The sequence below is a fragment of the Dipodomys merriami genome, unplaced genomic scaffold, assembly GCF_024711535.1.
Source record: "Dipodomys merriami isolate MVZ:Mamm:240054 unplaced genomic scaffold, mDipMer1.0.p SCAF_15, whole genome shotgun sequence".
Taxonomy (NCBI): domain Eukaryota; kingdom Metazoa; phylum Chordata; class Mammalia; order Rodentia; family Heteromyidae; genus Dipodomys; species Dipodomys merriami.
This window is the reverse complement of record NW_027202826.1, coordinates 32,206,918-32,351,096: the sequence shown is the minus strand read 5'-3', so window position 1 is coordinate 32,351,096 and position 144,179 is coordinate 32,206,918. Positions and strand designations below refer to the sequence as shown.

The 144,179-nt window shown below is 40.8% G+C and overlaps 1 protein-coding gene across 1 annotated transcript; it reads left to right on the top strand.

The window, feature by feature from the left end:
- Window positions 1-50,745: 50,745 nt before the first annotated feature.
- On the top strand, window positions 50,746-137,137 carry Tnip3 (TNFAIP3 interacting protein 3). Its single transcript, XM_070021989.1, has 15 exons — window positions 50,746-50,770; window positions 50,889-50,971; window positions 71,330-71,418; window positions 92,651-92,759; window positions 100,636-100,713; window positions 102,562-102,642; window positions 105,700-105,765; window positions 107,071-107,214; window positions 109,594-109,719; window positions 114,242-114,361; window positions 118,868-118,993; window positions 123,004-123,054; window positions 124,307-124,399; window positions 127,546-127,605; window positions 134,836-137,137. The coding sequence occupies exons 1-15, from the start codon at window positions 50,746-50,748 to the stop codon at window positions 134,878-134,880; spliced, it is 1,296 nt and encodes a 431-aa protein (XP_069878090.1). The 3' UTR covers window positions 134,881-137,137.
- Window positions 137,138-144,179: the final 7,042 nt, after the last annotated feature.

Sequence of the window (144,179 nt, the reverse complement as noted above, 5' to 3'; positions counted from 1 at the left end):
AGGGACTGAAAAGATGAAGCCATTTGAGACACAATGTGCTGATATATCGGATATTTATGCTACAACCCAGGAACTACACTCCAACATATTTTCCCAACAGTCTTAAAAGCATATTCATACAATCTGGTTGCTGGTATCTCAAGCCTGCAATCCTAGCTACACCTGGGGCTGAGAGCTGAGAATCAAAGTTCAAAGCCAGATCAGGCAGACAAATCTGTGATGCTTATATCCAAATAATCAGGAGAAAACTATAAGTGGAGGTATGGCTCAAGTAGCAGAGTGCCAGCTTTGAGAGGAAAAGCCTAGTGAGAACATGAGTTCTTGAGTTCTAGTCCACCACATGCACACACACACACACACACACACACACACTGACATTACACTGCCTCAATCTAACATAGCTCCAAGTCTGTGCTGTGCTAGGGTCTTGGGAGTCTTTTACAGGCAAGTAAGAGTTCCTTCTGCACCCGGAAAACAGCAGTGATAAGGCAAAGTAATGACCAAAAGGAGAATGAATCACAGCACTTTGTTCCCACTCATTCCGTTGTCTTAACCCAGGTCACATCTACTTGACTTCTTTCCTGGTATCATCTACAAAGGCATGAGCCCATCTAGGTGGTCACAGGAGATCACATGGGCCCATTCTATTCATGACATTATATGACTTAAATCTGATAAGCCAAACAAAAACAAGGTCAAGGGTTTGTTTTGTTGTTTGTTTGGTTTTTGCTTTGGTGGGGTGCATGAACACTGGAGAGGGAGACATAATAAAGACCAGAGTTAACAAAGTTTTAAAGGATGTCTCATTCGTGGAGTTGTTGTTTATTTTTTGTTTACTGGTGTTTGTTTTTGTGTTGGTCCTGGGGCTTAAGCTCAGGGCCTGGGCACTGTCCCTGAGCCTTTTTGCTTACGACTAGCACCTAGCACTCTACCACGTGAGTGAGCCCAGCTCCACTTCCAGCTTTTTTTTTTTTTAATTTTTGGTAGTTAATTGGAGTTAAGAGTCTTATGATTTTCCTGCCTGGGCTGGCTTTGAATTGTGATCCTCAGATCTCAGCCTCCTGAATAGCTGGGATTACAGGCATATGTCACCAGTGCCAGGCTTCACTGGTGAAGTTATTAAGGAGTCATACAACTAACAACAACAACAACAAAAACAATGCTTAGGTTGGGGAGACATTTTATTTTGCTCTAGGAAATTATGCTTTGACTCATATTTGTGTGTGTATGTATGTGTGTGTGTGTGTGTGTGTGTGTGTGTGTGTGAATTTGAGCTCAGAGCAGCTGCCAGGTACTTGAGAGGTAGGTGCTCTACCACCTTAGCCATGTGCCCAACCCCTTTCACATTAGTTATTTTCAGGTGGGGTCTTAAACTTTTGCCTCAGATCACGATGTGTCAGCATATCAGCTTAGTAGTTAGGATGAAGTCTCACTAACTTTTGACTTAGGCTGGGCTTGAACCATGACCTGTTTGATCTCTACCACCCCAGTAGCTGGAATTATAGGGATGCGCTACCACACTCAACAGAATGCTTTTATTTGTGAAATGGTAGGCTATAGGACCTATTGGTATTCCAGAATGAATTAAGGCTCCATAGCAAGTCTGTACTGTGGTTTAGCAGCACTGCCATTTAGGCCATATGACCTTGAAGATCCAATGGTTTAGGTTACAGTGTATGAGAAAGCCCAGCACTTGAATCACATGACCCATAAAATCATGTCATCCTCACAGCATGCATGTTTTCTCTCCCGTGTGAAGTTAGATCTAAATTATAAACATATATAAAAACACAGGGACATATGCATACATACACAAATGTAATGTCTAATGTGTGGTGTATGCAGGGGAGTTTTGTAATGGAGTAACTGCTTTGAAAAACTACCTCATAATTTGACAAAATGAATACCAGGATGCTGAAATATGTTTTGATGGGGTGGAAAAGAGGTCAGGGGAGTGGGGGGAGGCAGGAAAGTGGAGAGAGGGAAGGTATTCAATGTACAGATGTGAAAATGGAGGCAGATAACTAAGCGGTGACATTGATGAACATGCACTAGACTCGTAAGGTTGAATTGAAACTTCTTTGTGCAACTATTTAAAGACAATTTTTAAAAACCCAAGCCAAGCACTGTGGCTCAAGGGGTAGAGTGCTAGTGTTGGGCACAAAGAGGCTCACGATAGTGCCCAGGCCCTGAGTTCAAGCCCCAGGACTGGAACAAAACCCCCCCCCCAAAAAAAAAAAACCCAAGCCAAGAAGAAATAACAGCTAATAAATAGAGTCGAAACAATAACAGGAAAACAATAATTTATAGACACTAATTCTTATGAGATTCACTAATAGACAATAAAAACACTGGGCAGGAAATTATTGGGGAAGGAAATATTCACACTGTTTCTAAATATCAGCTCATAATCTTATAATGAGTAAAATAGCTTACTCATTATAAAGAAATGAAAAGAAACCCACCTATTTTTATAATGGAATTACCTAATGGTCATGAAAACATTTCCTCAGCAATAATGGATATCATTTTTTTAAATTGTATTTTATTTTATTTGGGAACATACTGTAAAGAGGGGCTACAATTACATGGGCAGGATAATGCATACTTTTCTTACCAAGCATTGCAGCCTCCTCCTTTGTTTACCCTTCACTTCCCTTCCCCGCCTCCCCCCTCCCCCCACCCAATTTTACCCCCCTCCCCCCACCCAATTATACCCCCCTCCCCCCCCACACCGATATTGTAAAGCTGGTTTTGACATGACATTTTGTACTTCTCATTGTTGCAACAGGTCCACCTGAATCCTTAAACGACTTGTTTGTCCCCATCTCCTCCACATGTTATACTGACATCAAATATAGTGAAAGCGGGGGTTACACTGTGGGGGAGGGACATACAAAGCAACAAAGAAATAATCTTGTAAATGCGTTAGAAACACATGCATGAAAGAAACGAAAACATTAAAATACATATTTAAGGGTTCATTTTCCTAACATCACATTATCTGACCTTTTCCGCTTGACTCATACCTATACTAGATATTGCAAATAAGGGAAACCATGGGACCTATGCTTCTTTGGGCCTGGCTTACTTCACTTAATATAATTTTTTCCAAACCTTTAATGGATATCATTTTTGTGGTACTAGAACTAGACCAAAAGCCTTACATATGCTTGGCAAGTATATACATATGTATGTATACATGTACATGCATATACACACATATATAAAACAAACTTTATATATATATGCATATATGAAAAGTTGATTATATATACATATAAGACATATATGTATGCATGCCTGTATGTATACATAAAGTATGTATACATATGTAATAGAGTTGGTTTTATATATACAAATCAGACAGGCTCAATATTATATGTACATATAAATAAATACACACACACACATATATACATATATATGTATGCACACACACAGAAACCAGAAAAGCTCCACATTTAAATCTACTTTAGGTGACTCCAGAAAAAAAATCAGACTTTTTTTCCCCTTTATTTTGTTTTTATTCTAGCATGTTTGCTTAATTTGCAGCAAGCAGAAAATAAGCTGGGCCTTGTTTTTCATCAAAACATTGATGTCTTAAATGCACAATATTTGTCACAAAGAACATATAAAAACCTTTTTAGAAGCTTCTATAAGAGAGAAAATAAGAAGTTTAACCCCACAACTTTCCTCTTTGCTAGAACTGCAAACTACTGCCACTGTTTTAAATAGCCTTTTTTGTTGTTATATCCAGGAAAAATATAAAAAAGATGATATAGATGATCGCATAGCAGAACATGATCATTAACTACAAACAGTAAAGAAATGGCATCTGGTGAGATGTCTTCCAAACCAGTTACTGTGAGCTGGTCCTTGGCCATAACTGGCATTGTTCATTTTCTTTTGAGTGTGTGTGCGTGTGTATGTGCATGTGTGTGTTGTGTGTGTGTGTGTGTTTTCTAGGGCTGAAACTCAAGGCCTGGGCACTGTCCCTGAGCTCTTCAGCTCAAGACTAGAGCTCTACCACTTGAGCCACAGCACCACTTCCAGTTAACTGGAGCTAAGGGTCTCATGGACTTTCCTGCCAGGGCTGGCTTTGAATGGCCATCCTCCCGAGTGGCTGGGATTACAGGTGTGAGCCACACACGCATGTCTGGCTGGCACTTCTCATCTGACTCTCAGTGCTTTTCCTTGGCTTTCTCAGCACAGAGTCCGTCCTTTGTCAGAGGCCTCTCACAAAGCGTGTGCTAACGTGCAGTCCCAGGCCCTCATCTCCCTTGTGCTGGCTTCGGAGGAAGGGTCTGGCTTGCCGGGTCAGCAAGACCTCAGCTCTCATCTTCCCTTCCCACACAATCCCTTCCATTCCCACAGCACACAGGAGGAGCTAAAGTGAAGCCAACAAAAGGCTTATAGTCAGCGAAAAGCAGGCTAAGGAGCCATTGTGAGGGGACAGTCCTGGACAAGTGGGCCCTGCGCTGCTGGGGGCCAGCCCTACCATGGCACCTGCTTGACCAGAGATAGCTTCATTTCCTGTACAATCTGGAAGGCAAAAAACAAGAAACTACAACCACAGTTGCTGGATTTACAACCATGTACAGGTTTTATTTTAAAAAAATCACAATTCATGTGCTCCCTGGTAGTTATTGTTCATTTCAAATTTATTGTCTTTGTACTGTCTTTTTCCAATTTTTTTTGGGGGGGAGGGGAGTGTGCTTACAGTGGGATTTGAACTCAGGGCCTCATGGTTTTTGCACTCAAAAGCGGGCCTTCTACCACCCAAGCCACACTTCCACTTCTGGATTTTGGGGTGGTTAATTTAAAATAAGTCTCATGGACTTTCCTGCCCACGCTGACTTTGAACCTGCAACCTCAGATCTCAGCTACTTGAGTAGTTAGTATTACAGGCGTGAACCCTGGGTGCCTGATTCACTTCCACATTTTTTTTCTGGGTAATATCGTGAGTTTATTGGGTACTATGTCTTCCCACATTGAGTGTGCTCATGCAGTCTGGGGTTTATAAGGCCAGAGTCTCTGGTAACTCACAGATGCGAGAACATTCTAGCCCTAGGTTCTAACATAGTCTGAGTCTAACGGGCATCAACAATGATTCCTGAAGCTCCCTTGTAAATTTGTTCATTCCTATGATATTGTATCATAAACTGCTCCTGTTGTCAAGATTTAAATCTAAGAATCATTTCCACAGTTTTAAAATAAACTTTTGAAGGTAAAAATTTGGAACTACCTTTTACATGTAAAAGGATGTTATTCGTTTACTAGAGGCATCTATAAAATAGACTTTAAAGTGTGATGCTTGGGGGCGGGGAGTTATTCCTCCCTCCCCCTCCAGCAGGTGTCTTTTCAGCATCATTCAGTAGGTGGAGCCATTGCTGCACCATGGTGGGTCAGTGACACTTAAATGGCCTTCAAGGGTGCACCATCTGTGCACCATAAAAGCCTAGGATTAAACTCATGACCAGGTCAGAACTAAATATTTGTAAGGCTTGTCTGTGGTTAGTGTCAGCAAATTGGCTCCAGTGTCTGCAAAGTAAGGGTTAAAATACTCCAGGAGGTCACCATCCACCAGTGGATTTGGCCCCAGGACCGAAGGTATAATGAATGCTTTACAAGTTTAGTGGGAACTTCTTCTCCACAGCCAAGTTCATGGTCATTCTCACCAGGGAGGGTCAGCACGCATGGCTTCTGATAGGATTCCACTGTGGACAAGGAGTAGAAGACCAGTCAGTGAGAAACTGTTTCTCATTTTTATACAAATTCATGATTTTTCTTCCTCTTGCCCAGATTCTTTTCTTACTGTAGTAACATCACACCGATTGTGCCTTTTTCTGTGTGGTTTTTTTTTTTTTTTGGTGGAATAGATCATTTCTTTAAACCTTATTTTTAAAAATATACTTAAAATTCTTATTACAAAGGAGTTATAGTTACATAAGTCAGGTAATGAATAACTTTCTAAACCTTGGAAGGAAAAGTAGAAGGTGTGAATTATAGGCCAAATAAAGACAAATTATGATGCTCATTAACTCAGAAAACCACATTGGTTACTGATAGTTCCTTGCTTTTTATTTTTTTAATGGTGTTATCCTACAGTTTCTATTCTTAGTGATTAAAAAAATCACAAAGAAGATGGAAGATAGTTTATAACACATTGGAAATGTCAAAATTTTGAAATAAAATTGTTATTTTGGTTTTATTAATTTCGTTTTGGTGCCAATGCTGTGGCTTGAAATTTGGACTTTGCACTCTCAGCTTTTTTTTTTTTTCTCAAGGCTGACACTCTACACTTGAGCCACAGCTCTACTTCCTGATTGTTTGTTGGTTAGTTGGAGATAAGTGTCTCACGGATTTTCCTTCCCTGGACTAGCTCTGGAAGGTGATCTTTAGTTCTCAGCCTCCTGAGTAGCTAGGATTACAGGTGTGAGCCTGGCTTACTTGAATGCTTTTAATGTATACAAGCATATATATATATATATATATGTATATATACACATATATATACATATATATATACAATATATATACTATATATATATATATTTGTGTGTGTGTGTATGTAATGTATATAAGTATCAGTAAGATCTCATATCCCATACAATTTGGGAGTAGAACAGCAGCTCCACTGGCTGGGATAATGAAGGATGAGGAGGGAGAGATTAATATATTCTGGTGTGCTTTTGCAAAATAATATCAATATAGAAAACAATAGTGTACTGATTCTTTCAAAAATCTAGAAGACAGGATTTTCCCACATTTTCATTCTAAAGAAATGATAAATATTTGAGGAAATGTATTTGTGTATCCCAATTTAAATATTACATGTATAAATGTTCATGTGTACTGAAACATCTTTTTTGTTTTTTTTGTCATGGAGCTTGAACTCTGGGCCTGGGTGCTGTCCTCAGCACTTCAGCTCAAAGCTAGTGCTTTACCCCTTGATCCACAGTACCACTTTCAGTTTTCTAGTGGTTTATTGGAAATAGGAGTCTCACAGACTTTCCTGCCCAGGCTGGCTTTGAATTTTCTGTTTTTTTTTTAAATTGTTGTTGCCACTTAACAAAGTAGTTTATGAATATATCTTGATCAGTGTATCAGTTAAAAATAAATTCAAGCTGGGTACCTGTGGCTCACACCTGTAATCCCACCTACTAAGGAGGCTGAGATTTGAGGATCATAGTTCAAAGCTGCCTAGGTAGGAAAGTCTACAAGACTCTTAGCTCTAATTAACCAGCAAAAAACCAGAAGTGGCTCAAGTGGTAGCATGCCAGCCTTGGACAAAAGAAGCTTAGGGACAATGCCCAGGCCCTGAGATCAAGCCTCAGGACTGGCACAAAAATAAAAGAAAATAAATTTGAATAGCTATGGAATTATATGAGGATTGTTTTAAAATAGGTGAGCAAAATGTTTAAAATATTTAGGGCAATCTTAAAAAATATACAAATGATTTCTTCAAGTAACGCACATTTAAATCTCTTGTTTATCCCTGCTAAAACTAATTTTTCCCAACTATAACTCATTCATAATTATATTCAAATCTAATTTTATGCTTGACTGTCTTTTATTGATGATATTGCATTCCCCTAGGTCTATTTCTTTCAGTTCTGTATCTTCTTGAAATTCTTCAGCAAATTTGCTGAAACTAGATGAAAAGATCCACAAATAGCCTTATGACAGACTTCTGCTCAACAGAAAAGACCCCATCACAACTCAGTGGGCCAATTCTCCTTGGAAAAGTCTATAGTCTTTTTAGCACTCATTTGGCTGTGTAGTTTGACAACAGCAACAACTCGTTTTTCTATTCAAGGACAGCTGTGGTAGGCAGAGGTCTTTTGTCTTTGTGTGCTGAAAGCTAAAATAACCTGGAAGATGAACTTTCCTACAAAGATAATGAAGCAGTTTAGTATGAGGCAAATTGGACAGTTTGTGTTCCTGCATGCAATGTAACTCTCCCCAAGGCCTTGCTCAGTTTTAGAAGGCTGGATTGTAGAGAAAGGATAAGAAAACTTACTTGAGAGATCTGGGAGAGACATCCCATCCTTGCCTTTACAAAGTTATGAATGGATGAAAGGGTGGAGTTAGGATGAGAAGGGGAGAGAAGTATTTCAGATATAGTCAACATTTCTTTACTGCCTTCAAGTAGAAACTGGACTCTGGAGACTCATGCTGTCATCCTAGCTACTCAGATGGGTGGCATCTGAGGATCTCAGTTCAAAGGCAGCCAGGGCAGGATATTCCATGAGACTCTTATTTCCAATAAACTACTCAGAGGTGCTGTGGCTCAAGTGATAGAGCCCTACCTTGAGCAAAAAGTACCCAAGCCCTGAGTTCAAGCCCTAGGACTGGCAAAAAGAAAAAGAAAGAAAGATTATTTACTGTCTCAAGTTCTTTTTTTTAAATCTTAACAATTGAATAGCTTAGGTCTATTTCTTCTATACTTACTTGTTGAGCAGATATGGTAAAGAAACTGAATGTACTGTTGGTAGTAATCATTTTCTGTACTAGCCTTTTCTTTATGAGCTCTGGTCTTGCTTTCTGTTGAGTGTAATTCCTGGTACTGCCAACAGTGGACCTAAACAAACTTCAAGTGATTCATGACTGTGGGAGAATCTAATGGATGCCAATGTATAAATTTAATGGACTCAGAGATAACAGAATTCTAAATTGTGTCATAACAGTATATAGAGAGAAAGGAAATCAAAGATTGTTATTTTCTACAATGTGTTCAATTAACATGAAAAAAATCTCTTCAAAGTCCTAGTTAAGAGTTCAGATGATCCAAGCTTGAAGTTAAAAGTCATCATTAAGAATTATTTTTTTATTCACTTGAGATATCTACTTTATTTTCTATAATCAAATATCTTTCATTCTTGGATTTCATTTCATTGATTAATTTTTTTCTGTAAAATATTTTGGATCAAGGGGCTGGGAAGGTGGCTCAGTGGTAGAGCGCTTGCCTTGCATGCATGAGGCCCTGGGTTCGATTCCTCAGCACCACATAAGCAAAAATTAAAAAGCCAGAAGTGGTGCTGTGGCTCAAGTGGTAGAGTGCTAGTCTTGAGCTGAAGAGCTAAGGGACAGCGCCCAGGCCCAGAGTTCAGGCCCCATGACTGGACCCCCCCCAAAAATATTTTGGATCAAATTATCTTATAAGTTACCACAGAACATTGCAAAATGCAACCACAGCTACAATGGATTCTACCATACCTTAACACTGTCTGGTTTATGATAGTTTAGCTTACAACAAATGACCCATCCTGTCTTTTCCCATGATTTAATTCCTATATAAGCTATAAACTTTTTTTTTTTTGTCGGTCATGGGGCTTGAACTCTGGGCCTGAACGTTGTCCCTCAGCTCTTCAGCTCAAGGCTAGTGCTCTACCACTTGAGTCACTGTGCCACTTTTGGTTTTCTGAGTGATTTATTGGAGATAAGAGTCTCATGATCTTTCCTGCCCCAGCTGGCTTTGAACCACAATCCTCAGATCTCAGCCTCCTGAGTAGCTAGGATTACAGGTGTAAGCCACCCGCACCTGGCTTGCTATAAACTCTTTATAAACTCCTATTCTTACACCTGGGGCCAAGTGGTTTGATATTCAGAACACAAACATCCTGTAGAGTTTCTCATATTGTAGATCTATCAGCCACAGCTGTCTCGCTCTAGCTATCTGAAAATGTCTTTGATTCTTCCTTCCCTTCCCTTCCCTTCCCTTCCCTTCCCCTCCCTCCTTCCCTTCCCTTCCCTTCCTTTCCCTTCCCTTCCCTTCCTCTCCCCTCCCTTCCCTTCCCTTCCCTCTCCCCTCCCTCCCTCCCTCCCTCCCTCCCTCCCTCCCTCCCTCCCTCCCTCCTTCCTTCCTTCCTTCCTTCCTTCCTTCCTTCCTTCCTTCCTTCCTTCTTTCCTTCCTTCCTTTTCTCCCTCTCATTCTGTCTTTATCTTTCTTCCTTGTTATGTGCTGCTCCTTAGACTTGAATTCAGGGCCTGGACCCTGTCCCTGAGCTTTTTGCTCAGGGATAGCACTCTACCACTTGAGCTATAGCTCCACTTTGGCTTTTTTGCTGGTTAATTGAAGATAAGACTCTCACAGACTTTCCTGCCTGAGCTGGCTTGGAACCATGATCTTCAGATCTCAGCCTCCTGAGTAGCTAGGATTACAGGCTTGAGCCATTGTCACCTTCATTTGTTTTGTTTTGTTTTGTTTTTAAGTACATTTTCACTCCATATGGAACAATTTGTTGGGAAGTTTATTTTCGTTTTCCATTTTAGTTCTTTAATGATGTAGCATATCTTTAATCTTGAAGCACATAGATTTGGTCAGTACATTTCTCATTGTTTTCTCTTCTGGACGTTCTTATTTTTTCCGTCTGAAAGTTTTATTATTATTATTAACTTTTAGGATAATAACAGCTGGAGGTATTTTACTGTTCAACTTGCTTGGGTTCACTGAATTTTTGGTTGGTGAGATTCATCTCCAATAAGCCACCAAAAAATCAGAAATGGAGCAATAGAGATGTGGCTCAAGTGATAAAGGGCTCAAGTGATAGAAGCTGACAGACAGTGCCCAGGCCCTGAGTTCAGCACCCAGGACTCACACACACACTCACAAAGTTCTTAGTTAAAATAGCTCAACCTTGTATAAAAAAGTCAGTTATATAGTCTTTATTTTTTATTGACTTAGGCTACCTAATTCTTTTTCTTTTGACCTTGTAAAATATTTATTTTATATCTTGCAACTGTAAATTTTATGAAATATTTTCATTATTATATTTCTACATGTGGATATAATATATGTTGATCATCCAACCTATTCATACTTTTAATGTCTTTTCTCTTCCTTCTACTTTGTGTGTGTGTGTGTGTGTGTGTGTGTGTGTGTGTGTGTAAGAGAGAGAGAGAGAGAGAGAGAGAGAGACATCAGGGTGGCTTTTGCTAAGTGGAGAGGGAGAGAGATAATTGTGACTCACATGATTATAGATAATGAGAAGTTTCATGATCTGCCATCCCTGGCTTGTGACCCAGATGAACCACTGATATATTCTGCCTAAGTTTAAAGGCCTGAAATGTAAGGATGCTGATCAGCTCCCCCCAGGCTAAGTCCCAGAGATTATGAGATGTGATTTTCTATTTCAGCAGACAGGCAGGAAGCTAGAGGGACCTGCCTTCTTTCTCTGCCTTTCTCCATTAATGCCTTCAACATAGTGCATGATGCCAGTCAAGCCTGGGAAGAGCAAAGGACTTGGCTAACTCACCCATTTAAATGCCAGTCTCACCAGGAATGCCCCCAGAGACACACTCAGAAATAATGCTTTGACTCAGTGTGCCCTTGATAGTTCATATATAAAATTAAACTTGGCAAAAGCTGTTTGCTTGATCTATTTTTTTCTCAAAGGATGACTAAAAACATAGCAAGTTTTTTCTCTTTTAAAAAATTAATTGTAACTCTATTATAACTATCTTTTCTCCAATTTTGTTCACATTTCCTTCTTCTTCCTTCAACTTATTAATCCTGTTTATTGTAAGGTCTTATCTTGTCTGTCTCCTTGAGTTTCTTGGTCAAAACTAAATCTATTTTTGTCTGTTACTTTCTTTCATGTTCCCTAAAAGGAGACACCATTTTATTTTGTTTTTAAATCATATTTCTCCATCTTTCTGTTTCCCAGACCATGTATTTCTTCTCAGAATTTGTGTTGGAAGACTAACTTTTTTTGTGGTGTGATTTTTAAAAATATGCTTTGCAGAGAACCTGAAGTTCTCTGTAAACACTGTTGAAGATTCACACTTTAAAAATAATATTCTGAGAAGCTGAATGGTTGTGCTTTGGTTTTTCATGAAGGCATGAGACACTGGAATGAAGGGTCGACCCTGTTGAGTGTGATCTGCAGATAGGTAACTGTGGCTTGTGACTCAGCAGTGTCATTTTTCTGGGCTGCCACTTCTCTGTGGGCCACTATTATTGCTAGTGACAGGAACAGTATTTTTGTCACTGTGTGGTTTCAAAATAGGAAAGGAAAAAATACCCTTTTAAGTTTCTATGCTCCTATAAGATACCCAGAATATGCATTTTGGATAGTTTAATAGTGAAGAGTTCTTATAGGTTTCATTACTGGTTTTTTTTCTGTTTTCTTCTCTGATTAGGTAATTACATATTACCTGTTTTCAAGCTCATCAATTCATTGATTCTTCTTCTTGAGTCTGATTTTCCTTTTTTTTTTTTTTTTTTTTTTTACCCTACGTCTAGTTATTTTGTTTTTCTCTATACTCAGTGGTACTGGAGACGGAATGCTGGGCTTCACACTTATTAGACAAGTACTTAAGCTTCAGCCTTGTTTGCTTTTAGTTTGTTTTTCAGATATAGCCTCATATTTTTTTCCCCCTGAGCCATGTTCTCTGCCTTACCTTGGCCTCTCAAGTAGCTGGGATTATAGAAGTCACCACTATGCCTGGCATTTACTTTTTACCGTTAACTCTGTAATTATTTTAATGAAATAAAAAAATAAAATCTCTTTGTTGAGCTTCTACTTTTGTTCTCCTGATGTTTTAAAATGTTTTCACCCCATGTTCTCATATCTTATCTTTAAGATTTACTTTGACTTAAGATTTATTTTAAATTCCTTCTCAATTAGCAGACCTTTATTTCTTTATTTACTGCTATTATTATTTTGGGAGAAACGGAGAGGGCAGTGTGTAGGACTGAACCCAGGACCCTGCACAGGCTAGGCAAGAGTTTTACTACTACGCTGCATGGGTGGGAAAAGCCCTTCACCAGCCGTCTTACATAGACTCTGAGTGGGCTGGGGGTGGGTTACTGCTGTGTCCTGGGGTTGGCAGACGGGCGGGCCTGCAGGCTATCTGCGGGACAGCACTGGGTAGCACTTTGTTGGGAAGGGCCTGGAGAGACGCCTGAAGCATGAATCCTGAGATGCCAGTTTGCCGCTGGAGCCCATCTTGATCTTGATTTTGGGGAATTCACCTAGTGCTGGGATGGGCCTGGCATTTGGTTCCATGTTGATCAGTGGCTGGTTGGAGGCTGAGTTGGAAAGGGCCTTCCAGTCGTACAGCATGGACCTGTGGGGCTCCAAGTGGGGTTCAGAGTCCTCTGGAGCGGGCCTGGATCCTAAGTCTCCTGGAAGCCATTTGGCAGCTCCACAGGGGACTCCTGGAGCCTGTGTCTTTGGGGCCTTCTCTGTGAGTCTAGCTTGAAGCCTTCCAGGATCTAAACCTCCACCTGCTGTAGCACGAGGCGTTAGTAACTGGCCTCAGTGGGCGCAGGACTGGCATGGCGCCACGTCTGTGGGTGCTGATTACTTGGCACTGGAGTGGATGCAGCCTGGTTCTGTGGGGGCTGGCGTGGCGTGTGGCCAGGTTTCAAACCTGAAACGAGCTTAAAACCCGAGTCCTCATGGGTCAGCCTTGATCCTGTGTGGGGCCTTCGCCACCTGTGTGGTTTGGGGGTGAGTCTGGAGAATGGGGTCTCAGTTATTGGCCTGGGGCTTGGAGGTGGAGGGGAGACCGAGCCCAGGTTGTAGGGGGCTGGCCTGGGGCTGAGGAGAATTACAGGCCCCTCAGAGAATCTGGGCTGTGTGATCAGACTGGCCGCAGATGTCAGAGGTGAGCAGAGGGCTTTGGTCTGTGGAAAAGTCGGTGTTCATTCTAGTTTCCTTCGCATAGAGGGCATCTCTCTCCATGCCACACCACATGGGCTTCGGGCGAGGGGGACCTGCGTGGTGTGACAATGTCCTTCCTGCCTTCTCCAGTGCTTCAGACCTATGCCCAGTGCTCTCATCTCTTACTCAGATCTCTGTTCTTTGATGGCATTTTTTTTTTTGGTCTGTCTTGGGGCTTGAACTCAGAGCCTGGGAGCTGTCCCTGAACTCAATTTGCTCAAGGCTAGCACTCTACCACTTGAGCCACAGCACCACTTCTGCCCTTTTCTGTGTATGTGGCACTGAGGAATCGAACCCAGGGCTTCATACATGCTAGGCATGTCATGGCATTTTTGTGCAGGGAGCAAATTTTTGTTCTTTGTTTCTGTCTTGGGGCTTGCATTCAGGACTTGGATGCCATCCCCGAATTTTTTATTTTATTTTTTTTGCTCAAGGCTAGCGCTCTACTAGTTGAGCCACTTTTTAGCTTAGTGATGGTTAATTGGAGATAACAGGCTCACAGACTTTCCTGCCTGGACTGGCTTTGAACCATGATCCTCAAATCTCAGCCTCCTGAGTAGCTAGGATTTCAGACATGAGCCACCATTGCAAGGCTAAAATTTAAAATTTTTGACACATAATAAATTCTGATAAAGTATGAGCACTAGAAAATTCATGGGGTATCATTTCCTCTTCCCAATAATTGTCTAAATAGGTGAGCCTTTGTCTTTTATGACTCAAGTCTCTATACTTTTTTTTAATAACCAAATACAAAAGTGAAAAAAATAGGTTCTATTGTAAACTATTGCCTTGACCTTATTTTACTCCTCCACCAAAACTGCCTGCAGGAACTGAGTGTTAATAAAATAAAACCCAAAGTCTCCAAACAAAGCCCAGCCCAACAATGTAATTAAGTGAAACAAAATTTTGTTTTCATCCAGCAGAGGTTAAAAGTTGTGCTGTTGGGAACAAGTCACTAGGTAGAAATTGAATCCCACCCAGCCTTTGAGTTCCATCACTCAACCGGTATACCTTGCCAGGTCCTGAGTGAGCGCCTCACCTCACCAAGCATCCCCCCTCCCCAAACAACCAACCCCCCAAAGTGCCTTTATCACTTCCCACCAGAAAAGAGGCCAAGCAGAGTTTTGCACAAGTGGCTCAGACCTGTAATCTGAACTATGCAGGAGGCTGAGATCTGAGGATCATGGTTCAAAGCCAGCCTGGGGCAGGAAGGTCTGTAAGGCCCTTATTTCCACTAACCTATCAAAAATGCCAGGAGTAGAGCTGTGGTTCAAGTGGTAGAGCACTAGCCCTGAGCAAAAGAAACTCAGGGACAGACCCTGAGTTCAAGCCCCAAGATTGGCAGATATATGGATAAACACAAAGTCTTTTGCTTTTTTGTTTGTTTTGGGGGCCTGACATAACAATACCAGATGAGTGGGGATTCTTTCCGCTCTAGTACAGCCTGGTCCTATGCAAGTAGAAAGATGTGGGGGTGACTGGGTGGGGACAGGGGTCTCAGAGCAGCTGGAACAGAAAAGCCAAAACAAACATTAAAGGATTTTCCTCCACCCCACAGACCAGAGGTAGACTCAGTGCCCTGGAAGAGAAAAATCTCTACTACAGAGCAAAAATCTGCTTCTAGGTGTTCTCAAGAAGACATATGGATGAACTCCAATATTAAAAAAAAATAATTATTCTTTCCTTTTCATAACTCACTGATTCTTCCTCAAGAGCTTCTATACCTCAGAGCTGGTGAGACTATAACTTAAGCCAGTTTGGAAAGCCAAGTTCCATCTAAATTCTGGCTTAAGCTGGTGGCTCACACCTGTAATCCTAGCTACTCAGGAGGCTGAGATCTGAGGATCGCAGTTCAAAGCCAACTCCAGCAGACAAGTCTGTGAGATTCTTATCTCAAATGAAGCATCAAGATGCTAGAAAGTGGAGGTATGGCTTAAGCATTGAGCAAAAAAGCCAAGTCAGAGCTGAAAGCCCTGAATTCAAGTCCAAGTACTGGCACCATAAAAAGTAGCAATCTTGCCACAATCTTGCCTTGAATGATTCTCCTTCAGATAGTCTTGTCCCCCGAGGAGTAAGACTTTTACAGATACACAAATGAATTTCTTGTCTTGATTTTGGTCTGTTGTGGGGCTTGAAATCTGGGTATGGGCACTGTCCCTCAGCTCTTCAGCTCAAGGATAGCTTTCTACCACTTGAGCCACACACGACTTCTGATTTTCTAGTGGTTTATTGGAGATAAGAGTCTCATGGACTTTCCTTCCCAGGCTTGCTTTGAACCTTGATCCTCAGATCTCAGCCTCCTGAGTAGCTAAGATTACAGGCTTGAGCCACCAGTGCCTGGCTACAGATGGATTTCTTAATAGCCAAGCACATACTGCACCTTATGGTACAACCAAAGGCTTTAGCTATTTCTGCCCAGATTGCTTCAGGAGCCCTGGCTGTCTGGGTTTCCTGTCATCAAGGTTATTGTGAAATTATTTATTGTTCCTGGAAAGGTTATTGTGAATCTTATTGACATGTAAACTAAATTTTTTTTGTGCTGGTCCTGGGGTTTGAACTCAGGGCCTGGGTGCTACCTCTATGCTTTTATCCTCAAGGCTAGTTCTCTATTACTTGAACCATAGCTCTACTTGTGGCTTTTTTTTTCTTTTAGTACTTTATTGGAGATAAGAGTCCCACAGACTTTCTTGCCTAGGCTGACTTCAAACCTCGATCCTCAGATCTCAGCCTTCTCAGTAGATAGGATTACAAGTTCCTTTTGCATTTTCATGGAGACTTGTCTTGTAAGGCTTGGAGAGACTGACCTTGAAGATGTGTGGCAGGAGGAAAATTCTAGCTTTGGAGGAGACTTGCCCTCATTTTCCACAAGAGACCAAAGAACTTAGATGCGGAGGTAACAGGGTTCACAGAAGGAAATAAAGTGCATCCATCTGTTTTTCCAATAATGCTTTCCCCAGTCTAGGAGTGGGGCAGTGGCTGTTGGCATCTCTCCTGTTCTTTCCCTCCATAGCCAGGCATCACTGTACCATCCAGTAGCCCATAAACTTCCTCCTCCCTTCCTAGTCTTTCTCAGGGGTCCTGATTTCCCCTTATAAAACTTGATTTCAAACCAGGCTCACACCTGTTATCCTAGCTATTCAGGAGGCTGAGATCTGAGAATTAGTGTTCAAATCCAGCCTGGGCAGGAAAGTCCTTGAAATTCTTTATCTGTACTACACTACTCCCCCACTCCCTTCACCTTGGAAAAGCTGGAAGTGAGCTGTGGCTCAAGTGGTAGAACACCAGCTTTGACAGAAAGGCACAGGGATAGCGCCCAGGCCCTAAGTTCAAGCCCTAGAACCGACACACAATCAAACAAGTTTGATTGCAGCACTAACATGATAGGCTAGAAGGACAGCATGTGAATGGAAGAGTAAGCAACAATGAGAGAAACAGAGACGAACAGGCTCAGAGCATTTCTGCCGGTGATTCATGAAGATAGGGAGCTATACACACAGCCCTGTCTTATCTTTTCTGCAGGAAGACCCATACATTCCTGTTTTTCCTTTCGTACAATTGAAAATAAGGCTGTTTTCGTACATACCTAATACATCAAATTGGGAATATGATAAACTCATTTCTCACCTATGCTCAGAATGCCAACCTATATTATTATATTTATTTTGTTAATACTAGTCTTTAGACTCAGAAACTCATACTAGCTGGGCAAGCACTCATCCCCTTGAATTACATCTCTAGTCCTCTCATTTCTTCAGTGTAGATTGAGAGAAGTGAGAAGTCTAAGTAATTTTTTTTTTGGTGCTGGTTCTGGGACTTGAACTCAGTACATGGGTGCTGTCACTGAGCTTTTCCTTTATTAGCTCAAGACTAGAGCTCTACCATTTGAGCCACAGTTCTACTTCCAGTGTTTCTTTTTTGGTGGTTAATTAGAGATAAGAGTCTCACAGACTTTCCCTGACCTGGCTTGTTTTGATCCCCAGATCTCAGCCTCCTGAGTAGCTAGGATTACAGGTGTGAGCTACTGGCACCTGGCTATGATAATTGTTTTTACAATCTTACATGAATGGACTAACTATGGCTCAGGGTCTGATCTTGGCAAGGAACCACACTAACTCTCCCGGATGAAGGTTGGGTCAGGGGAGAAACCTCACTTTGCATATTTTTCTCCACAACAGTCATTTGTGTATAAGGTGACTAATTTAACACCCAGAATGGAGACAGAAATTCGAACTGGGGCAGTCCCTTCCACATCTTCCTTGTTCTAGTAGGATTTTATTCATGGCTGTTAAACATCTTCTAAACCTTTGATTCTTCTGGTTTTGTGACACATTAAAGATTAAATGAAGAAAAAAGGAGTATAGAAAACATTGGCACCAACTCAGCCTTGAAAGAATTGTTAAAAGTAATCATTTGACAGCTGGGTACTGGTGGCCCACCCCTGTAATCCTAGCTTCTCAGGAGGCTGAGATCTGAGGATTGGGGTTCAAAGCCAAGCCAAGGCAGAAAAGTACACGAGATTCTTAACTCTGATAAACAAGCAAAAAAGCTGGAAGTGGAGCTATGGCTCAAGTGATAGAGCACTAGTCTAGAGCAAAAGAGCTCAGGAATAGCAGTCAGGCTCTAAGTTCAAGCCCCAGAACTGGCATCAAAAATAAACCAAAAGCAAAACAAAACAACAAATTAGAGGAGATTTAGCAGCTGGCTACAGTCTCTTTTCTTTTCTCATTGTCTCTGTCTGTCTGTCTGTCTCTTCTCTCTCTCTCGCAACAATATTGTGGTTTGAATTCACAGCCTTGTGCTTCTAGACAGGTTCTCTTCCTGAGCGACATTCTAAGCCTTACCAAGCTGTTTTGACTGCCAGTTCTCTGCTGGAGAGCTGCAGAAGAGTTTAGAATATTTTGATTGGCAAAGAGATGCATCTTGCCTTTGGCAGCTATGATTACAAATCTTTTCACTTCTAAGTTTTCTTCTTTTTTTTTTTTTTTTTTATTTGAAGTACACCCCTCTGCTTCAGTATGCAGAGCTCAACTGCTCAGTGGACAGTCACATAAGAAACAGAAAAACTTTTTTTTGAAGGTGAGGACAACCTAACCTAACTTCCAAACTCTGCCCCTGGGAATTTGAAGGTAGGAAATTATGGAATGACCAGGGGAGAGTATCTTAGAATCCTTAAGGGGATAGTGTGGACCTTAAGCTGATGGTGAAAGGTTCATGGTTGACAAACAATGCCCTTTGGTTTACTCAAGGAAAAGTGTTTGAGGAAAAAAAATGGCTGAGCACACAGGAATGATTTTGGACCCCCACCTGGGGCCTATCACAGCTTCACAGGGATGTAGGCCAGCAAACTGGGCACTGGTGGCTCACACCTCTCATCCTAGCTACTCAGGAGGCTGAGATCTGAGGATTGCAGTTTGAAGCCAGGCCAGTCAGGAAAGTCCATGAGACTTCTCCAATGAACCTCCAAAGACCTTGAAGTGGTTGGTGATATGGTTCAAGTGGTAGAGTGCTAGCATTGAGCAAAAGAGCTCAGGGACAGCACCTAGGCCCTGAGTTCAAGTCCAAAGACAACTCTCTCTCTCTCTTTCTCTCTCTCTCTCTCACACACACATACATACATACAAACACAGAATTTCAATAGTCCTATTCCCTCCATCTCATAAATGAGGATATTGAGCCCCGAGGCTCTTGGTGGTTTGATGAAGGCCATGCACCACACATGGAGGAAGCAAGATGAACCTGCAGACCACTTCCTCTGCTCTGCGCTGCACCCTGGCCACACTCCACGTGAGTACGGGGACTGTGGAAACTCACAACAGACAGCAGCCAAACCTGGATGCTACAGAGAAGTGCACAGGACATATGTCACTAAGATCGCAGGTGAATGGGAGAGCAGGTTCAGTGCTGGACCAAAGAGGACCTGAGGCATCTGCCTTGAAGACGGCAGAATTAGTGGAGTGAAGGCTGTGGGCTAAGAGAAGGAAGCAAAAATGCTACAAGCAGATAACTCTTCTAGGAAAGTGGATGGAGGGGTAGGGAAGAGTGGTGAGGATGGCATCTAGGTTTGTGTGTGTGTGTGTGTGTGTGTGTGTGTGTGTAAAAGTTGAAAATTGTGAAGCTTTTGGAACTCTTATTTTGAAGTCTTCCTTGGTTGGTGAGGCCCAGCTCTGGAGAGCATGTGGGCTCTTGAAAGGATTGAGTGGGAGGGACTGAAACTCTGATGCAGTGAATTATGTGCATTCATTCTTTTTTGTTTGTTTGCATGTTGTTTTTGTGCCAGTCCTGGGGTTTGAACTCTGGGCCTGGGTACTGTCCCTGGGCTTTTGTGCTCAAGATTAGCACTCTACTACTTAAGCCACAGCTCCATTTCTGGCTCTTTGGTGGTTAATTGGAGATGAAGCTTATGGATTTTCCTGCTCCAGGCTGGCTTTCAACTGCAATCCTCAGATCTCAGCCTCTTGAGTAGCTAGGATTACAGGTGTGAGACACTGGAACCTGCCTGGTGCATTTATTTGTATTCCTTTTTGAGAGACCTAAAAAGCACATATTGAGAAATAATCTTGTGAAGAACAAAGGAATTTAGAGGAAGCTGGCATTTTAATCTTTTATTCATGATCGATTAAAATCTACCATCCAGCATACAGTACCCTTTAGCTTAATGAAACATAATATATCTGTATTGGGTTAAAGATAACAAACAGAAACCATCAAAAATCACAAAGAAAATGTGAGTATACATTATTAATTACATTTATGTACAGAAATACTATAGCCAGATTGAGAACAAAATAGTTTTAATTGTCATGAACTGTCACAAGTTTTCTCAATCCGCTTGTATAGTCATCAACACAGATTTCTAAAAATTTGGTGTTTAGAAATATTTTTAGAAGTCAGGTCTTTGTTTAACGACTAGTTACTTCCTGTAAGCATTATGCCCACCTGTGGTCCTCAGCTCCACCCAGACCGGAGCTCCTCCCAGCCCTGGAGTTCCCTCCAGACAGCCGGGCCCTCCCTCTCTCCACCCAGACCCTCCTGAGCTCCCATCTACCTCACTTCCTACCCCAGACCCTGCTGCTACCTAGATAGTGGAGGCTGCATGTGCTCTCTCTCTGGGGGAAATCTGGCTCCTCTAATAAACCTTGTAATAATCTTTCTCCTGTTCCTGCCTGCCTCCCCATGGTCGCCTGGGATGGATGTGACGGATCCTTTCATTTCCCAATTGAAAGGGTCACAAAATGTCACAAATGAAGTCTATGTACTATTTATTCACCTGAGGTTTGCTCTGTGTTACGAGCTTCATTTCTTCTTCTTTTCCTGTTTATGCCAATCCTGGGGTTTGAACTCAGGGCGAGGGTACTGTCCCTGAGCTTTTTAGCTCAAGGCTAGTGGTCTACCACTTGAACCACAGCTCTGCTTCTGGTTTTTGGGTGGCTAATTGGAGACAAGAATCTCATGGGCTTTCCTGTTCAGGTTGGCTTCCAACAGGGATTCTCAGACCACAGCTTCCTGAATTACAGGCTTGCAGGATTACTGAATGACAGGAAGCCAGGATTATAGGTGAGAGCCACCGGTGCCAGACACCTCCACCCCTCTTTTACACCTGCCCTACCACAGTGAGCCCCACTCACCTCCAGATCCACACTGTACCAGTCTTGAGCATGTTTTCCCCACACATTCACAAGAAATCAAGCATGCTCTCCCAAGTCTTCATCTTATTTTAGGCTTTCAAAGACAGATGAGCAGTAGAAGATCCTCTTCTAATTTTTTAAAAAACTTTTTTGGTGGTACTGGCATTTGAACTCAGGACTTCACACTTGTTAGACTTGCTTGCTCTACTGGTGCCAGTTGGGCCATGCCTTTAGCTTTGCTTTTCACCAGTTATTTTTAGGAATGGTATCTTGAGGACTTTTATTTTGGGGGAGACCTGGGCTGGCTTCTGAGCAGAATTCTTCAGATCTCAACCTCCTGAGTAGCTAGAATTACTGCTATGAGGCATTGGTTCTCTCTCTCTCTCTCTCTCTCTCTCTCTCTCTCTCTCTCTCTCTCTCTCTCTCTCTCTCTCTCTCTCTCTTCTCTCTCTCTCTCTCAGTTGATTGTGATAATTTACAACTTGATTTTTCCATTTGTTGTTGAGGATTTACATGATCTATTTAGACTCTTTATACTCATCTAGGCTTCTGTAAGTGCTGACCCAGAAAACCACTCGGACATACATTCACATAGAAGAAAGAAGTGTTTAATGCCAGCTAGAGTTGACAGGGTATCTCTCATGGGATAGAGAGTAGCAAACTGCCCTCAGAGCTGTAGAGTTAGATACAGCATCAGGAGTCTGAAGGCAGAAGAAGGGGCTGGGGCAGGAAATCTTCATAGTCACAGCTGGACACTGGAGATATTAGACAGCCAGGGCAGGACATTCTATAGCTGGTTTGCATCCAGGGAAAGCATCCTATCACAGAGACAATACATTCTTTATCTGGCACGTGGCAAAGTCAATATATTTTACAGTTGTCATGTAGCCGGGGAAAACGTTCTAGAGCAGAGACAATACATTCTATAGCTGGCATCTTATGACTATACACTAGAACCAGCCTGTGACTGGGACAAGGCATCCAGACCCTGTTGCTGATGCAGCTGGGACTGGTGGGAATAGATGACTGTGGCTGGGCCTGGCTTGTGGATGAGTCAGGGTGAAGGCTGTCAACCCAAAATAGGAGTGAGGAAGCTTCCTTTGCCGAATATACTTAGTGAGAACATGAAATAATCCATCAAATATTTACCAATGTGTATCAAGGTCTGTATAACCCTTAAAACTCCAAAGACACGTAAAACTAGGGCTTACCATCTAATGGAAGAAGATGGTCTCTGAGGGAAGACGGTTGCTGAAGACAAAAATTATGTGTATATATTATATAATATTGCAAAAGAAGAACAACTTTTTTTTTTTTGCTGGTACTGGATTGAACTCAGAGCCTGCGCACTGTCTCTGAGCATCTTTTTACACAAGGCTAGTGTTCTACTATTTGAGCTATAGCACCACTTCTGGATTTTTGGTAGTTTGGAGGACATAAGAGTCTCATAGACTTTATTACCCAGGCTGGCTTTGAACTGTGATCTTCAGATCTCAGCCTCCTGAGTAGCTGGGATTATAGGCATGAGCCACTGTACCTGGTGAGCAACATTTTTACAAAGGGGTTAAGATGATAAGAAAAGCTCGGTAAACAATTGAATGAGAATTTCCAGGCTCCTGTACTCTCTGTAACAGAGCACGTGCCTCAGTTTCCCTGGTATTACTGTTATTCTGACTGTTGAACAGACAATGTGAACTCCCCATCCACCTGACCTGGAGCTTAGCTTCATCATTGCTGTTGAGTGGCTCGTGGTCTCAGGGCTTGCCAGAAAAGCAGGCCTGGAAATGTGCTTGTGGAACTTCCTGGTTCTCTCTAGTTTCTGTTTATTAGGAGAAGATTCAGCCCTCAGGTAACTATGGATCCCACAACAGGACATGAACAGCGTGGCTCTTAGGAACCCATAGGTTTGTGGCCTGAAGTGGTTATGGCTATGATTCCTCCATGTTCCAATTGTGTATGGCAACTGAAACATCATGATAGTGGTCCTTGATCAAAGTGAGCGAGCTGTGTGCCCAGGCGGGAGGACATGGAATAAACATTATTCTAAGCAGGCAGAGAAGCAATGAAGCCAGCCTGGACAGGAAAGTCTGAGATACTCTTCTCTCCAATTAATCACCAAAAAGCCAGAAAGGAGCTGTGACTCAAGTGGTAGAGCACTAGCCTTGAGATTTAAAAAAATAAAAAAAAGTTCAGGGACACACACAAGCCCTGAGTGTTAGGTTTTAAAAAAAGAGGTAGGCGAATAAGAACAGCACCACGCACGTGGTATTCAGGTAAGGGGTAGGTTTATTCAGTAGACCTGCTGGAACCAGGCAAGGTTGGCACTCCACGTGGCTGGCAAAGATCTGGGAAAGAGAGCTGGGAAAGAGCTGCGAAAAGGAGAGAAAAGAGCTAGAAAAGAAAAGGCGTCTGGGCCTGGGCTAGGCCTTATCTAGGCGGAGAAAGGTGCGGCCACATCAAATTCAAATGTGACCTCCGAAGATGCAGATGTGACCTCTTCCAGATGTGCCAGTTGCTTAGGTAACGCAGGTACTGGGGAGACTTTGCTGCGAGGAGTCTTCTCGCAATCCAGGTGTGGATCTTACACTGAGTTCAAGCTCCAGGACCAGCTCTTTCTCTCTCTCTATATATATCCCCCCCTCTCTCTCACACACATACACACCACACACACACTAACAGTTGAAAGTCATATATTGTAATAGCCAAATGAGGACAATAGATAATGGAGTTCAGAAAGAAAGATGGAATAAAACTGGGGACATTTATTCTCTCTAGTTAATCATTTGGACTTTGTGAATCATGCAATTGAAAATTTCCTATTTCGTATCTCAGAGCAAAATACGTTCTCCATCCTTAGGCGGTCTGTTGAACTTTATGGCACTTTATGAGTGTAGACTTTATTCTTGGATCCAAGTCATGCTGTGGCTGCTGTTTATCTTTGCCGAGATTTCTAAATGCAATTTAACTTTAATGTCTTGGAGTGAGACATAAGTGATTCAGATTTTGATGTTGCCTGTTGTCAGCTAAAATGACTTCCAATAAAATACTAACTTCTCTGAGTTTTCTTATTTGCACAAGTTTCACCTAACATATTTTTGTGAGGATTTATCTTCTTAGTACATAATAAATATAGTTCGGTTTTTTGTTTTTACTTTAATTTTGAGTGTGTGTGTGTGTGTGTGTGTGTGTGTGTGTGTGTGTGTGTGTGTGTGTGTGTGTGTGTGTGTGTGCTGGTCCTGGGTATTGAACTCAGGGCCTGGGCACTGTCCCTGAACCTTATTTTCCTCTACCACTTGAGCCATAGCTCTGCTTCTGGCTTTTTTGGTGGGTAATGGGAAATAAGAGTCTCATGGACTTTCCTGCCTGGGCTGGCTTCAAATCACCATTCTCAGACTTCAGTCTACTGAGTAGCTAGGATTATAGGTGGTGCCTGGACAGTAAGTATAGTAGTTTAACCTGAAACTCCTAGTAGTGATTTTTCTCAGGCTGCTTCATGGAAAGCTTAGGATTGAGGGCAAAAGTCCATAAGTCCCTCATGTTCAAGAAGCAGTTACTTTGCACAAAGGCCTCAGAGTAGGCAGCCTCAGCCTCCCGAAGAGCTTCTGGAAATGCAATGGGGGTAATGGTGGTTGTCCCAACCATGAGAAGGTGAGGTGACATTTAATGGGAGAGGTGAGAATGTCTGATGTCCTGCAGTGCACAGGATATCACACACAATGCACAGCTGACGTAACTACACCTGTTTCTCTTATATTCTCAAATCCCTGATTAGTTTAAAAAAGTTTGTCTCTGAATCCAGAGCATAATATATACACACATATAATATATATACACATGTGTTGACACACATATACATATATACGCAGATAATATATACACACATATAATATGTACACACATATACACAGATAATATATACCCAAATACACATATATAGAATATAATACATATATCTTACACAGTCATATATATATATATATGTACACATATATATGTACACACATAATATGTACACATATAATATGTACACACATATACACAGATAATATATACCCAAATACACATATATAGAATATAATACATATATCTTACACAGTCAGGGCCTTAAGCATGCTGGGCAAGTGCTTTACCACCTGCACCATGTCCCTTTCCTCCATCCATTTTTTTCTTTACTTTTCAGATAGACTTTCTTGACTTTTGCCTAGGGGAAGACATAGGACTTTAGTCCTATTGTCAAATTCCTTGAGGCCAGGATGACAGGAGTGAAGTATGGCTCCCATCTCAAATACAAAACATTTTGGACAGTTTTAACATCCTCTGACTTTCCAGGGATCCGATTGCTAAGTCAAAGGACAATAGGTTGCACTTGACCTTGTTTGGAAATTAACCAAGAGTCATTTGACATTCCCACAGGAGGCTCTATGAAACTCACAAATGTGCTACAAAAGAACCTCTGGGCTCTGCCTACCTCACAGAGTCCAATGTCAGACCCAGCCAGCGCCAAGCCAAGGGGCCTGGAGACCCTTGACTTTCTCTACCCCCAGTCAGACATAGAAGTAGCAAATGGGATAGGAAGAAGGAAAAGATATACTGCTTTTTCCTCTCCACTGGAACTCCTGAGCACTCCTTGGAAGGTTAAGAAGTCTCCCATTGGGCAGGAGTAGATAGCTTTTTATCCTTTTTAATGCCAGTACTGGGGCTTGAACTCAAGTCCTGTGTGCTGTCCCTGAGCTTTTGTGCTCAAGGCTAGCACTCTACCACTGGAGCCAGAGCTCCACTCTGGGATTTTTGGTGATTAATTAGAGATAAGAGTCTTATGGACTTTCCTGCCCACACTAGCTTTGAGCCTCATACTTCAGCCTCCTGAGTAGCTGCAATTATAGGTGTGAGCTACAGGTACCTGGCTGGGTTAGAAACTTTTAAAGCCTGAAAAATAGATGCTTTATAGGGCAGAAGCATAACTGAAAAGCTCAGCTGTCATCTAAGATGATGGCAAGATGAAAGGGAGATGGCTCAGGGTCATGATGAGATGATATAGAATAGATTTGGGATGATTCTCTCCCTGGGGAAACATTCATTCAGTGAGCCAGGTATATGAGGTGTCCAAAATTATATCAGCCAGACTGCTCTGGCTTTCAATTGGTTGTACAGTATATTTCCTTCCAGCCTCTCTTCTACACTGTGCCTGGGGAAACTCTCTGAAGCCAAGTTAATGAAAAAGTAGAATTTCAAGGAGAATCTCAATTTGATAAACCCATAAGGAGATAAAACTTGGAAAGGGATTGAATAAAACTAGACTACAGGAAGGACCATTCCTGTAGAAATCATTTTGATCCCAGGGTGCTGTCCCTGAGTTTCTTTTGCCCAAGGCTAGCGTTCTTCCACTTAAGCCACAGTTCCACATCCAGCTTTTTGGTGGTTAATTGGACAGAAAAGTCTCATGGCCTTTCTTGCCTAGGCTGGCTTTGAACTGCAACCCTCAGACCTCAATCTCCTGAGTTGCTAGGATTATAGGCATAAGCCACTGGCATGCTGTGAGATTCTGCTTTTTAAATGAAGATGCCATAGTTCAACCCTTGGAAGACCAAGAAAAGACAGAAATGTGATCAAGGATATCAGTATTTGATAGCCAGGTGTTATCTGTACACTCTGACCCTGTGGAAGCCACATCTCTAGGGATAATTTGAACACATTGATTTGCCTGCTAGTAAAGCAAAGAAGGGTTATGTATTTAGTGTCTGTTCTAGCCACAAACTTCTCAGGAAGTTGGTTAATTTGTAGGATATAGGATGAAAATGAGAAAGTTTAAGATCTGAGAAAATGGCCGGGTGCTGTTGGCTCACGCCTGTAATCCTAGCTATTCAGGAGGCTGAGATCTGAGGATCATCATTTAAAACCAGCTTGGGCAGGAAAATCTATGAGACTCTTATCTCGAATAAACTACCAGAAAACCAGAAGTGGCCTTGTGGATCAAGTGGTAGAGTGCTAGCTTTGAGCTGAAAAGCTGAGGGACAGCGCCCCATGAGTAACAACAACAACAAAAAAAGTCTGAGTAAATTATTCCTATAGACCCTAACAGCCATGCTCCATTCTGTGTTCCTATAATCATTTCAAATTCTTTCTCCCCTAGAGAAATCAGTCTGGCATTATTTTGTTCTGGTTGTTGATAATGTAGACAAGTCATTAAATACTTCTAACTCACTTGATAAAACACACACACCAAGAGATGAAAGCTTCTTTAATATAAGCTAATGAAAAAAAATAACTTATTTTCTGTAGTTGAAAGAGTCCAACATTTTTTGCATCCTTATTAAGTAGCAAGTTTTGTTCTACGCAACTTACAATGAATCTGGTTTTAGGGAATTTCATTTTGCTAAATTTTGGAATTGGATTAGATTTATGTAGGATAAGGGTCCTTACCCAACGAATTAATTTCTGAGAAAATTCACTTAGACTTGACAATTGCCAAGGGTAGGGTCTATTAGGATTTTAACATGTGTCCAAAGGGGTCTCTCTTTCTGTTTTTTTTTAAACTATTTAATTCTTGTTTTTATCTTTTTTGCCAGTCCTGTGGCTTGAACCCCCGATCTGTGTGCTGTTCCTGAGCTTTTTTGCTAGTGCTCTACCACTTGAGCCATAGCTCCATTTCTAGTTTCTGGGTAGTTGCTCAGAATTTAGATACTCACAAACTTTGCTGCCCAGGCTCGCTTTAACCATGATTCTCAGATCTCAGCAGCCCTGTGGGAACTGGTTAGGGGCTGTCCAGCAGGGCTGAGGCAGATGGCTGTATCTATATGCTGTAGATCTCTAGTTGCCTCCACCACGCTCCATCATGATGATTGTGGGCTAACCAGTGTAGCTGTGGGAGCTCCGGGTCTGGAGTTTATGGGACCTTGTCTCCAGTCTCAGTCTACACTATCCAGGTCCAGTGCTGTGGGAGTTTTCTGTGCTGGGTTTCTAAGGTCCACTTGTGGCTCTGTGATCCCAAGAAGCCTAGGGCTGGGCTGCTTTCCAGGCTTAGCAGCATGGATCTGGTCAGGCAGGAGAGAGGGGGTCTTCGTGTTTTCCCACCCTCATGAACGTTTTGAGGGTTTTTTTTCCTTTTCTTTTTGTGGTTCCTGTAGTTCTCTGGTTGTTCACCTTTTTGCTTTTGTCTATCTCTTGGGGGGGGGTGACTGTGTGTTGGAACCTGAATTATCTATTTAGATGGAGAGAGCTGTGGTGTTTCCTTACTGGTTCATCGCCATGTTGGATCCTCCAGTAACATAATTCGAAACAGTTAATACGAGGGTTTATAGCACAATGTTTTTAATTTTTTTTTTATCACAATGCCAAATGTGTGGGGTTAGTATTATCCCCAACTATGGTCCTCAGCTCCACCAAGACCTGAGCTCCTCCCTACCCTAGAATTCCGGCCATACATCTGGCTCCGCCCTCTCTCCACCCAGACCCACCTGTGCAGCCACCTACCTTCCACTTGCCCCCAGATCGACCTACCACTGGGATAGGGATAAACTACACGTGCTCCCTCTCCTGGGAAATATGGCCCCGCTAATAAACCTCATAATAATCTTTCTCCTGTGCCTTCTTGCCTCCCAGTGGTTCCCTGGGATGGTCGTGAAGGATTACATATGGCATAGGTTCCCCTGTGGATCTCTCCGCCCCCTCTTCCATCAGACAGGAGTCCAGCTGTCCCAGGACCTAGCCCAGAGTCCTACATTGCTGTGACCAGAAGACCACCAAGGTAAATTTCTCCTGACCCAGCACTCTACCTCCTGCCCATCCACAGTGGCTAATTCATTCCTTCTCCCCTGTAAGTGACCAGTTAGGCCAGAGACCGAGATTCCTGATTTCTGTATAGGCTACCGAGCCTTTGTGGGGACTACAGAGCCCTCAGAGCAAAATACTTGGAGCCAAGTGTCTGGATCTCACTTCAAGGGCTTCCTGTGGCCAAGGGACCCAGTGGTGGAGGTAATGACTTCAGCCGTTGTTGAACTCACCTTTTAAGGAACCAGACTGCACTGCTGAGGACGCTCTCAGCAAGCTCTGGTTCCAAAGGTCACTTATCATCGGAAGGACACATCTAAAATTCTTTGCAATCAAATTTGGCCCCAAGTTTGAAACTCCACTTCTGTGAGCAGTTAGACAAATAAAACTTTCTCTCCCTCTCCCTCTCCCTCTCCCTTCCCCCCCTCTTTCTCTCTCTGTCTCTGTCTCCCCCCTCCCCCCACCAAACTTTGCCAGCTGGTCCTCCAGCTCATAAAACTACTATTCAAAAGATCAATTGGTATGTAAAATGCTCTGGTCAGAACTGGGCCAAAGACTAGAGTCAAGCACTGGGTGGGTGGGATGAGTTTAACTCTGGCATTCTTCAACAAAAGGTATTTGATATGTAAATATACCTGCTAGCAAGCAAGCCCTGGAAAATGTGGAAAAAGCTAAAGTAATTTGTTTAAAATTTGTCTTAAATCTTAGTCATCCACAATAGTAAGATTGGAAAAATTATCTCTTACCACTTAAAAATTCAGGAAAATGTAGGCTGGCATTCATTTTGCACATTTTAAGATCTTTGTGCACAAGAATATATATATATATATATATATATATGTATATATTATACTTCTTAAGACAAAATATATGATATATTTATAATACGTTATATAGATATTTCTTAGACAAATACTGTCATCATGATGTAAAAAAATTTGAGGTTTGTGCATTACAAAAGGTCTCAAAGAATTACTGTGTATTGTTTTAAAGAGGAACTTTACCTAAAAGATTTTCTGTTCTTGTTAAGCATGGAGATTCTGTTAAATTCTCTAAATCTTGGCTTCTCTCTAGTATTGACCATGTGGTAGATAACGGAGAAATTTAACAGGAGCCATATTGGCATCACGGTAGCTCAGCTGCTGTTTTGTGCCAACTCAATTTTGCACCAGCTTGACTTGATTCTCTGACCCATCCTAACCTGACCAGTCTAGGTACCATTATTGCATGTTACAGGTCTCTGTGTTCCTATCCTCTCTCCTGTCTACTGAAAAGTTTTTTGTTGTTGGCAAAGTTTTTTTTTTTAACTGACCACGTGGTTGCATCATAATTAGGCAAAATAATACCCCTAAAATTAAAAAAAAACCTTAAACAGCTGATACTAAAATGTAAGTACTCCCTATGATTTGTGCACAAACATGTCTATTTGTTTATATGTAAAATATGTAAAATGGTCATAGTTTCAAAGTTACCAAGTATTCTCTTGCTAAAAGATCTTTGTCAAAGGAAGCTGTGACAATCTGAGCTGCTTTGGAAATATGGACCTAACTAGAGCCAAAGTGGGGAGGGGGGAACAGGCAGCTTTAGAAGGCCTTGGGAAAGGAGTTTAAAAAAAAAGTAAGGTTCCTTTGGAAAGTGAACGAAGTTGGCAATTAAGTTGGCTGTGACTTATGTCATTCATTATGTCCATCTATGCTAAGAGTTAAATGTTGTACATTTGATCATGGCTGGTAAACTAAGGCTAAGGTTTTGTTTCTCTGTTTTCTCTCCTGTGTGTAGATCAACTCCTTTAAGATCAAGGGACCAGAGTGACTCAGGATGCAATTTACTCCCATGCAAGGGAAAATGCCCAGGAAGCAAAACAAAGTTGTCACAGCTGTCTAAATCAGTGGTACCAGCCTGCAAAAGCCAGTGTAAACCAGATCTTTAATCAGTATGTATAGAGATTTTGCAGGAAAACAGCAGAAGGTACAACAATCCATACATGCTGGGCCTAGCCCAGGCCCTGGCCTTGCTCCATCACACATGATCAAAGCCTGATGATTCAGGGTGAAAAGCACAAGCCACTTCAGATCCACTGAAGCTCAGACCTTTACATCATCCTGATTTGTTTGTGTTCCCTTCAACCTGTCAGTAATGTTAATCCCCACAAGTAAAGGGTGTGTACAAGCAAAGAATGTGATTTAATTTCTGTGCTATTTTGCAATTAGATGTATCTCTAAAAGGAAAAAAAAAAAGATGCTAAGTCTAGATTCTTGGTACAGTGTTGGTGCTTGTAATTGCATTAAGGTAAAAGACTGCTATTTGAGTTCAAAATTTCCTAAAGGTAACTTAGACTACAGAAAAAAAGCATGGCCATTTTAAACAAAGGGGCATTTAAATATAAATAAAAGTGACTTTGGGAAAAGGGATTAAAAATGGCATCCTCTTTGTAAAATTTTAGAAGAACAGTGGCTGGCTTCCTGGACAAAAAAGTTTTTAAAGTAAATGTCTGTTTCAAAGTGGAAAAAGATAAATTAGGATTACCAAAATAATTGTTTAATTGTTATTTTAGTTTGCCTTTATAGGTTTTTGGGTAAGAGTTTCCAGCATGCCCACAGAAAAGCACAAAGGAATCTTACAAGTTTGTCAGATATAACCTTGGTCCTTAAGAAGTTCCAGGTAAGACCATGCTTATGAAACTACTTCCAATGACCATCTTTGTTGCTTGTAATTGGAGTAAAGATTCGTTGATCTGAGAACTGCAGTTCAAAGCCAGCCTGGGCAGAAAAGGTCCCTGTAAGACTGTCAGCTCTAATCCGCTGGCAGAGTGCTGAAAAGCAGAGTTGCTTTTATGGCTCAAAGTGGCAGAATACTAGCCTTGAGTTGGAGAGCTGAAAGACAGTGCACAGGCCCTGAGTAAAAGTCCAGTGACCAACCAAGGAAAAGGCAAAAGATGCATTTATCCCAGCATGGAGAAAGACACTTGGGGCACCCCAGCAATGATGAAGCATCCAGAGGCAGTTACAAGCTACTGCTTGGATGGCAAAAATGGTGTCAGATCCTGGAGTCACTTGTGCTTGGCCCTTCCAAAACTCATCAGAGCTGAGAGGTCATGGGAAGGTAGTTTGTAAGTATGCTTTTCTAATGCCCATGTATGTCTACTTCATAACTGGGTAGGAACTTGCCAGTCATCTGTGATAGTGGGTAGTAAAAAGCTAAGATTGTAAAATGTGGGGGATAGTTTAAATCCCAACCCCCCTGTATCTGATCAAAGTCCTAATTGGCAGTGACATTTAGGCTGGCATCAGTCACATAAATTCATCTGTTAAGGAAAGAAAGTTTGTGGACCTGAGATTATGTACCTATTGTGATCTGTCAAAAGACCTACACAGGTAGGCATCTTTAGGGTTACTAGAGATCAGCTTTCCTCATCCAGCCAGAAAATTGCTTTTGCAAACCAGAGTGCTAAACAGGCTAAACACTGCTGTAGCCCAAGAAAAGGTCTGTGCATTTGTTACAGGGTAAATATTGTATATAAGCCATTTTAAACAGGCTGTCCAGAGGCAATGGGCAGTACCTAGAGTGCCAATCAGCTATAGTTTGAAAACATCTACTGAATTTTGTTATTATGAAATTCTGGCAAGTAATTGTTCATCAGTTTTAACAGGTTATAGGTAAATTCTATCTCCATTGATCTCCTTGTTGCAGAAATAAGAAGGGCTTTTGTGACAAAGACTCCTTTCACTCAGTTCAAAGCCATCCTTGGCACAATGAATCATTCTAAAGCTCCATCTTCTGACTAACCAGCAAAGAGCCAGGCTGGAGGCATGGCTCAAGAGACTCTCCCCTCTAAGTAATCAACTGAAGGCTGAAAGTGGCATTGTAGTAGAGCACTAGCCTTGAGCAGAAGTGCTCAGGGACAGTGCCCAAGCCTTGAGTTCCTACCCTGTGAATGCCAACTAGGACAAGCTATCCCAGCAACAAACACTGAGACCCCCAGGACAAGGTCAATCCTAACAATGGAAAACCATGGAGAGGAGTAAGAGGAAATAACATTCTAAATGGAGTCATTCTTCATTCAACCTTTCAAAATTAATCAGAGCCAGGAGATCAAGAGAGATGGTTGCTTGCCCACCTAATGTCCATACCTGTCTACCTTCTAACTAGACAGAAAGTTACAGTCTTGCCTTTGTTACCTGCTATTTGTATTTATAGTAGCCTCTGACTGGTTACTTCCAACCAGTCCATTATGCTCTCCCCTACCCAGTGGCCCCAAACCCTAGACACTTCCTTTCTGCCTCCTGTCCAGTTATTCCCTCTAATGGACCACAACTGGGCTTATGATCCAAATGGAACTTTTCTGGCCCATGGCCAGTGTGTTTTTTTCCTATGTCATTCATGTTAACTGACCTTGTGAACTTATCAGCTTTTTGTCTGACCTGTTCAAAAGTTTCTTTTAACAGGGTAACAGCCTCTCACCCAGGACACTACCTGGGAAAAAGTCAAGGCCATCCTGTTACTACAGGCAACTAGAGACTTCACTTACACTGCCCTGCCTTTCCCAGTGCAGACCCAGACCCTAAAGACCTTAGCTCCAGTAACTCCTCAATGCCCCCAGGATAGCAGGTAGTAGCCAAAAGAACCCATGACGCCCATTTGCTCAGGTACCTTTAAATATCTCTGCTACCTCCTCCTCAGGTTACTGTGACCCTAAAGCTGGAAAAGTCTTACTCCCTTCTCCATGATGCAGGGAGTAAGGTACCGTGCTATACCTCCAATCCAAGACAGAAAAGGCAATCTGAGGTCTTTGATAGCCCCTTCTGGAAATCAATCCCTCCCTGGCTTATTCCTCTCTTGGGCTGCTAACCTCAACTTTTGCCTTTTACTAACTGTGCCTTGCATTTTAGATAACTATTGTCATGGAAAAGATGAGGACCTTTACCAACCAAACTGTCAAGCAAATGTTTCTGGGACAGTACCCAGACAAACAACAAATCAGGGACCCCTGAAGTAGCTCCAGAAGTAATGATTTCCACCCATACCCACAGCCTAGTACCCCTAGGTTTTTTTAAATTAAATTAGTATTATCCCCACCTTTGGTCCTCAGCTCCACCCAGACCCGAGCTCCTCCCTGACCTAGAGTTTCTGCCATACAGCTGGCCATTCCCTCTCTCCACTCAGACCCACCTATGTACCTCACTACCTGCCCCCAGAACTACCTGACATAGGGATGGTCACAATGTGCCCCCTCTCCTGGGAAATATGGCCCTCTAATAAACCTTATAATAATCTTTCTCCTGTGCTTGCTTGCCTCCGCATGATCCCCTGGGATGGTTGTGAAGGTATGGGGTACTTGGAAATCGTAGCTGTATCTGAGTTATCAGAGTAGGTTTGGCATCAAGCAGCTTTGATTTTTTTTTCTATGTATCAGGAGGGCCTCAAATCTGATAGCAAAAAAGTAGATTGAAGCTGGGCGCTGGTGGCTCACGCCTGTAATCCTAGCTACTCAGGAGGCTGAGATCTGAGGATCTCGGTTCAAAGCCAGCCCGGGCAGGAGAGACCGTGAGACTCCTATCTCCAATAAACCACCAGAAAACTGGAAGTGGCGCTGTGGCTCAAGTGGTAGAGCACTCGCCTTGAGCTGAAGAGCTGAGGGACAGCGCCCAGAGTTCAAGCCCCACGACCGACAAAAAAAAAAAAAAAAAGTAGATTGAGAGATCTTTAAAGCATAAGAGAGTGGCAAGAGAATTCCCTCTCTAAATGAAAAAACAAAAAACAAACAAACCAAAAATCACATCCACATATATTAAATGCATGAAAAGCCACCTATAGGAAGTGGAGATGTGGCTCCAGTAGTAAGTAGAGAGCCAACCTTGAGAAAAACACGAAGTGAGAGATTCAGGCCCTGAATTCTCAGGGCCTGAATTCAAGCACCAGCACCATGCACACATGCACGTACACACATCGATGCATGTTATTTACATGTATCAAAACATCCCAGTAAAATGCATTAATTTGTGCAGCTGGCATGCATTAACAATTATAATTTTTTCAAAGTCTGTATACAAAAAGTATAAACATTGCTAGTGTTTTTAATACTAAAACAAACAATATAATTTCAATCAGAAACAAGGCTAAAGCTCCATGTTGGTAATCTATAACTAATTTATATCAAGGAAACTTCCAACAGGAGAATGAACACAAGACATGAAATTAAAAATTCACTGGAATGTTGGTCTCAGTGCATTGCACAGGGATTTCTAGAGGCCTGAGCTTTCCTGTGGTTGACACTAAACAAAAGCAGTGCGAGGGGAAGCTGCTGATACCTTAGCCAAAATCAAGACAGTGGCACTAAACATGCCATTGATTTTTCCACTGCTATGCACTTGAAAGCAAAATAAAGGAAAACAAAAGACATTTTTATTTTTGGCAGAAGATTGTCTTTTACGAACAGTAAGAATTATGTTATGAATGTTACTGGCTTGGAACTTGACAACTTAATGTCAGTATTCTGTGTGAAGAAGTATACCTGATGCACATTTGCTGTGCACCAAGGTATAAAAATGTCTTAAGACGTGTGCAGTGACCCATTTGCCAGCCATTTTCTCCTGGAATATTTTCCCTTGAAAGTTATTCAGACTTGGGTATTAATCATATATTTATTTGAAACCAAAGGAAGTGAGCTTATCCCATCTCAGAGTGATAAAAATCTGACTTAAGTGAAAACAACATAAAGATATTGGTAAATATATAATTAACATCATGAGTTTGTCAGCTTTCTAGTTTTTCAAGAGCTTTCTTCTTAGTGATAGTGGTATTAACCAAGTAGAGGTTTTAACACTGTGTAATAATCTTTCATAACATTTAGAAGATTGCTATAACATCACAACCAAAAATATTGTGCATGATTCAAAAAATTCATTTAAAGTATTTTGAATCTCCACTGGATTGTAATGAAGAGGACACTAACATTGCATTGATAGGGCTTCAGAACCAAAATAATCTCTAAGAAACTGCAATTTTCTAGGTGTCAGTGGCTCATGCCTGTAATCCTAGCTACTCAGGAGGCTGTGATGTGAGGGTCACAGTTCAAAGCCAGCCCAGGCAGAAAAGTCCCTGTGAGACTCATATCTCTAATTAACCACTCAAAAATCAGACGGGGAGCTGTGGAGCAGAAGCGCTCATGGCCAGAACCCAGTCCCTGAATTCAAGCCCCATTACCAACAACAATAACAAAGAAGGAGGAAGAGGAAGAGAAGGAGCAGAAGGAGGAGAAGGAAGGAGGAGGATCAGGAAGAAGAAAAAAAGGAAGAAGAAGGAAGAAGGATGGAGGAAGAAGAAGGAAGAAGGAAGGAAGAAGAAGGAAGGAAGGAGGAAGAAGAAGGAAGAAGGAAGAGGGAAGAAGGGGGGAAGAAGATGGAAGAAGGAAGATGATGAAGGAGAAAGAAAGAAAGAAAAAAGAAAGAAAGAAAGAAAGAGAGAGAGAGAGAGAGAGAGAGAGAGAGAGAGAGAGAGAGAAAGAAACTGTAATTAGTCTGAGATCAGAGTTCATGCTTGTAACCCTAAGTATTCAGGAGGGAGATCTGAAGATCATGGTTCAAAGTCAGTCAGGACAGAAAAGACTGAGAGATTCTTATCTCCAATTATGTGGTACAGCACCCACTGTAATCAAATAGGCTGAGGCAGAGGGAGAGGCTCTGAGTTCTAGTCCCAATATCCTTTACCCTCAAAAAAGAAAAAATGCTTGTGCTATAATTTTGTCAAGTCAACTTGAATAGGCTAGGACTAGAAATATACGTACAATAGTGAGTTTACAAAAGTGCAAATGGATACATGTTCTGATTTTACTAAGGTTTCCTTTCTGTTTTCCACCTGTTCATATTAGGTATGTCTTTTGTTCAGAAGTGGTTTTAAAAACAACTACTCTTTCCAAGTATAGAGTTCTTCCCTCTGGTTGCCTGTGTTACCCCTGCTCTCCTTTATCCCTTGCTCAATGCCTTAGCATTTGTTATTTGTGGAGAGCTCTAGGTAGGCCAAGTACACCCATGTCCTTTGCCATGCATGCAGGATCTGTGCATCAGGTCTGCTTCAAACAGTCCCTTTTATGTGTGTGTTCCCCAGCAGAGTGATGATAAGTATCTGCTTTCACTCTTGGAAGTTTCCTGGTTCTGATGATCCATTGAGGTCTTCTGTTGAACAGGCTTCACTTTTAAGTGATCCAAACCTTGCAGTCTCTAATTATTCTCTCCTCCCAGACCATCTGACACATCTATTCTGCTCATTTTCATAGTTCTATTTTTACAGATACATATTACATATTATGATTGCATTCTCCCACTCTTCCTTTCTTCATTTGTTTGCCTGCCTCCCCTTGATCTCCCCCCACCCATACTGCTTCTTTATCCTTTAGAGAGATTTAATGACATGATGTGATTTGTTTCAAGCTATAGAATGAGTAAGAACTGCTTCTCAAAGCTAAAGGGTCTAAATTCAGGGATCAGATATCAAAATCGCCTTTCCAACAGAAAAAGGTCAACCGTGGCCCAAACCTACAGCAATGGTAGTGAGGCAGAAGGAGATGGTGACTAGAGGCAAGCAGGCTCTTGCTGATTTGATGAGTGGTGAAGAGGACTTGGGTATCCACTGTGGACCCTCTGTTTCCAGGCGTTTCAAGCTCTAGCTCTGGGAAGAAGAGTGACAGAAGGCTGGAAAGCCACTGTGAGGTGTGTGTGTGTGGGGGGGGGGTTACTTGTGAAGTGTTTGAAAAGGAAAATCCTGATCTGAAGGAAATAATGGATGAAAGCTGGTTGACTGGATAAAAGAGATTGTAGATTTAGTGATTAAAAGTGGCATTTACAAGGTCCTAAACAGATTACAGTGATAGATTAAATCTATAGTAAGCTAGAAATGAGTCATTATGGTTAAGAAGGAACTTGATTTTAAGTTATAATGAGTAGATAATTGAGGAAAAGGATTAAAAGAAAAAAATTCAAAAAAAGTAATTCAGTGTTGGAAGGAATAACATTGCTCATAATGCTGTGTTGAAGGGCAACTCCTTTGTACAAATAATTAAAGATAACAACAACAACAACAAACCCCATTCCAAAATCACAAAGAATAAACCAAAAAGAAATAATAAAGTAATTCAGGGACTGGGAAGGTGGATCAGTGGTAGAGTGCTTGCCTTGCATGTATTTACAGAGAGGCCCAAAACTTCCAATACAGTTACGTTCCATTAAATTCAATACATGTGAGTAAAATGTACTTCATATTCTAATCTAGCACACACCGTAACTTAAGCCTAACCTATCTGAAATGTTCTCAGAGCATTCACATTAGCCTAAAATTAAACAAAATTATCTTACACAAACCTATTGTATAATATAGTCTTAAATGTCTCATATAATTTATTGAAAAGATCAAAATTCAAAGTACAAGTCTACTAACTGTGTATAAAACAAGATAAAATAAGAAATCTCCAGCAGAGTTGGCATGCATATTTTTATGTATTTATTTTTATATATTTTAGTACTTACATTAGAAGTCATGAGATTTTTTATGTAGCATTATGTATTCTATATGTATATATTTTATTATATATATATATATTTGGGGGAAGTTCTGGACCTGGAAATATGGGCCTGGGTGCTGTCCCTATGCTTCTATGCTCAAAGTTAGTGCTCTACCACTTGATCCACAAACCTACTTCCTGTCTTTTGCTGGTTAATTAGAAATTAAGAGTCTCATGGCCTTTCCTGCCTGGTCTAGGTTTGAACCATGATTCTCAGATCTTAGCTTCCTGATTTGCTAGGTGTGAGCCACTGATGCTTGACTTGCATGCATTTTTATATGTAGGTGTTTTTTTTTTCAGGCAGAAAAGAGTTTATTGGGGGGAGAGAAAAATGCTGGTCAGCACAAGATGGAGACATGCAGAGAGAGAGAAGAGAAGAGAAAAAGAGGGAGAGGAAGAGAGGAAGAGAAGAAAAGGAGGAGAGGGGAGTGAAGAAGAAGTGAAGTGAGGTCCATAAGCATAGAGAAGAGATGACAAAAAGAGGTAGTATTTTATTTTTTATATGTATATACTTTCACATGTATTTTTGTATGTATTAAATTTTTGTATATTTTTATATATTTTATTACTTATGACCATTTGTAGTAGTTTTTGCTTTCTGAATACATTTTAGATGGTTTCATTTTCATTTACAGAATCTTCAAATCAGCCTGATATTTAACCTTTTAAAAGTGATCTGGATAACATCAGAAATGGAGAGAGAACTTTTTCTATAATTATAATATTGTGGGATTTTTTTAAGTCTACAATATAGGAATAGCATAGATACTTATATCAAATGGAGATTTCCTAGCATGAAAAAAGACACAGGATGAGCTAGTGAAAGTCTCCACTGTTGACACTCTCCATATCCATTTGTGATGGTGGACATGAAGTCCAATACACATTTTCTCTGCAGACAGGAGCCAAGGTGCTGATCATAGACTTTGTTCTTTCCAGATACTGAGGAGGAAGAGCCTCACTATAGAGTGACATCGATAGATAGAGAGACATTCATTTTCTCTTGGCCAAACAATGAATACAATTCCAACATTTCATCTGTTGACTTTCTATTTATTACTGCATTTTATTTTTTTCCTGGGTGAAAAAGACCCCAGGTGAAAAGGAAATAGCACATGGGTGCAATGTAAGAGATCTCCTGCACTCCTCAGTCCATTTACTGTTTCTAATGGGTTCCATCTTGTAAAACCAGCAGAGAACAGAGATCCCATTTCTGAAATGTCAAAGCAATCCATTAAACACAGGACATCGATGACATGGAAGGAAACTCATGATGTTCTTGGTGGCCCAAAGAGAATTTCAGATTCCATTAAAGCTTTTAGCTATGTTGTCCAAAATGAGACTGTTGGTGATTCAGGAAGCCCAAATCAAATACCCTTGGTGAGACAGGTAGTTGCTGGTACTCTGAGTGCATCGGGCTGTTTTCATTACATAAACAGGCCTGCATAGTACTGCTTTGAACTGCTGAATGGAGCAGGTGACCCTGTGAGGCTGTTTTCACCGTCTGATAAGAATCAACTGAACTAAATGTAATTAAACAAATGCTTTTGGGGGGGGATTCCCTTTCATATTTTATTTATTTATTTATTTATTTATTTATTTTATTCCAGTCATGGAACTTGAACTCAGGGCCTACGTGCCCCCCCCCCTCTTTTTGTCCATTGTGGGGCTTGAACTCTGAACCTGAGTGCTGTTCCTCAGCTCTTCAGCTCAAGGCTAGTACTTTACCACTTGAGCCACAGGCACTTCCGGTTTTGTAAATAGTTTATTGGAGATAAGAGTCTCACAGACTTTCCTGCCTGGGCTGGCTTTGAACCGTAATCTTCAGATCTTAGCCTCCTGAGTAGCTAGGATTGCAGGCCTGAGCTACCAGCACCTGGCTTTTTTTTTTTTTTTGTCAAGGCTAGCACTCTACCATTTGAGTCGCACTTCCATTTCTGTTTTTTTCCTAGTCAATTGGATAAAAGCCTCATGGATTTTTTCCTGTGCAGGCTGGCTTTGCATCATGATCTTCAGTTTTCAACTTTCTGAGTAGATATGATTACAGGTCTATGCTACTCGTACATGGAGAAACATTATATTTTGAGATTCTATCAAAAAATCACTCCCATTCAGAATAACTTATCTCGAAACTGCCAGAAGTTTCTCTCCCTTCTGCGTGGAGAAGTAGTTATTTTCACTTAAACTGCAACACTCATAAACACCATGGGTCTGAATTGGTGTTGGGAAGGGATCCTGCTCCTTCTCGCTGTTCTGCATCCCTTCATTCTCCAAGGATGGAAACAGGGGTCCAGGGATCCCATGTGTTTCTTGGTTCTCACTGGTGGACTAGGATTATACATCAGCATTTCCTAAAAATTTCCCCAAATATTTTAGTGTGACCATACAAAGGAAGGCCCACAGTCAAATAAGAAGATTACATGCACCCCCACCCGCAGGCAGATTATCTGAGCCCCACTACTTGTGGAAGATACTCTAAGCATTCGAGTAAATAGATACATGCCTGAAACGGGGACAATCATCCGTGTCTGAAAAGGGGTAGTCCTAACTGTCTGAAACATGACTTTGGTATATTTTATTAGCATATTTGGGGGGGCTGGTACTAGGGCTTTAAATTAGGGCCTTATGCTCTTTTCTTAGGTTTTCACTCAAGGCTGTCATTCTACCATTTGAGTCATACTTCTACTTTCAGGTTTTGGCTGGTTAATTTGTGATAAGAGTTGCACAGACTTTTCTTCCCCCGGCTGGCTTCAAACCATGATTCTCAGATCTCAGCCTCCTGAGTAGCTAGGATTACAGGCATGAACCACCACACCAGGATAGTATTTTTATTTTCAGTGGCTTATACTTGAAATCTAGCACAAAAACAAATGCAAAGCAAAATGAAATAAAGTGACCGGTGCACCTTGTTAGTTCTTAAAAGACGTTTAGATTGTTGAAACTAAACTAACTTTCAGAGTTCTTTTTAAGGCACAGTGTTATTTTTCAGATGAGAAAACATGGCACAGACAGCTAATACCAAGGCCAATGCCACAGCACTTGACCTTGGCTGTGGCAAGTGTTGGAGGGATTGAGAGGAAGTACAGAGTTGCAGAGGTTATGTGAAAAAGGTAAATTTGGCTCCAACACCCATGCTGTCATTTTCAAGTTTATATTGAGAGAGTCTCAACAAAACTATTTTTTCATTTTTCAGTAAGCATATTCCCTCTCTACAGATTAAATAAAACGGGTATTAAAATATCTAACACATAGCAGGTGTTTTTTTTGAGCATAGATTTTTTTTTTGTAACCAATCAAACATTTTCTGAATTTCATACTTATTTAGAGACTGCCATTAAGGCACTGAAAAAATAATAATGTATAGTAATAATGAAGAGAACACTTCTCTGACCGAGAAAGTCCTTACTTTCAAAGCATTGGGTGGGAGACAGTGACTCATTACCATCGGACCCAAAAGGCAGAGATAGAATAGGGGAGGGTTTCCTATCAGAACAAGGCATAGAACGTAGATAAATAAAAGACCACATTTATATGTGTCTCATGTACTTGAGTATCTGCTAGATAAGAGAGTTCAATTGTAACTTGTTCTGCTCTCCTTTAAGTCATCAGTGGCATTAAACAACTTCCTGTCCTCTGCCCTCTGCCCACCCTCAGCAGCCTGCAGCCTGGGAACCAACAAGCTTCTACTTGAGAAGTTGAGTCACTGCCTTCATTTTCAAGATCATTTCTGCCAACAAATTTCCTTGTTCAATTTCAGAAAAGCAAGATTCACGTCGGGGTGTTCCATTTGAGTACTCTTAATTTGCTACCACACAGTTAAGGACCACATCAAAGAAATAGAAAGGTAATTTTGAAAAGTCATAGAATCAAAGAGAATTATTGTAAAATTCAAACAAAAGACCCACATATGAATAGCCCTCATAACTGAGTTCAGCTACAGTTTCTAATTTTCACAAAGAAGTTGTGATCCATCTGAATTCACAATGGCCCCAGAGTTCTAAATGCTTCTTGTTTCACTTACTTGTGTGCATGTGCTGGTACTGAAGTTCAAGGTAAGGCCCTCTCACTTGACTTTATCACTTAATGCTCTGCCACCTCCACTTTCTTTCCTTTTTTCCTTTCATGCATTTTTAAATTGTTATTATAAAGTTGATGTACAGAGGAGGTTACAGTTACATGTCAGATAAAGAGAACACTTCTTTTGAACAATGTCACCTCTTCCCTGTTCCTCCTTTTCCCCTCCTGTCCCCACACCAAGTTGTACAGTTCATTTCTGCACAGTGTACTACTGCTGCATTTGTTCACCCTTTGTTCCCATTTCTTTGCACCTTCTCCTTCTCAAAGACAGATATCCAAACAAGACAAAAGGAAAAGAAAACAAAAACAGCAACAAATAAAAAAACCTCTTGTTTCCATTTCCTGGATTTCATTTTGATAAATATTATTTTGTATGATCAGATACACATACGTGTTGTGCCTTTGTGATCCTCTCCTAGTGTCCTCCTTTGGTCTCACTCTATGTGAATGCCTAGAGACCTGTACAATTTATCATGTCTCTGTATTTTTTTAAACCATCCAGTGTGTTTACCTGCAGATTTATAGGCACATTCTAGTTACCACAAATGAATGAAACCATGCAACCTTTGTTTCTTTGGGTCTGGCTTACTTCACTTCATATAATTTTTTTTTCTGTTTTTCCATTTCCTTACAAATGGTACAATATCATTCTTTCTGATGGATTCGTAGAACATCATTGTGTATTTATACCACATTTTTAAAAATTCATTTGTCCACTGAGGGACATCTGGGTTGAGTCATATCTTGGCTGTGGTTAAACAATACTGCAGGGAACATGGATGTGCTGGTAGCTTTAGTGTGGCCTTGTTTGTGGTCTATTGGCTAAATGCCCAGGAGTGGAATTGCTGGGTCATAGGGAAGCTCTATATTTAGTTTTTTTGGTTTTTTTTTTTTTTGTTGTTGTTGTTGTTGTTTTTTTGCAGTCATGGGGCTTGAACTCTAGGCCTGGGCGCTGTCTCTCAGCTCTTCAGCTCAAGACAAGTGCTCTACCACAGTGCCACTCCTAGTTTTCTGGTGATTTATTGGAGATAAGTGTCTCACAGACTTTCCTTCCTTGGGTTGGTTTTGAACTGTGATCCTCAGATCTCAGCCTCCTGAGTAGCTAGGATTACAGTCGTGAGCCACCAGTGTTTAGTATTTTGAGGAATCTCCGTACTGCTTTCCAGAGTGACTGAACAAGTTTACATTCCAGCCAACAGAGTTCCCCTTTGGCCACATTCCCACAAACATTTGTTATTGTTAGTTTTCTTGATAACTGCCTTTCTAACTGGAGTGAAGTGCAATCTCAGGGTTGCATTTCCTTTATCCATTTCTACTTTCAAACTTTTGCTTGTTTTTTGGGGATAAGAATTTCTCAGATTGTCTGCTTGGGCTGGCTTTGAACCTCAATCCTTATATCTCGGCCTCCTGAGTAGCTAGGATTACAGGCATGCGCCACCAGTGCCCAGCCAAATTTTTATTCTTATAGCTGCTATGGTCAATGACTCGGAAGTAGCTCAGCTGGATCATTCTGGCTAAGGGTTTCTCGTAAGGATACAATCAAAATGTCAGCCATGCCATGACCCCTTCATCAGAAGAAGGGGTGGAGCTGGAGGATGCATTTCTAAGCTTACATATGTATTTGTGAATGGAAGCACTTAAAGTTTCCCAACGCATGTTCTATCTGGCTTTTTACACAGAATCCAAGAAAGAGGTCAGGGAGACCATGAATGAGAAGCCATAAATATCTTTTATTATCTTGTTTCTGGATGACTGTAGCATTACCATTCCTGTATGCTCTTGATGACATAGTCCAAACCAGATACAAAGTAGATGAAAGGGTACTCCGGAACAGTAGGAATGCTAGGAGAGAGAATATTGGACCATCTTAGAGGCTGGCCCTCACACACTCTCACCTACTCATTGATAAGCCCTGAGGTAACTTCCCCCAAGAAACTGCTTTGTTGTGGCTTGAATTCTCCTTCTTCCCTCTTTCAAATTCCTTAGCTGAAACTACACCATTCCTATGTTGATTATATTTGGAGGTAGAGTCTTTCAGAAACTATTCAATATGAGGATGGAATCTTCACAATAGGATTAGTGTCATTAGGAGGACAGATAAGAGGGAGTTTGCTTTCCCTCCCTTTCTTCCCACCATGTTGGTCCAGAAGCATCTGTCTATAAACCAGAAAAAGATTGCTCCCCAGGAGCTCAGCCTCGCCTTCATCTTGCACATCCAAGTCTTCAGAACTATTGAAAATAAACTTGTTATTTAAGCCACCTAATCTGTTATTTTTGCTATAGCAACCCAGGCTGACTCAAGTATTTTTATGTCAAAGTATTTTATAGCAGGCTCTGCTCTTGGGTGAAAACAGTGACTGATTCCCTTTATAAGTCTTTTAATGAGATACATGTGTATGTGCCGATATGGAAAGATTACCAGCATCTATTGTTAAGTACAAAAAGCAAGATGTGGAACTACCCTAAATATGCTGAAAGCTAAAAGATTAAGAAGACAAAGTGAATGATAGTTAACAGTGATGATGGGTGATGCAGAGGGAGATAAGGAAAGACTTGCATCTTTTATTTTCTTTCTCAGCATGACTTGGATTTGAACCATATATGAATCTTCTTTTAAAAGTAACTTGTGCCTGGTTCTGGTGACTCACACCTGTGATCCTAGTGAAATAAGGAGACTGGGTCTAAGTGAGTCACCTTGTTCTCACAGCCATCCTAGCACCTAGCTAGGTGATGGGGGCTTTCTGCCCAGCTTCAAAGGCCTAGACAAGCCATCCCTTGAATTTCAGATGCTTAGCTCCCGGAGAGCTAGGAGAACTCTGCTTCAGAGAACGTGCAGATGCATCATGTTGTATAGCCCCAGGAAAGCCCTGTTCCTCCAGCTGTGTTTATGTATAACACTTTTGTTCAGGTTTAGTCTTCATCTCAGGCGTGTGGTTTTTGCCTTTAAAAGCTTGGTTCTGGCTCTATTCTGTGCTGCAGGTCTTTGAGACAGGAGTTCACCTGCAGACTCCTGCTTTCCAATAAAGACTCCCAATTTGACCTCTCAAAATGTGGCTTCTTGGCTCTCTCATAATGAAATTTCTTTCTTTTTTGGGGGGGGCGGGGTCCGGTCGTGGGGCCTGAACTCTGGGCCTTGGCTCTGTCCCTCAGCTCTTCAGCTCAAGGCTAGCGCTCTACCACTTGAGCCATAGCGCCACTTCTGGCTTTTTTTCTTTTTGCTTATGTGGTGCTGAGGAATCAAACCCAGGGCCTCATGCATGCAAGGCAAGCACTCTACCACTGAGCCACCTTCCCAGCCCCTCATAATGAAATTTCTATACAACACTAGCTACTCAGGAGGCTGAGATCTGAGGATCACAGTTGGAAGCCAACTTGGGCAGGAAAGTCTGAGATTCTTATCTCCACTAAAACTATCACCCCATCCCAAGCTGGAAGTAGAGCTGTGGCTCAAGTGGTAGTGCTAACCTTGAGCAAAAGAGGCTCAGGAATAGTACCCAGGCCCTGAGTTCAAGCCTAAGGACCAGTACCAAAAACAAAACAAAAACAAATGTAACTTGCACTGAACAACTAATGAATAGTTTAACAAAAGAGCAGAAAGCTGAAACATGTTTTGTTAGGGAGAGAAGATCAAAGAGAAAAAGGGACAGATGAATGGAGAGAGTCAGGGTGGGTGAATGTGGTCATTACATTCAATGTACATATGTGAAAATGGAACTGTGTATTTGAGGTTGTGTGGTGGGGTTGAGAGAGATGGGGAGAAGGTTGGAAGGGGTGACATTAATTAAGATGCACTGGCTAGTCGAATGGTAATTCTTTTGTACAACCTCTTAAAGATAAGGAAAAAAGTCACTTGATTTTGGGGCTGGTGAGAGTATGAATAATTTTTTATTTCTTTATAATATTCTGCATGAAACATTTCATGGTGATTATTATTATTATTATTATTATTATTATTATTATTATTATTATTATTATTATTATTATTATACTACTTTAACAGCCAAAGAAACTCTCTAGGCTCACCTTTGGTCCTCAGCTCCACCCAGACCTGGGCCCCTCCCATTCCTTGAGTTCCCTCCATTCAGCTGGCCCCTCCCTCTCTCGGCCCAGACCCACCTGAACTCCATCTACCTCACTTCCTTTCCCTCAGACCCTCCTGCTAACTGGATGGGGACAGGTTCCATGTGCTCCCTCTTGGGGGAAATATGGCTTCTCTAATACACCTTGTAATAATCTTTCTCCTGTGCCTGCCTGCCTCTGCGTGGCCCCCTGGGATGGATGTGTGGGCTCTTCCTTCACAGTGTCCATAACTTTGCAGATATTCATAACAAGACCTAATCAACACAATACAGGGAAGTCCTGGTGTTCAGTCTCTCCAGGTGGTGAGCTGTGGTGTTAATCCAATTATTTCCCACCAAAGGAGAAGTGGAGAGGAATACTGACTCCAGGTATTATTAATACCGAGGACACAGTGTTGGCAGGGAGTATACTCTCTACTCTCTTAATGATATATTAAAAATGGGACTATAGGGAAGAATCACCTGGAAACATGCCCTAGCATATTACTCTGTCCTGTGTAACTTTTTGTATTTTAAACTTGCGTCAAATTCCTCAACTATACGCCAAGATGCACAGAATGCTGATATAAAGCAATTAACCATTGTTGGTTCCTATTGTTTTCTTGAAGGAGAAAAGGTGAAGAAATTTTGTCTTGGAAATGACAGGTGACAAGTTACAGAGCCAGTGACAATGTGGTATGGCAACCCACACCCTCAGAATCTTTTATCTCCTCAAGTTGGAGTGAGAGAAATTATTTGGAGTCACAGAAATCTTTGTAACTCCTTGGGCTTCTGGAATTCCTCCTGTTACAGGCAGTTAAGCAATCCTGGAAGGGACCACCAGGTGGCGACAATCCTCAGTTGGTATCAAGATGGATTTGGTGGTGTCAGATCTGACACTCTGTAGCAAAGATCACAGATGCATTATGACCATGCTTGGTTTATGGGTTGAGCTGGAGTTTCATTAAATTTTTGTGCTGTTTCAAACCATGAGAGTCCCAATTTCCAAAAAACATATTTTTTCAGGAGGAAAAAGTGGAACTGTAGAAAAGAAACCTTGGTGTGCCAGTCAACTTCCTACAATTTATTCCACACATCCAAGTGTCCTTACCAAGTTTCTCAAATTGTCAGTTGTAAGGATCAACTTGTGTCTGAGTCCTTTGTGTCCTTTCAAGAAGCTGGGATGTTACATGGTGATATCCATTCTGATACCCAGGGCCACCAACAAGGCTTGTGGTCCCAGTCAGCACTGGTGTCTGAGGAAATATGGGTTGTTAATATCACCCAGGAAGCTGGCCTGCACTTTCTACAAAGTAACACAAGTTAGAATCTCCTCTCTGTTCTCAGCTTAACAGAGACACAAACATAAAGTTAGATCCAAATCTTATTCATATGAGAAAAATTCAAAGTACAATGGAAGAACAGAAGAAAGACATTTGTTTTTCTTTCATAAATCACCTCACTGACTCTACAAATTTTTATCCTTTTGAAAGGCTATGGCTGGGGACTCTGATCTTTAGGAGCTCTCTCTATGGTGAGTCTATTTCACTGTTTTCCTTTGGCTTTTAAATCAACTTTGCCCCATCTACTTTTAAAGAAGCCACTCGTCTATAAATGACCTACTGAGAAGAGCCATGTCTGTCAAGTTGGTGTGTATTATCATTGTCATCTTCTTAAGGTGAATATCTGTTGTGTGAATCTAAAAACATTCAATGCAGTGGATAGAGCAAAAGAGAAGCTACATGTGCTAAATGTATCTGTGCTAGCAACACAAAGATCAGTGCCCATAAATGTAAATTCTGTACAAACCCACTTCCTTCTGTTCTTTTCCTTTCAACTTCTTTTTTTTCCCTTTCAAATCGGACCAAGAGGTGAAATATTAACAAAATTTTCAAAATCAAATACGTTTCTCAGTTTTGTCTTCAGTATAGGAAAAGTTTTGGCCCTTAGAGCAGTGAGTTCTTCCTCTTTTTGTTTGGAGTCTCCAGGGATGTGGGTTGGCTGGTATCTGAGACAGACTGGAGGAGAGGAAGTACTGTTGTCTGTTCACAAGGGGAAAGTTTGAGAGTTCACCACAGAGTGATAACTAGAAAGAGATCCAAAAGACTGGTAATGGAGGTGAGAGACTGAAAGAACAATGCATTGGGATTTTTTAATGTGAAACACCTACAAAATCCATCTCCTACAAAATTGTTAGTAAATTTGCATTGCTCACATGTACTTTGTATGTGTGCATATATGCTGAGCCTGGGGCTTGAACTCAGAGCCTGAGCATTGTCCCTGAGCTTCTTGTGCTCAAGGCTAGTACTCTACCATTTGAGCCACAGCTCCATTTCTAGCTTTTGTGTGTGTGTGGGGGGGTGTAGTTTATTGGAGATAAGAGTATTATGAACTTTCTTGCCCAGGCTGGCTTCAAACAAAGATCTTCAGATCTCAGCCTTCTGAGTAGCTAGGATTACAGGCATGAGACACAGGCACCCAACATGCTTACTAATACTCTAGAAGAAAGAACTCTAAATGAGAAAAAACTGAAGTCCTGCCAAAATAAACTTTAAAACTAGTTTAAGTTAAAAGCAGTCGCTACAAAAGAAGATATTTCAGATGAGATGAGAAAGAAATTCAGTGATGAAACTTTCCACAGGAAGAATCAATCATCTCTTTATTTGAGAGCCCAAAAGTCTTGTGATTTTGGTAAGAATTCTACCTCCAGAAATACTAGAGGGGAAAATGAAATACTTTTTTGAGCAGGACAATATCACATATGATGGTCTTTTCAACGAATCTCTCTAGCCAGGTGCTGGTGGCTCACATCTGAAATCCTAGCTACTCAGGAGGCTGAGAGCTAAGGATTCTGGTTCAAAACCAGTCTGGGCAGGAAAGTCTGTGACACTCTTACCTCCAATTAACCACCTAAAAACTGGAAATGGAGCTGTGGCTCAAAGTGGTAGAGTGCTAGCCTTGTGTAAAAAAGCTCAGGGAAAGCACCCAGGCCCTGGGTTGAAACCTCATGATCAACAAAAACCAACCAACCAACAAGAATCTCTGTACATGCTTTGTTGAAAAGTGACCATAAGGGATCCAGGGGGCTGATCAGGAGACCATCTCAGGCTCTGGATTCTGCTAACCAGGGTAGCATGAGGGTAGCGTGCAGTAAGGTCAGCAGGAGTCACCGATGGTGTCCTTAAGAGTTATCAGAAAAAGAAGATTCAAAGATGCCCTTGAATTGTTTGGTGTGAGTACTGGGTAGATTGATTAGGCTATCATTCTCTGAGATCAGGAAGCCCACGTAATGAGGAGGTTGGGGTCAAGCTGTGATGTGTTAGAGTGCAGATGTGTTGTTGACATCTGCATAGAGCCATTAAGTAGTATAGAGAAGTCCAGATGGGATATTAGTTGAGATAGATGCTGTGCAGATGGTTGAAAGCACCGAAAGCACAGAGATGAGACAAGCCATCACTAATGCAGCAAGAAAAGAAGAGCTCCTCAGGCTGGGCTGGGGGTACCATGAAGTCACAGGAATAGGAAAGAGGAGAGATCACAATGATTACACATACACACAGACACACACACACACACACACACACACACACACACACACATTCCCATTAATCTTTTTTTTTTTTTTTTATGTGTATGCCGGTCCTGGGGCTTGAACTCAGGGCCTGGGCACTGTCTCTGAACATCTTTTGCTCAAGGCTAGTGCCCTACGACTTGAGTTACAGTTTCACTTCTGTTTTTCTTGTAGTTTATCAGAGATAAGAGTCTCACAGACCTTCCTGCCTGGGATAGCTTCAAACCAAGGTCCTCAGCTCTCAGCCTCCTAAGTAGCTAGGATTACTGGCATGAGCCACTGGTGCCTGGCTCCCATTAATCTTAATAAGCCACTGGGCAGAGGGAGGAGCTGAGATACAGAAAAGGCTTTCTTCAATGTTCCCCATACCATCATGAGCATCAAAGCCGTCTCCACATTCTAGGGCTTTCCTCGGCACATGGGCTTGTTGATGGGTAGCAGGGGTGAGTCGTGTGTATATTTCTGTAATCTAAAGGTTCCTCTGTTCTTTGTATTCTTTCTCGGTGCCTTCGAGTGTTTTGCACACGGTCACTCCTAGTTGAGTTTCCTTTTTCATTAAAGGAATTCATTTTCAGAGGAAACACAATGGCACAGTCATTAACATCTCTCTGCGTCCTTGCAAAGAGTTGAAGGCCAAGGATGAGGTGAGGCGCCTGCCAGGACGGGGCTCCTGCTATGTCCACCAAGCAGAACGAAAGCCACTTTCATGCAATAAGAAAACGGAGCCCCCCCCAAACCTCTTATAAATGCTTACTAGTTAAGTCTTTACACTATGACTCATGACCCAGGATTAGTGAAGTGTTCCTCCTTAGCTTTCAGTAACCATGAAAGTAGTTTTGATACAAGTAATTTTTACTCTATTTAGAATGATAGCTAGAGAAGATAAACTCCTACACGGGTGGTGGGAGGGGTGGAGGCCCAGGTTACCATCTGTGTGGGAAGCTGTAGGTTGTTGGGGAGACTTTGTAGTTCACCATTGGGTTCCTTCTCAACCAGCCTGGGCCTTACCCAAACTAGGTTTTCATTGCTTCCCTGCTCTGTAGTTTCAAAAGTCAGCTTTTGTCCTGTCAGCACAAGGAATAAATTCTGATGAGCCATTCACTCTCATTCGATTATCCTTGTGTATAAATATTTCACTGAAATATTAAAAGGTTGGCGCTTGTGGCTCACTCCTGTAATCCTAGCAACTCAGGAGGCTGAGATCTGAGGATCACATTTTAAGGCCAAGCTATTAAAAGGTTGGCGCTTGTGGCTCACTCCTGTAATCCTAGCAACTCAGGAGGCTGAGATCTGAGGATCACATTTTAAGGCCAAGCTGGGCAGGAAAGTCTATGAGACTCTTATTTCCAATTAACTACCAAAAAGTAAGGTTATGGAGCAGTGGCTCAAGTGGTAGAGGGCTAACATTGAGCAAAAGTAAAAAACCTCAAGGCCACCACCCGGGCCCTGAGTTCAAGCCCCAAGACTGGAACAACAAAAGAAGAAGGAGGAGGAGGAAGAAGAGGAGGAGGAGAAGAAGAAGAAGAAATGAGATCAGACAATGTTTTTCAGATTTTATGTTCACTAATGATATTTACTCTTTTGCCTACTGATTATGATTCAGGAAGTCTGTCAGGGGGCCTGGGCCTGTATTTCTAAGCCATAGTGTTGGTTCAATGATCTTCAATGCAACAGTGATCACTTTTGTAAAACAACTGGGACATAAAAGATCATCAAAAAATTGCTAATCATTATTTTCAATGATAACTATTGCTCTCAAACTCATTTTTAAGTAGCTCCCATTTATAGTTCATTATTATACAGCACAATAATAATGTTAAATTGTGTGGGTAATCCCATTTTCTACTTAGTTCAGCAATTGGATATTCATATTACATCTTTCTATATTTGCAATTTTAACCACTAGAGAGAAGTTTTTTACAATCTTGAATTTATGGCACTTTAAAAATTCTATCTCTCTATAATAAAGGAGAAACTATACCCTGTTGGACTGTGTGATGTGTTCTTAGTCATTCAGTGAAATGAACTATTACTTGTTGATTTCACTGAAGAGCAAAATATTATGCTTAGTCTGATAGCAATTGTTATGTCTCTGGAGAAGGAATTTTTGAAAATTTCTAGAAGATGATTGTCATGTTTGCAAATGAAGAAGTTGTTTCTCCATTTTTCTTTCCTTATAATATAGTTTTGTACTACTTAAATGTTGCTAATTTCTATTTGGGATACTTATAATTTATACATTGAAGGAAGTTACTGGACATTGATAGCTCATCTCTGTAATCCTGCCTACTCCGGAGACTAAGATCTGAGAGGATTGAAGCTCAAAGCAAACCACAGGCAGAAAATCCGTGAGACTCTTATCTCCAATTAACCACCCAAAAAAGACAGAAGTGGAGCTTTGGCTCAAGTGGTAGAGCACCAGCCTTGAGCACAAAAGCTCAGGGATAGCACTCAGGCCCAGAGTTTAATCAGGACTGGTAAAAGAAAAAAAATTGAAGGAAATCAAGTTCTATTAGTTCAAGCAGATCCTAGCTACTGAGTAAGCTGAGATCAGAGAATCACAGTTTAAAGACAGGCAAATCATCTCCAAGTAACAAAAAGCTGGAAGTGGTAGAAAAAACACAAGGCTAGCATTCAAACCCCAGTAACACACACACACACACACACACACACACACACACACACACACACACACACACACACACACACACACATCATACACACACACACACACACACACACACAGAGTATTTTAGATTTTTTTTGGATATCATTGACCCTTGACTTTTCTGGAATCTAAGCATCTCTGCAAAATAAATTTTCCTTAGAATACAGTTATTTTTCTTAATGCTGATTATTTCTATATTATATTGGAATACTCAGTGATAGTTTTTCCTAATTCCTCATTAGTAGTAAATTAAATATTTAGGCATATCATTTTTAAAAATTGTGTTCAAAGTCTAACTTTTGTAGGCCTTTGATACTTACTAGCTAAAAAAAGTTAATGTAATTCTACAAATAGATTTGACTCAGAGTTGTCAGTCAGATTAGGGATTTTGTTTTCTCTAGTTACACCAGAACCTTAAAAGGGTTGATTTTATGCCATACAAACCAACAAAATGAGTGGGGTACCACAGGCTCATGCCTGTTATTCTAGCTACTTAGGATTTGAAGCCAGCCTGGGCAGGAAAGCCTCTAAGACTCGTATCTCCAATTAAGCAAAAGAGCCAGAAGCAGGGCTGTGACTCAAGTAGTAGAGTACTAGCCTTGGTTACAAAAGCTCAAGGATATGCCTAAGCCCTGAGTTCAAGCCACAGGACCAGCACCCATACCCCATGCATGCACACATCAATATGATAATAAATTCCAGACTCATTAACTTGGACATGTAGGGATGGTCTATGCCAATCTCATTTTTAGATAAAGGAACTGAGACATCCAGGGACAAAGTGTATTGAAGAGATGATGAGACTGTTAAGAGAAATACCACTGGAGAATAATGCGCTAATTTAAATTAATCTTCTATAAGTAGATTTATCTCCTTGGTGTCTAAAATTACTTCTAATATAAGCTTTCAATTTATTTTGTGAGTTTCAGCATGTTGGAGGTAAAATGTTACATTGGTTATATAATCTTCCAAGTCCTTTGGGACAAAATTTGAATATCTGCCTCAAACTTCAGCCTGGTAAATGGTTCACCTTTAAAATATCCATAAACAGAATCACTTTCCTAACCATTTTTTTACAGTTCTAAAGTTTCTGTCTATTCCCAATGCATGAACCCACACCACTATAGATTTAAAGTTAAGATCTGAAGATTGGGTTGAGTATAAATGGGGGTGACAGAAGGAGGCTGGGAATCAGAACTTAACATCCAAACTTGATTTTCCCTTTGAATTAATTGAAAATCCAAAACTGCTATTAGAAAAACAAGCCTATCAAAGGAGAATATGCAATACTTCAAATACCCAATCTCTGTTTCCGCATAATAGAGAATCATAACTATTTAATGTGGATCTAGGCAGATTTGGTCCATAATGCCTCATTTCTAAATGAGTGCTCTCTGGGTGGCAATCCTTTTAAGCAGGATGAGAGGCGAATGAATGTAATGTTGAAAACAGGTTTAGTTCCTGAGGTGGTAGGAAAGTATTTCCATGGGTATTGAAAACAGGAAAGGATGCAGTTCCTGTAAGAGTGAAAGACAGAGGGGTGAGTTCCAAAGATGTGGGAATTCTCCAGTCAACACCTGGCTCTGCCTTCTGCTGTCAGCCCAGTGCTTTGGACTTGGATTGTAGTGGTGATAGCAGACTTTGGTCCCAAACAGCTGTGTTTGTCATTTAGTTACATCCGTGGTTGATTTCCCTCCTTTCATCCTTTCTAGAAAGGAAACTTCTGCCCATCTCCTGTCCCAATGGCTCACCTGTTATGGCCTTTTTTGGGGACAGATTTTTTTTTCATGAGCAAACTGGTTAGAGAAGGCAGAAGAATGCTATTTTAATGGTTAAGTCATAAGCTCATTCGCTCTGCTATCTACCCTGATTTCTTTTAAAAGCACAAACAATTGTGATAATGGGCCAGAACCTGGCAATGATTTATTGAAACCTTCATGTTCTTTAAAAATACAAAGCATCAAGTACTGGAATCAACTAGATATACTTTGCCTAACACCCGTGGCTCACTCCTATAAGGAGGCTGAAATCTGAGGATGGCAGTTCGAACCCAGCCCAGACAGGAAAAGTTGGTGATATTCTTATCTCCAATTAACCACAAAAAGCTGGAAATGGATTTGTGGCTTAAGTGGTAGAACACTAGAAGAGTAAAAGAAGCTCAGGGACAGCGTCCAGGACCTGAATTCAAGCCCCAGTGCAGTACTGGCTCTGAAGGAAAAGAATAAAAAAGAAAAAAAGAAAAAAAACCCACTAATTATATTCGTGGTTATGGGAGCCTGAATCTGACAGGAACAAAAAAAAGTGCCATTCCTGCTATATGAAGCAGAAAGTTCCATATTAACACTAAGGATTGTTCCTAAGAAACTAGGCTAAGAGACAGTAGAGTGCCAACCCATAATATTACCTTTCTATTTGATATCCAACCCACAATATTACTTTCTCTTTGATACCCAACTAATAATATTACCTTTATATTTGATTCCATCCCATATTATTACCTTTGTATTTTGATACCCAGCTCATTGCCTTCCTGTATGATACCAAGTCCCTCCAAGACTCCTGTTGCCTCTGTCCTTTGACTAGTTACTGGTAATATCCAGAATTTCCAGTGGGAATACACCCTCTGGTTTGAATCTCTCATGGAAAACCATCAAAAACCAAAGTTTGTCAAGACCATGGCCTTCCTCACCTAAGATGTCCAATGGCCTAATCTCCAGAAAGATCTCATCCAACAGACCAATTCTAGCTTGACCAACTGAGTCAGCTGCACTTCTGTTAGACAAGCACTGCCAGACCTGCTTCTCCACCTTCTCTAGAGAAACCTTAGGGTAGTGAAGCCTTGGAAAGTGCTTTATTTTTTAATGCCAGTCCTGGAGCTTAAATTCAGGGCCTGAGCACTGTCTCTGAGTATATTTTTACTCAAAGCTAGTGCTCTATCTCTTGAACCACAGCTCCATTTCTGGCTTTTTGGTGAATAATTGGAGATAAAAATCTCATAGATTTCCTGCCCAGCCTAACTTTGAACCATGATCCCCAGATCTTAGCCTCCTGAGGAGCAAGGATTACAGGCGTGAGCCACCAGTGCCCAGCCTGAAAGTCAATTTCTCAACTTACATTCCCTATCCAGGCAGTGCCCAGCCTGAAAGTCAATTTCTCAACTTACATTCCCTATCCAGGATTTGAAATCATGAGAGAAGCTCTTCACCTGCATTTCCCTCTCATCAGTGGACAGCCTGGATGCTGGATGCTGGGGGTGGGGCTTCATTGTTGAGTGACACAGTCAGCTTATCTGCATTAGGTTCACTCTTTCCCAAGCCTATATTGTGGAAACATTCATGCCTCAGTCTTTGTAGTCTTCCTGAGAATAAAAGAAGAAACAAGGAACATCACTGCTTTCTTTTAAAATGACCTATATTCCCCCACTTGTCTCCTTTTTTCTCACTTTCTTGCTGACATGTTGGCCTTTCTGACATATGAATTGAATTTTGGCTCAGTCATGTTTGGTCCAAGTCTTCAAGTTTTATTACACACTTTTCATTCATTTCCTTGTGTTCCCCTGAAGACAAACCACTAAATGAAATGCTCTTCTGTGAACCGAACAGATCTGGAGCTTGCAGTTGGAAGATGGCCAGCTTCTACTGCAGTCGGTGTTCTGTGGTTAGATGTGTAGCCGTGACACAGTGCTTCATGGACCGTGGGCCCATCCTTTGGGAGATCTGGTTCCATTTCCAGTTGGAACTGGTGGGCAGTGGGCATGATGAGGTCTGTCCTTCTATTGTACATACACTCTTCTCAAAGAGTGTTTCCATGAGACACCATGTTTCATGGTTCCCTAGCTCCACCCTCCCTACGATCCATCCCATGGTGTTTTAAATAAAAATAGTCTTCTTGCTTGGATTGACAGATTTCAATAGTTTCTCCACACTTTAATTTATGTGATCATCCAGGAAAGAGACACATGGCTTGAGACAAAATGGCCCTTTCTGATTTTTTTTGGTAGCTCTTCAAGATTTGTGTGTATTCTGGTCTCAGGGTCTGGGTGCTGTCCCTGTGGCTTTTGGCTCGAGGTTAATGCTCTACTGTTTGAACCACAGCTCTACTTTGGGCTTTTTGCTAGTTAGTTGGAAATAAGAGTCTCATGGACTTTTCTGCCTGGTCTGGCTTTGAACCATGATCCTCAGATCTCAACCTCCTGAGTAGCTAATACTATGGTGAGAGCCACTGTTCCTTGGCATCTTCATGATTTCTTTTTTTAACCATGCAACAAGTCTTTCATTAGGCATAGGATTTTAAATGTCTCCATAGTTTCATATGTAGGAAAAAATACCTGCCATCTAACTTGCAAGCTTCATCTCTGCCTAGAGAAGGAAAATTATCCTGGAGCATGCTTAACCAGGAGGTCAGTGCATCTGGACGACCTCCAAGAACATGGAAATGAACATGGTTGACAGACTGCCTGGCTTCTACACCTTCAGTCACCATCATGCGATAGCCCTTCGTTAGGCCCAGCGCAGCAGCCCATTTCTTGCCAACAATCATCAAATGTCCAAAAAGACTTTCATCATAATCTTCAGCTACGGAAATCTGGGATATATGCATATATATCACCAGAAAATGGGTTGGTGCTTGAGTGGAAATATCATGGAAAGCAAGATACCAGTCATCCTTGAAAATGATTTTGGTGGGGATTTCCTTGGCATTTTCATCAAATGTGTTTCATAACTTGAGATGAAGGTAGATAACTGATTTTTCTGTGTTCTGCTTTGCTTTTTTGTAGTATGTATAGAGGGTATGTCATATTCTGGACAATTTTTTAATGTAATTAACTATTAATTTGCTTATTTTGTGCTAGCCTTAGGGCTTGAACTCAAAGCCTAGGCACTGTTCCTGAGCTTTTGTGCTCAAGCCTAGTGTTCTACCACTTGAGCCATAGCTCCAGCTTTTTGCTTGTTAATTGGAGCTAAGAGGCTCACAGAGTTTCTTGCCTATGGTATCTCTGAACTGTGATCTTTAAATCTCAGCCTCCCAAGTAGCTAGAATTACAGTTGTAAGCCACCAGTGCAGGCCCCAGACTTTTTCTAAGCACAACAAGAAAAAAAAAGTAATTTCCCATCTTATAACGCTAGTAAAGAAACATGGAGGCTATCAAAACAATCTCTCCTCCAAGTGAAAAACAAAAACAAACACTCAATGAATTCCTTTGTCATTTTTTAAAAAGAAAAATGTAAAGGGAACAATGAGTCTATTTCTCAATTACTTTAAAGGGTAACTGTTTAAATGTTAACCTAGGTGCTAGCTCTTTCAGGAAAGACATAGGAGGAAGAAACAGAAGAACATTCCTAGAAATGAGTGTGTGACCTGTGGTCCTTACAGTAAATCATACTTATTCTATGCTGATGTTTATGTGTTAGCTCTGTTCACCTGATAGAACTTTTCCATTCAGTGGGCAGGAGGGTTTCCTGTAGTACCCCAGATTGCCTGAAGAGGGATGTTATTCTCTCTATTCCATTACAACACAGAGATTCAGAGGGAATCCTCTGTGGTCTCACAAAGATCACGAATCTTTGATCTGTGGGTTGTATTTGTATGGAAGAGGTGAATATTAATAGCCTTTTGGCACTATGGTGACTTTCGTTAAAAAGGGATTTCCCTGTGTATGGGCTGTGTTAACCTTTCAGAATATATCTTTCTACTTAAACCACCACGCAGTTACTGTTTGATTCAAAGAGTCATAAGAATCTCTGTATTTGAGCCTGAAGCATGGTTAGCTAGCTCTGAGAGGGACTTCCAGCCCCAGAGCATGGTGAGTAGCAGGCTGCTTCTGCCTTTGCTTTCATTTTGCTTACTTTACCAGAGTTCGGAGGTAACTCCAGTAATCTCTATAAATGCCAAAGATTTTCCTTTTAGAAAGACAATGATGGATGAGAGTTAAGATTATTAACAATTAAGATAGGGTCTTAACGTGTTCCAGGTAGGAAATGGAAGGGAACTTCTTGCAAATGCAATGATCAGATGTTTTCTTTCAAAGTTTTTATTTTAGAGCATTTACCAGTTAGGCTCTTTGTTCTGTCTTATGTAAGACAAACTATGGAAATCAGCACTTTACTATTGGAATGTTATCCAAGGTTGCTTTATTATTTATCTAAGTTTTGTAAATAGTTACTAAATTTAAATACTCAGATTAGTAACTGTGTGCATATGTGCTGGTCCAGGAGCTTGAACTCAGGACCTGGGGACTGTCTCTACGCTTATTTTGCTCAAGGTTAGCACTCTACTACTTGAGACACAGCTCTACTTCTGGCCTTTTTAGTAGTTTATTGGAAATAAGAGTCTCACAGATTTTCCTTACCTGGTCTGGCTTCAAACCATAATCCTCAGATATCAGCCTCCTGAGAAGCTAGGATTACAGGAGTGAGCAACCAGCACCCAGTTTAGTTAAGTGTACTATGCTTCTGGTTAGGATATTTCAGAATCTTGAGTAGGCTATAATAAGCACAAAACATCAATGTACTACTAAATCTCAAAACAATGTATTTCTAAATATTAGTTTAAACTGTTACTTAGCTGATTATTTTTTCAAAGGAAAATAGAAAATAAATTTCCCTAGGAGTAATTTATGTGTAGACCTTTCAAATCACCTTCTAAGAACAGTTATTTGAATATGCTAGACATCTAGACATCTACCCACGGTCAGGTTGCAATGCTCCATCAATCCAGCAACATTATTAAGCTTCTGGCATAATCATAAAATTTTGTGTTGTAAAATGTTACTCAGGAGGCTGAGATCTGAGGATCATGATTTGAGGCCAGGCCAGGCAGCAAAGTCCTTAAGACTATGATCTCCAATTAATCAACAAAACCCAGAAGGCCAGGAGTAGAGTTGGGGCTCAAGTGGTAGAGTGCTAGCTTTGAGCAAAAACATTCAGGGGTAGTGCCCAGGCCCAGAATTCAGGCACTTGGATTGGTACACACATACAAAAAAAATTATTCAGGGGACTTTGTGTTTCCTAGGAATCTCAGGCAATATCCTGGTGCAGAAGGTTGTTTTAAGTAGCATAGCCTTCCCAATCCCATCCCCTCAGCCAAAGGCCTCCATGGGCCCTGATTATATAGGACAAGAAACAACTATTGCTGAACGCATCAGTGGGAACAGGCTGCTTGCTGATACAGTGTTCCCAATGTTTAAGAATTCTTTTTTGGAAAAATTTCAATTGTAATATATTTTAAAGTAACAAAATCAATCTTCTCATTTCCTCTTCTTCTGTCTTTGGTGGTGGTGGTAGTAGTGTGTGTGTGTGTGTGTGTGTGTGTGTGTGTGTGTGTGTGTGTCTGTTGTCTGTCTGTCTGTCTGTCTCCACCTCAGCTTGTTCCTGCTCTGTCTGTGAAATGCACATTTAATTACTATACCATTGGCTTCCAGGACAAGTTTTCATTGAAATCTGTGGACACAATACAATTTTCCAATTTTAATAACATTACAGAGACATCAGTGAGGAATAAGTGTGTGTGTGTGTGTGTGTGTGTGTGTGTGTGTGTGCTGTTTTGGTCCTGGGGCTTGAGCTCAGGGCCTGGGTACTGCCCCTAGCTCCTTTTGCTCAAGGCTAGCGCTCTACTACTTGTATAGCTCCATTTCTGGATTTTTTTTTAAAATTAGTAATGGTTAATTGGAGATAAGAGTCTCATGGACTTCCTTCCTGAGTTGGCTTTGACCCATGATCCTTAGATCTCAGCCTCTTAATAGCTAGACTTATAGACCTGAGCCACTGATGTCCAGCTAGAAATCATTTCTACATATGAGAAATTGAGTGTTGAACTCAATTGCTCCTGTAAGGAACTCAAATCACAGCTGTCAATGAGCGATGTGGACAGGAGGAAGCAGAGGAGAGCCCTTCCACTGAGTTAAAGCTCCTGATAGCTGGAAAAGGTGCCAGTCTCTTTTTCCTGAGAGATGGAGGAAGAGAAGACTGACATGCTAAGTCTTGTGTCAGAGGAATCCACACTATTGAGGAGAAAATCTTGGGACTCATTTCAACTGCCAACTTTTAAAAATTGTTCTTCAGTGCTTTAGTATTTAGCTATTAATTTCTGAACATTTTTTTCATTAAGATTAGATAATAACTTCTCAGAAGAAAGCCTATTAGTCACAATTATTCTCCTGTCTGTTTGGAATTGTGACAGTTTGGATCTTTCCCATTTTTGTTTCATGAAGGATGCAGTTCTTAGAATAAAAGAAATGTTTTACACACACACACACACACACACACACACACACACACACACACACACACACACACACACACACACACACATACTCAGGCCTTAGAAACAGAAGCAAGAATTTTTTTAAAAAAAAGTCTTATTACTGAAATTGTTTGTTTTGCAGGCCGTGGGGTTTGAACTCAGAACTGGGCACTGTCCCTGTGCTTTTTTGCTCAAGGCTAGCACTCTATCACTTGGGCCACAGCTCCAAGTAAGCAACAAAAAATTGTTGCTTAATTGAAGATCAGAATCTAATAGACTGTCTCATCTAGGCTGGCTTCATACTTCGATCCTCAGGTCTTAGCCTCCGACATGAACCACCTATGCTCAGGGGAAGAGGGCAGATATTTGAAAGTGGTCAAAATTAAATATCCTCATGGTTTTGAAATTAGAATACCATATGGAGGAGAATTATGTCCATAGTTGTCATGCTTAGCTCAGATTCCTTCTTTGTCCTAAGAGCGTGAAAAATCTTAGACAACAAAGCCACCACAGTGCAGTTAGCCCAGTGTTAACCAATTATTGTAGCAAGTAATCGAGATTAACCCTTCTCTGCTAATCCAACAAGTATAAATTCTACAAGAAGAAAAAACTATGGGACTGGTGACTCCGGCCTGTTAATCCTTGCTACTCAGAAGGCTGAGATCTGAGGGTTGAAGTTCAAAGCCAATCCAAGGCAGGAAAGTCCACGAGACTCTTATTTTCAATTAAGTACCTAGAAACCAGAAGTGGAGCTGTGGCTCAAGTGGTAGAGCACTGGCCCTGAGCAAGCACTGAGGCCCTGAGTTCAAGCACAAAAAAATAAAGTAAACCAAAAATTAAGCTATTAATACCCCCCAAAAAACAATTATATAAGCAAATTGGCTCAGACTGGCCTTTATGTCAGTGGGACTCCATGTGGAAGAACTGTACTATTAGCTTGAGGAAGGGAATGGGGTTGAGACTTGCTCACCTGTAATAGATAGGTAAGCAGTCCCACTGCTGGTTTCACTGAAAGCTAGCTACATAAATCAGACATTTTTGCTCTCATGTTTCATGATTTTGAGAAGAATAACCAACATTGGAAAAGAATTCTGCTTTCTCTTCTAATGCTCATGCCTGTAATCCTTACTACTCAGGAGGCTGAGATCTGCAGACTACAGTTCAAAGCCAGCTCCATCAGGAAAGTCTGTGAAACCCTTGTTTCCAATTAGCCATCCCCAAAAGCCAGAAATGGAGCTATGGGCCAAGTTATCGAATGCTAGCCTTGAGCGAGAAAGCTCAGGGACAGCACCCAGGCCCTGAGTTCATGACCCATTACCAGCATTTCAAAAACAAATCTGAATTTATGATTTGGGGGATTTCCAGGAAACTCTGAGGAAAAATCCGTAATATGAGAATATGTCCCAGAATAAAGTTGTGTAAAGACCCACAATAAAGGTCTGCTTATCTGTTCGTGGCTGTCATTTCACTGACATGAAGACCTTCATAGGGTAGATATTGGTCATTGGCCATAACTCACTAAACTCTAGGACACATGACTGTACAGCAATAGTGCAGTGATGTTGAGATGATCAATCTTTGAAGCATCCAGGTGCTGTTGGAGAGGTTCTTAACCAGTCCAAGGTGTGGTTTCTTTGTAGTTCAGCGATGATGATAAACCCCTTACCCAGAGATGAGTAAATTTGGTATAGCCCTGGTGATGGAATCTGGATGTCTTGATTCCCAGTTAAAGAACATTTGGAATTTTAATCCACAGATGTCAAGGTATTTTGTGGTGGCTGCTATTTTGCTTTTGTGTGTGTGTGTGTGTGTGTGTGTGTGTGTGTGTGTGTGTGTGTGTGTGTGTGTGTGTGTGTGTGTGCTGGTCCTAGGGCTTGAACTCAGGGCCTTGTGCTCAAGGTTACCATTCTATTACTTGAGCCACAGTGCCATTTCTGGATTTTGTTTTGTAGTAGATTGAAGATAGGATTCTCCCAGACTTTCCTGCCTAGGTTGGCTTTGAATTGCAATTCTCAGATCTCAGCCTCCTGAGGAGCTAGGATTATAGGCATGAGCCACCATCACCAGCCAGATGTGAGAATTATACAGGGGCCCTGATGGGATTTGAGCAAGTCTGTAGTGATAAAAAGCCTTGTTACTATAAAAGACTTCTTAAAAGGAAATAGGTGATGAAAGTTCCCTGATTAGACACCTTTCTCAGAAATATAAATGGAAAAAAACACTAAAAATTATGTCTTTTGATTTAGCCAAACAATGGGTAACCAACGCTCTCTTTGTCTTAATTTCCCTGAGCCATGTACTGTAAATGAGAATGGTATGTCATTTTCCTCTCTTCCAATTTTCCCCCATTGCAGTCCATTTCAGTATCAATTAGCTTAATTGCTAAAACAATAAATGACTGAACATATAAAAGAATATGTGTGGGCTAGGAAGGTGGCTCAGTGGTAGAGTGCCTACCTTGCATGCATGAGGCCCTGGGTTTGATTCCTCAGCACCACATAAGCAGAAAAAGCCAGAAGTAGCGCTGTGGTTCAAGTGGTAGAGGGCTAGCCTTGAGCTGAAGAGCTGAGGGACAGCACCCAGGCCCAGAGTTCAGGCCTCAAGACTGACAAAAGAAAGAAAGAAAGAAAAAAAGAATATGTGCTATACTTCTGCTTTTGACTGGCATTAGAACTCTTTTAAAAAATCCTCATTAGGTATGATAGCACACACCTGTAATCCCAGCAACCAGGAAACAGAGGCAGAAAATAGAGGGACAACTACATAGTGAGCTCTGTCTCAAGAAAGAAAAGGAAAAGACAAAAAGAATAGAAAATAAGAAAAGGTAAAAAGAGGGAGAAATAAAGAAAAATGCTATGCACTTACCTACTTTGCCCAGACATTATCTGAAATATTTGTATACAATCTTAGCTCTGGACACATATATTTAAGTTTGTTTTATAATCACATGATAATTGTTTCTCTTTCGGAGTGGGTTCCTTTTTACTTTTCTGCTTTTCTTTTCCTTTTTCTTTGTCTGTCCTGGGGCTTGAACGCAGGACCTATGGGCTGTCTCTGAGCTTCTTTTGCTCAAGGCTAGCAATCTACTCCTTGAGCCACAGCACCACGTCTGACTTTTTCTGTGTCTTTGGTACTGAGGAATGGAACTCAGGGCTTGACATGTGCTAGGCAAGCACTCTACCATTAAGCCACATTCCCAGCCCTCTATTTTTCTTTTGATACAACAGTAGCTCTAGGAATGAAGCTTCTTGAATATATCAAGTGGTGGTTTTCATAGAGTGATAACAGTATTATTGATAGTAAATATTGAAAGGATTATTAGGAAAACATATTCAAGATTTTGCACTGAAATGTCACCATTCCGTGCCCAGTTTGTCTTCTGCCATAACCATCTGCCTTCATTTATTCCATCTTTTGGAGGCACAGTATGGTATTCTAGGGATTTGGTTATGAACAAACTATGCCCAATCACAGAGCACAGCCTCATGGAAAGTGGAACCAAGACAAATCAACACATACCATAAAAGAGAAATGCTGTGATAATAACACTAGCAGAGAGAATGAAAATCATCTTCTAGAAATCATGAAAACATGAGAATAAGGATGAGTCTAATTTTGGGGTATAGACTTTGGTGAGACCAGCCATGGGACTGTCTCCTAGCCATTAAGGTAAGCCAATCTCAAACTCCATCGCTTTCTTCTGGCTAATAGCACCAATTCTTGTACATGGAATCTCACTAGTATTAAAGGGTAGTAAAGGCTAGCCTAAGCCAATTTATTTGGTTGGTTGATTTTGGTGGAGGATTGGTTATTTCTTTCCTTTTATTTTTTTTTTTTTGTGCTGGTACTGGGGCTTGATCTCAGAACCTCACACCTTACTTGTCTTTTTCTGTTCAAGGTTGACGCTCTACCACTTGAGTCACATCTCCACTTCTGTTGGTGATTACAGTGCATCTTGTTCAATGTCACCCCTTCCACCAGTTTCCCCCATCTATCACAGCTACACACATAGTTTAAATGAAATATAGTACATGATAGTACACAGGCACAAAAAGGTAAAAGAATTATTGTTTACATATTAACTAATTTGCTCAGCTGGGAAACATCCAACAAAAGCCAAGAGTCAGTGGTTCATGCCTATATTCCCAGCCATTGATAAGAAGGTTGAGACCTTGAGGATCATGGTTTGAAGCTAGCCCAGGCAGAAAAATCTGTGGGATTCCATTTCCAATTAATGAGTAAAAAGCCAGGCTGCAGGTGTGGGTCAACTAGTAGAGCACCAGGAACAAGAAGACTGAATGAACATAAGGCCCTGAGTTTAAACCCTGGTATTAACAAAAAAAGAATAACTAGATTTAGGTTACATATCGCTAAGGCAAATATAAAAGTAATTGGAGACATGCCATAAAAATTTGTTTTTAGACTGTATTGAGTCTTAAAATTGTTTTCCTGTAAATTAAACCTAGAATTTGTAGGCAATTCATTCTGGATAAGAAACTCTATGAGGACTTAATAAATTCATACTTGGGAAAGAGGGCTTGTAGAATACTTTAGTATGTATATTGAGTTACACATGATTAATATTATTTATTAATTAATTACTCTTTCCACTTATAGCCAACTTTTTATTAACTTATTGTCTGTAGGTCTCTTATTAGATCAATAAGAAAGCATTTTATGTATTCTTTTATATTTCTGTGTGTACTGAGCTTGAATTCAAAGACTTACACTCTCACTGAACTGTGTCAGCTCAAGGCCAGTGTTCTACCACTTGAGCCACAGCTCCCCTTCTGGCTTTTTGCTGGTTAATTGGAGATTGGAGTCTCTAAGATTTCTCTGCTTGGACTAGCTTTGAACCAGGATTCTCAGATTTCAGCATCCTGAGTAGTTAAGTTTATAGGCATGAGCTAGAAGTACCCAGCTGCATTTTATGCATGCTTAAATGCCAAAATGTCACTAGAAACCAGCATATAACCTTTCCTTAAGGATATGTGTGAATATTCATATATTTATTGTTCACCATTTGTCTTGGAGAATTGTATATGTGTATGTGTGTGTGCATGTATGCGTGCATGTGCCAATAGTGTAGCTTAACTGAAGGACATGGACACTGTCGCTGAATTTTTTGCTCAATAATAATGCTCTACCACTTGAGCCACAGCTCTACTTCCAGTTTTTTTTTAGTGGTTTATTGGAGATAAGAGTCTCAGGGACTTTCCTGCCTGGGCTGGTTTCAAACCACAATCCTCAGACCTCAGTCTCCTAAGTAGCTAGAATTATAGGTGTGAGTCACCGAGCTATCTTATAGAATTTTAATTACTTTTCACATAGATATAAGCACAGTAATTTTGGTGATGATTTAGTGCTTACTGGGGATATTTCACCCAAATAATCTTGAGCCTGGTTAATATTTAATTTAATTTTAATTTAGTAGAGACAGATATTGGAAAGAGTTTCTAGGTCAGTACTGTGAGCTCTAAATTATATGCTCCATAGAGAAGCACATTTTATGTAGATGAAAAATCACTGTCAGCCAGATGCCTGTGGCTGATGCCTGTAATCCTAACTACTTAGAAGGCTGAGATGTGAGGATCATGGTTGGAAGTTATCCTGGACAGGAAAATCCATGAGACTCTGATCTCAATTAAGCATCAAAAAGCTGGCAGTGGAGCTATGGCTCAAGTGGTTCAGTGCTAGCCTTGAGCAAAAAGAAGTTCAGGAACAGTGCCCATGCCCTGAGTTCAAGCCCCAGGACTGTAAAAAATAAAATCACTTCTGTTTTAAATAAAGATGTTGTGGCTTCTATTATTTTTACATTTCAACACATTACTATGTAATGACAAAGACCTGAGAACATGTAACGGAGGCACACAATAGAAGAATTATTTGGCAACTCCTCACATTATGATTCCAAGGTCTCTAAACACTGATTTTTGCAGAGTATGATTCTGGCCAAAACACCCTGGCCCTAGGGCCTTAATTTGAAATTCGAGTATATTAAAAAGCTGTCACCACAAATGGTGAAAAGCTTATAAAATTGGGGTTGCTTCCAAAAGTAAGTCTATCCTTTACAGTTGGGTTGTTTCGAAAGTGTGGAGTGTGTAAACTTCTGCTTAACTCATCAAACTGTGTATGTCTTCCCTGACGGGCTGAAATCCATTCAAGAATCTAAGGCATCTTCTGCTGAAGCTAAACAGAGCTGCAGCTGTGTCTTCAGCAATATGGGAATTCCTTTGTGGAAAGGAAGGTGTGGGCAGGAGGAGGAAGAGAAAGATGGAAGAAATCAAGGGTGTGTCTGTTTTTGATTGGCTGGAAGCTGTCAATCTCTGGTCATTCAATTTTGGAGCTCTAAAAACTGTAGGTGCTTTAAATTTTAATCCTTTGGGTTTGAAACTTCATTGATACATGACAAGCCAAAAAATAAATGTGTAAGTTATCCACTAAAAATATCTGAGCAACCACTACTGGCCATAGTATGTCTTATTGTCCTTAAAGGTTTTATAAAAATGTATTTTATTATCTTTAAGTAGTTGTACAAAGGGATCTCAACTCAACATGTCATATTTTGAGGACAATGCATCTTGGTCAATGTCACCCCTTCCATCTTCTCCCCCATCTCTCCCAGCCCCGCCTACCCCCCAAGTGACCTGGTTCCTTTGTCACATGGGCACATTGAATATTATCACTGCATTCGCCCACCTTTTCTCTATTTGTTTTAGTTATTTTCCTTACCATTGTGAACGTCCCAGCCAGTTATCATTCACCCTCTCATCTTCGCTCTGATACAGTTAGATGTCCTTTAGTCATTCTAGTCTTCAAGCACCATGTTCTCACTCACATCTACACAAGGTCCTGGGTAGATAAAATAAGAAACCTCTGGTCTGGGGCCTCAAAGGCTTTTCATTCTATTTTCTCAATAGAATGATGAATTCTTTGAAGCAAATAGTATACATTTACTTGAAGTCTTCAGTCAACAGGAGCCTCAGAAATAATTATTCATGCCAACCTTCATCTACCCACTCTGTCAGATGACCATGAGTCCATGAGGAACTGACCACAGTGACTCTGGTCCCTTCCCACACCCCATGGAATGACACCTGTCCACAACTGCCCTGCACATATTTACTGACATAACACAGTGCACCCAGAAATATGTACAGCTACTGGGTGTATATTTATATAACTATATTTACATATATGTATTTATAAAATTTATGTGTATATGTTTATATATACATTAATTTTATAAGTAAATAAATATTCTATTTATATACATCAATATACATATTTACATTCTTATTCTTGTCAGTTTCCATGCCTTCTGTCTTAACTAAAAGTGCATATATAATATAAATGCATAAATATGACATATATATAAGATTCTTACATATAAATATAATATGCATTATAAATACACATAATATATTTATATATAATAGTTATATTAGCATGTACTTGTATATTTATGCATTTTTATAAATATAATATATAAATGGATCTTCTATTTATATTCTATTTACATATATTATATCATAAATATTTTCAACTATAAATATATTTATATTTTAGATTTATATAATTATAAAATATACATTATAATATATACATTTCTATAAACATATATTTAGAAATATATATACAACATAATATATACCATATATACAATATATATTTACAAATAGTACATCTTTATATCTTTCTTCCTCTTTTCTTCCTTCCTTCCTTTCTTCCTTTCTTCCTCTCAGCATTTTCTCTTACCTATCTTCCTCAAGGGTGATGCTCTATCACTTGAACCATATATTCTTACATTTTTCTGGTAAATTGGAGATTTAAAAAATCTCTCAAATATATCTGCCCAGGCTTTTATGGGACCTTGGTCCTCAGATTTGTGCTTTTTGAGTTGCTAAGGTTACAGGCATGAGCTTCTGCTTCCCAGCTAAAATACACTTCATTTCATTTCCGACTTGAAATTTCATCTGTACCATATTTAATTATGAGATAATAGAAAACCAAAGGCCAGGAGTTAAAAGGTTTGACATGGAATCCTAAGTTGGCTATCAATTTTCATTTGTCCTTTCTGGGCTTGATAGTATCATAGCTCTTAAATGATGGAAGAAAAAGAAGGCAGTTCTGTATCTTTGAGTACAAATTCTTGTATTGATTCATAAAATCCCTCATCTTCCAAAAATCATGTCATGGGAAGTTCTCTTTTTATTGATGACTATGCTAGCTGCCTTCATCTTCCTGTGCATTTGTAGGATTGTATAAGTTCCCCTATGTGACAATAAAAAGTAAGTTATTTTGTGATTTTGTACAGAAGATTGCTGTATTCGTTGGTGGTCTAGTTCCTACAATAGTCCTGGAAGGCTTTTGCTTTCATCTAGCAGCTGGCTACCATGGTGGTTAACAGATGACTTTTAAACAGCTGTCACAGCTGAAAATAAATGGAAACCAAAAGCCACCCTTCCATACTATGTACAGATAGTTTGCCAGTAGTTGAAATGAATCCTTCTTGAAGACTTCTAACAAACTTTGTGTGTGGGGGTGGTGGTGGTGGTGATGGTGGTGGTGGTGGTGGTGGTGATGGCTGTTTTTACAATTCAACAGAAACTCATAAACTCAGACAAGCTGGCTTTATATTTCTCATGGGATCAACTCCCTAAAATTTTTAGTGGAATAACAACCACTATTTGTTTCCAGATGCATTCAAAATGTGTTAATTGCCTGCAGGAACTGGCTTTTAAATTACAGACAAGTCTGCAAATTTTTCAACCCAAAGATTGAAGTATGAACCTTATGAGGTACCATGCTGTCTGTATAATGTTTAACCACCCTTTGGTGCTTAAATTGCTATTAATATTAAATAGAAAAAAAAGAAATAAAATTCATGTGCCAATCTGAAGGAAAGAAAAACACATATTGTTGGTGAAAATGTAAATTGGTACAACCCTTAAAGGAAACATTATTGAGGTTCCTAAGAACACACACACATATACAACAACAACAACAAAAACAAAACAGTAGTGCAGCTAGTTGTTGGTAGCTCATACCTGTAATCCTAGCAACTCAGGAGGCTGAGATATGAGGATCACAGTTTGAAGGCAGGAAATTCTGTGAGACTCTTATCTCCAATTAAGTACCAAAAAGCCAGGAATGGAGTTGTGGCACAAGTGGTAGAATCCTGGTCTTGAGTACAGGGGCTTGGAATGTGGCTTAGTGGTAGAGTGCTTGTTTAGCATGCATAAAGACCTGGGTTCAATTTCTCAGTACCACATAAACAGAGAAAGCTGGAAATGGTGTTGTGGCTCAAGTGGTAGAGTACTAGCCTTGAGCAAAAGAAGCCCAGGCTCTGAGTTCAAGCCCCAGAACTGGCAAAAAAAAAAAAAAAAGTTCAGGGACACTGCTTAGGCCCTGAGTTCAATCCCCAAGACCTGTACACTTTTAAAACAACCCTATGTCTTAAGGACAACCCTTCCCCACCTTGTTCTCTTTTCATTTTTACATGACCAATTTTGCTATTAGCCTGAAAATCCTATAAGTTAGTTCTAACTCCCAATGGAGAAAAGGCTAGGACAATGGCATTTTCTGAAGGAGGATTCTGGCCACTGATTGGTCGTTGCTATTTGGTATGGTAGTAGGGACTTGGTGTGGTAGATTGTGGTTAGGCCCTTGTGGGAAACTCATTTCTGAACTATGGCATATGGATCTGCAGACATCAGTTTGACAACTTTAATAGTTTCTCTCTCTCTCTCTCTCTCTCTCTCTCTCTCTGTGTGTGTGTGTGTGTGTGTGTGTGTGTGTGTGTGTGTGGATGGCTAGCTTCCTTCTTTCTGCAGGGTAATTTCACCCTGTCCTATGAATGCTCTGAGCCTATGTTTATTATCTTCAGTGTCTTACCTTTGATTGAAACCAGGCAGAAGGCAGGTTTGTGCTCCATCATCTTGTAACTGGCAGGGCTGGAAATAAGACGTGAGAATTAAAACATGGCTTATGATGATAAATGTATTTAACAGGTGAGTTTCTGCTCTGGTGATTGACAGCTCTCTTGCCTAGGGAAATGTCTGATATTTGTATCCATTATATGTATATTTAGGTTCCACGTGGACACCTCATAAACAGAAGAAATAAGAAACAGGATGAGAAATTGATTATGTTCGCCAATCAGTGTGAAGATCCTGAAAGGTAGCATTTATAATTATAACCTACATTGTTCTAATAGTAGTGCTCCAGTCAGAGCACATGGCTTTCAGACAAAGATGGTGAGTCCAATTAGAACATAGGAGAATGTGTCTGGGCGGGCGCCAGTGGCTCATTCCTATAATCCCAGCTACTCATCAGGCTAAGATCTGAGGATCATGGTTCAAAGCCAACCAAGGCAGGAAAGTCTGTGAGACCTTATCTCCAATGAACTAACAAGAAGCCAGAATGGAGTTGTGGCTCAAGTGGTAGAGCACTAGCCTTGAGTGCAAAAGCTCAGGGACAACGTCTAGGCCTAGAGTTCAAGCCCCAGGAGTAACACACACACACACACACACACACACACACACACACACACACACACACACGAGTGTACCTGGGTGGAATCATTGATCATAGATAAGAAAACCAAGGCATGCATTGGTATGGGAATTGTTTGATTTTTAAGTTATTTGGTATATTTTCATTGACAAAGCTATGGTAGTTTGGATGATTTGTTTACACTTGTACAAATTTTCTTCTAGGAATCTACTCAGTTTCACCAATAAGATGAAGAAGTAGCTATATCTGTCTCCTCATTTTGTTTAATCCTCAGCTCAGATATGATGTGATGCATTTTCCGAATTCCTTATTTTAAAACATGCCTTCATCAGCCACTTTCTCCATCCTGTCAATCATCCAATGTTTCTGCAGATTCAGCCTATTCTTTGGTGAGAGTGGTTCGTTAGCACTTTTTGATGCCATCTTCTGAGCAATGAGTGTTCACATGCGTCTTCTAGAAGGCACAACATGTTACTATCTATTATACTTACAAATGGCATAGCCTTCCCTTCGAATCTGCCATCAGCAAGAGGACGTGGTCTGAGTTTCCATTGTTTTCTGCAAACAGTTAGCACCACATCTAATATAGGAAGCTTGCTGTATAAAAGCTGGGTGCTGGTGTTCACACCTTTAACCCTAGCCACTCAGGAGTCTGAGATCTGAAGATCATGATTTGAAGCCAGCCTGGGCAGACAAACCTGAGAGACTCTTATCTCCAATTAACTACCAAAAAAAGCCAGAAGTAGAGCTGTGGCTCAAGTGGTAGAGGACTAACCTTGAGCACAAAAGCTCAGAATTCAAGCCCTGGATTCAAGCTCTAGTATAGGAAGGAAGGAAGGAAAGAAGGAAGGAAGGAAGGAAGGAAGGAAGGAAGGAAGGAAGGAAGGAAGGAAGGAAGGAAGGAAGGAAGGAAGGAAAGAAGAGAAGGAAGGAAAGAAAATAATAAGATTCAGGTTCTCATGTCTGTGTTTCTCACACAAGAGTTTTCAAAGTCTGTAGATCTGGAAACTTCTCTGGTTCTTAGCCCATGAGGAGTTATTTAAAGAGAATTATGTGTGCTCCCAACATGATAATAATGGTGGTGAGTGCAAGCAACCATTTAGAATTTTGAGCCACAGACTGACAATAGGAAAATCTAGCAGTATTGTGTAAAATTGACAATACCAGAAACTTTAATAGATAAAGCTGTTCCATCCCCCAATCCACTGGCACTCAGTACTTATGCATTTCGTTGTTGTAGAACATTTAACCTTCTTGTTTTTGTTTATTTATATTTGTGCCAGCATTGGTGTTTGAAATCATGTTCTAGCACTTTCTTGGCTTTTTTTTTTTTACTCAAGGCTGGCACTCTACCACTTGAGCCACAGCTCTACTTCTGGCTTTTTGGTGTTTAATTAGATATAGGAGTCTCACAGACTTTCCTGCCCAGGCTGGCTTCAAATTGTGATCCTCAAATTTCAGCCTCTGGAGTAACTAAGATTATAGACATGAACCACCAGCACCTGAACATTTTTAGTATATTTTTAAATGGATTATGCATTCAGGAAATTTACCTAGGAAGGAAAGCTCTTCTGATTCATCTCAGCTTGAGGTGGGAATGATTGCAGAAGAAGAAAACAGATGCGAGTTCTCCAGAAGTGCCCCTTGGCATTATGCCCAGTCCCTGCAGCTTCCTGCAGCCTCTGATACTACTGGCTGTCCCTATACTATATAAAATGTATATATAAAATTATATAAAATATATCATGTATATAATATATAAAATATATAAATATACATAAATGTTATACATATATACATGCATATATATGGATCTATAAACATATACATAAATACAATGAAATACATATATAAATATATAAAATATAAATATATATATATATAGTGTACAAATCATATATACACTCTCCCTTGGCTTCTTTTGCTCAAGGCTGGTGCTTTCTTTTCCACTTGAGCCATGGCTTCATTTCTGGCTTTTTAATCTTTCTTCTGAGGTAAGAATCTTACAGAGTTCCCTGCAGGCTGGCTTTGAACTGCAGTTCTTAGATCTCAACCACCTGAGTAGCTAGGATTACAGGTGTGAGCCACTGGTACCAGGCTTAATTCTTTTTGCCTGTTTCATCCTTACCATTCTTTCTTGACTCTAAATTTCCCTATTTTGGCAAGTTGGGGTAAAGAACCTTTGATACAATTACTATCTACAACTGAAGAGGGGTTAATTCTCTTATTTTGTTAGAAATCTCTTCTGAAGAGTTGAACCAGTATTTTTAAAATAACACAGAACATCACAGATCCTCAGAATTGTTCTGCAAAGGTTCCTAATTCATTTATTTGCAATACAAATTTGTCAGTTTTTCAGAAATTATATTTCTTGAAATGAATGAATATAAAAGTCACATTGGGTTTTGGGTCATTGGTCTCATTAAATTTCTTCTCTTTCCAAACAAAGAGGGTAGCGGCTTAACCCGGCATTTATATGTAATATAAGTGAAGACAAGAGTCTCTGGGAGAACTTCCAGTTTCTCTGGTTTCCATAAAACACATTTGGGAAGTATTTCTCAGGGGATCAGCTCTCCTGGGTTGAACACTGGCTTCCATTTTCTGAAGCTTAGCTTCTCTAGGAAGCCCAAGCAGACAGCTATGGTGTAGCTTTTGTCTTGTCTGGTTTTACTAATTTGTGCTTGCTTAAATTCTTGGATTCAACACAACAGTCATTTGTAAAGGTATCATCATGAGCTGGATGCCGGCTACTTGTACCTATCACCCTAGCTACTCAAGAGCCTGAGATCTGAACATCACAGCGTGAAGACAGGCTGAACAGATAATGGGAGAGAATCTTATCTTCAATTAACCAGCAGAAAGCCAGCAGTGCAGATGTGTCTCAAGTGGTAGAGCACCAGCCTTGATTGAAAAAGTTAAGGGAGAATGAGAGGCCCTGAGTTCAAGCATTAGTTAAAACAGAGAGAGAGAGACAGAGACAGACAGACAGACAGACAGACAGACAGAGACAGAGAGAGAATGCAAGCTATTACCATGGCCCCAGCAGTGTTCAGGAGACATTGCTGGAAAGCATATTCAGTTAGGATTTCTCCAAGAACTGGCATCTCATTTATGTATCATTTACCTGCCTAGGATCCTTACTGGCTCTATATTGAATTTTGTATCTGGAGATTAGAAACTCTCCAGCTTTTCCCTCTATGAAATGTCTTTCATGTAAGCTGCTGGGGGCCAAGTGCTTGTTGGGAGGTCTATGCCAGGCCTGGGCAGGCCACAGACAGCCAGCAGCCAGAGAATGAGTAATGTGTGTGCCATTGTGTGTGTGGCGACTCTAAGAGTCATTCTCTTCTTAGAAAATCAGCTCCTCCTGCCTGATGATTGAATCCATAGTCCCTTTAGTGCAATCCACCCAGTGTCTGTGGCTTGAATGTGAGGCGCTTCTAACCAAGTCACATGATGGGGAGATACTGCATTCGTGAACTCATGGTTTTTCAGGGCAAAACCAAATGCACTAATCTCTCTGAGTCTATGACAGGAGGTTATGTGAGTCCACTGGGGAAATAATGGGGGAAAGATGTAAGGACTTGAGTTTTGGAAACTTTTCTTGGGCTTTAGCTATGGTGGGTGAAGTGGGCTTTTCTCTGGAAGGCTCGGCTTGGGGTACAATAGTGCCAGATACGCCTCTGTTCAATGTGGGTTTGCTGTAAAGAGTATGCAGCTTGTGTTGAGAATTTGTTTAAATGACTCTGTGTGTGTGTGTGTGTGTGTGTGTATATCTCTGTGTGTGTGTGTGTGTGTGTGTGTGTATGTCTGTGGTGATAGGTACCAGAGCTTGAACTCAGGGTCTGAGCACTGTCCCCTAGCTTTTTCATTCAAGGATGATATTCTACCACTTGAATCATAGCTCTACTTCTGATATTTTCCTGGTTAATTGGGGATAAAGTCTCATAGACTTTCCTGCCCTGGCTGGCTTTGAACTGTGAACCTCAGATGTCAGCCTCTTGAGTAAGCTAGGGTTACAGGTGTGTGCCATTGGCTTTTGGCTCAGAGCAGTGTTTTTATGTCACAGAAAGTACTGTTAGATAAAAAATGAAATTTATTTTAAAGATCAAACTATTTGGTTGCTTATCTTTGTTTTCATTTTTCTGATATACAAACAGAAAGTTAGCTATAAACATTGCCAATGTAACTTAAATAGTTTCATACTGCGTATCTTGTCATTATTGCAATACTTGAATTTAGCAGTGTTGGGTACTATTATTCATAATCAGACTTCACATGTGTGTAATGTCTTATGTAGTTTAGAAAGTCTTTTCACATTTATACCTAAATTTAGAATAGATTACAAGCTATATAGAAAAGTTAACTTCATGATTGGTTTGGTTTGGGTTTTTTTGTTTTGTTTTGGTTTTTGAGGCAATCTCTTTGTACTGACTGGACAGGCTTGAAACTTCCCAACCTCTTGTCTCAGCTTTCTGTGTGCTGGGATTATAAGAATTCATTAACGTGCACACCTGGAGAATATGGTTCTTATTTATTTATAATTCCATACAGATCCTTATTTTTGAGTGTTCATTGGCTCCTTAGGAAGAGTTGATTCCACTTGGTGGCACCTGATATGTTCTCTGAAGACATCCACTGGGTGGATGGGTGAGAGCATTCACCTGTGAAGGTGCTCCACTCCTGACCTGAACAGAGCGTTTCTCTGATGATCACAAGTTTACCTGCCACTCCTATATTCTTATGCTGGCTTTCTCTTTCTCCTTGAAGGCAGTTATTATCTTCTTACAATAAAATCAAAGCATAATTTATGTCAGTTCTTTGTGTGGCTGCTCCAAAAAGTACTATTTTTATAAAAATGGCTTTCATGTTTGCAAAGCCACTGAAAGTGTGTGTGTGTGTGTGTGTGTGTGTGTGTGTGTGTGTGTGTGTGTGTGTGTGTGTGTGTGTGTGTGTGTGCGCATCAGTAAGGGAACTTGAACTCAAGGCCTGGCCACTGTCCTTGAGCTCTTTTGGCTCAACGTAGTGCTCTACCACTTGAGCCAGAGCTCCACTTCCAGCTCTTTGGGGTTAGTTTATTGAAGATAAGATAATTTCATGGACTTTCCTAACCAGGCTGGTTTCAAATCACAATCTCCAGTTCTCAGCCTCCTAGTAGCTAGGATTACAGGTGTGAGCCATCAGCATCTGGACTTAATAGTGCTTATAGCTCAATATTAAATCATAATTTTTCTCTTTTGAATATAGTCATAGGGCAATCCTTATGTTAGAGAACTATGAACCTTCAGGAGCTTAGTAAAGAAAAGTCCTTCAGCTCCTCCTCTCTTCTTCCACTTTTACTGATAGTCACAGTCTCTTACCAAAAAGTGACTTAGCTTTCACTCTTTCTTACCAAATTCACTTTGTGATGCTCCCTCTGAGCTTGGTTCCCCCAAAGTTATTCTCTTGCACCATTTTGTTTGTTCTCTGTCTCTCTGTCTGTCTTTCAGGCTGGTGCTAATGCTTGAACTTAGGGCCTTGAGAGCTTGCTTGATTTTCTATAGTCAAGGCTGACACTCTACCACTTAGCCACACTTCCAATTCTGGCTTTTCATTGGTTCCTTGGAGACAAGAGTCTCATAGACTTTTCTGCCTAGGCTGGCTACCATCTTCAGAGCTCAGCCACCTGATTAGCTGGGATGACAGGTATGATCTACCTGGTGCCTGATATTAGTTCTCTTCCTAAAGCCTGTGAGAACTTGAAATGGCCAGCTAGGCTGGGGTTCCAGAAACCTGCTGGGTGAAAAGAAACCAAAAGCCCTCTGAGGAAATTAAAAACAGAATAAACCAACACAACTCTGTTGAAGAGCGGAGAGCCAGGGGACCTGGTAGCTGGCAGAGGAACTTCCCCGATCGTTAAATCCGTCGCGCTGGCCAAGTCTACCACTGCTGTGTTTGCACTAGAACTTCCGTGGTAGAAGCATTTTCCAGTCAGCAGTTTGTTGGTGGTTACAGAGAGCAGTGGGAACCCACTGTTGGGGGGCAGGTGTTTGGGGCTCCTTTGTGCATCCAGGGACTGCTGTGGACCTGGCATCTGCTAACTGCCAAAATGCTGCGTAAAGATGAGAGACATTACTCAGAAGTGTGGAAACCCCCTCAGAGGGATAGGTACAGACTGGGTACGGTTTTGAGAAACCAGGTCTAAATAAAGACTGTTAAAGGCACTAGTCTACAGTTTTTGAGAAATCCTGGACTGTCGCTCTCCGCCCCGCCTCCCCCCCCCCCCCCCCACATCTGTCCTTTCATTTTCTGCTGGTCCTGGGGCTTGAACTTAGGACCTAGGCCTTGTCCCTGAGCTTTTTTGCTCAAGGCTAATGCTCTACCCCCTGGAGCCACAGATCCATTGCCTGCTTTTTGGGTACTTAATTCGAGATAAGGGGTCTCATATACTTTCTTGCCCAGGCTGGCTTCAAACCATGGTCCTCAGAGTTCAGCCACCTGGGTGGCTGGGATTACAGGCGTGAGCCACCAGCACCTAGGTGTTCCTCTTCGTAATTTAAGATTGTGTAAAAGGGAATTCATGATTTTTTTGTAAGTCTCTTCATTGTAAAAGAAAACCTCTCTGTGGTGGTTCTCTGAAAGCTGTTGCTCAGCATTGTCAGGTACAGTTGGCATTACCTGTGGAGGTGAGCAAAGGCAAGGGAAAATCCACTGGTCTGCCTGGCTCCACGTGGGGGTAGTAAATGGGCCAAGTGGAAGTTGTCATTTTGTCTTAACACATGAACAGCAGAGATGTCACCTGTGCCTCCCATATCCCCAGGTAAGGGCTTTCTGTCTCTGATAGGGGTTTTGAGGGAGGGGCCATGTGTCCCAGGACATGGCTGGCCTTCATTTCCTACAGGAAGAGGGGCTCTTTCCTGCTGGGTGTGCGCAGCCCACTCAAGAGCTAGCCAGCCATGACCAGCAGCACCCCAACTTTTACCTCGGAAGTCACATGCTGTCCTACTATACCTGAATTGCTTCTCCTGACATACCGCCTTCTCTGATGCTGCCTCAAAGAGATTATGCTTCCTTTCCTTCCTTTGCAATCTGCAGGTACCCAAAGGGATTTTCCACCTCCTAACACTCTGAACTGGATGTACCCTGGACTCTTTTTCTGGGACATTCTCCACTAGCTCTTCAGGCTGCCAGTACTCAGTCCATTCCAGTTGACTGTGGGGGAAACTTGGAAGATAGAAATCAGTTCAGTAATAAACGAAGTCTACCAGCTTCAGCATGTCATGAATTGGAATCATTTATTTATTTGTTTATTATTAATAAATTAATTCAATCATTTTTGTTCCTGTGTTAGAGTTTGAACTCAGGGTCTGGGTGCTGTCCCTGAGTTTTTTTGTTTGAGGCTAGTACTTTACCACATGAGCCACAGCTCTACTTCTAGCTTTTTGGTGATTCGTTGGAGATTATGAGTCTCATGGACTTTCCTACTTGATTTAGCTTTGAACCGCTATCCTGGGATCGCAGTCTCCTGAGTAGCTAGGATTACAAGCGTGAGCCACTCATACCTGACTCGCAGATGGGAATCTTTAATCAATGGTTGCTTGTTGTCACTTCCTCTTCTAGTGCCTGACTCCTGCTCTTGCATATGACCTTTGGAGCTTTTTGTTTGTTTTTTGTGGACATCGCTTCCATATCTTTAAGCCACAAGAGCCTTTAAGCAAGGCTCCATGCTTTAACTTAAAACTTAATACTGCCCTCAACTTAATAAAAACTGCTATGTTGACCACAGTCAGCTTTGCGGATCTTTAAATTTAGTACCATACGTCTAGGATGTATGTGGTAGAAAACACAAGCTCCAGCCTCTGACGCATACCCAGCTTTAGGAGCACTTACAAGCTTTATTTTTCCCTAGATTTTCTAGTTTTACTTTTGTTGTTGTTTTAATAGTTGGTTTTTTGTGATTTCATTTTATCTTTTCTTCTTTTGTGTGTGTGTGTGTGTGTGTGTGTGTGTGTGTGTGTGTGTGTGTGTGTGTGTGTGTGTGTGTGTGTGTATCTTTTAAACGGGTCCCTGATATAGTCTAGCCCAGTCTAGATTTGAACTGATCTTCCTGCCTTTTCCTTTCCACATACCCAGCTTACTTTTGGTTTGGAGCTTGTCTTCTCTCTTGAGCCTGCTATGTTGCTGTTGGGTTTTCTCAACTGTTTGTTTATAAATTTCACTGAGCTTTTTCTTAATTTTTTTTTTTTGCAACTTTTCACTTTGGACCATCAAAGAGGACCTAGACACCCCTTTCCAAAAGATCTCTTTAAAAGGGTTACATGTTAAACGTGAGTCTTTCTTGTTGCCCTTTCAAATTGTTTGTATTTTTTAAAATGTATTTACCTCAAGGCTTTATGGATGTTTTGTGGAATAATACAGCCCATGCTTGCCTTTGAGAAGTTATTCTCTTATTTCATGATTCTTTTTTACTGCTGTCTTTGGACAATTTCCAAACAGATATACTGAGTAATTTTAACTTTAGCGTAGGGCAGTCCATCTTCCTGACCAATCTCATTGGCTGTGATTTGATCTGAACTCACTGCTTTTACAGAGCATGACTGTAAATCATTGCAGATAGGGTCAAGAGCAGGGTGAAGTGGTATCACCAGCTGCATGTAACAGTCTCTTTGGCTGCCAAATGTCCTAGCTTACCTCAATCTTAAGCATTGCTCTTTTAGCCTTTACATTATTGCATTTCTACAAGTATTGGAGTTATAATTGTGTCAATCTGATAAAGCAAATAATTTTATATCAAATAACTCTTATTACATTGCTGGGTTCTTGTATCATTATCCTTAATGGTTGTCATGTGAAATTGGTGCTTTAGCATTTTCTTTTATTTTGATTTCTGTGCCAGTCCTAGGACTTGAATTCAGGACCTGGACACTGTCCTTGAACTTCTTTTGCTCAAAGCTAGCACCCTATCACTTGAGCCACAGCTCCACTTCTGGCTTTTTGGTGGCTCATTAGAGATAAAAGTCTTACAGACATTCCTGCCTGGACTCACAAACTGTAATACCTAGATCTCAGTCTCCTGAGTAGCTAGGATTACTATTTTTTTTGGGGGGGGTTCCGGTCGTGGGGCCTGAACTCTGGGTCTGGGCGCTGTCCCTCAGCTCTTCAGCTCAAGGCTAGCACTCTACCACTTGAGCCACAGCGCCACTTCCTGCTTTTTCTTTTTGCTTATGTGGTGCTGAGGAATCGAACCCAGGGCCTCGAGCATGGAAGGCAAGCGCTCTACCACTGAGCCACCTTCCCAGCCCAGGATTATAGGTAGGATTATAAATGTGTGTGACAGGTACCCAACCAGCATTTTATAATAGATGAAAATACTTTGGTATTTTTTTAACATTTCACTGTGGAATAATCCATTTTGTATACTTAGAAATAAGTAGAAGTAATTATTTTGATAACTTTTGTTTTAAAATGCTATGATATGTAAAAACTATTTACACCATAGAATAGCCAGGTGCCAGTGGCTCATGCCTGTAATCCTAGCTACTCAGGAGGCTGAGATGTGAGGACTGGGATTCAAAGCCAGCCCAGGCAGGAAAGTCTGTGAGACTTTAATTTCCAGTTAACCACCAGAAAACCAGAAGTGGAGCTATGGCTCAACTGGTAGAGCACTCACCTTCAACTGAAGAGCTCAGGGACAGTGCCCACACCCAGACACAGATTTCAAGCCCCATGAGCGACAAAAAAACCCAAAAACAAAAAACAAAAAACCCCACAGAATGTTCTTTGATATCAAGAGTCATAGCATTGAAGAAAAGTATTTAAAGTGAAGAAAAAATTATTTTTACGTACATTTCTTTTATCTAGATTTTCATTTAAAAATACAAGGAAACAAGTCTTATATATAAAGAGGGTTTAAAATATTTGTTGACTAAAATGAGGGAAAAAATTCTGCAGTTTTTTTTCTATGGAAAAATGTTAGCACGGGCCCCTATTTTCAAGGGCAAATTTCTATAATATGAGGATTTCAACTTGAATCTGTTTGGTGATTATGAGAAATCAAAAGGAAGGTGAAACGAAAACATGAAAACACTCAAAGATTGTGGGTTTGGTTTATTCTCTGTGTTTTAGCATTTGGACTTTAAATATTGTGGAGGAAATATTTTGTGGCATTTCTGGAATCCCTGGTGTGAAACAAATTGACAAAGTAACTTGGTTCACACAAATGTTCTCCTTCTGCATTGTTTTAGGAAAATAAAACATGTACTAAGTCATCTCATTTGTTTTACTGTCCTAATTTCAGGAGCAAATGCTCCTTTGTCTCTATTGCATAAGGAAATGACAATTTCACTTTTATAAAAAAAATTCCTTCAAGGTTTTGTTTTCTGGTGTTTTTTGTTTGTTTGTTTTTCTTGCTCAAGGCTAATGCTCTACCACTTGAGCCATAGCTTCACTTCTGGCTTTTTTCCCCCTGTTTTGGTGGTTAATTGGGAGGTGAGCCTTGTGTTCTCTCCTGCCTGGACTGTCTACAAACCACGATCCTCAGTTCCTAACCTCCTGAGTAGCTAGGATTACAGGCATGAACTATGAGAGCCCAACAAATTTAATATTTTTAAGGGCAATATTTTCTTTTATTGTTTGTTCTTTATTTTTATTTTCTTCTTCATAATAATTATGCAAAGAGATTTCAATTCATCATATCAGTTTATAAGGACAACACTTTTGCTTTCACTTTTAAAAAAAAGTTTAAAAAAAGTGTACAAAGGATATTTTTACCCACTTTGAAGTAAGTTATTACAGAGTGGTTTTGTGACAAATTTTTTTTCTACAAAGATGATCATTCTCCAATAAAATCCCAAGTTGTCATCAAAATACAAATACAGGATCAGGCACTGGTGGCTCATGCTAATAATCTTAGCTACTCTGGGAGCTGAGGTCTGAGTTAGCAGTTCAAAGCCAGATTGAGCAGGAAAGTCCTTAAGACTCTCATCTCCAACTAACCATTAAAAAAAATAAATAAAAAATAAATAAAAATAAAAAGGGAGGCTGGGAAGGTGGCTCAGCGGTAGAGTGCTTGCCTTGCATGCCTGAGGCCCTGGGTTCGATTCCTCAGCGCCACATTAGCAAAAAGAAAAAAGCCAGAAGTGGCACTGTGACTCAAGTGGTAGAGCGCTAGCCTTGAGCTGAAGAGCTGAGGGACAGCGCCCAAGCCCAGAGTTCAGGCCCCATGACCGGACTCCCTCCCCCTAAAAAAAAAAAAGCCTGAAGTGAAGATGTGACTCCAAAGGGAAAGCACTAGTCTTGAGCAAAAAAGCTCAGGAACAGCACCCAAGCACTGAGTTCACACCCTAGGACACACACACACACACACACACACACACACACACACACACACACACACACACACACACACACACACCCAAGCACTGAGTTCACACCCTAGGACACACACATACACACACACACACACACACACACACACACACACACACACACACACACACACACACACACACACACACACACACACACACACACACAAATAAAATCAGAGCTGAGTGCCAGTGGCTCATGCCTGTGATCCTAGCTACTCAGGAGGCTGAGATCTAAGGATTGTGGTTCAAAGCCAGCCTGGGCAGGACAGCCCGGGAGATTCTTATCTCCAATTAACCACCAGAAAACAGGAAGTGGAGCTGTGGCTTAAGTGGTAGAAGGCTTGCCTTGAGCTGAAGAACTCAGGGCAGCACTCAGGCCCAGAGTTCAAGTCCCATGACCAACAAAAAGCAAAAACAAAACAAAAAACAAAATCAGAATCGGAACTTTGGCAATAATCTATCTCCACTCCAGTTAAGCCTGCTAAATCTTTATTCCAACAGGATTGGGAGAAAAGGGGATTTGATCTAGCCTCATGCATTGACTTTTCATGACTTTTAGTCCTTTTCCATCTGAGATGGATCTCCAGTCTTTCTTTGACACACAAGACCTGCCACTTTAAAAGCCTGGAATTCTGTAGAGTGTTTCAATTTGTTTTGGTTTATATTTCCTCATAATTATATTTAGGTTTTGCATTTTAGCAGAAAAACTACAATTGTAAGAGCAATGGTGTGTGTTTATGTGTGTGTGTGTGTGTGTGTGTGTGCGCGCGCACGCACCGGTATTGGGGCTTGAATTTAGGGCTTTGTCTCTTTCTTGGCTTTTTTTTTCTGCTCAGGGTTGGTGCTCTATCACTTGAGCCACATCTTTACTTGTGACTTTTTTGCTGATTAATTGGACATAAGAGTCTTTCCATTTTATCTGCCCAGGCTGGCTTTGAACCTTGATCCTTAGATCTCAGTCTCTTCAGTAGCTAGGATTATTAGAGTGAGTACTGGTACTGGTAAGTTCCTGGCTAAAAATGTATTCTTGTTATTTTGCTGTTGAGAGAATCTTCATATAGATTTGCTCTTTGAGAACTTCCTGTTGTCTGACACAGTAAGAATGTCCCAGTTCATCAGTTTCATACCTATGCGAATAATGCAAAGGAAAGGAATGAGCATGGATCATTATAATCATTGATAAAAATCCACTAAATATGGCATTTTATGTCTTTTCTGGTCTCTGACAGCAAGGTCCCAATCCCTTCATCTTTTTGATAAAATACAAGCCACTTTTGGCCAGATCTCTTGCATTAGTTTTATTAGAAATGGTTCAAAATATGCTAAATCAAATTGTGACCAGTTGTCATTGTATGTAAGGTAAAGCATAGTATTTAATGAGAATCATTTCTGAAAAAGTTCCACAGTTAAGAAGGAAAATTATCTGTTGTGTTTATGATATAAACTAGCCCTTAGCAATTGTAACTTAAAAATACCTTTATTAATAAAGAAATAGGAGTGTTATCTACTGAAAGTAGTAATTTACGAGAGATTAGTGTGGTTTCTGCACAATGGGAAAATGCAATAAATCTTAAAATATTTGTATGAAACATTTAAAAAGAAATGAGCTTTAATTACAATCCACGTTTGCCAACCATTGAAATCATCCCTCCTCAACTTTACACCATTGAACTCAAAATCCAATATGAAAGCTTCAAGGAATCTCAGAAACAATTTTCTAGCTGAACTGAATACATACTGCCCTCTAGAGGCAGTATGTATTAAATCATTAAATCAGCGCAGCATTTCCTCCAGAAAGCTAGCCTACTTGGAGCCAGGTAGAGAGAAGTGGCACAAAGCCCCCTACAGCCACTCTGCTGTGCTCAAGCTTTTATTCTTTCCCCATCCTCCTGGACCTCCACAGGAGGTCTGGCATGAACACGTGATTTCAGAACAGTGACCTGCCTCACTTCCAAAACGGAGAACACAAACAGGGATCCAGCATAAGAGTAGGAGACCAAATAACAGAGTTCTGGTTCACAAGAACCTTCTTTTCCATCTTCTGGGCTTTCATGTCAGACATGAAAACACAATTTTAGAAACTTCTTTGAATTTTTAAGCCACATAGTCTTAGGTAACATTTTTGAATTCTTGCTGGGTGCTGGTGGCTCACACCTGTAACCATAGATCTAAGGATCAGGGTTTGAAGCCAGCCTGGACAGAAAGTCTGTGAGACTTTTATTTCCATTCAGCTAAAGGATCTGGGGTGGAGGTGGAGCTGTGGCTCAAGAGATTGAATGCTAACCTTGAGCAAAAGAAGCTCAGGGACAGAGCTCAGACCCAGAGTTCAAGCCCCAGGACCAGCACCAAATAAATAAATAAATAAATAAAATTAAATAAAAATTAAAAAGTTAGAATTCTTTTGCTTGCCTGAGGAGGATGGTCCTTTTAAAAGATTCCTTTCCACTACCTTCTCAAGCCCAACTGTTAACATTGCCATTTAGTAAGGATGACATCAGGACTTAATCACTGCAAGCACACATGTACACACACACAGAGAACAATTCTTTTTTGAGTAATTTGTTTCTCCCCATAATAACCAAGATAAATGCTTAGATTACTAAGGATAATAACAAAAATAAAACCCCAAACTTGCCACCTGAGGTCTTAAAGACTACGTTACTGGAGATTGGTTACAATTTCTGGTCTCTGAACATCTGGAAATATTTCTATTAAAGAAGCTTCTATCAATTTTTCTTTCCTTCTTGCATATTTGAAAATATGCTTTGTTCTGTAAGACATAGTGTCAAATACACGGCTCATGACAGAAGATCAAACAGCAAATATGGCTGTGGCAGTGAGCTGGGAGGGAGTGTGGGAGGGAGCGTGTACAAAGAGGTGGGTGTGCGGGTATGTGGGGGGAGAGAGTGGGCTCCTGATCTAAATTCTTACTCTGGCTTCATTGGGTGTCATTTCTGTACGGCTGAGTCTCACTTCCCTGTCACATAGGTACAGCAGATAAATGGCCTTCAAGCTATTTCCAGGATAGTGGTTAACTGGTTTGTCTACTGAATGCAATTACATTCTCCAGGAAGTACTCTCCTTGCCAATATTACTGTAACAGTGCCGTAGAACCACGAAACCAAGTCTGCTGGTTTTGAATTACAACCTACCAGGCCTCCCTAAGGCTAGTGAGAAATAGGAAGGGTGACTATGGAAGAATATTGTGTATTTACAGCCAATTTAATGTAGGAATGGTAGAATAAGATAGGTAGATTAGATGCAAACATCCCCGACAAAGCAATCACCCCGAACTCTGAGACAATCTTTCCTACCTAACAAGATCCTATAAGTGAATAATGTGTAGGTTCTAGTCAACTAATAACATTTAAATAATTTAATAATCATTGAATGAACCTTTTAAGTGATGGCACTCAAAGGCAGGTGTCATGTTTGGGATCCTTTTCTGGGACCTCTGGACTGGAGACAATTTATACAAGCATCAGTGGCCCTAAAACCATCATTGCTTCCCACGTCCTCACTAACCATTAATTCAGAATGCATGATGGATTTGTCCCCAAGCATCAGCCTAGGGAGAATCAGCTCATAGCCAGATTGAACTAAGCGGGATGCTATTATTTTAAAAAAATTGGCAAATTGGCTCTACCAACTATTCTGCTGGAAAATCAAATTCATCTTCCAATTTCTATTTTGATATGTTCTTGGGAGTGAAAGATAGGAAGAGGGCCAGTAATCATTGTATTTCCTGTCCGTTTATACCGTAAGCAAATGAATTTGAATATCCTGATATCCTCATCTCAAATCCAGCCAAGCAATATTGTCTATCTGTTGAAATAAAATCAACTTACAATGTAGTAATGAGGATATCATAAGTAAAGATTTTAATAATAATGTTTGAGTCGGAGAGTAATTTATGTATTTTTATAGTTCCTGTATGATAGGAAGCAAGGAAGAGAAGGAGGGGGGAAGGAGGAGAGAAAGAGAGGAAGGCAGGAAAGGAGTGAAGGAGGGAGGGAGGGAAGGAAGGAAGGACTCTAAGACAAAGCCATGTTGAGGGCTGAGGATGTGGCTTTGTGGTAGCTATGTGGTAGCTTGTCTGTCTAGCAAGTGTGAGGCCCTGAGTTCAAACCCCAGTATTAAAAGTGTGTGTGTGTGTGTGTGTGTGTGTGTGTGTGTGTGTGAATGTGAAGAACTTCATTAAAACACTGTAGACTTTTATCTTTAGAGACAGAAAATATGAAGCGTACACACTATTTGTATTTAATTTGACTTGGGATGAGTGATGGGACCACGGAACCCGGATAGCACAATAAGAGTCCCTGCACAGGATGAGGTGTGTCTTTCCCTCCACGGCTTGCCTCACATCTACCTTCTTGAATCTGCTATGCTGCAGTTAGTAGGGCCAATCAATTTTTTCTTTAGAACTGGAGTAGAAATGCCTGTCAAGTTGGAAATCCTAAATTATTTAGATATACCAGAGCTTTCCATGAGCCTGCTACATGAGTAACTCTTAAAAAATCACTGCGCCATAACACTAGCATGAAAAGCCACTGTGTGGTTCACAAAGCAAGTGACCTTAGGAATGTCAAGGGAATTGAGACAGGACTTTCACGTCAAGGGGTGTCAAGTTTCTGTCTAAAAAAATAAGAATAATGAGCCAGGTACCAGAGGCTTATACCTGTAATCCTAGCTATTCAGGAGGCTGAAATCAGAGGATGGTAGCTTAAAGCCAGCCTGGGCAGGAAAGTCCATGAGAGTCTTATCTCCAATTAACCTCCAAAAAAAGCCAGAAGTGGAACTGTGGCTCCAATGATAGAGCTCTAGGCTTCAGCACAATAGAGCTCAGGACAGTGCCCAGGCTTTGAGTTCAAGCCCCAGGATGCACACCCACCACAGAGAAAGAGAGAGAGAGGGAGAGAGAGAGAGAGAGAGAGAGAGAGAGAGAGAGAGAGAGAGAGAGAGAGAGAGAGAGAGAGAGAGAGAGAGAGAGAGAGAGAGAGAGAGAGCGATGTAGAGGCAGAGCTGAAAGCATAAACCACTGGAATTAGAATTTCCATCTGTCAGCTGAGCAGAGTCAAGCATCAGCTCCCAAGGGGTGCATATGTACCAAATAAAATGAATGCAAGGATTATCTAGGATTTGTTCTATTTGTTGCTTAAAGGTTGGTAGGATTGTTCTTTTACTCAACTGAAAACTTTAGGTCATGGTATTACATTGGTGATATAATAATATTGGTTGCCATTTTGAGTCATCTAAAGAGAAAATCAGAGTTGATCTACTTTAATTAGTTCTGCTATTCAATTGCAAGAATTGTGAGCTCTATAGGAAAGAAATAAGCTTAGATAAATTCTGCCTTCTCATAAAGTAAGTGTATGGGAAATTATAATTCATGACACATAATGAATTTTATGAATTAAAACATGACAATATTTTTGTCTGCTCAATTCTTTCATTAATTAACAATAATTGAAAAGATCTGTTAAGCATGTCATAAAACCCAAATATATGATATTGTTGTCTTTTATCCAAAACACTACTAATTTTAACTATCTCCTGAGCCAAATTGAAATTTGGAGTTTTTAAACTTTATTTTTCCTTTCATTCAACAATAAACTAAATTTGTGAACCTTAGTTTCCAAACTCATTGATCACAGCGTTTGGTAACCAAAGTCCTTAGAATAATTAATAACCACTTAAAGGAGCTGGTGGCTCCTGCCTGTAATCCTAGCTACTCAGGAGGCTGCGAACATAGGGTCGAGGTTCAAGGCCAACTTGGGCAGTAAAATCTATGAGACTCTTATCTCCAAGAAAGTATCCTAAAAAACTACAAGTGGAGCTCTGGCTCAAGTGATAGAGCTCCAGCCTCGAGCAAAATGAAGTGCACTGGTGCCTTAAGCCTGTCTCCTAGCTTCTTAGGAGGCTGACATCTGAGGATCATGATTCAAAACCAGCCCAGGAAGGAACATCTATGACTCTTTTTTTAACTTCATTTATTTATTTTTTAAATTTATTTTATTTTATTTTTTGGGGGGGTGCAGTTGTGGAGCCTGAACTCTGGGCCTGGGCACTGTCCCTCAGCTCTTCAGCTCAAGGCTGGCGCTCTACCACTTGAGCCACAACGCCACTTTTTTTTCGTTTTGCTTATGTGGTGCTCAGGAATCGAACCCAGGACCTCATGCATGCAAGGCAAGCGCTCTGCCACTGAGCCACCTTCCCAGCCCCCATCTGTGACTCTTGTCTCTGCTAAGACTCCCCTAAAAGCCAGAAGTGGAGCTGTGGCTCAAGTGGTAGAGCACTAGCCTTGAGCAAAAGAAGCTCAGAGACAGAGTCCAGGCCCTGAGATCACCCCAGGATGAACACACACACACACACACACACACACACACACACACACACAGATGTGAGCCATGAAGTAGCCATTCAATATCAGCTATTTATGTAGTTACACTTGGTGCTAAGACACAGAGCAGCAAATAAAGCTGAAGGACATTTGTCTTCCTACAACATGTATGGAAATGAGAGAAGGGTACAGCAAAGAAGATAACAAATTCATAAAACCCTTTAAGAAGGAAATGAAACAGAACTGAGAGAATGCAGTGATAGGTTGAGAAGCTTTGCTTGTTCTGGTCCTAGGACTTGAACCTAGGGCCTGGGTGTTGTTTCTGAGCTTTTCTGCTTAAGGCTAGTGCTCAATCATTTGAGTCACAGCTCCACTTTCTTCTCTCTCTCTCTCTCTCTCTCTCTCTCTCTCTCTCTCTCTCTCTCTCTCTCTCTCTCTCTCTCTCTCTCTCTCTCTCTCTCTCCTTCCTTCCTTCCTTTCTTCCTTTCTTCCTTCCCTTCCTTCCTTCTTTCCTTCCATCCTTCTTTCTTGCCTTCCCTCCATCCTTCCCTCCATCTTTCCCTCCCTCCTTCCTTATTAGTATTTTCCATAAGCTGAGATGAGACAAACAAGACTACAAGGGAAGAAGAGAGGAAAGAAGGGGAGTAGAATATGAGAGCAGACAGACAGACAGCAATATCATTTCATGGCTTTAGAGAGCTCAGTGGGTCCTACCAAATGATCTTCTGGGGTCTTCAATGCTCAGAGACATATTGGTCACCAAAGGAGGCAGCACCGGAAAGGCCTGGCAAGCTTGGTTGAGTGAGACTAGGTCAGACAGCTGGCTCAAGCCTTAATGTTTAGCTTAGTTTAAATCTAGTGCTATGATTGGTGACCCCAGTAAGTCCGAATGCTAGGACAGTTACAGTGGTGATGAATTTTTGAGAAATACAGTAGAAATAACGTAGAAAAGCACAACACTGGGGGAGGGGGTCTATGAGAGGAAGAATGGACTTGGCTGTGAATGACTTCAACCAAAAGACTGGAGTCCCCAGGGGAACCGAGGAAGGAAAGGATGGAATGTCAGCATAGGTATTCTCCTTCTGCTTCCAGACACCGTGAAGGAGCCATCTTGGCTTCACCTTGGGGTCCATAGCCACGGCTCCAGGTGACTTTGGACTGAAACCTCTGAGGTCAGGAGCCTGAATAGATCATTTTCCTTTAAATTGTTTCATAGCCATAAAAAGCTAACAGAATGCAAAAGGAATTTTATAATTCTCCTTTGAGGGTTCTGGGAAAGCCTGAAGATAGATTCTGATTCATACGCCCTGTGTTTGGCTGTGGAAGATAGGCTGTAGACTAGGTACTTGTATTTTGAAAGAGGATTCTATGTGGCACCTGAGGACAGACATTTCACAGCCTGCCAGGAACAACAAAGGAAAAACACGATGGTCAATTCACATTACTTAGGAACAGGTTTTATTCCAAAGCATAGAATCCAAGCAAAAGTAGTTGTATCAAAAAGAAAAAAAGAAAAGGATAGTTCATTAGAAAGATGTGAGGAGTCAGCTGATGGTGGCTCACACATCTGTAATCCTAGCTACTCAGGAGGCTGAGATCTGAGGACTGTGATTTGAAGCCAGGCTGGGCAAGAAAGTCTATGAGACTCTTATCTCCAATTAACCACCAAAAAAGCAGGAAGTAGAGCTGGGGTTGAAGTGGTAGCATGCTAGCTTTGTGGACAAAAGCTAAGGGAGAGTGCCCAGGTCCTGAGTTCAAGTCTTAGGACTTCCCCTCATCCCCCACCCCCACAGAGTTGAGAAGATTCCATAAAATTCCATAAAATCCATGGTTCCACTTCTCAGCTCTGAATTTTGCCCCATTTCTGCTCAATCTCAGCTCCCTCTGGTTACACAAAGGAATCCCAAGGCCAAGCTTAGGTTACCTATTTACTTTTGGACCCATGGCCATGAGCAAAGTCGAGTAGTAAAGGCACTGATATCAGAGTCTACTTCTAGGAGCACCGGCAAAGGAGTTGTGGAACAGGGCAGATGAACAGCTGATCAACCTCTGTTACACAGACCTATGCTTAAGTATTCCTGTCTCTGTGTTTATTTTATCTGAACATGATAATGAGACATAGTTCTATATAACTTCGAGAAACAGTCCTCTAAGAACTCTTCCTCGTCCCGACAGCTTATTTTCAAAGAGTGCAGCTAATGAGACAAAAACATCTGGCAAAAACATGTAAAACAATAAGTGCATTTTTCTTGAGTGTTTTCCTTTTGGTTTGTTTGTTTTTGGATGTTGGACCTAGGGCTTGAACTCAGGGTTTGGGTGTTGTTCCTGAGCTTTGTTGCTCAAGACTAGTAATTTATCACTTGAGCTACAGCTTCATATCCAGCTTTTTGGTGGTTAATTGGAGGTAAGAGTCTCACAGACTTTCCTGCTTGAACCACAATCTCTGCCTTCTGAGTTGCTAGAATTAGAGGTATGAGCCACCAATGCCTGGTGTTGGATTTCAGCCTAATAGTAAGGTCTATTTTGACATTCTGGGATCTTAATGATTTGTTAGGTACAACTTGCTCTGGTTCTCAGCTCAATGAAGCCGTTGAACTAGATTTTCAAAGTGGATTTCTAATACTCTTAGTTTAGTATTTCCACTTGCTGGCAGAGAATGGCTTAGGAATTTGACCTCAGGTTACTTGAAGATATACAGAAAAAGAGATGGTACAAGATAGACTATCTGTAGATCTGAGTTTGATCTCAGTGCTGACAATGTTTTCTACTTCAAATTCATATAAGCCATTACATTCCTAAACTCAAATTTCCTTGTGCCATGAGGACAATGGCTTTTTGTATCTATTGAGTAAGAAGACTATAAAGCACCTGGTTTGCAGGGGATGTTCAATTCTTGTCATTGTTATCAGTCTGACAATCTCTAATCTTTCCTATATATGACTGTATTATTTTGTATGAAGTATGCAAGTCAGTGGAAATTAAATTCTTATCCATGTGCTCTTATGGTATGTCTAAAGAAAAGAAAATTAGCATATTTTGTAGATTCCAGAGAGGAATTTACTGGACTCTTGAAGATTATTCCTTCCTGGTTTATTAGTCCAAGGCTGGCTTAGAACTGTGGTCCTCAGATTACAGGCATGAACCCACAGCGCCCTTGAGTCATGTGTTAAGTACCTCTGTCCCATGTGACTTTCTCATGTACTTCATGCAGGTGTGACAGTCTGGAGCTGGACAATAAAATCCGGGATCTGATTGAGAGAAATTCTCCTCCTGATCCAAAAGGGGTCACACCAAGTCACAGAACTGTCTCTTCCCCAAAGGTAAAAACATAAAAATAAGAATGCATTTTTTAAGATTTCATTTCAATATGTCCTTAACAGCTTATTCACCCAAAAGAATTGATGGGGGCAGTCTTCCAATCATGTACCGGAAATCTTATACTTCCTTCACTTCGCGGCTGGGAAGGAAAGCAAAGCAGTTTAAATGTTTTCTTGCAGTCATTTTCTGTCAGGCAGCAGAGGGCACAGGAGGTGAGGGAAGAGACCCTCTTCTTACAAAGAGCATTTGGGAACAATGGAGGAAGTCACTCCATTGACGAAATCAGTACAACATCTGTATATGTCTGCTTGGAATTGTTCTTGTGTTGATTTACTTCACTTTTAAAGAAAAAAAGAAGCAGGTTTTTCTCACTAAAGAAGTTGTTTGACTTTGCATTTCCTGTTGTTTGAAGATATTTATCTATGAGACGTTATATAAGTAAAAACGTGTAAGTTGCTGGGAGCTGCCTGTAAATCCTAGCTACTCAAGAGGCTGAGATATGAGGATTGAGGTTCAAAGCCATCTTGGCATAGAAGCTCAAGGACAGCACCCAGATCCTGAGTTCAATTCCCAGTGCCGGCACAAATAAAACAACATCTTCAGGGTTAAAACCCAGCTAATGGGCTGGGAATGTGGCTTAGTGGTAGAGTGCTTGCCTAGCATGCAGGAAGCCCTGGGTTCGGTTCCTCAGTACCACATAAACAGAAAAAGGCAGAAGTGGTGCTGTGGCTCAAGTGGTAGTGTGCTAGCCTTGAGCAAAAGAAGTTCGGGAACAGCATCTACATCCTGAGTTCAAGCCCCAGGACTGTCAATAAAAATAAAAACTGAGCTAAGGAATTTGTGGACAACTTTTCAGAAATGTATTTTCCTCTTCTGTAGCCTGAGCTTTTCAGTTGAAAGAATCTTTCATGGTCCTTACAAAACAGATGAAGTAAGTAGCTTTAGAGCTTGACTGGCAAAGATAACATTAAGTGATTTAGAAGTCAGTATAGAAATAACTTCTGGGGCTGGGAAGGTGGCTCAGTGGTAGATCGCTTGCATTGCATGCATGAGGCCCTGGGTTGGAAGTGGCACTGTGGCTCAAGTGGTAGAGCGCTAGCCTTGAGGTGAAGAGTTGAGGGACAGCACCCAGGCCCAGAATTCAGGCCCCACGACTGGACTCCTCCCCCCCACCAAAAAGAAAAGAAAAGAAAAGAAAAGAAATAACTTCTGTTCTTACTTCTACAGTAATTAATGCTCATCGTAAAAATAATTTACGTGGATGAATACTAAGAGACAATGAAAATCACAAAACATTTCCTGTGGAGTCAGCTTGAGTTTCCTGGACAAATACTTATTCTTATAGTTGATATGCATCCATAAATTTGCATGTTTCTCTCTTCAAGAAAGCCCTAGAAGATCTGCCTCCAGTAGATCGCTCTCAGCAGAATCTCGGCAACTGAGCACCCTCCTCTATGTGTGTGTGTGTGTGTGTGTGTGTGTGTGTGTGTGTGTGTGTGTGTGTGTGTGTCCACTTTTCACTCTCAGATTGAGAGACAACAGACAGACAGGCAGGCAGACAGACTGAAAACTGACATAGAATTTCTTTTATTGCAAGTCTTGGGGCTTAAACTCAGAAACTGCATGCTCTCCTTGAGCTTTTGTACTCAAGGCTAGAGCTCTACCACTTTAGCCACAGCTCCATTTCTGGCTTTTTGTGCTTAATCAGAGATAAGAGTCTCACAGACTTTCCTGCCCCAGCTAGCTTCAAATCTCGATCCTCAGATCTCAGCCTCCATAGTAGCAAGGATTATAGGCATAAGCCACTAGTGCTTGAGTGTAAATGATTTTTTTCACTTACTAAAATGCAATGGAGAGTCCTGTACCTACCTCTTTCTTTCATATGCACAGTACAGAAATTGCATGCTGCACTGAAATAATTTTCCTTGCTTAAATCTCACTTCTTCCTGAAGGGCTGTATTTATGTACATATGTATTTTCTTCGTGCTGGTACTGGGACTTGAGCTCAGGGTTTTTGTACTCTTGTTTAGATATTTTTGCTCAAGGCTGTACTCTACCATATGAGCCAGACCTTCCATTCTGGCTTTTTGCTAGTTACTTGGATATAAGAGTCTCTACCTAGGCTGTCTTCAAACTATGATCCTGAGATCTCAGCCTCCTGAGTAGTTAGGATTAGGGGGGAGCCACTTGTGCTTGGCTGGCTGTCTTTACAACACCTGTGACTTTTCAGCCTTCATCTTTAGTGGACTTCCAACCTATCTTCCCCAAATGTCCTCCAAAAGAAACTTCAAATATTTGATTTCTTGAGTGAACACAGCTCAATTTGCTGATGGCTTCCATGCTGAATTATTAATTACACAATAGCAGCCTGAAGAAGAAACCAAAGCAGAACCGAACAGAAAGCGTGTATGTGCTTAACAACTAAAAAAGAAAGAAAGCAAGAGAATAAAATGTCAGCCGGTGCCGGAGAGCATCTTTGTCTCCCCTGAGTGAAGGCAGCATAAGAATGATGGATTTTTCATGCAGAAGCTGAAAAGGAACTTCATTATGTCTTCATGAGATGGGAAGGGTGTAACTGAACAACACAAATACTATTTCATGAGAAAGTGTGAGAAATACGCCCAGTTCCCTTTTCTTTTTCTCAACGAGTATTGCCAAGAATAAGTAAAGGAGGGAGGGAGAATTACCACAAGAGAAGTGAATAGACTGAATCACTACTTGAGGAAATGACAAAGTAATTGAGTACGCATGTTGCCCGGTCTTGAACTTAAGGCCTGGGTGCTATCCCTGAGCTCCTTTTGTTCAAGGATAATGCTCTACCATGTGAGCCACAGCGCCACTTCCAGTTTTATGGGGGTAGTTTATTGGAGTCTCACAGATTTTCCTGCCTGGCCTAGCTTTGAACTACGATCCTCTGATTTCAGCCTCCTGAGTAGCTAGAATTACCTGCATGAGCCATGGGTGCTGGCCCTGGAAAAGCATTATTGATGAGCATAAGGAGCTCCCTCAGAATGAAAGTAATATCCTTAGAGAGTAGAAGTAGCATTTGGTGAGTGGAGTCCTTTAAAGTCTTACAGGCAAGGGAGAAAGAACTGTCCTAGAGCAAAATGCAAAAGAAAATGCACTTCTAGGTCAACAGATGCATCTCAGGGATTCTAAGACTGCAACAGCGAAAATGGTGAGGAAAATACAGCCTCAGTCCTCTTCTCTATGACTCCTGCATGGCTGGGATTGCAGACACTCCACACTACATCGAGCTTATTTGTTTAGATGGGTTCTTGCTCACATTTTGCCTGGCTAGTCTTGAAACGTGATTCTCTTAATCTGCCTCCCACCAAGCTTCCTGCATGAGCTACTGTGCCCTGCCCAGGGGATAGGTTTTTAGACAGGTAGAGAAAGATGGTAATTATGAAGCAGATGATAAGTTGGTTGGTTACTCTTTTCCAAGCACCTGGGGAATTGGTCAAGTGTTTTGATTGTCATGAGCTACTAAGTATTTTCGCTATTGTTCTGGCTAATAGTCATTGTTGTTTCCTATCTTTTCCATTTGGTATATAACATACATCTCCAGTTTATTTTTACTGAAAATCTTCCATCATGCAATTCCTTCACTCAAGGTGGGGGCGGGGGGGCTTCAATTCTTCCATGTGAACCTATGACATGAGGTCAAAAGTTTGACAATACATAGTCTGACGGCAGTGGCTCACACCTGTAATCCCAGCTGGTCAGAGGCTGAGATCTCAGAATTGTGGTTCAAAGCCAGCGCAGGCAGAAAAGTTCCTATGAGATTCTCATCTCTAATTAACCATCAAAACAGACAAAAGTGGAACTGTGACCCAAGTGATAGTGTACTAGTCTGGAGTGAAAAAGCTCAGGCACAATGTGCAGGCCTTGAGTTCAATCCCCCTGCACAAAATGAAATTAGAAAAAAAAGTCACATACATAGATTCAGAAAGATTTTCTTTCTTTTTTTTTCATTCTTATACCTCCTTGATTTTTCTCCTACCATCCCTTTCCTCCCTACCTCCCCAACTCATCCATCAGCCTCCCACTGCAAAGTTGTAAAGTTCGTTTTCAACATAGTGTCTTGTACATCTCATTGTTACAATGGGTCGTCCTGTATCCTTATTTCAGCATTGTGTTATTTCCCTTCCTCTCCCCAAATTAGAAAAATGTATATACAAGATGCAAGACACCAGAATCAATACATGACAACAAGGGTTTTACCATGGGGGAAGAACATACAAAGAAACAAAAAAAATCACATAGTACATTATAAGTACATTAAAAAGAACAGCAAGAAAGATAAAACCTCTTGTGTCCCTATCTTGGGGTTCATTTCACTTAGCATCAGGTTATATGGTCATATATACATAGCTTTTGACCTCTTCTGCTTGTCCTAGACACATACTAGTTGTTGCAGATAAGGGAAACCATGGGACTATGTTTCTTTGAGTCTAGCTTATTTCACTTAATAGAATTTTTTTCCAAGTCTCAGAAAGATTTTCAAAAGGATATTAAAGAAAACTCTTTTCTCCTTTTCTTTCCTTCCTTTCTTTCCTTCCCTTCCTCCCTCCCTTCCTCCCTTTCACTCTTTCTCTCTCTCCCTTCCTTCCTTCCTCCTCTTCCCTCTTTCTTTCTTTCTTTCTTTCTTTCTTTCTTTCTTTCTTTCTTTCTTTCTTTCTTTCTTTCTTCCTTTCTTTTTCTCTCTCTGTCTTTCTTTCCTTCCTTCTCTCTCTCTTTCTCTCTTTCTCGCTCTTTTTTTCTTTCTTTCTCTCTTTCTCTCTTTCTTTCTCTCTTTCTTTCTCTCTTTCTTTCTCTCTTTCTCTCTCTTTCTCTCTCCCTTTCTTTCTTTCTTTCTTTCTTTCTTTCTTTCTTTCTTTCTTTCTTTCTTTCTTTCTTTCTTTCTTTCTTTCTTTCTTTCTTTCTTTCTTTCTTTCTTTCTTTCTTTCTTTCTTTCTTTCTTTCCCAGGATTTGATCAGAGTCTTGTGATTTTGCCTGGCTTTTTCCTAAAAGCTGGTACACTACTACTTTGCTACCATCTCCAGTCTGGCCTTTTGCTGGCTAAATGAAGTCACATGGACTTTTCTGCTTAGGCTGGATTTGAATCTCAGTCCTCCAGCTCTCTGCCTCTTGAGTGGCTACTCATGCCTTACTAATCCATTGCTTTCTTCCTAGATTACTTTAGAAAGAATTGCTAACGATTAAGATGATAGTTATAGACCAGTGAATAGTAATTCTTCTTTCTTTCCTTCTTCATTCCTTTCATATTTCTATAAAGCCTTTTTTTTTTACTTCATCTACATATATTTTAGCTATTTCAGAAAAAAGGAATCTTCACAATTACTTCTGTTTTTCTTAGCATTATCTCTATATCACGAAACTTCTCCTGAAACTTGAGATATGTGACACTGGTGCCATGGGTGGATGGGTGTGAGACAATCAAGACACAGGAATCAGAATGTGATTGATTTCCCAGGGTGGCCTATGAAGGGTTCATTTTTTTAATATTTTTTTTATTGTAAAGATACTGTACAGAGGAGTTACAGTTACATGAGAAAGGTAATGAGTACATTTCCTATGGAGCATTGTTACCTCCTCCTTTGTTTGTCCCCTACCATCCCTTCCCTCCCACCTTCCCAACTCCTCTCTCCCCACCCCCCAAAGTTGTAAAGATAGTTTTCAACACTGTCTTGAACATCTCATTGTTACAACCATGGGTCAACCTGTATGAAGGGTTTGTTTTTTTTGTCTAATCTAACTAGAGGTCCTTCAAGAACTTGATTGTTATTATTTTGTTCTGCAAGTCCTGGGGTTTCAACCCAGGGCCTGAGCCCTGTCCCTGAACTTTTGTGCTCAAGGCTAGGAATTCACAGCTCCAGCACAGCTCCACTCTAAGTTTTTTGGTGGTTCATTGGAAATGAGAGGCTCATGCACTTTCCTGCCAGGGCTGGCTTCAAACTGTGATGGTCAGATATCAGCCTCCTGAGTATGAGCCACTGGCAAAAAAAAAAAAGTACTTTCAAACCATTTGTGTAAGCTAATATGGTTACATCTACTGGGTTTTTATAACCTGATATGAAGATAAACCTACTGAACTTTGAGCTCTATATAACCCATATATATATATAGTGTGTGTGTGTGTGTGTGCACGCGCGCACGTGCATTGGAAGAAATTTTTGTTTACATTAGAATTTATTTCCCTTTCTGATGAGCAGATTTTAGGGTTGTTAAAGTGCTAGTCTCCAGGAAATCTCTCTCCCCTAAAATCGCAAAATATATGAGTCATACTTCCTCTAAGAACCCCAAATGAACAGTTTGATTCCCATTTGTATTTTTTGATTTTCACTTAAAGCAACACACTCCTTTTCACTTATGTTTATCTCCAAAACAGATCATGAAAATAGCAGGATTTTCACTCACACACTAGCTGACGGTCTACAAATTCAGCACCTACTACAAACCATGGTGAGCAGCTGTTCTGTAGCAGGCAGCTCTGTGATGGGGTACTGTTAATACAGACATGAATACAGGAAACAAAAAGCACACCAACGTTGTTGGGGTTGGAGGTGTGACTCAGGTGGTAGAGCACCAGCCAATGAGCAAAAGCATCAGATACCAATTTTGAACAAACAGAAAAGAAAATTAAAAAACCACAAGTGTGGTGTTTGTGAAAGAAGATAAGATAAGGCCAAAGGACATTAGCTGGGTTTTACATGTCACCAGGTTAGAGGAAGGCCTAAGAAGGCGCGTTCAGGAGCCCTGGGTATGGACAGTATGAGTTACTTCAGAACATGGTGGTAATTCAGAGAACAGGGACACAGGGAAGAGTAAGGGAGATGAGAAGAGGGAAGGCTGGATCTTGGACATCGCTCACTTAGGCTTTATCCTACAAATACGTAGCTATCCCCATGAAAAATTCCAGTAAGGTAATGAATTATAAATTCGATTCCTTTTCAGCACCACATTCTTCCCTCGTTTGCATTTCTTGCATCTTTCAATTATGCAATTATAGCTCATTCATTTAGTGCCAAGGATCTGTCATTTTCATGCCTTGCCTTTTTAATATGCCATGACCAAAAGCTGTTATCAAATGACAGCAGCTATTCATTAGAGCAGAAAAAAATTTAATTTCCAATGTCTGGATGACCTTGATCAATGAAAGAAAGATAGTTTTCCATTTAAGAATCAAAATTAACCCTTCTGCCAGTTCAGAGGGTGTGATTTGCAAACAATTGACTTAAAATTTTTTTTTGCAATAAGTTCTTTTCTTAGTTCTGTCAGAATTGGTAACATGTATAGAATTCTGCATGACTCATTAAGTTCTATACCTCAAAATATACATTTAGAATCTATTGCCAGAAAGTCATGACTTAGGGAAATAACTAGTGGAGCTCTCAAAAAAAATCAGCTGTTATCTAACTGCTCTGGGAAAGGCAATCAATGCATGCAGGTAAGTTACCAAGGAAAGATTTTGTTTGATGAGACCTTTCATGGTAGCAACTTCCTTCTCCTGGGAGAGAAACTGCCAGTAAAGAGAGAATGGCAATTTACATACAGAGCTAGGCTGGTCTGCCCAGACCTTAGTCACTGCCTGCCTTCTTGAGACATCCCGGGAAATCCCTGATGGGAAAAGAATAAAAGCTAAAATCAGAGGTTCTGTTCTTATATGTATTCTGTGTAGTGAACCTCCAGAGACACCTCTGTTCATTTTTAATGAAAAAAAAAACATTGTTACTGTTTTTTTAATCAGGAAGTGGAGAGTGATATTTTTAAAAAATCAAATGTTGAACGTTTGATCTCACCTTAAAAGAAATCCTTAAGGGATTTTTTTTCCCCTCCTCCTCTTTGTCTTTTTTTTTTTTTTTCTCTACAAGACACCTGGAAACCCAGCTTCCATGTCTGTCCAGGACATACCTGGAATAAAGGGAGGAAGTCCTATGGAGAATGCAGAGGTAAGAACTTTCTGGGGATCTACTAACCACATCCAACCTTCTCAGCCTTTCCAGTGATTAACTGTGTCATAGCAAGAGCAGACAAAAAGGCAACTGGCTTTCTTTAAGATCTGCTGTCTCTCTGTCTTTCTGTCTCTATCTGTCTCTGTCTGTCTAGCTCTCTGTCTCTCTGTCTCTGTCTCTGTTTCTGTCTCTGTCTGTCTGTCTGTCTCTGTCTCTGTCTCTCTCTCCCGCTCTCTCTCATTTCTTTTTTTGGTATGTGCCCCAGTCCTGGGGCTTGAACTCAAGACTGGACACTGTCCTTGAGCTTTTTGGTTCAAGGTTAGCACTCTACCAATTGAGCCACAGCTCCACTTCTAGCTTTTTGGTGGTCAATTAAAGATAAGAGTCTCACCAACTCTCCTTCCCCAGGCTGGCTTTGAACCTAGATCCTCAGAGCTCAGCTTCTGAAGTATGTATAATTACAAGCATTAAGGCACACTTTTTTGAATGTAATCTTAGCTATAACATGGCTCTAAATAGCAAACAAAATTAAGAAAACTAAGAAAGGTGTTCACATATGTATAAAATATCATCACATATGTATAAAATATCATCGATAATTTGAAATAAGATAGAAAAATACAGTTTTATAAGTTATTGTTTTCCTTTTTGTTTTAAAATTTTGTGACAATTCTTATTTTACAAAATGGATTGATTAAATTAATTAGTCATGAAATTCCATGCTAATTGTGTAGATGCCTTTATCATTTGAAAGTGATTTTGGTAACTAATTCATAAGTGTTCTTAAATAGGAAATGAAGGTGGTGCATTAACGTGGCACTGTGAACACTGTGGAGTGAGTATGGTAGCTGGTAGACTCAGGTTGTTTTGTTAGTTCATTTGTTTTCTTCAGCGCTGAGGACCAAACCAGCACTCAGTACTGGCAAAGAACATACTTTACCACGATGTATACCTCAGCCAGCAAATCAGATATTTTCTTAAGTCATACTCTAGTGATTGGCTAGATGGAGTTTGGAGACAATTGTGTTTCCCTTGTTTATGCATTTATTTATTTTTGCTAGTCCTGAGGCTTGAATTCAGGACTTTAGTACTGTTCCTGAGCTTTTTCTTTTGCTCAAGGCTAGTGCTCTACCAGTTGAGCCATACCTGTACTTCCAGCTTTTTGAGTAATTCTTTGGAGATAAGAGTTTCATTAACTTTCCTGTAGGGACTGGCTCCAAATAGCAATCCTCAGATCTCAGCCTACTGAATAGCTAGGAATACAGTCATGAACAAATGCCTGGCTCCTGTTTACTTTTCATATTGTGTGTGTGTTTGTGTATGTGTGTGTGTGTGCCGGTGCCGGGGCTTGAATTCAAGGTGGACACTGTATTCTCAGCTTTTGTTGTTGTTGGTCATTGGGCTTGAACTCAGGGCGTGGGCACTGTCTCTGAGCTCTTTTGCTCAAAGCTAATGGCTAATGCGTTACCACTTTGAGCCACAGCCCCACTTCTGTTTTGTTGGTGTTTAATTGCAGATAAGAGTCTTGTGGACTTTTCGAACTGGGATCCTCAGATCTTAGCCTCCTGAGATCTAGGATTACAGGCATGAACCACTAGTTTGAGCTTCAGCTTTTTTGCTCAAGGCTGGCACTCTACCACTTTACCCATACCTTCACTTCTGGCTTTTTGCTGGTTAATTGGAGATAATAAGAGTTGATTTGTCTTCCTGGCTGTCTTTGAATCTTGATCCTGGAATCTCAAACTCTTGATGAGCTAGGATTACAGGTGTGAACCACTTGGATAGGTTTCCTGTTCATTGTGGAGACTGCTAAATCTCAACCATTTCTCTTTCTTTCTGTTAAAGTATGCTCAATCATCAAGAAGAAAGAACTTGCCGAAGTCTCTAGAGCATAAGATACAGTGCTTGGAAAAACAGAGAAAAGAGGTAAGTTAGAAATATTAGTCCAGTTTCATGTGTTTGGAGTTAATACTAGAGAGTAAACTAGTGTGTGTCAAAACATTTATCTCCCTGAGAACAGACTTCATTATTTTGAGAGCAAATCCCTTTTTAAAAAGTCATTGTTTGTGTAAGAATAAATGAAAAAACTGACAAGAGTCCTAAATCTGGTAACTATAATCCTAAATTTCCCCAAACCTCCGTGAGTTCTCCAAAAAACTCTGTGAGCTTAGCCTTGGGTCCTTGTATGTCTTGACAATTGACATTCCTTAAGACTCAAACTCTTAGAGGCTTTCTGGAGTTGATTCTGGAGCTAGACTTTGCTAATGTGTATCCAAACACATAGGGGTTAAGGAATGTGGTCATAAAAATTTAAAAGAAAAGCCGGGCAACGGTGGCTCACACCTGTAATCCTAGCTACTCAGGAGGCTGAGATGTGAAGACTGGGGTTCAAAGCCAGCCCAGGCAGGAAAGTCCATGAGACTCTTATCTCTAGTAAGCCACTAGAAAACCGGAAGTGGCACTGTGGCTCAAGTGGTAGAGCGCTTGCCTTGAGCTGAAGAGCTGAAGGACAGCACCCAGGACCAGAGTTCAAGTCCCACGACCCACAAAAAACAAAAACAAAGACGAAAAAAAACATGAAAAAAAAAGAAATAAAAATATAAGCCAGAGTGGGGGTGGGGGTTGGCTGGTGGCTCATGCCTGTCATTCTAGCTACTCAGGAGGCTGAGATCTGAGGATTGTACTTTGAAGCTAGCTCAGGTAGAAAAATCTATGAGACTTTTATCCCCAATTAACCACCAGAAAATTGCAAGTGGCATTGTAGCTCAAAGTGGTAGAGTGCTAGCCTTGAGAGAAAAAGCTTAGGGACAGTGCCCAGGCCCTGAATTCAAGCCTCACGACTGACAAAAGTAAATAAATAAATACATAAATAAGAATAAAAATTAAAAAATAAAAACTCTAGGTGTTCACTCCCACAGTCCTAGGATCATTGTTCAAATCAGCCCATAAAGAAAAGGCCATGAGACTTATCTCCAATAGACCACCAAAAAAAGCCAGAAATGGAGCTATGGTTTAAGTAGTAAAGTGCTAGCCTTGAACAAAAAGAGCTCAAGAACTGCACCCAGGACCTGAGTTTAAGTCCCAGGACTGGCACCAAAGCAAAAACAAAAACAAAACAAAAAGTGGTTTCTAAAATATTACTGGGAATAAACAGAAACTGTGAATTTTACTGGCTTGATTTTCTGAGCATAATGGATGTTAGAGCCTCTTCATGCTCTGGACAGCAGCAGGTGAAAGAATAGCAATATTTTTACTCCATATATTCCATTCTTTGTGCAATTCCTTGTCTAACCCACCTAAGCACTGTGTCCTTCACATTCTCTTCTGTGAAGCTTCTGCTGTATTTGATCTGGCATGAAATATAGCACCTTTTGGAAAACCATTGCACTAAGTAGAGCTGTAACAGTGCATAAAAATGTTAATCCCTAGAAGTTATATTTATATAATATTAGGTAGCCTTCTGCTGCTAAATAACCCATTACCTAATAACTGCACTCTATTTATTGCTCAGCAATTAGAAGACAGTTTTCTTGATCTTTGTGATTTTCTCCTAGGTGTCTGGCCCTTACTAGTAAGTGTTGGAATTTCCATGAATGTAGAAAACTATAAGCTTCCCTTTAGAGGAAAACTAACACACAGATCATAGTGTTGTTCCTTTCTTCTGATTAGTAGGTAGTTTAAAAATGCTTAAAGTGTCTAGTCTAAATATTCCGTTTACAGTGGATAGCCTAAATATTCCTAAGTATTTGTCTTGTGACAAAGGTATAATCCTTTGAAAATCTATATTTTCAAAAAGATGATATTATCTGTTGATATAATACTAATAATGTGTTAATTTTTAAATTTTATTTATTTTTCTTATCTTTAAGTACTTCTGCAAAGGGGTTTCAATTCAACATTTCAGTTTATGAGTACAATGCATCTTGATTAATGTCACCCCTTCCATCATTCTCCCCCCTCTCTCCCAACCTCGCCCATCCCCTTAATTTATCTGATTCCATTTTCACATACATACATTGAATATTGTGATTACATTCACTCATCATAAGGTATGAACTTTTTAAAGCACATTATTGGAAGTTGAAAGAGGATCCCACACATCCATCCCAGGGGACCACACAGAGGCAGGCAGGCACAGGAGAAAGATTATTATGAGGTTTATTAGAGGAGCACATGGCCTCCATCCAAGTAGCAGCAGGGTCTGGTGGACAGGAAGTGAGGCAGATGGGAGTTCAGGTGGGTCTGGGCGGAGAAAGGGAGGAGCCAGCTGTATGGAGGGAACTCCAGGAATAGGAGGGCGTACAAGTCTGAGTGGAGCTGAGGACTAAAGGTGAGCATAATCCTAACAGAAGTAAGTGATTATCTGTCTAGGTTTTAATAGAAATAGTTTGAGAAACAGCTCTCATTCATTAATACATTTCCCCCAATATAACAATACTTGCAGTACTTTCTAAAAACCAGACTCTGATAGTTTAAAATTACACAAATAAGGCTGGGGAGGTGGCTCAGTGGTAGAATGCTTGCCTTATATGCATGAGGCCCGGGTTTGATTCCTCAGCACCACATAAGCAGAAAAAGCCAGAAATGGTGCTGTGGCTCAAGTAGTAAAGCATTAGCCTTGAGCTGAAGAGCTGAGGGACAGTGCCCAGGCCCAGAGTTCAGGCCCCATGACTGACCAAAAAAAAATTACACAAATTAGATTAAAAATCAAATAGCTAAGAAAAGTTGCTAGTACCTATCTAGCTGACATGTAGCTATAACTAAGACTCAATAGTTTACTAGTTTTACACAAGTGAACTAGTCTTGGCACAGTGAAGTTTCACATAATTAAATCATCCCAGATCCCTCAGAATTTGCAGGAAGAATATCTTCTTCACCTATAGCTTCCAGAATTACAGCAACCTCAAACAATGATTTCATGTTGCCTGAAGGTACAGATCTCCAGAAATCCTTTCTTGACTCACCAAATTTTAACCATTTCAGCTCCTGGAAGTTAATCAGCAGTGGGATAAACAATTTAGAAGTATGAAAGATCTTTATGAGAGAAAGGTAAGTGTCTCTACTTCATCTTGGTGGGGCCAAGTATGTGAAGGTTCACCTGGCTTTCTGCGGCAGAGAGATTCTGTGAGTGGTTACATATGCACAAATGAGGGAAGGCAGTGCTGAGCGACTAACCAGCTTCTTTGCTCAAGATTTACAAACAGTCTTAGCTACTGAGGAGGCAGAGATCTGAGGCTCACCACTTGAAATCAGCCTGGGCAGGAAAGTCCGTGAGACTCTGATCTCCCCTTCCTCCCAGAAAAAAAGCCAGAAGTGGAGTTGTGGCTCAAGTAGAAGAATGCTAGCCTTGAGGAAAAGAAGTTCATGGACAGTGCCCAGGCCCTGAATTCAATTTCCAGGAACAGTGCTAGCATGCATGCATGCACGCACGCGTGCACACACACACACACACACACACACACACACACACACACACATACACACACACACAAGATTTACAGTGTCAGAGCATTGTTTTGAGCATATCTGAAGGAAGGTATTAAAATGTAAACTGCCTGTGGCAATATCTCACGAGTTGTGCACATTTTCCTTCTCACAGAATGTCATAGTCTCTCCTTTGTTACTAGAAGCCATAAATACACAGGCTGAGATTGGGAGAGTTTAAAGTTCATGCTGATTTCCTCAAGACTCTATCTCTAATGTTTTAATTGTTTAACATCAGGTATTTTTCCATAGATAATAAAATAAACACCTGTAGAACATACCTGTAATTCAAGCACTCAGGAGGCTGAGGCAGGAGAATCTAAAATTCCAGGCTAGCCTAGACTACAGAGTGAAGCACTTCTGTCTCCTGTCTCCAAAACAAACAGATGAAATGAACAAAATCTCTCTCTCTCTCTCTCTCTCTCTCTCTCTCTCTCTCTCTCTCTCTCTCTCTCTCTCACACACACACACACACACACACACACACACACACACACACACTAAACATTGAAAGCTCAGGAAAAATGGGGCTCACCCCTCATCTCTGGAAGGCATATGATCTGTCAAGAAGCTTATTATCCTCTCCCCCTTCCCCCCTCCGCCTCCCCCCTTCTTTTTGCAATCAACACTAGCACTCTATCCTTTGAGCCACACTTCTACTGCCAGCTTTGTAGTGGTCAACGGGACACAAGAGTCTCACCCGTTGACTTTCCTGCCTAGGCTAGCTTTGAACTCTGATCCTCAAATCAGAGCTAGAGCTAGGATTACAGCCGGTTCTGGGTGAGGGCAACTCTTCCCCACAGTGTGGGTCCTGGAGGAACCCCAAGGCCTGTAGCCATGCCTGGCCCTGGTTTTGATGACTTTCCTCAGGTCTCAGAGCTGAGAGTGAAGCTGGCCACTGCTGAGAAACTGCTGGGCACACTGGAGAAGGAGCGCCCCCAGAGTCAGCAAAAGGGGGGCCTGCAGGAGGACCCGCAGCATGGCTTGCAGCCCTACCCAAGGCCTCAGGAAAAGGTGGGTGGGCCCGGAGCCCAGGAGTGGCAGGGTGGGGAACTTCCTGTCTGAGTGCACATCTGGATCCACATCTGCTAGCCGGGGTGAGTGGACCCCAAATAAAGTGGTGTTCGATCTCTGAAGCAGACAGGAGGGGGTGTCCAACACATTTCCTCTTGCTTGGTTGCATGAATAGGCAGGGAAGAGAAGGGACCCAGGGATATGGTGGTCATGTCAGCCTAGGACAAACGCGATTCCCGCCTTTGTTTCATTCACATACTGTGGGTGGACATCATAATGCCTCGTATTTAGGCAGTAGCTCTTTCGGTTCCAGGACCTCATATCTGTGCTGGCTGTTGCATTGTTGGAATTGGAACACAAGGCCTTACACCTGTGAGGCAAGAACGCTCACATTGATCTACGTCTGTGTGTGTGTGTGTGTATGTGTGTGTGTGTGTGTGTGTGTGTGTGTGTGTGTGTGTGTGTCCTGGACTTGAACTCAGGGCCTGGGCACTTTCCGTGATCTTTTAGTTTCAAAGCTAGTACTTGATCACTTGAGCCACAGCTCCACATCCAGCTTTTTATTTTCCTGGGGGTGTGGGGTGTTTGATTGGAGATAAAATTCTAAGATTCTCACAGACTTTTCTACCAGCACTGACTTAGAACTTCTATCCTCAGATCTCAGCATTCTGAGTGGCTAGGATTAAAGGCATGAGTCACTGGCTCTCAGCTCTAAGACAGATTGCTTTTTCTTCCTGGTTTTGCTTTCAGCTATTGGACTTCATGGATCCCGTAGACAAATATGAAGCTCTAATTACCCTCTTTTCCTTAGGTATAGTAAGAAACAAGTCAAAATATCCTGAGGGTTAGTTACTACCCATATCATAAAGCACTGACACTATTTTAAAACATGCACAAATCTTCAGGTAAGGACCAGAAGCAAGGTGGATGGCAGTCCAGGATTTCCTAACCTGTTGAGTGTCATTGTCACAATGATACTGAAAAAAAAAAAACATGCAACATCTAGATCAAATTCTTTGTCTCTGCGATCTCAATGAGTACACAGACACAGAGGGAGAAGTAAAGTGGCAAAGATGTATTGATGAACGCAGTGCTTTGGCTAGAAAGAAGTCCCAGAGGAGAATTGTTCAGGGTTAAAAAGGTTTGTTTCTCCAGGACAAAGAGCTATGTGACTCTCAAGATCATTGGACAGCCTGTAGCCATAAGCAGACCCCAGACCCAATCAGAGCAGCCTCGCCAAGCTCCTGTGTGTCCTTTATCCCCTCTAATTGGGTGCCCATTCTGCCACACACCTCTAGGATCCAATCAGCTTGCTTTTCACGTGCAAGTCTTCCAGGGACAATGGGCCATGACGTGATGCCTAGTGGCACAGATGTGTGAGTGCTCTAGGCTGTGGTGATTCAATGTCGAGGGGTCTGCACACGGGACTGCTCCAGGCCATGGTGATGTGATGTCTTGGGATCTACACACAAAACTGCTCAAGGCCATGGTGTAAGATACCCAGGGGCCTGCACCCAGGACTGCTCAGGGCCATGGTGATGACAATGTCTAGGGGCCTGCACACAGCACTACTCAGGGCCATGGTGTGAGATGCAGAATCTTTTGCCCTGATTACACAGCCAGGCTCTTTTTCTGCTTTCAAAAATCAATGGGGAAAACTGGATTTAGCACTCTTTTCTGTCCTATAAAAACCCATTCTATTTCCAATCACACCCTGTATAGAGATTTTAGTAATTTTCCTTTCATGCAGTAGGGACCATTTCCTAGCTGAATTTCTTTCTTCAATTACTCTGAAGTAGCAAAAGCTCATTTTCCAAGTATAAAAACTCTATTGTGTTTATATAAGAGCACACAGAAATGTTTCTACTTTTCAAAAAAAATAACTTGCCCAGATTTCTTGTGATGTAATAATTGCACTGGGAAATACTTACCACTAACTACCACTTATGTATACGTCTCACTTAACATATACATCTCATCTTGAGTTGTCTACTTAGACTGAATTCTCATTACAAATCCAATTTCTTCCGAAAAACCTTACTGTCTGCTATATAAAATGAAAGGGTGACAGATTATATTATCTTGCCTACTCCTTTATTTGACCAGTAAAAATGACTATTGGGGAATCTTGATTTCTTGATTTCTCTGGAGTTCAAAGCAGCACCAAGTTTTGGTAAAGGACAGCTACTTCAGTCTTAATTCTTTCTTCCACCCAAACAACATTGCTTAAATAAGATGTTAGGAGAAAATGTTGTAGCTCTGTTTGTGTTGTATGTTGGAGGTACAAAACTGCCAGCAATTGTGGATGGAGCAGGGCTTCTACCTCATCTTTGACTTGATTGATTTTGGTCTTGTTTTCTTGTTTCTTTACTTCTGAAGGAAAATGAGAGAGTAAATGAAGAATTACAAGAACTGAAGAAAGAGAACAAGCTTTTGAGGGAAAAAAACATGTTGGCAAATAAGACGAAGGAGCATTATGAGAGTGAAATTCAACGCCTCAACAAGGTACCAGAGCAAGCTGAGGGCCGGGGCCAGGGTAGTGTAGCAATGAGAGATCACAGCTCAGGCTCAGCAGGACATTCTCCATGCCTTGCAAACCACTATGCTCTATAGCTTATCTTTTAGGAAATTCATGATCCTGCATTGGATCACCACACACAGAAAGAGAAATTACAGAAAAGTTATAGAAGATAGTAAGATCTACCTTTCTTCTCTTACCCATTCTTTTCCCTCCCTTCTTCCCTCCCTTCTTCCCTCCCTTCCTCCCTCCTTCCCTCCCTCCCTCCCTCCCTCCCTCCTTCCTTCCTTCCTTCCTTCCTTCCTTCCTTCCTTCCTTCCTTCCTTCCTTCCTTCCTTCCTTCCTTCCCTCACTTGCTTTTCCTCCTTCCTTTCTTCCCCCTTCTCCCTTTCTCCTTCCTTCCTTCATTGCTTGCTTACGTTCCCTACATATAGACATGAGGAAGGACTTGATATTTAGAACATTCAAAAGCTTTTGTATTTTCTCATTGAACTCGTGTCAATTTGAACATTTTATTTTTGTGGCATCTGCATTTATAGTTCACAGAACTTTTAAAAGAAACCGAGAAGCAGCAATTTTATAATTTATTAATCCCCCAAATCTCAGTGAAAAAAGTTAGCTTGAGTAAAATGTCATTTTCTCAAAGACTTTCCTAGCTAACTAAAAGTACGTACTTTACTGTCATGTAACCTTATTAGAACTTAATATGCAATATATTTTATTCATTATCTGATCCGTTTTCTATCTTTCACTCGATGGCAAGCTCTCTGAGGGTGGGATTTGTTCATTCTGGAAACTTCCACACTGTAGACATAGTGTCTAGAACCCACAATACATATAGGAACTCATGAAAATGTCTCTAAAAATCAGAAAAATAGTGGGTTTCAGTGGTTCATGCCTGTAACACTGGCTACTCTGGAGGCTAAGATCTGAGAATCACAGTTCGAAGCCAGCCTGGGCAGAAAAGTTCATGAGACTCTTATCTTCAATAAGCCTACCCCTCCCCCCCATAAAAAACAGCAGGAAGTAGAGCTGCAACTCAAGTGGTAGAACACTAGCCTTAAGCAAAAGAAGCCTGGGGACAGCAGCACCCAATCCCAAGGTTCAAGTCCAGAATAAAAAAGAAAAAAGTATTAAGTTGTGAAAGAGGCCTTTCTCATATACATCAATACCTAATGAAATATAAGATATTATTGTTCTTGGATTTTACAATTAAATACTTTTGCCTCTTTTACTCCTGTGATAAATAGAGGTTACTATGTCAGTTTGGATGGCTGAACATGTGCTAGCTCTCTCAATGTACAATTCGGAACTTAACCCATTGATACACCGCGTCTGCCCATTGACCCATTCATTCTCTTATTTGAAATGGTTACATGTGATCAAAGTAATTAACACATGGTTTTCAGAAATCCACATTACTATGTGTACTCAATTCAATTTAGTTGCTTTGAAGAGTATGCAAGAGTTTTGTTGTTTTTGTTGTTGGTCCTAGGGCCAGGTCAGAATCTGGTCACATCCCTGAACATTTTTGCTCAAGGCTAGTGCTTTACCACTTGAGCCATAGATAATCATGGCTTTTCTTTAAGTAGATGGAAGATAAGAGTCATACAGACTTCCCTGCTTGGGCTAGCTTAGAACTACAACCCTCAGATCTCAACCTCCCGATTTAGCTAGGATTACAGAAGTGAACTACCAGCACCCATCCCAAAGGATTTTTTGTCTATATCAAATTCTTACAGAGAACCCTGATGTTTAGCTAGAGTGATAAGATCTGCTTGGGACAGGTCAGCCAGAGACATTCGGGGCGTAGTCAACTTGCCTTGCCTGACAGCTCACCACTGTGGGATGGGTAGATCTCTGTAGGATGTTTGTGCTAAGAAATGAATATTCTAGAACAAGTTACAAGGAAGTTAGAAAACCCCTTGATGGGATAATTGTTTGCTAGGCTCACCTTTCATTTATGACTCATTGGAAATATTTTGGAATAGGATTAAGGTAGGCCAGGAAATGAAAATAACCAGATCTATAGAAATAGCCCAGTCATAGGTATACAATATGGGACCATCATATTTGCTTGCTGTTGTTCATGGTGAGTCAACCCATCCTAGATTCTTCCTACCATTATTCACACATCTGAAACATGTGAACTCTTCTGACATTTCCTGGAACAATGTAGCTATACATAGATTCAAACAGTAGAGCATGGGGCTCTCAATTTGAACCTCAGCACCCTAAAAGAATTCTGTTAAACATACATTATTAAACAATTTTTAGTGCTTTTTTTTTTTTCTGTGCCAGTACCGGAGTTTGAACTCAGAGCCTTACATTCTGGCTTGGCTTTCCCACTTAAGGCTGAAACTCTACTATTTGAGCCTCAGCCTCACTTCCAATTTTTTTACTGGCCAATGAGGGATAAGAGTCTTGGGGATTTTTCTGCCCAGGCTGACTCTGAACCTCTCTCCTCAGTTCTAAAAGTTCTAAGTAGCTAGGATTACAGGCGTTGAGCTGCTGATGCCTGGCTTGTTTCTTTCTATTTTTTTTTTTTTTTATCAGTTCTTTGACTGAAGTTTTGCCAGTGGCCACTTCGCTTTTTTTTTTATAATAAGTTTTTTTTATTGTGAAAATACTGTTCAGAGGAGTTACAATCACATGAGCAAGGTAATGAGTACATTTCTTATCAAGTATTGTTGCCTCCTCCTTTGTTTTTCCCCTACCATCCCTTCCCCCCGCCCCACATAGTGTCTTATACATCTCATTGTTGCAATGGGTGAACCTGTATCCCTATTTAAACAATTTGTTTTTTCCCTTCCGTTCCCCAAATTATACCAACATCCAATACTTGAGCAAGAAAACAGTTTGTATTTCTCATACACTACTCTGAAAAATGAAATTCATGTCAAGCTAGGCAGCACATGCATATTACAAGAACATCCATCAGGAAATGCCCAGCCTTCCACTAACCACTCCTCCTCAGGCCTCAAACCTGCCTTCTCTCTCCTGCCTTTATGACTAGATGCTTACACATGCAGGAGGGTGACAGCAGACAACCAACACACACCACCGAAGTTCCTCAAAACACACAAAAAGTGAATTCTCAGAGCTCTGAAAAAATTTTTCTATTTGTTCAGAAGATTTACTTGACTAATGAGCAAATAGTTAAAATGGCCACATGAGGAGATGACTATCATGATGTTTTAAATTCATTTTTATTGAGCTCGTTGTGAGATAAAGGGCTTCAAATAAGAGACAGTGCCTTTTACACTAAGTGTGAGCTATGTGTGAGCATCCCAAGTTAGAGAGTAAGGATGATAATCTTGTCAGTAAATATATTTCATTATCTCTTATTTGCTTTCCTTCTCCTCTCTGGCTAGTACACATTACTGAATCTAGGAACAACCCAGTGAATTCTGGATGTTTTGTGTGTATGTCAGTCCTGGAGATTGAACTCACGGCCTGGGTGTCAAAACTCTGAACTTTTTTGCTCAAAATTAGTATTCTACCACTTGAGCCATCCAGTTCCACTTCTGGCTCTTTTTTTTTTTTTGGTAGTTAATTGAACATACAAGTCTCATGGACTTTGAGCCACAATCATCAGATCTCGATCTCCTGAGCATCTAGGATTACAGGCATGCCCCACAGCACCCAGTGGATATTTTAACAGAAGGTGAATGGCTGTGGTAGGCTTTGGCTTGATTTGCTGAAGGAGAACAGAACAGAAGAGCAGGTTTTGCAGTCTGTGAGACAGTGGTCCACATGTGATCCTTGTCTGAGGAATTCTTCTGTCTCCTTGGAGACATGCTGTGATATTCAAAAAGCATTTTGAGCAAGGTGCCAGTGGCTCACATCTGTTATTCTAGCTACTCAGGAAGCTGAGATTTGAAATCACCTGGGTCAGGAATGTCTGTGAGAGTCCTACTTCAATTAACTACCAAAAAATCTAAAAGTGGTGTTGTCACTCAAGTGGTAGAGCACTAGCCTTGAGCAAAAGAAGCTCAGGGACAGCATCCAGGTCCTGAGTTCAAGCCCCAGCACAGGCACAAAACAAAACAAAACAAAATGAACAACAAGAAGTATCCTTGGACCTCACCTTCAGTTGTCCTGGTTCAGAATTTCCAGAGCCAGTGCCCAGGATGGATGTGTTTCCTCTTAATGTTTTAACATCACTGATGGAGTCTATATTTGGTCAAAGCAGACAATCTACAGAAAGACAATAGATTAATTTACTTTTCATAGTTGGCTGGGGGAGGGGGAGGGCGTACAGCATCAAGCATGCTCTCAAACTAATGAGGATTGAACAATAGAAGTATCATCAGAGGGGAAAAGAAGACAGATTCTGAAAAAGGCACATACAGAAAACCTGAGAGGAGAGAGTGAGCAGTCTGCTGGGAAGCAGCCTTCATAGCAAAATGCTGCCTGTGGTTGCAGTGGAAATGAGAGCAGTAGCTATGAGGAATGCTTGAGGTATGGCAAATCTCAGACCAACAGTATGCTTATCTTACTCCACAGGTTCTTCAGGATGTCTTGAAAACCGAGAGTTCTTCACTTCCCTGGGAATGTGCCAGGCTGGGCAAAGGGGAATGCAACCACTCAGAGTTGAGGATAGAAATGGAAGTCCTCAGGCAGCAGGTGAGGAGCTGGAGTGAATGGTGAGCAAGGGGAGAGCTGGGACCTCTTGTTCACGCTTCTTTGGAGAAGAGTGTATGCTTTTTTATTGAAAATATGCCATAGAAAACGATTTCTTCTCTTTTCTTTGTTGTGCTGATCCTGGGGCTTGAACTCAGGGCCTGGCCACTGTTGCTGAGCTCTTTTCGCTCAAAGCTAGTGCTCTACCACTTTGAGCCACAGCGCCACTTCTGGCTCTTTTGGTAGTTAATTGGAAATAAGAGTCTCACTGACTCTCCTGCCTGAGCTGGCAGATCTTCACATCTCAGCTTCCTGAGTAGCCAGGATGACAGGATGTAGTAGTAGACAGAATGACAAGTGCCTGGCTCATGCCAAAGGTTTTCATACTCATTTGAGTGAGAAGTGTCCAGATTTAAAGCTTGATAGGAAAAATAGACATCAGCTAATTCACTTTGATAATTTCATAAAAGAAGGAATGGAGTCAAATGGCTTACCTGATTTGCCCAATATCATGCAGCCAAACATGGGGGCATGTTTGAATCACCGGGGCAGTTGAAAGAGAAGGCTTTGTGTAGATCATATTCCCTGAGCAGTCATGACTGCTGGCTGCTGCATGCATTTAAGCAAGCTAGGGTTTGCTGAGCAGAAGGGCCATCTGTGTCTACCCCCATTTGGTTTCCTGTGGGTTCGGTCAAAAGCTGTAAGAGTCTATGTACAAGCGGAGGGTGCAACTAGGGATCAGGGTCTCTGAAGTACACGCTGTCAGTAGTCTATTCACAGTGGGGTAGAAGATGTCACTAGATCAAAGGCTGGGAATCATACTTTTTTTCTTCTATGTTCCTGGGTGTGATTTGAAGAATGCTTTGGCTTGGAGTAAGTACCAACCAGTTAAGAGTGATGCTATCTTGTTTTCCAGTACTGGAGTTTGAAGTCAGTGTTTCATGCTGGCTAGACCTTTTGAGCCACATCGCCAGCCTTTATTGCTGTGCTTATTTATTTTTAAACTTTTTATTCTAAAAGTGATGCACAGAAGATTTACAGGTTGTTACATGAGTCAGGGCATGAGTACATTTCCTTTTGAACAGTGTCACCCCCCTCTCCCATTTTCTCCCAGTTTTCTGCCCTCTGGAACCCTTCCTAGCCAAGTTATATAGTTCATTTCCAACCTAGTGTCTAGTGAGTACCACAGTTGAATTGATTCATCCTTTGTCCCACCATTTCTGTGTTTCTCCTTCCCCTTCCCAAATCAGGTAAGCTTACATACAAGACAAAGGTTACAGAAATCTAAAACAGTGACATAAAAGGAAAAAAAAAAAAACAGGAAAAAGATCTGTGAACAGTACACTAAAAATCCTCTTGTTTCCGTTTCTTGGAGTTCATTTCTGTGCTTATTTTTGAGATAGGGTTTTACTTTTTGCCCACACCAGCCTGGATTGATATTCTCCTATAGTGGTTGTTTTTTTTTTTTTTTCAGTCATAGATCTTGAACTTGGGGCCTGGGAACCTGAGCTCTTTTGCTCAAGGCTATTGCTCTATCCCATGAGCCAGAGCTTAAGTGCTCTGGTTTATGGTGGTTAATTGGAGATAAGCGTTTCATGGACTTTTCTGTCCAGCATGGCTTTGAACTGTGATCCTCAGATCTCAGCCTCCTCAGTAGCTAGGATGACAGGTGTGAGCCACCAGTGCCTGGCAATAGTCTCCTATTTTTATGCTTCTGGTGTAGCTGGGATGACAGGAACATGACACAGAACCTAGTCTTTACTGTTAAGATAGATTCTGGCAAACTTTGTTGTGCATGCTGGCCTCAAACTGTGATCCTCCTGTCCGTACCTCTTGAAGGCAGGATTATATAAGCCACTGGTGCTAGGCACAAAGATTCTCCATGCATATGTGAAAATCCTGAGTGACTGAGTTATTGTTGTTGCTACTCATGAAATTGCCATGACTTTAATAGGAAACAGCCTATCTCTAAAATCTAAACAATTCAGCACACTAGATGATAGTTTTCTCTTCTCATTATCCCAGTTGAATATATTTCATCATATGTATATGTATGGCTTAAAAGTAAACTAATGAGAAGAATAAGGGTAGCATTTAGATTATTAAGACTCTGTTCAAATGCTCTAATCCTAAATCATTGTTGATACCAGCCAAGATTCCTTTGGGGAAGGCACTGTTTATGTTCACCGCTTGTAGCATCTGTTGTTGCTCACACATGATGATTCCACCTGTGAGGGAGTTGCACCTACCCATGGAGAAGCAGACAGGCTCATGTATGACACAAACTCCAGCAGGCATTTCTGTTCTGTGCAGTCTCCATAGAGCGCACCAGATCCATCTCCTTAAAGCCTGGAGGTTCTGTTATTTACTTTCTGCACCCACAGTTTAAACAGACATGTTGCTAATCAGATACCAGGTCATGTCACTTGGGACTCTATGGAACAGTCACACTTTACATGTACAAAGAAACAGAGAATCTTGGCCCCTACCTGACTAAAGGAGCAACATTTCTAGAGTGCTTAATTCTGATCATATGGGCCTTCCCACTGGACATGCGCATGTACATGCTAATTGCTTACAGGACATTAGTCTAGCTGGGTCTGGAATTGCTCCTCAATATATATATATATGTATATAACTATATTTATATATAAATATAGTTATATACATAATTTATATACATAAATATATTCATATATATTTATATATAAATATACATGTACATGCTAATTGCTTACAGGACGTTAATCTAGCTGGGTCTGGAATTGATCCTCAATATATATATATAAATATATATATAAATATATATGTATATATTTATATATATTTATTTATATATATAAAGTTAACATTGAGGATATATTTACATATCTATAATTTATAAAAACACATTTATAGTATATATACTATATAAACGTGTATATATGTACATGTATATATATGTATACATATGCCTACATGTAGTTTCTTTGAAATATCTATTTAAAAAGTATCTGTTTAAAAAATTTTTAATTAAAAAATTTTAAGTAATGCCTTAACTTATAAGTCTATACACATATCTCAAGATATACAGAGAGTGTTTAATTTCTTCTCTCTCCCTATTGCATTTTGCTCCATCATTGCTGATTTAAAGTGCTTCTATTTTCAGGGGAGAGAAGAATGTTTGGTGGCACTAGTACTGAGACTTGAACTCAAATGGGCCTTGCAATCTTGTTTAGCGTTTTTGTTCAAGGCTGGTGTTCTACTGTTAGAGCCACACTTCCACTTCTTGCTTTAATTGGAGATGAGAATCTCATGGACTTTTCTGCCTGCCCAGACTGGCTTCAAACAGATCCCACCCTCCTGAGTAGATAAGATGACAAGTGTGAGCCATTAGCACCTGGCACATCAAAATTCGGTGTGCTGTCCAATGTATGCTAGACTCAAACATAGATCTAGCTACCAAGTTTTAATATCAGGACGTATTTAAATCATAGGCTTATAGGAATACTGTTTAATTCTCTTAAGTGTTAGTTGTTTTCATAAATTTACCTGCTAGTCTCCAAGCTATCAATTAATATTGCCAATTATAAGGAACATAAGGGTTTTTTTTTTTGTTTTGCCTTTTTTTTTTTTTGAAGACGTTTAATCACTTTTCTAGAATGCTTGGAATGCCTCTGATGAAGCATTCCAATAAAGGACTATGAGTTCCTTTTTAAGGACAACACTTGTAAATACCTTTCAAAATCCTGCCAAGATGCCATGATAGCCTTTTGATTTCTATCTTGTTTTCAACTTGTGATTTCTATTTGGTAACTGCATTGAGTTGTCTTCCTTCAGAGGGGTACTTGCTGTCACACACAGACAAGTGGGGAGCCCATGTGTGGGGGTGGCGGAGGGGGGTCCTCCACAGTGGAGGGGGCCCAGAGTTAATGGTTGGAAGGAATGTTTGGAATATGCATGTTTTACTTTGAAATTCCTGATGCATTCTCAAGAAGGAAAATTCAAGAATGGCCACTCTAAAAGCTAAAAATATATTCACTTCTAGCTTTCCATGATGAAGAAATACACATGAGCTCATGGTATTAATGCCTTTGATGGGAAAAGTCTAGACTGTACTTTCATTTCCCATCCCATTCTCTCTTTTATTTTGTGCCAGTCCTGGAACTTGAACTCTGGGACTAGATACTGCCTCTGAGTATGTTTTCTCAAGGCTAGTGCTCTAACACTTGAGCCACAGCTCCACTTCTGTTTTTTTTTTAAATATATATTTTTTATTGTAAAGATACTGTACAGAAGGGTTATATTAAATGAGCAAGGTAATTTGGTGGTTGATTGGAGATCAAAGTCTCACGGACTTTCCTGCCTTGTACTGGCTTTGAATCTCAACCTTCAGATCTTACCCTCCTGAGTAGCTAGGATTACAGGTGTGAGCCACCAACACCTGGCTACAGATATTTTCTTTGAAATCATTCAAGTGCCAAAAAGAATGTAAGCTAATATTAACAGTAAGTTATTATTATTTTTTAGGTACAAATATATGAAGAAGACTTCAGAAAGGAGCGATCAGATCGAGAAAGACTTAATCAAGAGAAAGAAGAACTCCAGCAAATTAATCAAACCTCTCAATCCTTATTGAACAGGCTGAATTCTCAGGTATAGGTTGAAACAATCTTTGCTAAACACATGTGACTTCTCTTTTCTAATTTTTTCTTCAAATTTAATCCTTTTTGAACACTGTTAGTGGACATTGGATTTTTTTTTTTGAGAGGTTAGCACCTGGGGTGAAATCATTCTTAAGCAATTTTGTAATGAGATGAAAATGCCTGGGAATTTCTTTGAACTTTAGTACATTAAAGAATTCACCCTCCCCCAAGAAATTAGATTCAAAGGTCTTTTACAGAATAGAACTGTATGATCTTTTTTCTCTCCTAATATTTATCTTGGTAAAATGGGAGCTGAGCTACCTACTTCTCAAACACAGTAAAGTGGTTTCTAAATTCTTGTCATTTTCTTTCAAGAGCAGTACTGGAATGTTCCACCCTTCCCAAAGCACACAGATTTCTAAATTCTCTGAATATATCTAGTGAAATTGAGACTTTGGTTCAGTGAGATTCCAGATTGAGTGTGACTAGAGCACGTTCAAGGAAGACAGCTTAATGAAATAGAACATATCGAGGGGAAGCAAACCAAGATTAAGTGCGATTGAATATATTAGAAGTCTACTCAGGAAGCCACCACGATGAGTAAATGCTGGTGTTAATGAGGGAAAATGTAGCTAACGTAATTTTGACTTATAAAAATGAAATAAACCACAACATTGTTGATTTGCAAGCTCATGTCATGCCTTTTAATAAAGAGGAAATTGGCGTGAGACATGCTCAAGACTTTTAGTCTTCAGAGAAATTTTAAGCTATTAGACATCTTCCTTCTAATATAAAATAGATTGAACTAAATTCAATTTCTTTTCTGATACTTTTTTCCATAGTGAAGTTGAAATTAGACACCCTGGAGATTTATTGACAGAACCATTTCCTCTAAGAAATTAGAAGGGAAAAAAATAAAGGAATTTTGAAGGAATTAGAAGGAATTGAAATATAATTATATAATTTTCTGGAAATAACTTATGCAATCTAATAAAAACACAACAATGGCTGGAAAAAGTTCTGACTCTTCTTGTTAAAGAAATTGCTCTCAAATTTTACTACCTACTTCCTTAATTGGTTTTAAGTTGTCAGTGCACAAATTATTTTACTTCCTACCATAGTTTAAGTTTATAAATTGGTGTCTAAGATTGGTAATACATCTGACACTATAGAATTCTCAGCCCAGTCAAGAACATAAATCCATTGACTTAACATTTTAGAATATAATCCATAGTAATTTTCATGCTTGAGGCATCTATAAAGTAATTCTTTTTTTTTAGTCATGGGGCCTGAACTCTGGGCCTGGGCGCTGTCCCTCAGCTCTTCAGCTCAAGGCTAGTCCTCTACTACTTGAGCCACAGCACCACTTCCAGCTTTTTCTGTTTATGTGGTGCTGAGGAATCGAACCCAGGGCCTCATGCATGCAAGGCAAGCACTCTACCACTGAGCCTCCTTCCCAGCCTATAAAGTAATTCTTGATTGAAATTGATAAAACAAATTTATTTTCACAGACAGTATAGCATAAAATTGTTTTTATAAGATATGGATCCATTTTAAGATCTGATCTAAGTGGTAACTTAAAACTATAAAAATTGCTTCTGGCAGCCTATCCGGGCGCTGGTGGCTCATGCCTGTAATGTTAGTTACTCAGGAGGCTGAGCTCTGAGGAATCAGTTTCAAAGCCAGCCCAGGCAGGAAAGTTTGCAAGGCTCTTATCTCCAATCAACTAGCAGAAATCCAGAATAGAAGCTATGGATCAAGTGTAGAGTGCTAGCCTTGAGCAAAATGCTCAGGGACAATGCACAGGCTCTGAGTTCAAGTCTTAGGATAGACACACACACACACACACACACACACACATCAACCTAACCAATTATTTTTCAAAAGTCTCATTCATTCTAGTGAAACAATAGTAGAATTTACAAAGAGATACCATGGATGATTCAGTGATCTGTGTTTACTGTATTAATAATATTTTAAACCCTATGATTTAAGAAAAAAAGGAACTGAGGAGCATATTATCTCTCATTCAAATGAATCTTTTTATGTGAAATCATTCCAAGGTTACTAACATCCCAGGATATATTCACCCTTTCTTGAAGGGTGTCAAAGACAATAACAACAGTAAAGCCTCAGTGTGGGCACAAGGAGGTCCTGAACATCTTCAGAACAGGAGAGTATTGAGGGACCAGACCTCATACTCCCTCCTCTTATGTTTGGCTGCTCTTGACCTAGAGGGAGTTATTTGACTTTCCCATGCTTCCCTTCCTTCATCTGTAAAGTGAGAAATTTGGACTCATTATTAATCTCTAAAATGTTTCTCATACCTCTTAAACTTCTGCCTCTGAAAATAAATGACCTAATTGCCACATGACTCCCCAGATTTGTTCTCCTTTGGCACAATAGTATCTCCCCAATTATTTCAGCCTCTCAGAAGTTATTGCTAACAGTTTCATTAGATGTGTAATTACCACGCTACCTTCAGTTGCTTTAATCTAAGTTTGATGCTATGTGTATCTCTGTGTGTGTGTGTGTGTGTGTGTGTGTGTGTGTGTGTGTGTGTGTGTGTGTGTGCACGCTGATCCTAGGGTTTGAATTCAGGGTGTCAGGGTACAGTCCCTGAGCATTATACGCAAGGCTAGTGCTCTATCACTTGGGCCACAGCTCCACTTCCAGCTTTGTTGATGGGTCATTGGAGATGAGAGTTTTCACAGACTTTCCTGCCCAGGCTGGTTTCAAACCACAATCTGCAGATCTCAGCCTCCTGAGTAACAAGGATTACAACACTGGCTGTGAGCTGATACTTCTTTATGCAAGATATATTACTGTGTGCCTTAGGAGGATTTAAAAGAACCTGCTTCTTGTTAACGGAGGACCACAATCCAGGGAAAGATATACACAGCCTATCCTCATCATTTGTAAACTCTACACTGCCCATTTTTCTTGTAAAAATACACTTATCACCCCCCCCACACACACACAAATAAATATTTGTGGTGCTCTATGGTGCATTCACCAACAGAAGCAGAATAGTAGAAAACTTGAGGTACCTAACACACATGCTGGGCATTAAGGTCAGACAATGACAACACTCTATCTTTCCTATTTCAACTTGCACGCATGCAGTTATGGCGTCCTTGTGGTCTCTTTAGTGCATTTTTGTTTTTTGTTTTGTTTTGCTTTCTGGAGCTCAAACTTGGGGCTTTGGTGCAGCTAGATTCTTCTAGGGGTGTGAAGGCAAGATGAGGTAGCCAGGTTGAGTGACTTTTAGATGACATTGGCCCTAAATAATGGAAATACATAAACAAAGCTCTGTAACTTTGAATGCTTTTCTCAGCACTCTAAGCCCTTGGGGACTCACTGTGTAGAAAACATGTAGCTCAGTGCCTAGTTGAGAAGCACACATACAACTTCTGAAACTTGGTGAAAGTCCTTAAATGTCAGGTGTAAACAATTACAGTAAGCCAGTAAGCCAGAAAATTGTTCCTACATGCATCTCTAAAATGGATTAACCCAAGATCAACAAGGATAATAGCTTTCACAAATTAGAATCATAACTTAAGACTATCCAGCTTCCCAAATTTTATTTGGGAGTTTCAAGATGGAATCAATAGGACCAATATATGATTCTTTCTTTGGTGCCATTCCTGAGGTTTGAACTCAAGGTTTGGGTGCTGTCCTTGAGCTTTTTTGCTCAAAACTAGTGCTCTACCACATGAACCAAAGTTCCACTTTTGGTTTTCTGGTGGCTCATTGGAGATAAGAGTCCCACGGAGTTTCTTGGCTTTGAACCCCTACCCTCAGTCAGATCTCAGATCTCAGCCTCCTGAGTAGCTAGGATTACAGGTGTGAGCCACTGGTACCCAGCAAAATGTAGCTCTTTTTATTGGCATCACTGTCCCAGTGCCTAACCCTTGGGAAATGAGTAGGTCATGGATAACTGAATCAGGGCCAGAAACCAGTAATTTGAAGTGTTTCTATTGAATAATGGTTTTGCTTTGTTTTGTTTTGTTTTTGTAGATAAAAGCTTGTCAGATGGAGAAAGAAAAACTAGAAAAACAACTAAAGCAGGTGTGTTTGTTTTCTCTAAGTTTTCTTGTCCTATAGGAAACACTCCCTTCTCCCCCCACATTTCATCCCTAATACAGAATATCTCCTGGTCCCAAAGGAAACAAACTCCACCAAGGTTTGGTATAGATGGCATAGAACAACTCATGTTGTGCATTGCCAGCTAAAATGACAATGACAAGATACTGCTTACAAACCACCAAGGCCTTTCAACTATCACACGCAGGGAAAACACCTAATTTTCACAGCCCTCTTACCAATATGGTAAGTCTTAGAATGTTTTCATTCACATGAAGACTTCTTCATGGTCCCACCAACACCTGGGAAATGCATTTTCTCTTTTTAAATTTTTCTTTCCTTGTGTTTTTAGCCACTACTTTTATTTTATTTGTATTAAGTAGTTGTACAAAGGAATTGCCAGTCAACAAAGAAGTTTATGACTGTGATGCATCTTAATCAACGTTGTACATGTCTTCATCCTTCCCCAAGGAAATAATATTTTCTTTTGTTTTTTCTTGCAACTTACAATGAAAAGCACATCAAAGATGTCTTATCTTTCTAAAACAAAACAAAACAAAACAAAACATTTTCTCAGACACTGAACCACTCTATGCAGAGAAATACTTCTCTTCATTCCTAATTTATTACCTAGAGTTTCCTTATGTCACTTGAAGTAAACTTATTTTATGGCTCACTGGATGGTTTACCTTCCGTGAGGACCATCTGTAATGAGAACTCAGAAACATAAGCCGGGTGACAGTGGCTCACACTTGTAACCCTGCCTACTGAGGAAATGAGATCAGCTGGAAGCCAGCTCAGGCAAGAAAGTCTGCAAGACTTATCTCCCATTAATCACCAAAAATTGAAGTGGAGCTTTGACTCAAGGGGTAGAGTGCTAGCCTTGAGGGAAAAATAAAGCTCAGGGACAGTACTCAGGCCCTGAGGTCAAGCCCCAGGACTGGCACCAAAAAAAAAAAAATCATAGAAAAGAAACATACAATTAATTGAATGTCTTACCAGTGTTTCCAATTTTGTCAAAATGGAGAAATATCTGGTGTCAACTTAGGGAGGACTTAGCTTGGGGATCTATCTTTTCAGGAGGAGTTTGGAGGCTGCCGTGATTTATTTACTATTTTAAGTTAAAATTGCTTCAAATGAAACCTGCAGCCTGGCACCCCACTACACTTAGCAAGTATTAGCAGCACTCCCCGAGTTCCCCCACATCCAGTGAACTAACTGCCATCCTTTCCCCCAGAAGCATTTCTGTAAGTGTGGTGTGGTTTCCTATCTGACGGATTCTTGGGGACCAACAGACTCAGGGGCTACACGAGATCCATGCAAGCACCCCGTAAGTAAGAGTCCTCTTACTGTAGGGAATCTCTGGGCACCTCTGGAAGTTTGACATGCTATTGTCTACAGAAAGAGCAGCCCTCTGATTAGCCAAGTTCAAGTGGTTGAGTTCAAGTTCAAGTTACTCTTGGGACTGAATCCGCATGACATATCCATATCAATCAATTAGCTCAAAGATAGCAAATTCTTTGAACAGCCATGACATTTTACATGAATCATTTTTATGAGTTATAACTGCCTCTACCCAAAGATTATTTTTCTTTATAAAGTGAAGTGTATGTAACAACAAAAAAAAATGGTTTCTTCACTTGGAAACTTGTATTGAATTGTTATGGTTTTCTGCTACTTACGTGTAAAATACCATTTGACATTTTTCAACTGAAAGAATTTAATTAAAAAAAAAGTATCCAACCTGGGTGCTGATGCATAATCCTAGCTCTTTAGAAGGCTGAAATATGAGGATTGAAGTTCTAAGCCAATCCTGGGCAAGAAAGTCCATGAGACTCCAATTAACTACCAACTAAGCCAGAAGTGGAGCTGTGGCTCAAGTGGTAGAGCACTAACTTTGTGCTAAAAAGCTCAGGGACAGCATCCAGGCCCTGAGATCACATCCCAGGAAAAGCAACACACACACACACACACACACACACACACACACACACACACACACACACACACACACACACACACACACAATCCAAGGGGGTGGGGGGGAATTATTCACCAAAATTGCCATCCAGGCCATAAACACTACACAAAGTGAAATGAACTCTCGAGCAATTATTTGTGAGTAGAATTGACTTGGACAGTCAAGCTGAATAAGTCAGGCCCCCAAACATTCCCCTCTTTCCTTCTCAAGAACAGAATTCCTCCACTTCTGTCCCCCTCATGGAAAACTAGCTGTCCTGCTTTGCCTACACAGGCAACACTTTTATTCAGGGAAACATGTATGTATTTTTCTGTATTTAAGATTTGCTTAGATAATTCTTCTCACTCCTTAGTTTTTATGAACTGTGTTCCTAATTGTGCCAAAAATCAGATTTATTTTAGCTGAGATTTCCCTAGTAGAACACTTAATAAAAGCATAATGCTATTACACTTTTGTGATCCAAAAGCTTTTCCTGAGGGAGGAGATACTGAGTCTCTGGGTAGCAGAAGGGTTTAATGGTTTAATGAGCATATATTTCTTGATCCTGGTAGCACATAGCATTAAGATAAATTTGATTTTTTTCCCTCTTGTGGCCTTATACTGCTTCTGTCTGCTTTCTCTCCCCCATCTCTTTCATTCTTTGCCTGTATTTTCTTACTTTTCAGTCTTTACCACAAATACTTCTGGAAATCTTCATACATAAAGTTGTTTGTTGTTTTTTAAGGATAAAAACATAAATTAGGATTGTAGGAAACCCTAAAAGCAGGAAATTTATGGAGTAGTTAGCTCCTACATGTCAGGGAATTGGAGAAAAATTCTGTGAAAGATGAACTATAAAACTAAGGAATCATTCGGGTTCTTCTACAAGCAAGGATGTCTGTTTTGGGTCAAATCTTCATTAATGAAAAGGAGAAGGAATTCATTGATTGTGGTGCATTAAACTGCCCTTGTCAGTTAGTAGAGGCAAAGAACTTCACATAAAGTCATCACCAAATAAAGATCTATATTTCTGAATCCTGTCCTATCGCCTGCATTTTCAAGCTGTGTTCCACTGAGCTAGATCTCAAAGCTCAGAGCTAATTTTAAAATAATATGTCATGTTTCTTATTTACATCAAAGCCTGAATTAAATCACATCTAGCAGTGTAGGTAAAATCATAGTATATTTTCCATTCTTTGGGTTTCTCTAGTGGAATACAAAGCCAGGACTCACAATACTTATCCTGTGTTACCTGAGACATCTAAAAATAAGTGAGATGATTACAACAACAGAGGCAATTTCATTTCATCTTCTAGTTCTTTCATAGGCCAAAAGGAACTAAGAGCTTAGGTAGCTGGTGTGTGTGTGTGTGTGTGTGTGTGTGTGTGTGTGTGTGTGTGTGTGTGTGTGTGTGTGTGTGTGTGTGTGTGTGTGCATGTGTGTGTGCATGTGTATTAGTCCTGGGGCCTGAACTTAGGGCTGGGGCACTCTCCCTGAGCTTTTGTGCTCAAGGTTATAGTTCTACCATTTCAGCCACAGCTTTACTTCTGGCTTTTTGCTGGATAATCAAAGACAAAATTCTCATGGACTTTTCTGCCCAGGCTGGCTTCAAACTGTGATCCTCAGATCTCAGCCTTCTAAGTAGCTAGGATTACAGGTGGGAGCCACCCATTGGCAGCATCTAAATATTCTTCTGTGGTATAAACCTAAGAGAAAGTTCCAGGAGAAAAATCTAATTCCTTTTGTCAAAAGTCTGAGCAATTTATTTATTTATTTTTTTTTGGTCCGGTCGTGGGGCCTGAACTCTGGGCCTGGGCGCTGTCCTTCAGCTCTTCAGCTCAAGGCTAGCACTCTACCACTTGAGCCACAGCGCCACTTCCGGCTTTTTTCTTTTTGCTTATGTGGGGCTGAGGAATCGAACCCAGGGCCTCGAGCATGCAAGGCAAGCGCTCTACCACTGAGCCACCTTCCCAGCCCCAAAAGTCTGAGCAATTTAGATAACAGCATCTGGAAAAAAGGTAACACAGCACAGAGATCGGCCTTGTTGTCCATCCCAAACTTTCTCACATTCCCATGATAGCTTCAATTTCTTCTTTGATTGTCTAGCATATGCTAAATTTGAATTCCTTTGTTTCTTGGGCTTCTCACCGCTTGCAGGGTGAGGGCTTTAAAGACAGTGTTTATTGATGGTTGATTGCCTTGTTTTATGTATGGGCTATTGTAGGTTTTTACAAAAGGGTTTATTCTTTTGTAAAACACATCTGTTTCAAAAAAAAAAGAAAAAGAAAAAGAAAGAAGAACACAGACTATCGCCCCAAAGTCCCAGACGTTCTGGCTGAGCACAGAGAGAATGTAGGAGCTGATGAAGAGGGAGGGAAACAGGGTTAAGACGGGCAGGGGATGGACAGGAATGGCTTGTGTGTCTCCTGCTTCCTACGTTTGTGTAAGCATTCGTGATCCACTCTGCTTTGTTTGAAGTCCATGCTGTTATAATCATGTTCTGTTGTTCCACACAGCCAGACTGCCAGCGGTGCGCTCCTGAACGCCTTCTGCCAGATGTTCCACACCAGACTGAGGTAAGTCCACAGCTGCACTGTACATTCCTCCATGCTGACAAGTGAGTGGGGTCTTTGGGGGGCTGTTTACTCAACACGTATTCATTTGTGCTCAGAGAGGGCTTACCGCAGAGCTGTGCTACACGTACAATTCCAATGTCACACACCTGGGGTGTTAACTTGAACTCATGAAGGCCGAGATGAATATCCCAGTGCAGATGTGTGTGGTTTGCCATCCTGATTTCTGTTCCTGTTCCAACCCAGAGTCAGAATTCCACTGGGGGTCAGAAAGGAAAACCTAAAGTGGAGTTGTGAGCCTGACAGCAAAACACTGCACCGTTGCTACAAAGCCCAGCTGTGTAGCCGCTGCTCCAGGGTGAGCCTGGACGCAGATGTGCTGCACGTAGTTGGCAGGCAGACAGAGGCAGGCAGAGCTCAGCACTGAGCTCCCTTAGGACTGGATGTCAGGTTCTGAGACAGAGCTTGCAGCACATCCCAACTCTACCTCACCACCATGCTGGGAAATAAAACCTAAGAGTTCCCTGTAAGATACAACTGATACTACTTTTTAATTTTGGGTTTCCCTTCTCCTCCTTCACTCCAGAAAAGACTGTATTTTCTACTACTTGTTTTGACAGTCTCACAAGGCCACCCGGGAGTGGGCTATAGAAGCTAAGTTATAATTCAAACCCCACTTCTGTTCTCATGCACAATCTAAAGTCAGAGCCGGGCACAGGTGGCACACGCCTGTACTCCTAGCTACTCAGGAGGCTGAGATTAGAGAGTGCTAGCCTTGAGCAACAGTGCTCAAGAACAGTGCCCAGGCCCTGAATTCTAGCTCTATGACCACCACCACCAACAACAAAGTCAGAAATGAGCCAGGCCTTGGTGGCTCATACCTGTAGCTATTCAAGAGGCTGAAATAGGAGGATCATGGTTCAAAGCCAACCCTGGCAGGAAAGTCTGTGAGACTCTTATCTTCAATTAACTACCAAAAAAGTGGAAGTACAGCTGTGTAGAGTACCAGCTTTGAGCACAAAAGCTCAGGGACCATGTCCAGGCCCTGAGTTCAAGCCCTACGACTGGCACCCCCACAAAAATACACAAGTATTGTATGTTTGAAGTCTCCAGTGACACACAACCTACAACTCCACTCTGTTAAGTTTAAAGATTTGAATCTATCTAGAACCACCAAAAGGAACGGTCTTCAAATTTCAGCCATGCTATGACATTTAACTCAGAACTGAGCTCATACACATTTACTGGCATGTTTGTTGGTTTGGGGGGGATTGGGGTTTGAACTCAAGGCCTCACATTTGCAAGGCCACATTCCTCCCCCATTTTGCTCTCAGTATTTCTCTGGGGCTGGCCTTGGTTGATACCCTCCTACCTCCACTTCCCCAATATGCTGGAATTATTGGCATACCCAGCCTCTAGTTTTACTTTTTTCTTTTTGGCAATACTGCGATTTGAATTCGGAGCCTTATGCTTGCTTGGCTAGTACTCTTATCAGTCTAGCTAAAATTCCAGCTCTATTTTTTGCTGGCTATATTGAAGTTAGAGTCTTGTATACTTCTCTGTCCAAGCTGGCCACAAGCAGTGATCTGCCCATAGCTAATATTACAGGCATGAGCTACTGGCACCTGGCTCCAACGTTAGATTTGTTTTTGCTTTTTTGTTGTTGTTGTTGTTATTGTAAAGGCAGTATACAAGGGTTTACAGTTACATGAGTCAGGTAATATGTAAATTTCTTTTTGAACAATGTCACCTTTCCCCTCCTTTTCTCCCAGATTTTCCCTTCTGACCCTCCTCCTCTCCAAGTTGTATAGTTCAGTTTCAGCATAGTGTTTAGTGACACTGCTGCATTTGTTTACCCTTTGTCCCTCCATTTCTATGCCCCTCCTACCCTCCCAAAGACAGATAAATGAATAAACAAGAGAAACAGAGAAAACAAAAATGGCAATAAAGAAAAAAATCCTCTTCAAAATGAGATTTTTAATGCAAGGAAGCCATTATGAACTAGAAGTAGGGAGCTAGCAAGTCATTTTGTGGGTTATGAATATTTCAAATCTTGGGTGTAGCTCATGGTAATACAGTAAGCAGAAAGCACACAAGTAATGAGAGAGACACAGGCTGATGGAAATGACGATCAAAGAAGGAACCGAAGTAAGAGGAAGCCACAGCACGTGTGCAGGCTGAGCGAGTGAGCCACCTCCCTTCCTCATAAAGTCTGGGGCAATTTCAGGCTGATTTGAGCTTAGCAAAGCATCTCAGAGGATCCCTTCCACAAGAAGGGTCCTCCATGATGGATTTTTGACTGAACATGTCTCATAACTGTTTCCAGTGTTCATGTCTCTTCCCACAATCCATTCTGTTATAACGATATTAATGCTGTTCTGTGCGTAAACATCAGGCCATCATTAGGAATCTTTCCTAAAAGTTCCCCTAAGGACAGCCAAGTGCAGAACTGCGCATGGGCAGTCAAGGGGAATTTTATTTTGTTGAACAAACACCCTCGTTATTGGAATGTGGCCTTGTTTAGCCCACCGGGCCTTTTATCACTACTTTCTGGTAGTCATAAGGGGAAGAGGAGAGGAGTTCAGGAAGTCCTCTGTCAGGGGCAAATTGGTGGGCTGGTCTCACGTGGCTATGACAACCAGAAGATGCTGTTTTATCTCCTGAGTTAGAATCACAGAGAAGAAACTGGATGAGGATACCAGGTATTATTGGAAAGCGATTGATGATTCCTGTTTTTTTTTTTTTTTGCTTTCTACTACAGCAGTAGTTTCAATGAAGTTCTTAGGGTTCAACCAGGAGGGAGTAGTTTTATTAGAAAGACACAACATTAACCAGAGTGATTATTGCATAATGTCTGTGTTTGCAAAATCCATTGTTGTATAATAACTGCATCACACTCACTTATTATTTCCCAGTTGGTGATGGTTTGAAATGCACATTGATTTTTCTCCTTGAGTTGCTAGTTAGTCACTAGAAAACACAATTACTTGGTAGGAAATTCAGTAATGTCATAGGGCCATTTAAACACCACTACCGAATTCTTCCTAAACCAATGTTACAGAAGTTAATAATCACATAAATTAGAGATGAATTGAGATGGTCTTTAGAAACTAAGTAAAATATGTAAAAATGAAACTTTGTGGCTGGCATATGAGACCTACTCACTTTTGTCTGCCTAGAAAAATATCGTCCTGAGATATATAAAATATTGCATAAGAGTCTCCACAAATACAAATTAAAATAAAAATCCATCCTGTGTATGGATTAAATAGCTTTAAAAATATTTATTTTTTATCCAGGCAATGGTGGCTCACACCTTTAATCCTAGTTGCCCTGGAGACTGAGATCTGAGGATCACAGTTTAAAACCAGCCCTGTCAGGGGCTGGGAAGGTGGCTCAGTGGTAGAGTGCTTGCCTTGCAAGCCTGAGGCCCTGGGTTCGATTCCTCAGCACCACATAAGCAAAAAGAAAAAAGCCGGAAGTGGCGCTCTGGTTCAAGTGGTAGAGCACTAGCCTTGAGCTGAAGAGCTGAGGGACAGCGCCCAGGCCCAGAGTTCAGGCCCCATGACTGGACCCAAAAAATAAAATAAAATAAATAAAATAAAATAAAACCAGCCCGGTCAGGAAAGGCCATGAGACTCTTTATCTCCAATAAACTAAAAAGCCAGAGGTGGAGGGTGACTCAAGTGATAGCACACCATGTTTGAGCAAAAATGTTCAAGGATAGTGCCCAGGCCCTGAGTTCAAGCCCCAGGATCTGCATACTTAACACACACACACACACACACACACACACACACACACACACACACACACACACACACACACACACACACACACACACACACCTATTTACTATTAACAGAAATGTTATAAAATAATTTTGTTTTATATACAGAGAAATGGAGTTTGGGGGGAAGTTATTAACATATTTAAATCATCCAGTAAAATTTTAGTGTTGGCATTAGATTCTTTAATGCATATTTTGAATCCTATCTCACAAAGTCCTTGAAAAACCCACTCCTCTGTGTCAACCATTGTAAATTTAAGCACCACAATGAGGACTCCAACCCAAATAATGACCTGACAAGTGTTTGATAGTTTCATCTTTCTGTAATCTCAGAGCATTCGTCTGCTGCTTCACTTACCAGACATTTAGGACAGGTAAAGTCAGAACACTGTGAAGGACAGAGTGTGTAATGAATAAAGGATGGTTCAATCCCTCCTGGGAAGCCCCATTGAAGCCTTGCAGGGCTGTGCTGCTGTGTGAAGCCCATCCTCCGTATCCACACAAACTCAGCTCTGCAGCAATGGGGTCTATTCGCAGTACAATGACTGAGCTTGGTTAGAGGACTACACAGAAAGAAATCCCTTACAACACAGACAGAAATCTACCTTTTGTGGGTTCCTTATGCTTCTTTTCTACTCTATAACCCCTGGTTCTTAGTAAGTCATGCCAGACCTTAATTGGCCTTCAAATGAGTATCATTAGCACGGCTCAAATCAGAGTCAGCTAGAATTTCTCAGTATTATTGTCATACTAGAAGCACGTGATTCCTCACTCCCCCCTCCTCCCTGAAAAAGAACACATTTTTGTCATTTTGTCATTACTGTCAAAATGGGAAATGACTTCCAGTGAACTATTAGAGTTTGGATAACCTTGAAAACATGTTTGTTCTTTCTTTTCTGAAAGGTCAAGAATCTGTCTTCTCTGACTGAATTACATGCAGTCACTTTACCCCTAAGTCCAGGTTTTTTAATATGATGCAAATTGAACTTTGTTGAAAAGCTTCAGCTCTATTCTTACATATTAGGAAGAGCATGAGATGTAGGCCTATGAAATTAGGTTTTGAGCAAACAAATGATTGTTTTCTAAATATTATCATTGGCCTTTAGTGAGGTCTAATAATGACGAGCTGACTTCAAACTGATAGAATTTGATTTGAGGGCTCCATTAACATAGAATCAAAAATTGAGGATGTAAGAAAGCAGAAACTTGAGGCTAAGCACTGGTGACTCACACTTGTAATCTTAGCTATTCAGGAGGCTGAAATCTGAAGATCATAATTCAAAGCTAACCCAAGGCAGGAAAGTCTGAGACTCTTATTTCCAATTAAACACTGTTGCTCAAATGGTAGAGTGTTAGCCTTGAGCACAAGAGCTCAAGGACAGCACCCAGGCCTTGAATTCAACCCCAGGACCAACACACACACACACACACACACACACACACACACACACACACACACACACACACACACACACACACACACACACACACACATGCAGAAACTTACTATCTGTAATTCTGAAGGCTGAAAGTTTAAACTGTAAGATCACAATCCCTTCAGAACCATTTCTTTTTTCTTCTTCTAACTTCTGGTACCCCCAGGCATTTTATGTGTCAGCTTGGCTCCTATCTCTTCCTTCCTCTTCTCATGGTTATCTTCCCTGTGTTTATGTCCAACTTTTCCTTTCTTTTCAATACAGAAATCCTACAGGATTAAGGCTCAACCTACCCCAGTATGACGTCCTCTTGATCGGATTATATCTACAAAGACTCTTTGTTTCTAAAAAGATGATATTCAAAGGTTCCAGAATTTAGGGTTTGATATATGCTTTTTAGAGCAACCCAATTCAGCATATAACATTACCTGCATGCCAGACATATGCTTTTTAGAGCAACCCAATTCAGCATATAACATTACCTGCATGCCAGACACTATTTTAGGTGCTTTGTATAGTACATGCACTATTTTATCAAAACTGCTTATCAGTTCTATTAATGAGTGCTCTTTTTTTGTTTGAAAATGTGAGAACCAGAAACTTTTCCAAGTCCGCTCATCTAGTTATTGGCTAGAATGTATTATTGTGACCCCTACATAAGATGAACTTTCCTATACTGTATATTAAGTAAAATACAATAGTAATAAAATTTGCGTATTTTTTTCCAAATGAATTCTGATGGTCCTGTTCTGCAATCCAATATCTTTAGTTTTTTTATTTATGTCAGTATGTGTGTGTCTGTGTCTGTGTGTGTCTGTGTGTGTCTGTGTCAGTCCTGATGCTTGAACTTAGGGCCACTGTCACTGAGCATTTTTCTCAAGATTGGCATTCCACTACTAGATCCACAGCTCCAATTCTGCCTTTTTCCCTCTTTGGTGGAGGTTAAATGGAGATAAGAGTCTCACAGACCTGTCTTGCCTCAGCTGGCTTCAAATCTCCGTGCTTAGATCTCAGCCTCCTGCATAGCTAGGATGACAGGCGTGAGCCAGTGGTGGTGGTTTGTGTCTTTTTTGTAACTACTTTTCTGTCTCACCATTATAGATCATTGTTACGTTGATGAAATAGGTAGGGTACCTTGGAAACTCTTGAGTGTCTGTCAGTATGAAAAAAAATAAGTAAGAAGCAGGAAATAGAGAAACCAGACAGTAGAGTATGAATTTGGAATGTCTTTCACATATCAAATGCAAAGCAGCAAATACAAAACTTTCAATGCATTTTTAAGTTGTCATGAACAAAGAAAAACACTTTTATCCTTGGTATTTTTATTCCTTTTTTTTGTTATGGGTAAATCCTTTTATTTTTATCTTCTTTGGATATTCATTTATGGCATTCTTTCCTAGTACTACAAAAATACACCCCAAATTTTACATTAGTCTTCATGGTAAGAACTGGGCTCTTTTCAATGGGTTTGACAGTATAGCCAGTGACATTTTGTTTTTGAGGCATGGTCTCTTGCTATGTAGTCCAGACTGCCCTTGACCCTCATGGTCCTCCTACCTCTGCCCCCCAAGGGCTAGGATTACAGCTATGTGCTATCGTATTCATCCCTAATACCACATTGTAACATACATGCCCAGGTTCATTTGGCTAGTTATCTTATATTGATTTGAACAGCAATAGCAATGAGTTCCTTTCATAAGCAAAGTCCTAAACTACAGGACCACCAGTGAGAATGAGGATTACAATGGGGAACATTCCATTTCAGGCATGGTTAAAACTAGGCCACAACTGATTTCACAAAATGGTAAGCATATTTCAATGCTTAACATAACCACCCCCGCCATTTCCTGTTTCTTGATGACTTGGTATAAGCTTGTGGGGAGCTCATAAATAAAATTCCCTACCACTTCTTTTTTTGCCAGCCTGAAATTTGTCAGCCCTAAGCCAGAAGAAGAGAAGTATGCACTTAAATCTTAATCTGAAACATTATTCTGCTGTTTCTCATAGGCTTCTCAGAAAAGGAAGTCCATCAGTAGAAACTTCCTCCAGTAGAGGACAGGCGATGGAAGGCTTGTTGCAAGGCCTCCCTGTAGGATTGCAACTGTGCCTTGTTTCTGCCAGGACTGTGCATCTTCTACTGGATTACCTATGTTTGACTCCCCTTCAGCCGAGAAGGCCACTGGAACTGAGATCCTGATTGGTCAGAAAAGCCCCGTTACAGTCCAATCAGATACAATTTCCTGTTCCATTAATATGAAGCTTGGCTCCTCTCCTTGAAGCTCTCTCCAGCCTGTCACTCTTGGATTTGTAAAGTTCTCAGTCTCTACAATCAGCTACAGCCAGGTTCTGATTGTACTTGGTATGAACTTGAGAGAACCTCTGTTTTTACAACTGAAAAAGGACAAGAAAACGATCTTATACGAGTCTGATATAAAGCAAAGTACATATCAAATGTTTGACACTCTGTGTTTATGACTGTAAGCTCCCTTCTGCTTACTGCTATGATGAAGAGTTTTCTTTTCCTTTTTTGTCGGTCATGAGGCCTGAACTCTGGGCCTGGACACTGTCCCTCAGCTCTTCAGCTCAGGGCTAGCACCCTACCATTTGAGCCACAGCGCCACTCCCAGCCTTTTCTGGTTATGTGGTATTGAGGAATCGAACTCAGGGGTTCATGCATGAAGCAAGCACTCTACCACTGAGCCACCTTCCCAGCCCTGGTGATGGAGAGTTTTCTTTAGGACAATATTTCCTCACAAGTGCTTGGTGGTGCAAGCTAATGAAAAGCTAAGCAGGAAGAATTTTCTGGAAGAAATAATCATGAGAAGTGTGGAAGATGGGTTGTCAGATTCAGTTCTTGGCATAGGACTTTTCATTTGAGGCTGTAAGTGGCAACATTCAACTTAGGAGCTGTCTCCAACATCAGGTTATAAGTCATGCTGGTAAAGGGAACATAAATAGAATTTACACCCCAAAAATAGTGGTTATTAAGCATTTAGCTCTCCACAACAGAAATTAGAGAAAGTAGTTATTCTTGAGGAAGTTTAGACACAATGTGCTTATAAGATTAGACCAAATACTGAAAAGGTAATGATCATGCTTTAGCCAGGGACTTTGTTTCAGGAGGATAGAACAGATTAGAAGGAGCAAGGCAGGGGAGAGCACCCACAGGGTGCAGGAGACAAACTTTGGAGGAGCACCCCCAGTAGCAGAGGATGGAGAAGCCAGCCTGGTGACTGGCAGAGCAAGGGCAAAGCCATCTGCAGAAAAATCCAACCAGAATAGTAACAATGCTGGAGCTGAGAGTGAATGAAAGCGAATCAAAGCATACAAATCAAAAGGTGTGTCCTGACTCAGACAGAAGGCCCTGATAACGAAGGTGTGTGGACATATTCGAAAAATAAAATGGATCATAAAGATCATAATCATAAATACTTTAAAAATTGCCATGCCAGTGACTCACACCTGTAATCCTAGCTACTCAGGAGGCTGACATAGGAGGATCAGAGTTCAAAGGCAGCCCAGGAAGGAAACTCTATGAGACTCATCTCCAGTCAACTACCAAAAAGCCAGAAATAGAGCTGTGACTCAAAATGCTAGAGCACTAGCTTTGGGCACAAAAGCTCAGAGACAGTGCCCAGGCCCTGAGTTCAAGCCCCAGCACTGGCAAAATAAATAAGTAAAATAAAAATGCAAATAAACAAGTAAAATGAATTGCTATGTCAACTCAGCTAAAAATAAAATTAACCTACAAAGGAACAATACCAGATAACAATCCATTCTGTACAACCCAAAATATGAGAAGCTAATGGATTATCATTTGTGAATTGTTTGAGCATTGCATTTTTCCTCTTTTAATTTATTTTCCAGTCATCTCTTTCGTGTCAATGTTCAAATAACATATTGATTGAAGTATATTAAGTTTTATGAAACCGGCTTTAAAATGTGTTAGCAATTTGTAAAGCAATTACAAATACCTTATTCCTGAGTGATGTATTTATAGCTTTAAAGACACCTTAAAGTGAGCCAGGTACTGATGGCTCACATCTGTCATCCTAGCTACTCAGGAGGCTGAGATCTGAGAAGTGAGGTTTGAAGCCAGCTGTAGCAGGAAAGTCTGTGAGACTCTTATCTCCAATTAAGCACCAAAAACACTGGAAAGGGGAGCTGAGGCTGCAGTGGTAGAGTGCTAACCTTGACTAAAATAGCTCAGGGACGGTGCCTATGCGCCGAGTTCAAGCCCCAGGACTGGCACCAAAAACATTAAGACACCAATATTCATGTTAATACATAAATATTAAATAAAATTGAGAGATGGAAATTATCTCTGTGACCACTTAATTACACCTTACTGCTTCAGAAACGTGTATTCTGTCCGACTAAAGCTTGACACATCATTTTCTTCCTTTTCTAAAACATTTGTTACTAACGATATCAGACTGCAGTATCACGTGCCTACAGCAGATGTCGCCACTGAGCACAGCCTATGGGAATGTGAAAAAAATCTTCAAGGCTGGCAAAATTTACCAGTAGATTTTGGTGTCGTAAATGTAGAAAATACATAGGTTGGTTTTATTTAAAATAAGGATGGCATCCATTGGGGATCTAAATTTTGTAGAGCAATACTGTTTTTTTAAAAAAGTTGTGAATTAGTGAAATCAATAGGCCTATCAATGCACTCAAGGGAAAAACATTAATTATTGTAACTTCCTATTATAATAGATTATGCCTCTCAAAAATTTAAAACAAGAAGATATCCTTGAAATGAGGCAGTGGTGGCTTACATTTGTAATTCTAACTTTTCAGGAGGCTGAGATCCAGGGGGTTGCTATTTGAAACCAGCAAGGACAAAAACTTCCACAAGACGCCATCTCCAAAATAAACAGCCAAAAGCAGGGCTGGAGGTGTGGCTCAACTGGCAGAATGCTGGCAAGCAAGCTGCCTCCAGATTGAGATCAAACCCCAGTACTGAAAAAAGACCTACTTATTTCCCAAACATATTAAAATATTTTTTCTTTTTGATTTAAAGATAAATAATAATCCTGGTGAAGAGTTATTTTGGGAAACACATGGGATTGAAATTGGAAAGACTCGTGTTTGACATTAACTCTTCCTTGTAGGACAGGAACACTTTCAGGAACTTTATTCAAACACTTTTTTAGATATATTAAATCTTTTTCTTTTCATTCTTTGTGTGAAGTTCTGGGACTTGAACTCAGGGCCTTGGCCCTGTCCCTGAGCTTTCTCATTCAAGGCTTGTGTTCTACCACTTGAGCCACAGCTATACTTCTGGCTTTTTGATGGTTAACTGAAGATAAGAGACTCACAGACTTTCTTGTGTGGGCTCTCTTTGGACTGTGGTTCTCAGATCTCAGCCTCCTGAGTAGCCAGGGTTACAGGTGGAAGCTACCGGTGCTGAATGATATTTTAAAAATTAAGTAGTTATATAAAGGGGTCTTAATACAACATGTCAATTTATGAGTATAATGCATCTTAATCGAAGACACCCCTAGCTCAAAATTTTTAAAGCCACAAAAATCCATGAGCCTGAGATTTGGAAAGATTAATGTATTCAAGTTACTTGGCATATAGTAGATATTTAAAAATAGCAGGTATTAACAATAGATATATTTCAGCAAAGCCTCAGAAACTACATTGTCATCACAGCATAAGTATGGTATTATGCAACATTATTAATACTGCTGTAAGGTATCAGTTGTGAGAGGTTGAATTGGGAGTCTTCATTGGAGAGCTGGCAACTGCAAGTGGGCTCCTATCCCAAAGACCTATAGCACAAAGCTTATAAAGGCAAAAACCACATGATTGGGGTAGAAGACCAAACTTAACAGCAGTGTTTTCCATAAGCAAAGCAAACCATCTAGGGGAACAACCAAGAGTGAGCAAAGCAAACCATCTGAGGGAACAATCACAGGGAGCATTCCCTGGAGCAAAACTTTCCTGGGGCTAAAAATATGGTACATCTGCAATGCAAAGCATGGCCTATTTTACCTCTTTGGCTTTTCAGAACTGGGTGGAAAGCCCACACCACCCATCAAGGTGCTAGGATGGCGGTAGGGACAAGGCAATATACTTAGACCCAGCATCCTTACTTCAATATCTCCCCAATCGATGGCATGCTCAGATGTCTTCTTCCTCTGAGGACAACTGTCACATTAGTTTAGGTGCCTAGCTCTAAGATGACCTCCCCTCATTTAGGGAATCACGTTCAGAGTGATCCTAATTTTTTTTCTTTTTTAATTTTTGTCTTTTTGAAAAAAAATATGATCTAAGTAGTTGTACACAGGAGTTTCCATTCAACATGTCAGTTTATGAGTGCAATGCATCTTGGTCAATGTCAACCTTTGCATTGTTCTCCATCTCTCCCCACCCTACCTATCTCCTCAAGTCACCTGGTTTCATTTGCATACATGTACACTGAATATGATGACCTTATTCACCCACCTTCCTTCTCATTCATCCGTTCCCTTCCCCTGATCTCCTCTCCTTCCAACACACAAGTTCCAGCTCCTTGGTATTCATTTTGTTAAAGTGTTAAGCTGGTTTGTTCAAAGGAGTTACACCATTGGACTCCTCCTCTGCATAGACCATACTTTGGTCAATTTGTTTGTGTCTATCTGCATATGACCATGAATATATCTTCATACACATTTACATCTTTGATCTAACTTCTACATATGAGTAAAAACATGTGTCCTTTGTCTCTGCTCACATGACAATGTCTCAGAGTGGCTTCAGAATTGCCAAGTGAGCATGGGAACTGAGGCAGAGAAGGCCTCTCAGCTGAGCCTTCTCTAGGGAGTCTGGCTGGTGAGCTGTCAGGTGAGGACTCAGGGGTGTGCTAGACCGGCCGACCAAAACCACACTGTGAAAAATCAATCACAGACCACAATGGGACCTTGATATTTCAAATTCCATCTATTCCATCTGAAAGCCATCTCAGATGCCTTTAGACATGCTTCAAACATGAGCAATGATCACGGTGCCTAATGGGACATACAGAAGTATGCAAACAAATACTACGTGCATGCCTCAGTGCCTTGGTTGCAGGGGGCTTTGTTTTCCTCTTTCTGAGATCTTCTAATTGCAAGATCTTGTTTACTTTTTGCTTGGCGTCTAGAAGCCTCCCTGGCTCCTTGGCCTGCATTTTGGTGGTGGTTGTGGTGCTTTTCCTTGGCTAGTACTTAGGTTTGGCTAGAACAAGTGATACTTGGATATGGAGGCACTCTGTCTGGATGATGACCCCTGTCGCAATTCCTCTGAGTCAATGTTTCCCACACAAAACAGAATTGTGCACAAAATTCCTAAGATTGACCCCCCTCCCCTCAAAATTGGAAGGTTGCTCAATAATTTGAATAAGTAATGTGAACAATAAATATTTCATTGGACTAGAGTTGAAGTGAAAGTGGACAGGAAACACACTTGGATGATTGGCCACAATTCTTCCCCAAAAGACCAAACACTAAGACTACTAAAATCTTGGGAATGAATTGGCATCAGACCTTGAAAACTTCTGGCAATGACTAAGGATAGGAGAGAACCTATTATGCGTGCCAAACATATGGCAAGAAGTCTGGTTGAGGAAAAAAATACATTGAAGAGTCAATGAAGTGCTAGGCTTGGTAATAGATATTTTGAAAAGTCCGCTGCCTTGCTTTGAAGAACTGAACAAATTGCTTCAGGAATCTCTTCAAAGTCACACAAATCATAAGGTAGACTCTACCTTCTGCCCTCATGTTTGTGTCATTTCCAGCCCCCAAGCCCCTCATCCTCCAATTCTTGCTCCAGGTTCAATCTGCTTGTGCTGAAGCATTTTCAACAGATAAGCTAATGTTAAAGGACACTCAAATCTGTACATGATTCCTGAAGTAATGGCCACCAAGATTTAATAGGATCTTCTTCTTGTGCTCACTGTCCATGGACACTCTTTCTGAAGACCAAATGGTAGGGAATATATTGTAGGAATGGAGCAATTCTCCTTGTTTGGACAAACCAAAATACTCATGAAACAGGAAGGACAAGAAAAGTGCTGAGTTCCAGGTAAGTGCTTAAAAGAACACTAGTTTGACTGACAAGAGGAGAGGCTAGAGTGAATCTTTCCTGAGCCAATCATATGGGTTTTGTGATTACCTAGTCCCGCCCTATAGGCATAGCAGACAATGGCACCAATAGAATACTGACCTCCTGGGAGGGAGGAGGGCTAATTGAGATCCCTTTGTGCATACACTCTCCATTGTTTTTAGCTGTTTTGCATTTATATGGGCACATTCAAGACACAGCAGGTGAGTTTAGCATACTAGAAGGAGAACAGATTTCCCGCCCCCCCCCAGTAAGACTGGAGTCCTAGGAAAGGGTCCTACAGAGACCATGCCACATTGATCTCCACAGTCTTTATGCAACCATCTGGCTTCTTTTCTTGGGATCTCCTTAACTAAAGCGTCAGGGCCTTCTCTCTCATACACCAGTCCATGTGGGAACAACAAAGGAAGTTGATTGTACTGGTTCTCTGTATGAGCCCCCATGCCAGGCTTGTTAGCAGAGCCTCCTCCTTCACCCAGCCTGCCTGCCTCCCCTTTCCCAGTGAGGAGTCCTCATTTAAGTCTTTTTTAATGAGAGGAGCTGAGAGCCAACTCAATGATCCCAACCTTCCTCTTAAAGGAACTTAAAGGGTGAGCTCCACCCTCTGACCATAGCGATGCCCTACAGGATTCCTAATAAGACTCGTGTGTGTGTGTGTGTGTGTGTGTGTGTGTGTGTGTGTGTGTGTGTGTGTGTGTGTGTGTGTGTGTGTGTGTGTGTGTGTGTGTGTGTTGTGGTAGTTATTCAGTGCTTACATTTTTTTTTCAGAACCAATTCTATTTTGTTTTGTTTTGTTTTGCTTTTAGAACAGCACTGTTAGATGGAACTTCCTCCATTTGATAGAGGTCTTGTCACCTACTGCTGGCCCAAATTAGCTTGCCAATGGAGTTCCGTATCTGAATAGCCAAGGCTGAATACACTAAGCCACTGGAAGGAGTAAGGTTGACTAATGAAGAGCTTGAGCCTTCACAGACAAATACTGGAAATCCCTCCACTCAGATGAACGTAGTCCATTGAAGTCTTGACCTGTTCATCATTTCATGGGGTGTTTGTATGGAGGAGTTACATTTGGTAGTCTTTTTTTTTTTAAAGGAAGCCCTGAGTCCAGGTCTTATTTCTGTGTCTAGTAAACCTGAGGGTGGCTAAGGAAGCCACTTAATCTAGAAGTGCTTAAATAATTGCTTAAATAATGGGTGGAGGAGGGGCAGCTTGCTGAAGCTTTTGATTTCAGGAAAGGTCCGCATGGGCTCCCTGCCTTGCCAGAGCACATCACTGGGAAGTCTATTCTTTCTCATCTATCATCTTTCTGCCCTTGTTTCCACTCTTCAAAGGCAGAACAATCTTGTTCCCAGGTATCTATAGCACACATCCCACTCTGATTCATCATGGGGCACACTTGGGTGTCCAATTTACCTTTAGGGGATCTTGCTAGTCTTGCATAGAAATGTTAAACTATTTCTTGTTGTCCAACCCCCTCCATGTATGTGTGGCTTTACCCCGTAAGTCTGGTACAGCTAGATTAGGATCAGCTTTCTCCCATGGAGGCAAGTGGTTTCGAAACATTGGTGTATCTTTTCTATCATGTTGCCTATGAAACCTTTGGTAAACAATCTGGGCAAAAATTGTTAGTGTCTCTTAGCAAGAGAGTGACACATGCATGAATACAATGGCTTTACCATAATGCTTTGTGTGTCTAAAAACTGTGGTTTTTAGCTAAGCTCTCGTAGCTCATGCCACCAGTACCATGGTTCAAAGCCAGCCTGAGCAGGAAAATGCATGAGTAGAGTTGTGGGTTAAGTGGTAGAGAGCTAGCATTGAGCACAAAAGTTCAGAGATAGTGCTCAGGCCCTGAATTCAAGCCCCAAAACACACACACACACATACACACACACACACACACACACACACACACACACACACCACTGTGATTTTCAGCATTTAAACAGTGATGTCCTTGTTGTAGGAAAGGATATAACTCATACTGCAAACACTGTTCCTTAACTGTGTAGCTGCCAGTCTAGCAGCATCAACTTTAGGTAAGGAGTTTTGCAGCAGTGCAAATTCTCAGGCCATACCCTTAAATTTGGATCATCATAAACTACCTAGCAGGGAAAGCTCTACCCATCTGTGGTACCAATTGCTTCCAGGACTCTGCAGAAAGATGTTCCTTTTCCATATCCCCGATGCATGCAGTCAGTCTAAAAACCCATGGCCAGAAAATATATGTTCCATTATTTTCCTGAAATAATATGACATTTATTTCCTTTGGTTGTTCTGCTTTCTCTTGGCTTATTTTTGAAATACATTAAAATATTTAAGCCGTGTGTGTGTGTGTGTGTGTGTGTGTGTGTGTGTGTGTGCTGGGCCTGAGCCTTGAACTAAGGGTCTAGGTGCTGTCCCTTAGCTTTTTTGATCAATACTTGTGCTCTACCACGTGGGCCACAGCTCCACTTCTGGTTTCTTTGGTGTTTTATTGGAGATCTGAGTCTCATGCACTTTCTTGCTAAGGCTGGCTTTGAACCAGGATCTTTAGATCTTAGCCTCTTGAGTAGCTATGGTCACAGGCATGAGCCACCGGTGCCTGGTCTATCCAAGCCACTTTTGATGTTTCAAGGATAGCTGTGTGTTCATTACTAGCTGTACATATACGTAGGGTTGAGGGGATCAAATTAGTTGAATTCTTAAGATTCTGGATCCAAACAGTAGGAAGAGACTCAGGCTACTTGGCAGAAGGCCTCATGGGATAGAGAAGTTACTAGAACTGACTATTCAGACATCTTCCTCTATAGCCTGTCTGTCTCTCTCACCACCCAGGATCAGAGTTACTCTCCTTAATTTCCCCTTGAATGTTCTTCTTCAACACAACATATAAATGATGAGTTCTTAAGTCTAAATACCAACTCTACTATATAACAAGATGTTCTCAGGGAACAAGGAACACGGCCATAATAAAACACCCCTGAGTGGCTGGCTTACACAATGGACCTGCGTATTCCCATCATTCTGGAGCCTGGCATCTGATGATTGAGGAGTTGGTGAGGTTGGATTTCTTCAGAGGATGCTTTCCTGGGCTTTGGGATGGCTGTTATCCTCGTCACGTTGTCACAGGATCTTTCCCTGGTGTGAGCATGTGTCTAATGTCCCCCAGGGTGTCCACATGTCCTCTCCTAGGGGAACAGTGCATTGGATTCAGTAATGCCCCATGATTGCATTTAGCTGAGCCACTTCTTGTTTGGGATTGCAGAGACGATTCTTCT

What these genes read in the sequence shown, in the direction of transcription:
- Tnip3 (XM_070021989.1), top strand. Translation starts at nt 50,746, where the DNA reads ATGGGCTTGTTGATGGGTAGCAGGG. An exon ending in CAGTGTGAAGATCCTGAAAG is followed by an intron (nt 71,419 to 92,650) that starts GTAGCATTTATA and finishes TACTTCATGCAG; the next exon opens with GTGTGACAGTCTGGAGCTGG. An exon ending in ATGTTCCACACCAGACTGAG is followed by an intron (nt 127,606 to 134,835) that starts GTAAGTCCACAG and finishes TGTTTCTCATAG; the next exon opens with GCTTCTCAGAAAAGGAAGTC.